The following is a 117,836-nucleotide window of genomic DNA, read 5'->3' as shown; positions in this document are numbered from 1 at the left end:
ATTACATTGTCAATGTATTTAAATATCTTAGAGATTTCGGCGCAGTGAAATGACACTAATACGAATACGGCTGGGGAGTACTATAGCCAGCATATACGAAGTTTCAACATCTAGAGTTTTTTCCGACTTTCTTCGTATCACTTCGAAAGCAGCAAAAGTATAGTCCGAGAGCTCCTATAAATCCTTCCAACAGGGTTGTATTTACAGAAAGATTATTAACTTTCACTATTTTACTGTTGGAATAATCTGAGCATGGGCATTGTAAACTAATGTGAACATAGGAATGTGAGAGTATTTCAAGTCGTGTTTCACAAAGATAAGTAATGATTCATGAGATGAGAAGATACGATACGTTACGATACGATACGATAGAAACCGAGGTTGCCTCATATGGAGCCATTTCATGTCTTACGTTGATTGCAATTATGCTTAGATATGTACTTGAGCTTATAGGCCGCGCCATATTCGTCAGACATTTTTCTAATTGACAGCTCGTCTGGGCTAAAGTGCAAAAAATAAAGAAAAAAAATAGCGTGTCTGCATGGACCTCGGGCTATTGTTCCATGAGTTTTTCCATGTTTTACAGTTTTAAGTAAGGGCACCTCCACACTTGAACTTATCCCACGGCTCATCGCAAGTAGAGCAGTATAGTTGAAAGATGAACTACATGCTATTTTGTTAAAAATAGCTGAACATGATTTTGCGATTTCTGGTTCCTTCAAAAGTTCAACTTTTGTTGACGATCGGCATTTAGAGCTACGACTTAGCGACGTCATAGTTATGGCTCGACTTTCAGGATTTTCTTTCCAATATCTGATACCTTCAATGTTCGAGAACTGAGCTCATCCCGTCAATAACCGGGCTTAATGGAACTGTCTTCCTGGCCAATGTTAGGCACACATCGCATTACACGTAATCAGCTGCACAGTTTCATCCTTGCAGATTCGATGCTGGGATCGCTATCTGAGGTGCTAGTGTATACGATCGTAGCAAATGACTGTGGTGCAGTCCCGGAATTGTGAATAGGCTACTTTTCCTGGTCGAGCATAATGACAGATCCATCTCTGCGGTAAGGATCTTGATGCTGAAGTGTTTCTAGTGGCCGGGAGGTACGCTATCAGAAAGTAATGTACAATCGAGTTTGAGAACCAGCCACGAAGCAATGGCCCGTAGAACAGTAGAAGATCATTGCAATCAGCAGATACAAGTGTTGAATGCCAGTAGCGGACGTAGTGAAAATAGTTGTGAAATAGTTCCCACTAAGTTGCGGAGATTGTGAAAAGCGAGAAGCGGAGTATGGAGAAATGGTGTTATATATTTTGACAATAGAGTTTGGTGAAGCTATCGGGGAATGCTCATGTGCCCAATGACACAATCCAAGATCTACGAAACTCAGCTAGCAAGAAGAATATACACGAGAAGTAAGATAATTATTCGGTAATGCTGGTGACTATAACCAGTTGTAAGCCATACTGCTGCACCGAGATGATGATCGAAACACACCTACGCTAACGAGACAGTCGCTTCTCTTGTTGTATGTAATGTAAGGGCCACAGGAGCAAGCACCATCTAGAGATTGGCACTTCTAGTGGAGATGCACAAGTATGTTCGTAGCCTAAATGGCACCACCTTCTGGCCTATAACCTTCACTCACATGAGCTACAATGGCTGAAAACCCAGAAGGAAGTGGGGAGTGCAGCAGAGACAGGAGATAGTGCTCTATTGTTACATTGTTCCGCAGGAGTTAGAGCCATAGACATCTGACTAAGTAGCCCCATGTAAATTTCACCATATTATGGCAATATTTTTGATCAGGTATACGGAATATGGAGAGGTATGCAGTTCTCGGAGGTAATCCCGACCACTCCTGTTTAGGCAGTGGCTCCTACGGCGGCAAAATCAGCTTCATGTCGCACATTTACGCCTGTGTCATAGTCTGTGACATGGAGAAAAGGAACTCAACCCTGGCAAGTCGAGCGTGTGAGTCTGGAGGTTTGAGTCACCTCGGCTGACAATGGAAGCGTTTCCAAAGACAATTGCTTTGCCTGGGAAGCTTTACCGATATGGCGATGGAAGACGGTGAAGCTGACATGGAGAACAGCTTGACGGAGCTTCGACTGCGGATGGGATTACCAATGAATTGGGAATCCTTTCCTTTGCGCGGAGAGGCACCGATTATTGCAATTGAGAGGGCTACGATAGGCGGAACAGGTTGCAACAACTCAAGACTGAGAAAGCAGCCAGAAGGGCCGAGATGACTGACTTTAGCATGTCACATGAGCAGCTATACACTGCTCCGGCCTTCGTCATCACAGGCAGAAGAAGTCACTGAAATCCAGCGACAATCGCGATCACAAGCAAAAGCATTTGCACAAGAAATTGTAACTATGTTGCAGAGTTAATCTGGCCCAAATGTCAGCTGTGAAAATGTCTGCCAATGTGAAAGTTGACAAGTGACATTTTACTAAAATTAACTGTGTAGGTGAAGCCAAAGACGGAGACCATATGAGCACCAAATGGCGATTAGCGATTATAGGAGGTTGAAAAAAGAAAGAAGATTCCGTACATAAGCCGGACGCACTACGATTGCCTAATCGGGCAAGGCTTCCTGTCCCGACACTTTTTTCTTTCCTGTGAAATTGCAGATTACGACTCCGCAGTGTTGGATGGTGTACGAACGGAAGCTATCCGCAGCCAAAAAATAACTCCAGAATTCTACATTTCCATATTGTCCGTGCTTTTCCTTGGTATTATTTTTTATGCGGCCGTCGCTTTCTCCATCCTGGTCTGGGTATATTGCAAACTTGGATATATAAAGAAATGGAGTTTCCCATTTTCAATTCCATTTTCTGAAATCCTGTTTTACCAAAGCATTTCATTTCTTACAGCGTCTTTTTCCTTTACCCATACCTCGTCGTTGCTACAGCTGGCCTCTAGTAATAACAACACCGCCCCCACACTACATAATGATATACGCTCACGACGACTTGGCTGTGGCCACCACTACAGCTTCTGACTTGCACCAACATAACGAAAACGTCGACTACTTGGAATACGTACCGGCTTCCGCCTGCGACCACTACTTACAGGACAACAGCAACTTGGCTAACTACTTGAAGTTTGCCCGCAACGTTGTTTCCTCTTCCGAATCTGCATATGTCACCAAAGAAAGAATCGCCAATATCTGCTGGAGAAGAATCTACAAAAACCTTCACAGCTTGGCGGAAATCAACCCATACTACATCAACTGGGATAAGAACAGCGACATCACATGGTTGTACGGTCCAAAGTTTGACCGCAGCTTTGCCGACACTGTCAGTAACACTAACCAAGAATACGCCTTAACAGAAGACAACTTGAACATGAAGTTGAACTGCGAAGAAGAAGATGACGGCTACTATTCGTCATCCAGCGAATCCTCTGAAGTATCGTCGATCTCATTCAACGACGTGGAAGAACGCGACGATGATGTCTCCCTGGTGGACTCCGGCTATATGGGAGACTACCAGTGTACATCTTCTATTCCTAGCGAGTTGAGTTTGAGAAAGAACTCTGTGGCCTCCACAGCATCGTCCAGCACTTATTACGACGAAGACAACAACGACTACATGAGCTTGAAGTCCATCTTGAAGAAGGACGCCGAAGCTTACTACAAGAGCATGAAGATGATGAAGAGAAGAAAGGACAAGAAGGTGTCGTTCAACTTCATAGTCAACACTAGAGAAATTGTCAACGGCATCTCGTTTGACTACGACTTTCTTGATCAAGGATGCTTATAAGCTACAAGCTAAAAAGACTCTACACTGCTGATAGACGATTCACGATACAAACTCGAATATGAAAAAGGGATTCTGGCTCTAATCCCATCATAGCATATCATCATGTCATTACTATATTCAATTCATTAATACTTTTGCATCATTCACTTCTAGGTATATATAGGCTTTTGGTAATAAAAGTTTTGGTTTAAACATCACCACGCCGTAGATTACATAGCCATAAAATTTGCTAGCCTCAGCCCGTGCTTTGTAGATGATTACTTAGTGAGGCCTTTTGAATTTTAGTCTAGAACTTCAGCCTCTTCTAACTCTATCTGGGCTAAAACAATACCACGGCTAGATGCTGTAGAAGCTTGTACGGGAGCTCATCACATGGAAAGCTTATCGCTGGCATATGATACCACTGATTCGCCTCAGTTTGAGTCACGATGGATGGGATGGCTCGAGATGCCATTCGCATGTGCAAATGAAAGAGTGGCGGCAGAATTTAGTGAGACCTTAGTGAGCATTTAGTGCACCTGCCGTAAACCGTCGTAATTTTTAACGGGAATGTCTGAATGTTCGCTCGGTATTCGGCCAGCAGTCCCCTCTGGGCTCACTTTTTTTTCTGCAGACTGCTCCCTATTTCACATTTTTTCCCGCTATTTGCTCACTATTATTTTCCTGCTATTCTTCTACCTGTGCTGCTATTTTCCGTGGCTTCCCAATAGGCGCTGAGACTGGCTCTACCTGCGCCAGAAAATTCACGGCGGCTAACAAACCAGCGGGGAACAATCTGTTGAGGGCTCTCCACCACTATTTACACTTCAGGTGGAGACGGTGGAGACGGTGGAGACGGTGGAGACGGTGGAGACGGTGGAGACGGTGAAAACAGTAGCTGGACCCCATATCCAGCTGGCTATGCCTCCTCCCGAGCACCAGGATGAATGGAAGATGTTGGCTGTGCCATGAGGCGGACACACCCGGCCCTTTGCTACGGGGAGAGACGGACACACGGCAGAGACGCAAGAGATCCTGGACCATACGTAAGGTGTGCTAATGTCAGATTCAGGCGAGACACCACAGAGCACCGCTCTACCGAGAAAAATGAGCATTCCAAAAGCAGAAGCAATGGGAGACGATCCAGAACAGCAACCACTTACGGGTTTGTAGGAAGGAACGGCTCCATCCGATTGCTACGAAGCTCTACACGTACCCCAGCTAGGGATAGGAGACGTGAAACTCCATCCATAAACACCATGGAATGGACTCTTCAAAGAGTAATCGTTTCGAACACGCTGCAGGGGAGGCTCGGAATAATCTCCTAATTGTGATTAGAGTAAAGTAAATAGCCTACACCAGAAGTCTCCACAGTAAACAATCTCTCCCCATTGTCTCTACACTATTTACGTTACTGATAACCCTGTCCCAAAACAGAACTGTTGGCTCCGTGTATATTTTGTAGCTTCTGGAAACACCTCCCAGGAGCGTTTCCCCCTATTGTGACACGATTGCCAGCGTGGATGGACTTTCAAGATAGAAGGGGAACTAGAGGCGAGACTCACACAGATTAATTGGCACCTCAATGGGACAATGTCAGGAATGACGGATTGCGCCAATATCTCACCAGGCGAGAATGCGTATATACGAATGCCATCCATCTCCATGCTACGTCCCACAGCTGGGCACAGCAATCGAGTGATTGTCATCGCAATCGTGCTCTTTTTAGGCTTACACTTTTGCCCAGCGATAAAATAGTGCCAAACCGCGAGGTGGCAGAAATTCGCACCCAACTACTGAAGGACGCTCGGGTCGGAGCAGATTATCCATAGTGCCGGCCCAACACCGCTGAACTTGGCTCAAGACTCCCAAAGACATGTACCATGGTCTCGGTAAACTCCATCGGACCACCGGCACGAAGAAATGGAGATAGAGTAGAAGAGAACCTAGAAAGGTGAACGGCCCCCTAAGAATAATTTTGGCTAGTTAATTGATTCACAATACCGTGCCTGTAGTGTGAGGTTCTAATCGCCAGACCATTCTTTCGCGTGGCAGATACGAGCACTTTCATTCCCAAAGCGGCAGGGTTTCCACGGCAATTGTGCCAATCTAGCAGCAACACTTGGAACCCACTGGACAGAGACAGAGACAGAGTGCAACGCAAAAGTGGCACGAGGACGGAGACGACATGGACACGGTGACAATATGGGCATGGTCAATAGCAGTAGCTGGATACAGAGGTGACAAGAGCTGGAAAATATCTCCAACAGAACTGGCCAGCTACCACAAAACACGGTAACCTCGTTATTGAGGCTCCTTATTCTATTATTAGAGAGATGGCATATTAGCACCATTCCGCAAGATTTGGAGCTGGAGCTGGAGCTGGAGCCTAAAATTTTCACTCTTTTTGCTTAGCCAATCCACCCAGAGCGCGGGTCAATTGACCATTCCACACGGTCTAGTCGCTGGCATCGCCTCCACTTACTGTAGTTTCCGTCAGATCTCTGCACCGCTGCAAAATTTTCATCGCTGTCACCATCTGGTGAATTTCTCGCTACGTTCAGTCGTACGGCGTGCTGCTACCTAAGCAGGCTCTTTAAATTGGCGAGGCCTGGTAGCGCCTGCACGGGAGATAAGTAAATCGGCTCCTGCTGCCTTTAGTTTCTACAGACTTTCCAAAATAGACAAACCCCGGCTATCTGCAGGAATACATTGGATCTTGGGTTTAGTCACCTTTAGCGTAAGTTGCCGTTTTGGGCCGTTTTTGTCGGGCACATCATTTTTGCAGTTTGGCTTCGTTTCTTGTTTTCTCCTTCCGGTGTCCGCATGATCCAGAATTCCATGCTACTTGCAATAAAGTTTATTCTTAGTGTTCCATTGCAAATGGTGCATGTACCATTCGCTGGAAGGGTGGGTCCGGATCGCTTTTCTGTCAGAGGCCGATCCCCCACTCATATTGGTGGAATAGCTAAGTCCTAACTATGGCGTGCCTCCACTCTGTTGAACTCTAACTCAGATAAACCTGTGCCCCCACGGCAAAGATCTTATCAGCTCAGAACTAAATGCAGCCCCTAGTTGCGGATGCCGTACTCTCTCTCCAGCTAACGAATAGTCACTCCTCTGGCATTGCCTATAGAAGGAGCCAAGGGGCCAACAGAGGACAGCATATCAAAACCAGCGGACGGCAATCATTTCAGGATCATCACTTATCATGACACAACCGCAGATTTGACTGGATATTTTCCTTTGCACTTCCATTTTTGTCTACAGTCATGACAAGTCAGATCACTCTGGGGAAATGTACCTTACGGGGCAAGCTGCATAGAGAAGAAATCCGTGAAGCCCTAATTCGGGCTTTGCGACCAAAAGAAACTACACAAGGGTTGCACAGCAAGATAAAGTTGTTAGCTCACAAAGACCTGTTGTTCCTCCGCTGTTTCTCCGTCTGGATTTGTTACGTAGGTGCAGTTTTCCAGATGTTCTGACAAAGATCCTCGACAAATAGAGTTTGGCTCAGGACAAGCTTGGTTACCAAGAGTTATCTACGTGTTAGGTGGGATGTTACAGTCCAAGATTAGTTGTAAGTTGTAAGTTGTACAGTTTTTCACACCACTTTAGGTTGCTACATCTAGATTGTGGAGAACTTTAATTCAACTCTTGGTCTATCTCATGTTCCCAGGTCCAGATTCAAGGGATTGCCGCTATTTCATGCAAATTTCACTTGTGCTACGAATCCCAATTGCCTTCAAGGGCAATCGTGGGACTTTCATCCAGTCATTCATGTCGATCAGCCTTATGGAACATTTCCAGAGAGATATTTTCTGAAGAGCTGCGATGGGCCATCGAAATGTGGGGAAGGTTTCAGGAGAGAAAGCGTGCTGAAGATCATGTGACTGTTTTTGAAGTGTTGGAAATTGTAATCCAAATGTCGAATACTGTGGTCGTGATACGACACATTGTATCCTAGCAACTTCAGGAAAGGCTTGTGATGTTGATGGGGTAGCCATTTAATGTTATTGTGATGGTTGCTTCTACTTAGTGTGGATATAGACGTATATTCAAGTTAAATTGTGAAAATGATCACGTGAGAGACCGTATACATACTTAGCGACTAGCATTCTCTAAGGAACTAAAAGCCTTCTTAGAATTGAGTTAAACCAGACTAGATGGAGCAGAGTCTGAACTTTCATAGCAGCCATTAATAGAAGGGATAGTTTCACCTAGCAAGTTTTAATTCTTAAGCCTTAATAAGTAAAGGCACAATATACAGTATCAAGATCCAAACAGTATTTAGAGATCCTTGTAAACCATGGAGTAAAGCAACTGCTAATTTCTACATTTTATTGATAGATGGAGTTCTTATCGTTCAGAGAATATAGACGTCAATTTCACTACAATTTTCATCATAATCAGTGCCACAAATTGAGTTATCTACTGTTGAAATGCTCAACTAAAAGAGGCTATCCATTCTATTGCTGACCAGTGGCCTGCTCAAGAACAAGATGTAACTCTAAAATACGGCGACAAGTCCAGGTTGTTTAACGAAACAAGGAAATCTCTCCTTACTGGATATCAGCCAGTTTTGGTTCTCTCTGAGTACTTTTATTGGCACTGATAGCGGTGTCTACGGTGATTTGGCTCGCTGCTTCGGCCCTACCCATAGAAGAAACCCCGAGAATTGGCACAATTGGAAGTACCTGCCTCTGTTGGACACCATTAGTATCAACCATGAATATGACAGCGGTGACCACATACAATCATAACAATTATATCTATAGAACTACTCAATACTTGTAATACGTTGCGGCATGGATGTGAGCAATACGTTGGCCCCAATCATAACCTGCATATATTCGCGTTGACGTGTTTGTTGAAAAGTTCACCAAATGAAAAACCATAAATGATTCTTAATCCTCTTCAATAGTTGCACAAGAATGGCTGAAGAAACGGGAGAGCCTCCGGTTACGGAGCAGATAAGAATCTCGGTGTTTACGCCGTTGATCTACGTGGCGATTTTGTTGGGGGTCTTCATCGTTTTTTCCATACGTTACAGAAGAAACAGATTGAACAAGTTAGTTAGCATTGAGCCTATCTTTCCCGACAACCAGCCAGCCAAAATATACGAGTCATTGAAGCAGCTGGCAGCTGATCCCAATGTAGCCAAAGAAAATAAGCCTCACGACAAAGTTTTGAAGGCTGCTTTATTGAGAAGAGGGGCCGAAGCTATCAGAAGATCCATGAAGTTGAAAGAAAACGAGCCTATTTTCAACAAGTTGTACGAGGATGGATTGATTGGTGACGACGTTTACAAGCAGTTTCAAATCCAGGCCAAATTGCAAGAGATTGAGTTGAAGGAAATTGTACAGGAGTGTGAAACCTACAAGAAGGGCTGGGTCCAGACTTTCTTCCCTACTGTTCAGGAGATTTGTTTCAACGAAGCATTGAGAAGAAGACTTCTGGCTATTGACTCCAGATCTGAAGAATATGCGAAGTTGTGGGAGTATTTGGTGGATCAATCAGAGCAGCCAGTCATCAAACCGGCTCCAAAGCGTGTTACGAAGGAAGTAGTGAAGGAAGAAAAGAAGGAAGAAGCAAAAGAAGAAGTAAAGGAAGAAAAGAAGGAGACTGAAGAAGAGGCCGAAGATGATGAAGAAGGAGAAGCCGAGGAGGAAGAGCTGACTCAGGAAAAGGGTTCGGCTAAGAAGTCCAAGAAGAAGAAGGGCGGAAAGGGCAAGAAGAAGTGATAGTCATTCATAGAGCAGTATAATAATATATAATACAGAATTTTAAAGACGATGAAACTGATGTCTTCGAGAAAGAGAATTCAGTACATATGTTCTGAAATACAACTGAAATTCCAATAAAATATAGTATAAAGATGATTTCAAGTTCAGAATCGGCCAATTTTGCTTTTTAGCTTATGTCGCTACCGTTATCTAAGCTGAGAATCATCATCTGTGAACACCATTCAAGAGTAGATGTTGGTTTCAACAGAAAATAAATTAAGGAATAGACGTGCCGAAGCTTTAGAGGACGTGCCTTCATGTACGAAATCTTCAGCGTGTTCCAGGATTAGTACCCGATTAGCCAGTTATAGATTCAGGGCTCCCAGTCGCAGGAACACGGCAGGTGTGAATTTCTGGAGACGTGTCGTGATAGACCCAAACGGCGGTATAGACAAAACAGCGTAGTGTGATGGAGGGTTCAATAGAGAATAGATCACGTTATGGACCATCTTGAAGCAGAATAAAGAACGATAAGAAGAGCAAAAGTTGTGCAAAAACAAAAGACCACATAATTGTATGATTATACGATTCTAATATGCTTCCGTGAAAGTCAAGACCACAAGCCATAGGAATAACAGAAATAATCAATATGGTAGGAATTAGACCAAAACAAAAAACTAGCAATTCGATCCACAGCTGTTTGTTTACACTCGAGTTGCAGCCATATAGGACGTAGAAATAGTATTTATAGTCGAAAATCCTCTTCCGTGATACTTCTGCTTCTTTATTCTACTGAACCACTACAGTCTTCATTATCACCAGATCATTTCGACAGACTCTGTAGTATTTTCACTTACAGTCAGCTCACTCTGCCAGTATACTCTCCTCCAGTATAATCCTAGTATCTCCTGGGGATTTCTTTCAGTCTATTACCCATCTCGTGCACTTCACCAGTCGTGCAAAGCTGTTGTTGATTGCATTCTGTGATTCTGCATCCACACTCACTCGCACTGGCTCTCAACTGTCATTCTGTACGATTTTCTGTTCAGTCTGGTTCTCGTACTGAGCTGAATTCTCACTATTTTGATTCCCACTACTGAATTCTCGCTAATTCTCACCACCTCGCCAGAATTATTTGCTGAGTTTTTATTGCGAATCATTTATTTCATTTACTTGAATAAATCCACTTACCTCTAATTTTCAGTTCTTTCACCAACCATTCATTTCCAAGTCAATTGACCATGTTGCCCAGAGCACAGCCCAACTCGGCTCGACCCCAACAGCGACCACCGCAGCCAACATCTCAGCAGGGCCATTATCCAGTTAGGACAATGCTCAATCCTGTTGTCGCCAGAACCAACCCTAACACGAGCCAAAACACACAAAATAGCCAGAATCATCAACAAACTAATCAACAGCAAGCACGTCGTCCTCTGGCGCAAAATCTAGATGCTCAACGCCAACGTAGACTCGTAGCGGATAAACTAATCCACGATTGCTATTCCAAAATGCTCGTACTGAAGGATGGCAGGAAATTCCCAGAGACGTCGTATCAGACCCATATCCACATAGCAGAGTTTTCATCATATCCTTCGCTGCCACCTCCTTCAAATCTTCCCCCAAATAAGATCGGCACGGTGAAGAATCGTATTCTCGCCATTTGTGTCAAGTACTCGGGAAGAGTTCTTCTCCAGAAAGGAAAGTATAATGAAGCAAAGAACGTATACCAGATCGGGAGAACTTGGGATATGGACGAATTGAAGGCCATACGTCGTACATCTGAAACTAGTTTCATCCTCACGCTTAACAAAGACTACTATTGGCAAACAGACGAAGGTGTAGAAAGGTTGTGGAAATTCTCACGGGCTTTGACATCTTACTACGGAGGGTTTATGGGAAGATATCCAGAATTGCACGGTTTTTCACTTCTGGACTTCAAACTTGCTCCAACAGCTACGAAAAAGCAGTTGACAGGAAGTCCCCTGAAACCTCTTGAAGCTTCTAGTAGCGATGTTGTACTTAATGATCTGGCTCCAGATGCATCAAGAGCAGAAAATCACACCAAGGATGTCTCTATTCCACCTCCACCTCCTCAGCATCAACAGGATTTGTCGCCTGATTTCTACAAGGACTTTGACTTCACTTCCAACGGAAAGTTGCCGGCCAAGCCGATGATGGTGATGCAAGTGGACAGGCCTTCGTTTTCGTCACAGTCTTCACTTCCGATTTCGGATAAAAGACAATCTTCAGAAAATGTTAACTCTCCTTCGAGCAACTACAATAAAACACCAACAAGTAACATGAACAAGTTCAACGCTATAAATGAGGACTTGAACAAATCAACTCCAGATACATCTAGATACTCTAACAATTCAGGTAACCATCCATACCAACAGAGGTCACCTCTCAATAACATGAGCACTACAAGCGATATCGTCAACAATGATTCACAGAGCTTTGTTTTTGAGCCTAAAGAGCAGTATTCGCCAGACAAATTGCATGAGTATGCCAAACAGGCACGAGAAACTTCGCCATTAAGAAACTTCAAGCCCATTCCGGAGCATGAGGTCGTAGAACACCGTAATTTTTCAGAGCCACTTGAGACCGTAGCAGCATTGGGAATGCAACTCCAGGACCATTTGGAAGCTGAAAATTTACCCAGCGTTGAAAATTCTAAGACGGAGTCTGAAATCATTCAAAATTTTGCAGAGCGTATCCCAGAGCATCCAGGGATTGCTTCATCCGCAAAGTCTCCAGATTTCGGAATTGAAGAAATCACTGATGAAAGCGATAGCGAGAACTTCAAAGGCGCTTCAAAAAAGGATCCTATTGAGACCGAACCTATAGATAAGGGACTTGGACTCTCTGAACTCTCCCAGCCTCCTAATGGAGAATATCACACAAGTACTATCAACTCGTCGATTCAAGAGATAGAAAACATGCTTGACTCTCATATTAGTAAGAGTAAAGAAGATGCCAATTTATCTGTAGATGAATCAGCCAATTTGGGTCAGATTGATCCAGATATTTCAGCCAGGAATATCACCCAATCGCTGATAGACGATACATTAGAGTCGAACCAAAAGTATTCTTTTGATGAAGGGACAATGTATACTCACGACACGCTTCAGTCAGAACCTGGACTCAATATCGTCAAGAAAGATGGGGAAAAGTTGGAGAAGGATCCTGAAGTTGAGGAGTTGTTTGATGATTTGAAATGGTCAATTACGGACGATAGCGATTCACTTATCAAGAAGTTGACCAGAGAGCTTAACAACGTAAAACAGCAGAACGTCAGAGAGTTGATTGGTTTGAATTTTGGCAGCAGCAACGTTTCGAAAGATGTAGGCACTTCCATCAATGAGGTAGAGAATTTGAGCCACATCTTCAAAAAGATGGAGATTGACTTCAAATTCTTGTCGCTGGAAGTAGACACAATTGAGAACAACTCACAGGGTCTACAAGTAAAGTCAATCAACAGAAAGTTGTTGTACAACGACTTGAGAGGTATCTTGTCAAAAGTGAGTGTTAACAGTGACGATTTGAGAATTATCGAGGGATTCACTGAATTCGACAGGTTGAACAAGTTGGAGAATTTGGAATTAGCCTTGCTTGATTTGTTCAACGCTTTAAGTACAATCAAACATGATCCGACAGAAGACGACTTTTATTTGAGTTCCATGAGAGCGTTGAAGCAATTTGACGCTACGTACGAAAGAGTCACATCGAGTTTTATCAAGAACTTCATCTTTTTTGCGAAGTCTCAATTCAAGATGTTGATTGAACAAGCTTCATCTGATTTAATTAGATTCAAACCTCATATTCTATTACGTGAATTGAACAATATGTTGATCTACACTGGTATTACTTACTTTGTGAAAGAGTGTGGAGCCATAGAATTCCAGGAATTGAACCAGTTCTTCAACGCGTTGATCAGCAACTTCTTAGAGAGTCTCATCAAAAGCAAATTAAAGCGCATTAACTATAGCAATAACTCCAACAGTACTGCTTCGAATGGGCTATCTCAAGTTTTGGATGAAAACCATTTGAGAAAGTCAAGAACGTTGAGATTATCGAGAAAGAGATTCGGATTAAATATGGAAGAATCTGATGACCATAAACAACAAGCTCATCTTGAAAACGTGAGAAAGTACTCCAAGAACTCCAATGAGATCGAAGACCCGAAGGCTGTTGTGGCTATCATTGATGAATCCAAAGATCTTATTTCCATTATCCAGTTTTTCGTTGGAACATTTTTTCATTACGACAGAGACACTTTTGATTACGACGAGTTCATGAAGGTTCATCCTTATAGTGAACGTAGAAGAATGATCGATGATTTCCCATCGTTAAACGTCGAGACTTTGAACGATAACAAGAACTATTCAACCAATGAATTGATTGGCAATATGACTACTATTTTCGGTAACTTCATCAATATCTTTATGAAGAGGGTCAATCCAGTTGAATTGAACATTCCATTGATTTTGATCTATTTAGAAACGGTGTCCAATAGTACTCAATCGACCAACCAGGAGTTCCTTTTGTTTAACTTCTTAAAGAAGTCTATTGAAAAGTACAAGAATACATGGACTAAGTTCATTGAAGGACAAATCGAGCTTTTGAACAATTCTCTTGTTGTTGCCAAGAGCGGAGTGCTACCATCGGTGAAGAATGTGAATCAGTTGTTATTGATCACAGAATCTTCGTTGGAGAATAACCGTGAAATCAGAAACACGTCGGTCAGATCAATGGTTGATTTGTCATATAAGCAAATCACTGAGGCATTGATTCATTTGTTCATGAGAGATGATCCATTGTTGAAGAACAACGATTTGGACGATAAAGAAAGGGAATACAGAAATGTCAGCATTATCCAGAACATCTACTATATTTTGGAACAGTTAGATTCCGTCAATAACGGCACCTCGTCTACAAGAGATATGAACGCTAGATTGGAGACTGTGTTCAAGAAGGTTGAAGATACATATTTCCAGAAGTTGTTAACGAAGAATATTGGCAAATTGATTGAGTTTGTCAATAACTATGAAGCTCTCGATAAGTTGAACAGACCGAAGAAGTACAACAAGAAGTATGTCAAATCTCTTTTGGCCAGCTACACTCAGAAGGAAGTGAGCTTGAAGGTACACGAAATCTATAAGAAGTTGGAAAAGCACTATGTCACAGGCAGCGATATGTTTGAAAAGGATCTTGTTGAGAAACTCTGGGAAGATATGGAGAACTCTACAGTAAACTATTTCACTAGATTGAACAAGATCTTGAGAAATGATTTTGACAGAGATATCGAGTACAACATCGGCAAACAAGAGATCCATTCCATCTTTAAGTCTATACATTAGCATATGTAATATAGGAATTACTAAGGACACTCACATCGTATAGACATGCACCAGCGTAAATCCAATGGTAGATATCTGGCTTCTGGTTCCTTAGGTGTGAATTACAAACGAACCATTACATTGCCGGTGAAGACGTTTAATGACCGATAACACAGCCTGATGGTAAGTGCGTTCTACTTTGCGTGATAAGGTGGTTCATGCCCCTCACTGAGATAGGCTGTGTACATCAAATTATGCCACTCGAATAGTTGGCTTTCAGTAAAGCTGGGGCGACTAGAATATAAACTGGTGGAAGTCCATAGTATAAACAAATGAACTCTATTATCAAGATCAGTTTTATCTACTAATTTAGAATGTTTAATTATCAAGATAATTTGCAAGATCATCCATTGTTTTCACCATTTGTTATCAACCTCATTCTATGGGCCTTACTTCTCCTGATGCTCTTTGTACTCGTATCAGTGATTGTACTTGTCTTCAAATTAATCACTAGTCTTGTTCGTGGCGGTCGAGATAACGGTGGCAGTCTAGGCAAGTACAGCAAGGTTGGGTAATGCAAAGACAATAGAAATAAAGGTTCAGTATCTGTCAATTGGACGATTGTTTGGGTATTAGTATGGCTCAACATACATACTCTTCTATAAGGGGCTCAGTGAATCACAAGTAAACTATGTGAACTTTTCTAACGGAATTGAATAGCAATATGTATTTACTGTGGAATCCAATTAAGAAGCGATTCTGTACTGCCCCATAGCCATAGTAACACTAGATTATTTCTACACAATATATTTCATTTTCGTATCACCAATGTGTGGCTGGAGAGTATCTCCGGTTTGCCATGAATTGCAAAACATAAATCAGTGTAATTAGTATATATTCAGAAGTGATTAGTAAGCTCAGTTTGACAGATACTACGCAATCGCCAGCAGGGGGTATTTAAGTACTAGAATAGATTGGGTAATGGTTTCCGTGTAGCCACACTTATTGCGAAATCGCTATCAACTATGGCTGCGAATTTATCTATTTAACGAGAGTTGTTCCCAACAGAACATACGGTATCTAGCAGAAATAGAATCAATATACACTATTGTAAGAGACAAATATGGCTCCATCTGTTCAAGTCCAGCAAGTGGACACCTCCGCAGACTCTATCACTGAGAGTGTTAAGAAGATCGCTTTAGGCGTTGGAAGGACTGGTGATGGAACTTCCAACTTCAAGGGAGGATTTGCCGATTCCTCCGTAGACAAGCTTCCAGAGCCTACCAGAAAAAGATTCGAAAAGTACGGAATCGACATTTCTCGTGGTTACCCTGAAAGACCTCCTACTGAGGAGATTCCGGTTTTCATTGACGACGCTACTGCCATCAGAAACACACCTTGGGAGTTTATTGACAGAGGTTCCAAGGCCGATCCGGAGAAGAAGGCATTGTTGGGGGCTGCTAAGGAAGTTAAACATTTGACAAAGCACATTGGTACTGAGATTGTAGGTTTGCAATTGAGCGAACTCACGGACCAACAGAGAGATGAATTGGCCCTCTTGATTGCCGAGAGAGTCGTAGTCTTCTTCAGAGATCAGGATTTGTCTCCACAGAAACAGTTCGAATTGGGCGAATACTTCGGCAAAGTTGAAGTTCATCCTCAACAGGTTCACGTTCCTGGCATTCGTGGTATTACGGTCATCTGGCCTGAGCTTTTTAAGAAATTTGGTCCTATCACCTTCAGAAAGACTTTGAACCATTTCACCTCGAGGTGGCACACTGACTTGGTTCACGAATTGCAACCTCCAGGGATCACTCATTTGCACAATGATACCATTCCTGAAGTTGGGGGAGACACCGTTTGGGCTTCTGGTTATGCCGCTTACGACAAGCTTTCTCCAGCTTTGCAAGAATTCCTTGATGGGAAGAAGGCTGTATACTTCTCTGCTAACAAGTACGTTGATCGTGAGAACCCATTGAAGGGTACTGTTCACATTGAAAGGGAACACCCAATCATCAGAACCCATCCTGTTACCGGCTGGAAGTCCTTGTATGTCAACCGTGCTATGACCAGCAGAATTGTAGGTTTAGAGCCAGGTGAATCAAAGGTCATCTTAGAGTATTTGTTTGATGTCTTTGAAAAGAACTTGGACATCCAGGTCAGGTTCAACTGGAAGCCATCCCAGCCAGGCTTGGGTACTTCTGCTCTTTGGGATAACAGAATCAGTCAGCATTTTGCTGTTCTTGATTACGAGGGCCAAGAACCAAGACACGGTACGAGAGTAAGTTCATTGGCTGAGGTTCCTTTCTACGATGCCGAATCCAAGTCTCAGAGAGAAGCTTTGGGATTGTCCTTAGATTAGTTTAGACCCATACTATGCCAAAACGAACTATGAAGTATACAGAATTGTTGAATACAGCTAGACACTCAGTAAGTTCAGTATAGATTTGATATTGTCACATCTTAGAGGTTGTCCAGACCAAAAGATGTAGTAGCTAAAGTAAATTCTTGCCGACTGGTTTTCTCAATTTTGCAACTAATTAATCTACAGGAATATGGAACAACTTCGGATTATGAAGATGAATACCGTCCATAATCTAAATGGACGCCACAGGTACGGCCGTTCAAAAATGTAGCATAATTGGAATTGTAGTCCACCACAGCATTACTATAAGGTTCCCGTTAAAAGCACATACGATGCTACAACTTATTAGGAAACCGTCCCGTCCGCTTCTGTCTCAATAATAAGCTGCGGTAAGCGGAGAAACTGACAAATCCAGATAACGGATTAATATTCCCCACAAAAAATAAGGCTCTATACCAAATGCCATAGATACCCAAATGGGAGGTGGTCGTGTTAAAGTGCCTTGATTATTATCAGACACTAATTTATCGGGATTGAGTTTCGCCTCACCAACTAAAAAGTAAGCAGATCTCCCAACTTCCACAAGTACTCCCCCAAACGGCGTTGGGGTACTCAATGTAGCTACTGTCCCTTGAATATCTATACTGCTATACGATGTCGTAATCAAGTTCTCAATCTTCAACAGCTGAGAAACGTATGTTTCTTTTCATATATTTTCATAGACTCGTATTTTGCAGATCGGATCGATTCAGAGCCGATGTGCAAAAGATCATCGATCGATACTATTCCGTCGTAAATGATTAAGATATTGTGCATCACAAGATTAGTAATTATCAAATAGTTTTCTTAGCAATCTGTCGTATCACAGTCGTTGACTCTTTTACTCTGTTCATAGTTAGGAATCTCCAACCTAGTAGTATGCCCCACGACCATAGTAGTCTTTAGGCTTTTCCTGGATTACGTCATTGAACACCAGTGGCTGGTATGGCTTGATGTCTGATACAGGGATCTTGTTACCCAAGGGCCATTTAGAATCCTTACTGATGTCTTGCCAGTTGACTATGGTGTCAAATTTGAGGGTGTTGTTCTCTTTCTCAAGCTTCAAGTTCAAATGTATTAACTGATCAAATAGATATGAAATGTCATTGAGAACCACTCCTGATTTGTCGTTAAAAAGCGACTTATTGATATTCAAGGTCGAGACTGAATCGAGCTTGTTCAATAAATGCTCATTCTTCTTGGTCGCTATCTTAGACTTGAGCTTGTCGGCAAGCTTCTTGCTGTTTGTATCGATATTCTTGCTTTGCAAGTTGAGTAAACTGAAATGTACTAAGCCAATGGCGTTACCTAATTTGTCCTTTTGGTAATTTTCTACAGCTAGAAATAAACCAGCATAAGCACTAGCGTACTTTTCCATAAGATCTAAATAGTCCTGCCAATTCTTATAGTTTAAGCCGATATCCGGGAATGATTCTAGTTCTACCAAAAGACTCTTCAGATTCTTGATTTCATTTAGAACGAATATCGCTACTCTTGATAAAGTACCATTGTTAGTCATGGCAAATGAGCCAGATTCTCTGAAGGAATTGCGGTTGACCCATGACGATTTACAAAGAATGGACAACTGGAAGTTGATCTCACTGATCTTGTGAATGAAAGTAAAGATGGCTCCATTAAAGCGTGTACGAGCTATACTGTTCACCTGAATACCAAATAAAGTGTACGAAATAGCTTTCTTGTAGAAATTGACTACCTGCTTCCACTTTTCATTTATTTCTGGACTTGAACTATTGCCAGACTCATCGTCTATGAGCTCATTTGTCAACTCAGATCCTATCTTGATGTAAACAAAGGCAATAGCTACCAATACAAGTTGTATTTCGTTTTCGAGAGTCCATTGCCCGTTAGTGGTGGTTACCTTTTCAGTAGATGGTATTGCTTTGAAGACTTTGTTGAGTTTATTGAGTTTGAGTTTTTCGTTGTTGTGGGAGATGTCAGACTTCTCTTTGCCAACGGCTTGTTTAACATTCGACCAGGGAATTTCCGAGGTATTTACAACCATTGTTTTAGACGCATAACTTACTATGTGGTCCAATTCAGAACGACCACTCTCGTTCAGTATGTAACTGAAGATTTCCTCGAGATAGCGATCCAAATTGTCGGCAAAACGAATGGAATCGTGGTAACTTGCCAAAGTTGGAACGGCTAAAGCAGATCTTGTAGCTAGTAAAGAAGGATTGAGCTTAGAAGCTGTTTTGAATGCTGTAGGTAGTGGTGGAGTATTTGGAAGCACTATCATGGCAACTGTCTAGATAGAAAGGAAACAATTAGAAGCACAATTTAGAATATTGAAATCAGAATAAATATTTGATTCCATACAGCTATACTAATAAATTACTATACACTAATAATCCCCAGAAATTTCAGGCCACAACGCGCACCAATATTTTTCCACCTTGTCTTTCCATGAGACTGTTAAATCCAAGCCTTCTTCTAGAAGCCAGAACGAACAACAAAGAGCGTGATAAAGAAGAACTCCTGATATCCACATATCCACTATAAATATACACATAGATCTACCTTTAGTTCATATTCGTTACTTTTCCATTCTTTTGATTCAAGATGGCCCCTCCGCCCAACCTCTACAAGTATGGAATTGTCATAGACTCAGGCTCGTCAGGCTCCAGAATCCAAGTCTACCGCTGGGAAGATCCCAGCAAGACCCAGTCAATGCACAAGAAGGACAAGGCACTCTTAACGTCGCCACCCAAGATCGAACGAGACAAGAAGTGGTCTATGAAGATTAGTCCTGGTATCTCATCTTATGGGAAACTGAAAAATTTCAAGAAGATATGGCCAGATCACTATGCAAAGTTAATGAAGTTTGCTGAAGAAGTAATTCCCCAACAAAGTATCCAAGATACCCCTGTCTACGTGTTGTCAACGGCCGGAATGCGGCTTTTGCCAGAAAAAGTCCAGAAGCAGATTTTGAAGGAAACCTGTTCCAGCATTAGGGAACACACCAAGTTCGTAGTAGAAGATTGCAAAGATGCTGTTCAGACCATAGACGGAGAAACCGAAGGTATTTATGGGTGGTTGGCTCTCAATTATCTTATGGGCCAATTCAATAGTTATGATACTTCGAAACAATTGCACGAGTCAATTGGCTTTATGGATATGGGAGGAGCATCGACTCAGATTGCATTTGTTCCGTCCTCTGCAGCCGAGATTGAGGCACACAACGATGACTTGTCCAAAGTGACATTACGTAATGTAGACGGGACCACCCAGGAGTGGAACGTATTTGTGGAAACCTGGTTAGGTTTTGGAGCTAATGAAGCCAGAAGAAGATATTTGAATCAGTTGATTGCGGTTTCTTCTATTGGTTCAGACGAAGTGCCAGATTACGTTGACGATGCCTGTTTACCCAAAGGTGCAGAAGTGACGCACTCTTTCGAGGGCAAGAACTACAAGTTTAAGGGCGTAGGCAACTACGAGACGTGTTCGAAGTCTATATACCCTTTGCTCTTGAAGAACAAACCTTGCAAGGATGACCCATGTTTGTTTAACGGAATCCATGGGCCTCGTTTGAACTTCGAGAAGGACAAATTTGTTGGGGTTTCAGAATACTGGTACACTGCCAATGATATCTTCCAAAGTGGTGGAGAATACAACTACCATGGGTTCAACGAGAAGGTTCGCGGCTACTGTGAAAGCGACTGGAAGACCATCTTGAAGAACTCCAAAAAGGGCCACTACTCCAATTTAGACCCCGACAAGTTCTTGAAGGATGCCTGTTTCAAGGCCAACTGGGTTATGAATGTCTTGCACGAGGGCTTTGATCTTCCCAGATTAGCCGTAGATGTCGAGGACAAGGGAGAAACAACTGAAATGAAGGAAACTGAGCAAGTTCACGTTCCTTTCAAATCAGCTGATTCTGTTAATGGCGATGAGTTGTCTTGGACTTTAGGTAAGATTTTACAAGTAGCTTCTTCCCAGATCAAAGCAGCTGAAGAGGATAGTCCTCAGATAGGTGTTTATCCCAGTGAGATTTCGGGAAAGCAATTCGTTCCTGGTGGCAGCTTAAGTCCGGGAATCTATTATGAAAACGACAGCGATGACGAAGACGAAAACATGCATAGCGTATACTCGATTGTAATTGTTCTCTTGCTTTTCTTCTTTGTCTATCATTTTGGCCGCTCTCATTTTGCCAAGTGGGGGTACAAGGTAAGAAAACTCCATATCCCCATTCCTTTGAAGAGAGCATACAATACTGCCGCATCTAAGGTACCCATTATCAACAGGTTCATTTATGCCCATCGAGGCTACGGCGACTTTGAGAGTCAGAATGAGACCAATATGAGTTTGGAAGAAGGGGGTATGTCCAGAATGGCTTCTAATGACAGGATGGCTTCTGTTCTTCGAACCAGGTCCGCAATCAACCTAAATGATAATGCAGATATTGGAAATGAAGCACCAGCATCGATCAGTCCACCCCTCAAAGGAAGCAAGAGCTTCAACAACTTCATGAACAAGCCGTTTGTGGTTCCTATGCGAAATACACAGCAAATTTATCAACTTGGTGATAATTCTAGCCGAGACTCGTTGCATCGGATCCCCAGTAACAGTTCGCTCAGTAGGGGAAAGGGAAATACTTAGACTTATATATCAGAAAAAATATATTAGATTTCGCAGCCATTTCTACGGCTCCAAAATATAGACAATATCATTTTTTTGTAACCATAGCTAATACAAGCGTGATTATATTCTATTAAACCCTAAGCTTACACTATCTTTAGTTATGAAGCCATCTCTATTGCTCTTGCTTATCGCTGCCCATATTCATTTGACAAGCGCCCTTCCCTTACCAGAAACCAAGCTGTTTGAAATTCAGATCACAGGAAAAGATATAAAAGACGCTGGAGCATATGTAATCCACAAGCTGTCTGAAGTAAAGAACAACGTCAAGACAATCGTCAAGCAAAAGCTTATAGATCGTCTCCTTTCAAAAGAACTCGAAAACTACACCCCAGAACATCCTCAAGAAGAAAAGAGCGATGAGCTCGCTTCAGTGGTATTACCACCAAAACCTGGCATAGTATCCAAAGTCATCAATGGTGATAAAGACACAGAACAAGGGAACTGTTTTGAAGGGGATTGTCCTTCTGAAGAAGAAGAAGGGGAGCCTGAAACTGAGCATGTTGGTTACCAGAAGCCATCTACAATTAAGAACTACACTAAAGATTTAGGAGCTCATGGGTACTACAAAATGTGAAATAATTTCAATCCTATCTATACCTAATATAATGCTTTTGATACTTTCCTTACATTTTGATATTTTCATGCCTATTTTAATTGTTTATATGTTAGTCAATGAAGAGATATAACAATCTTGGAATACTATTGGTTTATGTAGGCATTGTAGAAATTGGAAAAAATACACACTTTCAAAAAAAAAATCTGGGGATTTTGACTTTCGAAATTATTTGTAACATTATATATCTATTGAGCTTAAGTCAGTTGTTGAAACTTCCAAGTAAGCTTCCAACACGATTGCTAATGCTTCGTATTTAATACTCGGTAGTTAATCCTGTTCCCAGTTGTGCACTCCATAGTTAACCAACTCATCGGCTTGTGTGCAGACCTTCAAAAAATTTAGTCGTTTCTATAATTTTTTCACTTTCTACATTTAACCAGAACCACCCTTCTATTTGAAATCAGCCACTTTTAAACAGCAAGTCAGTATGAGAGTGAAGAAGCCAACATCTAAAAGAGTCTCGACTCGTATGAGAGAAGGGATCAAGAAGAAGGCTGCTGCTCAACAGAGAAAAAACAGAAAGCATGCTAAGAAGGACGTCACCTGGAAATCTAGAAACAAGAAGGATCCAGGAATTCCAGCCTCTTTCCCTTACAAGGACAAGATTATCAGCGAATTGGAAGACAACAGAAGAATAGAAAAGGAAAAGAGAGAAGCCTTGAAGTTGCAGAGACAGATGGAAAGAGAGGCTGCCCTTGCCAGAGGAGAAATTGTAGATGATGACGAGATGGACCAAGACGAAGACGAAGGGGAAGAAGGAGGGTTGGCTGCACTTTTGGAGTCTGCTCAAAGCGCTGCTAAGGCTTATGATGGAGAAGATGATGTTGAAGACGATAATGGTATGGATGAAGACGATGATGAAGAATACGAAATTGAAATCGAACAAGACGAAGATGACGAAGACAACTCTGAGGTGGAAAAATCTCGTAAGGCCTTTGACAAGATCTTCAAAACTGTCGTAGAAGCCTCAGATGTCATCTTATATGTCTTGGATGCCAGAGATCCAGAAGCTACTCGTTCCAAGAAGGTTGAACAAGCCGTCTTACAGAACCCAGGTAAGAGATTGATTCTTGTATTGAACAAGGTTGATTTAATTCCAACGGAAGCTTTGAACCAGTGGTTGAACTTCCTTAAGTCTTCTTTTCCAACAGTTCCAGTCAAAGCATCTCCAGGAGCTTCTAACTCTACAACCTTCAATAAGAACTTGACTTCTACTATGACAGCCAACTCCCTTTTGCAAGCATTAAAGAGCTATGCAGCCAAGTCTAACTTGAAGAGATCCATAGTTGTAGGTGTTATTGGATATCCTAACGTTGGTAAGTCTTCCATTATTAATGCATTAACTAACAGGCATGGCAACAACTCCAAGGCATGTCCAGTTGGTAACCAGGCAGGTGTTACTACCTCTATGAGACAAGTCAAGATCGACAACAAGTTGAAGATCTTGGACTCCCCCGGTATAGTTTTCCCTGACGAAGTAGCTAACTCCAAGAAGTTGTCCAAGAGTCAGCAAGAAGCTAAATTAGCATTGCTATCTGCCATTCCACCAAAGCAAATAATAGACCCAGTTCCAGCCATTCAGATGCTTCTTAAGAAGCTTTCCAAAGACAATGAAATGGCTGAAGGCTTAAAAAATTATTACCAGTTGCCCGCTTTACCCTCTGCGGATTTGAATGAGTTCACGAAGCAATTTTTGATTCACGTGGCTAGATCCAGAGGAAGATTAGGCAAGGGTGGTATTCCTAACTTGGAGTCCGCTGGTATGGCTGTTCTTAACGATTGGAGAGATGGTAGAATCATTGGTTGGACCTTGCCAAAGGCTTCGAAGAGTGCCAGTGAAGCTGCTGATGCTGCTAATATTGACGGCCCAAAGAGTTCATTGAGAGGAGAAAAAGAACCTCCCAAGGTTGAACAGACCACTGTTGTTACCGCATGGGCCAAGGAATTCGACCTTGATGGTTTGTTGGGTGACAATTTCGGTTTACAAAACTAAGGGCATACCTATAGAAACTTTGTATATTAGATACTCTATAATGAATAGCATTAAAACTGATGGAATCAAATCTGAAATCCTGAACGGATATCAGTATCATCTTATTCAACTATATATTATCGGTTACCGCACCGCCAGAACATACACAGTTTTATAAAGAAAGGCTTACTTCTTAGAGAGAGTGGTGTAGAAGTCCTCGTTTTGGTGAACAACCCAGGTGCGAACCAAAAGAGCCAAGTTTTCAGCCAAGTGAATTTTTGGCTCCCAACCGAAAGTCTTCTTCGCAAGTTCATTGCTACAGCGAACATTGGTGTCAAACAGTTCAAGGAGGGGATTTTCCTCGAATGTTGGGTGACCAGTAAAGTTTATCGTGCCTTTAAAACCCAACTCATCAGCTCCGGCTACAATAATAGATGGGACATTAACTGTTTCACTGATAACATCAAAAATTGGAGACTTGATTACTGCAGAGTTAGCAGAATCAAACTTCTCAACAGCGAGGAAGATGAGTTGGGCTAAGTCCTCGTTGTGGATAAAGCCACTCGTCAATTCTTCTCTGAGAGGAATGGTAACAGTAGAATCACCTGCTAAGACAGAACCTAAGACTTGGCCAAACATGACGCCCCAAATGTCTGCCTTGCCTCCAAACAAGATTCCTGGTCTGATGATGATACTTGGAATGATATCTTTTAAAGAAAGAATCTTCTCTTCCAAAGCAACTCTGTACTTGACCAAGGATCCAACCTTTTCAATTACAGGCTTGTCCGCTTCAGTAACTTTCTCGGACGAGTCACCGTGAACCCAGATACCACTGATGTAAATGAAATTGACCTTGAATTTCTTTTCCGTGACAATGGATTGCAACTTCTCAAGGATGTCAGCAGTAGAAGTGGGAGTTCCAGTGAAGTCAATCACGGTGTGGATTTCGTGAGTGACAATTTCATCAAGGTAATCTGGCTTTTCGCCAGTTCCAATAATTGGAATCAACTCATCTTTAGCCAAGAAAACGGCTTTGGCTTCGGACCTGGCAAGTCCATAGACCAAGTAATTGTTACGACGAAGAGCTAAAGCAGCCTGATGTCCAATGTAACCAGTAGCACCGACTAATAAGACCTTGTTTTGAGTAGACATAGTTAAGTTTGACGAAAGATAAGTTGTTGGTTATCTAGAAGATTGTGTTGAGTGATGGAAGAATGATCTAAGGCTCAATTAGGAGCAAATGTACATGTATTTATATTGCGGGAATTGCAATCACAGCTTGAACAATGCGTCTTATCTTCCAGTTATATCCGAGAAAATGTATACTATAATAAAGCATTGTTAGTGTCATCAAGATAGTGTACCCGTTTCGAAGAGGAAAAACATAGTTGAATTTGGAGTTGGTGAGATTCCGGTGTTTATCTCTATTAGGCTAAATACCGTTGCTAGTTTCCCAATGAGGGATAACACCGTACCAACCGTTTAGAATAAACTCCGTTTCCTAACCCTAAAACCTAGTCGACGGGTCTTTACTAAAGTTCCGATCCGCTTATGGTATGATTCGTAATAACTGCCATGGAGGGATTTCCTGTTTGATATTGTTGAGTCAAATCAACGCAGACGATACTAAGCTGAAAGTGCTTGTGTGACAAACTTTACTAAAGCTGAATCACGAGACCAGCATGGATTGAAGAAATTACTAAGAGTCCACGAAAGAGCAGGTTAACGAGTACGATCTAGCTGTTGCTCTTTATTGACACCATTCTCTATAGCTGTGGCGAAGCTGGGTACAGTCTTGAGGTTGTTGATTATGCTCAAGTTTTGTAAGACAAATTCGTCATGAGTGTTAAGTAGTTGTTCTAGGGGGGTTGATAATCGTTTGATAGACTGACTAAGCAACTTGTATGGGTCCGATGGTTCTGTAGTTGGCATTATGTAATCAGGTATGAGGATTCAGGTTGGAGATGTAGATTGGATAAGTTGTATGAATTTAGTAGATGCCTTCGGAAGTTTCAGTTTTAGGATTAATGAATTTTGTCTTTGTATTTATTGATGCATTTAGAGAAGAGCCGCACACACTGTAAAAATCCTTAACTATGGAGATCGCTAAATAGTGAGAGAAGTGTAAGCGCGTTGTTTTGGTGATGCGCGCTAAGTTTCTCAGCCATATAATTTTCACTATTAGCTTCTTACTAACTACCGTTGGAACGATTTGGTATTAAACTATCTATTAAGAAAACATCTTCAAGGCAAAAAGTTCTACTTGTCTTATTGCAGAGTTGGCATCTCTCAAAACTTCATCATAATAAGCTTTATATTCCCTGTTCAAAACTTCCCATTTGATCTTCTCATTCATATATTAGGAATTGAAGATACATTCGTTACAGCTCGATTCGACTACTTCGTATGTCTGAGAGATGCCTATAGACAGCGATGATAATGTCTTTGATGATGACGATGATTTCATCGAATTGCTCCAAGACTCTTCAAACCAGACAAGCAATGTGACAAATGAAATCGCTACCGATAGCACCAATAGTACCAATACTCGTCTTGTAGTTCCTAATAATCGTCTTCTTGAAGAAATTCCCGTTCCTAAACGAATACTCGGTCCAACTCATCACAAGATTGACTACGGTAACTTGGATAAATATGTCTATCCCTCAAACTTCGAAGTTCGAGATTATCAATTCAACATTGTGCAAAGAGCCTTTTACCATAATCTTCTTGTGGCTCTTCCAACTGGTTTGGGAAAGACTTTTATTGCATCCACGGTTATGTTGAACTTTCTCCGGTGGTTTCCGGAATCAAAGATGATTTTTGTGGCACCCACAAAGCCTTTGGTTGCACAGCAAATCAAAGCTTGCTGTTCTATCACGGGTATTCCTAGCTCCAAAGTAGCTATTCTTCTAGATAAAACGAGAAAGAATAGAGGCGAGATTTGGGATGAAAAGCAGGTCTTTTTCACAACACCACAAGTTGTTGAAAACGATTTGGCCTCTGGTTTAGTGGATCCCAAGACAATAGCACTTCTAGTTATCGATGAAGCTCATCGTGCAAAAGGGAACTATGCCTACAACAATATTGTCAAGTTCATGGATAGATTTACCAACTCCTATAGAATTTTAGCATTGACGGCTACTCCAGCTTCAGATGTAGATGGAGTCCAAGAAATCATCGACAACTTGAACATATCTAAGGTGGAGGTACGTTCTGAAGAAAGTATTGATATCATCAAGTATATGAAGAGGAAACGTATCATCCGACGAAACATATATCAATCTGATGAGATCAAGGAATGTATTGATTTACTATGTACTGCAATTGCTCCAGTATTAAAAGTAGCAAATGGGAAAGGAATACTAGAAATTACAGACCCTCTGAGAATCAACTTCTTCCAATGTATGGATGCTTCACGTAAAATCGTAGCTAATCCCACAATTCCTGAGGGCACAAAGTGGTCCAATTTCTTTACATTGCAATTGTTGGGAGTTGTCGGACAATGCTTCCGAAGACTAAATGTATATGGATTACGTTCTTTCTTCAGTTACTTCAATGAGAAGTATACAGAGTTTATGGCTAAGCATAGCAAGAAGAAATCATCGAACAAGTTAAACGCCGATTTCTACTTCAGTGAGCCAATCAAACAATTAATGAAAAGAATAAGGACAATGATAGACGATCCTAAAGTCTTCAGTCATCCTAAAATAGAAGCCATGATGGAAGAGTTAGATGAGTTCTTCACTATTAACAACGCCACTGACTCGAAAGTAATTATCTTTACAGAATTCAGAGAATCTGCTCTTGAGATTGTTCGGTTTATCGAGAAGGTAGGCAAGAATTTGAAACCACACATATTTATTGGACAAGCCAAAGAAAGAGACAAATTTGACGAGTCAAATTTTGGCAAAAAAAGTAAAGGTAAAAGAGTTGGCAAGAAACAACAAGATGATTCAAAGTCGAGCTCTGAAAATGCTCAAATTAACGGTATGAATCAGAAACTTCAGAAAGAAATCATTAAGAATTTTAAACAAGGAACGTATAACATTTTGGTGGCAACTTCTATTGGTGAAGAAGGCTTGGATATTGGAGAAGTTGATTTGATCATCTGCTATGACTCTACTAGCTCACCTATAAAAAATATTCAAAGGATGGGAAGAACTGGACGTAAACGTGATGGTAAAGTAGTTCTCCTTTTTTCTAGTAACGAAGAATCCAAATTTGACAAAGCTATGAACGGTTACGAGTATATTCAGCAACATATCATGAAGGGACAACTTATCGATTTAAAAGAACAGAATAGAATGATTCCTAAAGACTGGGAACCAAAGGTGGAAATGAGGTTCATAGAAATCCCTGAAGAAAACCATGAGCTACAGGTGGTAGATGATGAAGATGAAATCATCAGAATTGCTACTCAGTATATGATGGGAGGTAAACTGAAAAAGAAGAAAGCAGCAGCAAGCAAAAAAGGCAAAACAAAAGAAAAACGAGCCAAGCAGTTTTTCATGCCTGATAATGTAGAGATTGGTTTCAGAAGTGTAACCAGCATGGTAAGGGCAGTTGGATCTAGTAAGTCCTTGGAAGAAGAAAAGAAGGAAGAAAAAGTAAGGGATGTGTTAGATAGAATAGTAGATTCCGATAGTGACGAAGAAATTCCACTCGGTTCAATACCTATACCAAGAAGTGAAGTGATTGCGCATAAACAATCCACCACAGATGAACAATTACTTGAAAGAGATTGCCAATCTGGTTCTAATATTTCAGATCGTACACTTGACCAACACCATTCAGCGAGCGAAGAGAGGGGCATTAATTCTAACTTCAGTCATGAAAGTAACCTTCCTACTCCTCCTGAAAATTCTCCACCAAAAAGAAAGCTGATTGTACTAGAAGAGGCACGCATTGCAAAAAAGAAACACAAGAAAAGTTTGGGAATTCGAAAGCCGACAATACGTCCTCCCAGCATCATAGACCAATTGAAGAAGCAGAAAAGCAAAATTATACGTCCTGACTCAGCAAATGAAACTATTTGTCTCGACGAAGACGACATACTTCTTCCGGAATATACAGTCACAGGCTTCTATGAGACTTCAGCGTCTAAGAATGAAAATCCAACAGATGAAATACTGCAGGAGAATATTACTGAAAAAGAGGTAACAGTCCAAGAAGATAGAAGAGAAATAGAACACGATGATGACAGTGAGATTTTTGATGATGGGTTAGACGAACAATTGGCAATGATAGATGATATGAATACAACTAAATCATTTGTGGAGCCCACAAGAATAGATTTTAAAGATGAAGTATTCAAGAATGACTTCGATGAACATGAAGGATTCTTGAACAACGATGAGCTTATGGAACTTCATACCTCGTATTTCACAGCCATAGATCCTATGGACAAGGTATTTTATTATGATCCCTCATCGAGTGTTCATGTTGACGGAGCCAATCGGGAATACGCTTTCTATGGTAAGATTGGCCACAGCAAACGGCTGCAAGTTTTAATTGGACTACAGAAAAGAGCTCATGAAATGGCTGCAAAATCCAAACAAAGCAAGACTGCTACACCCAGCGAGCCTGAAACATTCCAGAATTATCTTGATTCGGACTTTATAGCATTACAATAATGACTAGATGTAAATCTCTGATGAACACCTATTTATGAATATATAATACCTAAAATCATTGATAATCAAATCACTAAAGGAATGAAAAATAGATTTGGTAGCGCTCGAATAAAAGTTACCCGGACACAGTCATCAACAGTATTTAAGCATCGAGACTTCCTTCAAAATGGTTCACCATTTTCATTTCGTGAACTTGTTCTCCATCTTTATGCAGGGGCATTACGTGTATCAGTGAGGATTCGTCCGAGATCATGTTTTTGCTGGTTGAAAACTATAACCTGACAGCTTCTTAGTGATCTAGCCTTGTGCTATGAATGCTAAGGGAATTTTTGGAGAACTATCATTTGAAAAATGTAAAAATTGAATACCAGTCCATGTAAAAGTATTGGCACTTCCTTGAAGGTCTATAGTTTTATGGAGATTGGTGATGTGCAAGTTTGTGTTCAATATTGCTACGTCAACGACTCAGTGAGTTCATTGACATTGAAGTAGAGATTGGATCTGAACTGTTTGCGGTGCCTCATGCCTCGCTCTGTCCCATCTGTATGTGAAGGGATATTGAGCTGGATACATCCTCAAGCTGTATTAGATTATAACTAAGTTTGTAAGGGGCCATAGAGATTGGTGTAAACCATGAGGATTTTTTTTGAGTGCGATTACACCAAGGTGAAAGCTGGATGGTGGAATTGTAATTACAAATCCTGACAATGTAGAGTAAGTTGTAATTTTTCAAGTAATGATGTCTGATAGATTCGAGGCAATGTTCATATAAAATCTCTATTCTTTGTATAACTTTGCCTATTCTTTGAATATTGCATCTATTACATCTGCCGTATCTATTGCACTCACTGTGTCCTGGTATGCATAAGTGTCTTTCTCTAGTCTGTCAAATCTTTATTCTGTATGTTTCTTGTTCATTGCACTTCTAATATGCTTCTCTTAACTATGTGAGAGAGAGTCGCAGTCTGAAAAAATTTCAGATCTTCAAAACAAGTTAAAGACAATATTAATACTCATTAGACTAAATAAGTGGTTCTTATTGATTTATTTCTGCATCTTTCTTTATCGTATATCAGCTTCCCTAACGTTTTCAAATGTTCAAGAAGTTTACTAAAGAAGACGTTCATTCTCGCTCCAACATCAAGTCTTCAGCCCAGAGAGGCTTGAAGACCAAGTTTGTAGACCAGTTCGAAGACTTGGAACCTGTCATAGACAACATCATACCGAAGAAATCCCAAGCCATCTTGATCAAGTGTGAAGATAAAATCCAATTGTACTCTGTTGAAAACGAAGTAGTTTTGTTCCAGCACTTCGACGACTTGATCCCTACTCTCAAGATTGTTCATAAATACCCTCAATGCTTCCCAAGAGTCCAAGTCGACCGTGGAGCCATCAAGTTTGTATTGTCTGGTGCCAATATCATGTGTCCCGGTTTGACTAGTGCTGGTGCCAAATTGCCTGAAGAGAATTTAGAAGTCGATACCATAGTAACCATCTATGCTGAAGGTAAGGAAAACGCTTTGGCTGTAGGCAAATTGGTGATGAGCACTGATGAAATCAAATCCAAGAACAAGGGTATTGGTATTGAGCTTTTGCATTACTTGGGTGACGGTTTATGGACTCTTTCTGAGTGATTAGATAGTTTAATGTCAAGTCTTCATTATTCTAAGTCATCTCTATATAGCTAGTAGGTCTAGCAATAATATATGTACAGTCTTTCGGCTATATGCTATGGTAATATGCTATGGCTCTATGGTAGTGTAAATGGTCTGGTTTTCATGAAAACCAAAATTATCGAGAATGGAAATGTCGTCGTCGATGTCGAACTTGACCTTCAACGTTGAATCTTTATCAAATTCGTTTACATAGTAGTGAAGTCGCAATTTTCGGACTGAGATATTATTCAATTGCTTTGATATCAAACCCTTCAATCGCAACACAGTAAAAGTATTTAGGAAATATCTCGAAATAATAATCTTGTCCTCTACTTGCACTTGAAGTAATAGTCGCAGAGTGCCTATCATCAGAAGTGTAGTTCTTTTGCTTTTTGGAGAATCAGTGAAATGTTCTGCAATGTCATGTTTGGCTACAAGTTTCTTCCACCTTTTCTCGTTCTTGAAACTTACTTCATTTTGTTTCACTTTCGAGATAAAGTATAATTCAGCATTGCTGATCTCATCTTCATTAAGTAAACTTCCGTTTAATTTGAATAACTTGGTGGAACTTCTCTTGTGATCGTCACATTCAAATCTTGCTATCAACTGTATAGTCATTTCTTCTACACCCATTTTCTCGAATACGGGATTATTGTTGATCCTCAACTCAGAGATGCGAGGAAGGTTCAAGTAAAGCGTGTCAATAAAATCTAAAGACTGAATTTGATTTCGTCTTAAGTCAATCGATTTGAGTTCCTCCATTTTGCAATCTGGAGAAATAGCTCTTATAAGATTGTCTGAGAGTATTAAGCTTCGTATATGCTTCAAATTCGTTGGAATAACACTGATAGCATTGAGTGACAAGTCCAAGACATCCAAGTAGGTATCTTCAAGACATAAATTTGCTACATCTTCGTCCTGGTAATTGTTCCCAGACAAATAAAGCTCTTGGAGATTTGGAAATTTAGCTGTTACACCTTCAGCAATTTGAGAAGCATTGATATTTGTAGACGAAAGATGTAGACTCTGTAAGTTATGTGGAATAATTACCGATTTAGAAAGATCAAAGAAACGATTTCCGTTGAGAATAAGCTTCGTTAGCAGCGGTATTCTGTCTATAATACCCCAAACAATCGATAAATCATTGATCAAATTAAAGCCGAGATCCAAATATGCCAAGTTTGCAAGTTTAGAAAAGATATCAACAATATCTTTTTCGTCATCATCGTAGCCCATGTATATCAATTTATGATCCAAAGTCACTGACGTCAAGTTGAGGAAGTTAGCATGGATCTTGTTAAGCTTATCTAAGCCATACTCTTCGACTCTCTTGGATCCAAAATGGAGTCTCTGGTCAGTATACGAATCCACTGCATAATTGGAAAGAAGCTGCTGGACAAAAGTCTGTCTGTTCAATTCGATTTTCTTATTCGACGACTTTATAAACGAGCCTGCTCCTGTAATATCTGTCTTGAAATAGGAAATTCCATTCAATTCTCCATTGTTCTTGCCTCTTTCGGGTCTGTCCCATTCTATTCCAAAAGCCGTAGTTGTCGGGCCCCAAGCAGGAAGAGCCCCTATAAACTTGATAGTGGCAAGCTCATTGTCGATACGGATCCGATCAAACTGCTGCAACATGAGTATGATTGGGAAACAAAAAGATTCTATAGCCATAGAAAGAGATAGTGTTATGTGTTTTGTTGATATTCACGTGATTTAACGGGAAAATACTGAACCTATGCAGGATTTTTTCATTTTTAAGCAGGCTGGCCACGTCCATAGAAACAGAATGAGCTGGAAAACAATCTCATAGTACGGGTTGCTAAAGATTGAGTATGCCCCGTAACTTCCATTGGTTTCATATGTAATCTATAATAGACTTCTCCTTCATCCTTGAAGAATAGATCCAACGGACTGCATATATTCTCTTGTTGTCATTATATGCCGGATGATGTAACATATTTAGTCTTATAGAAATCTTACGCTTTATAATGGATCTCGGGGTATAAAAGGTTCCCTGTAAAATGCTGCTTAATACGTGATTTACATAGAATATATGTACTACTTGAAGAGGAATAGATATATATCGAAGCAAAATTGGCTATATCAGGACTGTATTTACATATTTGAACCAATATCTTTTTATTGTCACGTGAGAACAGGACAAGAAAGGTTGTTAGGGAGAAGACCAGGGAGAGACGGCGTATGACGTCGTGAGATGGAAAGAATGTGTGTGTTTCGAGCCTTGTGGCTCGGCAAGCGAAACTTAGTACTGTATCAAGTCGGAGGAAAGAATTTAGCAGTGTATATCAAATTGGTCCATAGGAGCCACCGAGAGCTCAAAAGAAGAGATGAGACATTTCGAACGGGAGATAATCGAAGTGAACATTCCCGTTGAAAGCTTATTGGTACAGAGTAGTGTCGAGTTCTCGGAGTATATGATAGATAGAGGAGTTAGAGAGAGCGGAGAAAGTATGGGTGAAAATTAATGAGAAAAGATGGACTTATCAGTGCAGATCTGGACAGATTTAATTATTCTAGATTAAATGCAGAAGCCAGAAGAAAGCGAAGAATAAATTAGCGGAAAGACTTAGGTTGGCTCGGGAATCGACGAAGATTTGATCTGATCATCAGGCCAGGGCTCTTGAGTCTTTCCGCAGCTGACTGAAGTGTCTCGGTGTAGTCCTTGGTTATTCTCGGTGTTGATTGGTGGAGCATAGAAGCCGCTGTTCCCCTCTTCTCCTCATCATTGTTAGGCGATTGTTCTCTGCCTAAGATTTAGTTAGTCAGTTCCTGCTTCATTAAGGTCCGACGATAATTGCCTGTGATCACATGACGTACAGTGAATAAATTTTTTTGCACATTTGCTGGGCCTACTTTGTGAATGGGCTAGGGAGAGAACATCTGTAAAGCACCAAAAAACGGAGAAATAGATTACGTCACTACGACTCATATATGGCAATTTTGTGATATTCAACAAGCTTGTTGGAAATTTATGTGAAAAATACATGAAAACTGACCGATTTTATTAGCATTTCTATGTGAATTATTTGTGAGACTGAAATTTGTATGTGAGTTTTTTAGTGACACTCAATTTTATTTCTGAGAATTACAGATAGTCTTTTTTAACAACACACTATTATCATCTTTGGATAAAATTCATCAACCTAAAATATATTATTTTCGTTTTTCGTTCACTACTCGAATCTCGTATCTGGATTAGAAACAATACGCTGTTCTTTGCAATACCAGTCATTGTCAATTTAAGCCCAGTGCTTCTACACTTCTCGTCATCTTCATCATTCGTTGCACTGATCCATACCACTTCACACAATCTGCTTTGAACAACTCAAAAACATAGATATATATATCACAGTTGTCAACTACAACCTATCATATTCATTACCATCATCTTGATCAGCCTCTTGTTCATCATTTCCATTAGTATAGCGCTATCTCAATAAGTAACTAATCATATTGAGCCATAGACACTTCTTCTTACTTCATCATATCCGCCAACTGTTTCATTCCACCAATGCCATTTGATTCCTAAGGAATACCTACCAACTACTTGTCCTATTTAACTGCCTTCCAGTAGGATATATCATTTCGCATAGTACACATCATCTATAATGACATCCTCAGATTGTTCTGGACATGCAAATGGGTCTGCAACCCAAGTTGACTCCATTCTGGCTCTGACTTCGACAGCGACCTCGGGCTCTGGATCAACCTCACATCACAACTCCATTCTCATCTCGAAGTCGTCTAATGCTACCACTACAATCTCAACGAACGACCCTATCACACCTACTGTATCGTTATCAGATGCGAACAGCTGCGATTCTTCACCCACCGGATCTCCTAAAAGGGAGGAAGACTTGAGACACAACTTGCTAGGCAAGGTCACGGGCTTCTTCCACAAATCGATAACACGTTCCAGAGATAATTCGATATCATCCGGAAGAGATCCATTAGATATGCTCCAATCTCCCCCCATATTAAAGACTCCTTCAGCTCCATGTACACCCAAGGAGTCTCCCTCTGATGTCTCTACTGTCACGTTGAACCATTACCGCTTTCCACAGTCTCCATTAAAAAAGTCTTCGCCTCCAGTCAAGGAAACGAAGAAAGTGTTCTTAGAATATGATCCTATAAGTAGAAGGAAGGTGTTGAACACATACGAAATATTAAGAGAAATCGGAAAAGGTGAACATGGGAAGGTGAAACTTGCTAAAGACTTGATACACAATGAGCTTGTAGCAATCAAGATCGTCAATAGAAAGTCCAGACGTGACAGAGCGTCCATGCGTATGATGCGTAGATCTTCTTCCAAACCAAATGCTTTCCATAACGATTATGAAGTGAAGATTAAGCGTGAAATCGCTATCATGAAGAAATGCAACCACAAGCACATCGTCCAATTGAAAGAAGTCTTGGATGATTTAAATTCAAATAAAATCTACCTTGTACTAGAATACCTTGAAAAGGGAGAAATCAAATGGAAGAGATACGAATCTGAAGCTGCTGTAACTCCAAGGACTGATGAGATTCCTTGCTGTGGAAGTAATCCCTTGTACAATATAAAACATCCTCATCACGAAGATGACTTCTTGTTGTCTGATATATTTTCGCCAAATTTGACCTTTAGACAATCTCGTAAAATTTTCCGCGATGTGTTGTTGGGTTTAGAATATTTGCATTTACAAGGAATTGTACACAGAGATATCAAACCAGCCAACTTGTTGGTTAGTTCAGACAATATTGTCAAGATCAGTGATTTTGGCGTGTCGTTTGCTTCTTCATTGAACGAAAACGATGAAGGGTACCTAGTAAATGAATTAGAATTGGCAAAGACAGCTGGAACTCCAGCATTTTTCGCTCCAGAATTATGTCAAACGAACTTTAGCAGTTCTACACTGGAGTTGTCATCTTCGAGAAACTCTGCATCTTCTTTAGAAATCCTTAAGAATGACACTTTAAAGATCACAAAAATTCTACCCAAGATAGATTACAAAATTGATATTTGGGCCCTTGGTGTTACGTTATACTGTTTGTTGTTCGGAAAAGTTCCTTTCAATGCTGACTCGGAGTATGAATTGTTCCAAGTGATTGTAAATCAGCCGTTGATCTTCCCGGAAAACAAAGATGCATTTCATTCTCCTACTAATGTTACCGAGGAAGAATTCGACTTGGCCAAGGATTTATTATCTAAATTGTTGGATAAAAATTGTGCGACTAGAATCGAAATTAAAGATATCAAAATCCATCCATTTACTTTAATGGATTTGGAAAATGATTTGGTAGCTTTGGATGATTTACTTCATATGAACAATGTAAATGATGAAGATCACGTTCAACTAGACTTCGAACTTGAAGAAAAAGATATTGTTCTGCAAGAAGAGATTGACAATGCCGTCATTGGATTTGGTAACAGAATCAAAAGAAGTTTGGTAACTGCTATTCGTGCTGGCGGTATGAAAGATAGCGAAATCAGAAACAAGTTTGCCGCTTTGCAAATGGAACACTCCAGAAGTACCTCCAGTGAAGATTCGTCCAGTAGCAATTCCAATTTCAATTCTTCGACAAGATTAACAGCAAATTTACACAACAACCATTCCATGATTCTTTCTGAATCTTTCCAAGTCAGTACACCTCCAGTTTCAGGAGCAATTATCAATACAAGAGGCATATCACATCAATCAGATCACCATACTTCTGTTCCACATGTCCCATCGCATTTATCTCAACAACTTTCAGTGCCTCCACAGCCAGCTATTCACCCTCAGCAATTACAGCCATCTCCATCTGTAGCACGTTCTTCCTCGTATTCTATTGCGGGCATTAGTAGAGAGGGAAGAAGCTTACTTCAAGACATGATTGATTCGCATAGTTCTTCTTCGAGTAGAAGAGGTTCTGTTGGAGTTATAGAAGCTCCACAGATTGAAACTAAGAGAAATGTTGGAGGCGATTTATATTTGACGAACCAATCGGCGATGGATGCTTTCAAAGGTATACAAGAACAGGACGACAAACGGAGAAGAAACTCCAGTATGTTCTCTAGCAAACATTCACAGCCAAGCACAGCCAAGAATTCCATTAGCTCAGCATCTGATGAGAATTCTAAGTATCACCATCATCACATTAACATTGCTGCTCCAATTCCAGTTCCTGCTGCTCCTTCCACAACTCTTTCCAGTAACTTCCCACCGCCAAAGAAGACTGAGAATCAATTGAAGATTGGTCCTATCAGTATCGAGAATGATAGAAGACCATCTTCTGTAATGTCATTACCTTTGAGTGAAAGTTTTGCATCATTGGATAGTATCAATGACGAATATCTCACCTTGAAGTATCAAGAATACACGAACAATAAGCTCAAACTTGGAGAAAGCCGTGGAACGGAGTTCCATTCAGATCCAAACCTTTTCCATCATTCTCCAGACGATGTTACGTATAACATTAGTGAGAAGTTCAAAGTTTTTGATTTAGGTTCGCTGATGAAAAATCAACTGGTGAAGGAGGATTCTGGAAATACAGGAAACTCTAGAAATTACGACCATGAAGGAATTGCACCAACTACGATGCCTCTCTCCAAGTATACCACCTCTTCGTCGTACTCGTCATATTCTTCGAAATCGACATCTAGTGATGAAGAAGATGATAGTGATGAGGAGGGTAATCTCACGCTTGCTTTCTCTTCAAAAGTCGCACATCCTTCAAGACCGAATTTCTTGACTTTGAACCAGAGAGCCAAGTCTCATGAATCTAACTTACCCCGGTTGATTCATAGTAGTGATCCCAACAATCACCCAACGTATGATGTGCCTATCGTTTTTCAGGCTGATTTACCTGTTTTTGAAGATGTACCAGAAGACTTGATGGCCAATGTTCCCAGAATGAGTGTGACTGATTCTGTAGAAAGTGCTAAGGTTCCAGCACCAACAATTGATACTCATGCTATTGTTGCGTCTCATTCTATGGTTTCCAGCAACGGATCCAGTTCTACTTTGACTCCAGACTATTCGAATGCCTCTGTTTCAGAACTGAACCAAAATGGAAAGCCAGGAGTGTCGTTTACTGGGTTTTCCGCTGTTAGTGAAGCTGGTGCCGGCAAAAAGATCATTGCAAACTTGAACAACAGTCAGGTACGGGTCCCTTCACCGTTGGTAAACAGTATGTTTCATTCCAAGAGTACCAATGCCGCCATCCCAAGTGAGTCCAAAAGAAAGATGGGATTGAGAGAGAATATATTTAACAGCCAGTTCAATAATCACTATAAGAAGGATCCGGTATATTCGCCGTTCCCCAAGGCTATACATCTCGATAACGACAAGGAGGCACTTGTAAGAGCTACTAGTGAGAAACAAAATAGCAATAGACCCAACTACTATAGATCGAATTCGATCACCGTTGGTCTCTTGCAGCATGTTCGAGACGGCGGCCTGGAAGATGCTTAAAATAAATAGAGTAGGTAGCATCTTAAGTATTGGCAAGAGTAATTTTTAAATTTCGCAGCCAAATCATAAGCGAAGAATGTAGAAAAACTGAAGAGTTCATGAAGATGTATATAGCATATAAGAACATAAAGATAAGGGCATTCTTTAAGGAATTTGGAACACTACTTTTTATTGTATTTAATACCTTTTGATCAGCATTGACGATATGAATCAAAGTAGCATGGGGTACTGTGTGTGTGTTGAAAGAATGTTCTCAGTTCAATTCACAGATATTGGAGAAACTGTGAGAATTTGCAAAAAAAAAGTTTTTGACAAACAAAATAGTAACTATCCATCTACAATATAATAATATATGTTAGGTCCTCCTTTTCTAAAACTTAGCCATTCGTCTCATGTAGTTGCTGTACTCTCAGTATTGTCGTCGCATAGTTAAGCTCACAGTTATCAAGAGATGAATAATAGTATTACTGTATGCACTCACACCACCTTATCCTGCACAATTTTTTGCACCCGCACGTATTGTTTACGTTTCTTTGGTGTCATAACATCAGACAACTTTTTCACCTTGATACCAATCGGCTCTAGTCGAAAGCAAATCTTCCTGGAAGAAGAAAAAGTTACTGATTTTCTTCTTTCCGAATTTTGTCTTGTTTTCTTAGAATAATATAGAAACCAGTCGAGAAAAGTTCTTATCTTCACATACGTCACCAATCACCTGATCTACTATACCCATTAGTACTGTAACAGATCTGTGACAGAATATACCATATATTCAAGAATAACAGATTCTAATTTGAATTGAATCAGAGGCTCATATTTCCGTTCATTTGTTATTTCAATTCCATATTAATTTCAGGATCACTAATTTTCACATATTTTAGTTCTATTAGACGAGTTCTCTTCCACTGCGTCTTCAATATCCAATTCTACCGTATTCCATTATCTCTGACGTATTCAGCTGTTTCTTGAACCATTATTTCTACCCCATATACATAGTGAAGTTTGACCCCAGCCATGTCTGCTCCCACAGATCGCCATCCGCCTCGAGAGGATATTAGGAGTCAGTTTACGGACATCCAGAGAAAGCTATTCCCCAAGAAATCAGAACGCTCATTGAGGGCCACTACCGGTGACAACATTCCTGTTCATGACGACCAGGAAAATTTTGCTCCCTTCAACAATACTATTACCAAAAAGAAGTCCAAGCATAAGACTTTGGCTGTGATGCCAATGGCTGGTCCTACTTCAACGATGGGTCCTGAGTCAAAAGGTAACGATATGAACTTTGTAGTTGGCTTAAGCGATAACCTATTAGGCGAATGTCGTCGTTTAAATAGCGAAAACCAAAAGTACAAGACAAAGTTGAGGCTGTATTCTGAAGAAATTAAACAGTTCAAGTTGCAAATTAACCAGTTGAAATCATCGAATTCGTCGCAAGTAAACAGCGAAAGCAACTTGAAGGATAAAAACTGGGAACTTGAGTCCAACGTTGTCAATTTGAACGAACAGGTAAATAACTTGAGCTATTCTAAAGAAAAGTTAATCAAACTTCACGACGACATCAGCATCAAGTACTCTACTCTTCAAAAGGAAAATGACGATTTACTCTTAAAGAACCATTCTTTAAACAAGGACTATACAAACTTGAAATCTACATATGCTAAAGAAATAGCTGACTTAAGCAACAGAATTGAAGAATTGAATGACGAGAATGACCAATTGCACATCAAATTGTCTTCTTCAACTCCAAGAAAAGTACAATCAGAAACTTCAACTGATATGAAGTCAGAATCTGAAATTGATAGAGCTTTCAACGAAGATGATGACGAATACGTTGACTTCGATAGTCTTCTTGCAGAATCCCACCCAAGCATGATCGCTTCTATGGACAGCTCCAATCCTCAGCTTGAGTTGGAAACTTTGAGAGCTAATTTACACCATTCAAATAGAACAATTGCCAAGTTGAGAACTGCCGTTTTGAAGCTCAGAAGAGATGATGCTTCAATTGGTGTCCAGAAGACTCCAATGAAACATCCAAATCTTGCAGCCAAGAGATCAAAATCTAGAGCCAATACCACCCAATCTTCAAATAGAAATTCTTTGAATTCTCCAGCGAAAAGAGGTTCTAAGATATTAGTATATGATGATGAAACCATTGATGACGACGTTCTGCATGGCAATCAAAGATGGGACGATTTCATAGATGAGGATATACAGGCCACCCCCTCAAAACACCTTAACAGGGTATTTAATGCATCTTTATCTGACGTAGAAGCCAGTCCTATTCGTGTTCTGAACGATGGGAAGTATTTGGTAGATTCATCTGAATCAGAAGATGAATCAACTCCTTCTGAGACCAAGCGTGCCACTATCTCCAGAGAACTTAAGAATATTTCAGACAAAGAGCAAATTGAAAATTATGCTGCAAGCAACAATTTGGTAATTATTTCCAGAGATGAATTTAATCACTTGCAATCTGGCAATGTACGTGATATCTCTGATGAGAGCCTTGGTAATATTGCCGAAAGCAAGGGCTATGTCTTGATTAAAAAGAAGGCATATGGTGAATTAGTGGATGAAAATGTAATGAAAGAGAAGTTGTTATCAAAGGGCTTGGTTACCTTACCGGTGAATGAATTATCGCAAATTCAAAAATATGCTGATAGTTACAATAATCCTTCTGAGAGTTACATTATTTCAAAATGCAGTCAGTTTAAATTGCACCCGTTCTCAGATGAAGAATTCAACAATTACAAGTCCATTGTCGCAGAACATGATAAACCTTCACAAAGGTATATCACAGACAAGGCCAATTCTTTGGGATTGATTGTTACGTCTTCTGCAATGTATGACGAGATTAAGAGATTGGCAAATGAACCTACTGTAGACGAACTCATTTCCAGAGCCCAAAATCAAGGCTATTCCGTCATCAAGAATGAAGATATTGAAAACTTGAAGCGCCATATCACTCCAACTTTAGATCAAATAAATGCTGAGGCAAAGTCGTTAGGATACGAAATTGTTGAACAGAAGCGTTTCAAGGAAATTTCAGATAGGGCAACGTCACCTTCAGAAGATCATTTACTGGCATGTGCTTGTAAGCTTGGACTTCTGGTTATTGCATCAAAAGAATTAGATACCTTAAAACAATTGGCTCGTGATCCACCCTTAGATCATCTCTCCGGTCTAGCTGGAAAGATTCAACATATTGTAGTCCCAAAAGCAGATTACGACTTAACAAAGAAGTTGGCAGACGAACCTTCACTTCAACATATAAAATCGAAAGCAGAGGTAATCAACAAGACAGTTATTGATAAAGATGAATATGACCGCTTGACTGGGCTTGCTGAGAATCCACCTGTGGAACATTTGAAATCTTGTGCTACAAACCTCAACTATGTTATGATTCCTGTAGAAGAGTATAATCATCTTCTTGCACCTGATATGAGGACGTTGATTCAAAAGGCTTCAGAATTTAACTATTTGATGATTCCTCAAGATCAGTATGATACTTTGAGTAGTTTGGCTCATTCTCCAAATGCCGCTCATATTACTGAACTTTCTAGACTGGCTGGTTTGGTTGCAATTCCACAGTCTGAATATGACTTCATCAATAACCAGATACAGAACCCATCGAAGGACGATTTGCTCACCAAATTATCTGCACTTGGTATGATTGGAATGACTGTTCAACAGCATTCCGAGTACTTGCGCAAGATGGATTCTCCTTCTGAGGATTACATTAAGGAGAAGTCTAAGACATTGGGTTTGCATGTGTTGCTTAACGAGGAATTCAACGAGTTGAACGAATTGGCGAATCATCCATCGGTCGAGATTCTTTCAGCTAGAGCAAAGGATTTGGAGCACACTATTATCCCTTCGGAGTCATACAATAAATTACAGAAATTGTCGAAGTGCCCTGATATGGACTTCCTTGTCGAAAAGGCTAAAGATTTGGGTCTGGTTGTGGTCAGGACTGAAGAATGGCAAAAGGTAACCGAAGCAAGCAATGCACCATCTGAAGAACATATTAGATTAAAAGCTGGCAACTTGAACTTGACTGTTTTGGCAAATACTGAATACGAGACTTTACTTCTGGAAGCAAAGCATCCAACGTTGGATCAACTTGAGTCACATGCAGAAGCAATGAACTTGAAAGTATTGAGGAAAGAAAAGTACTTGGAATGGGATCAGAAAATCAACCATCCAAATATTAGCTACCTATCACAAGTTGCTCGCGACTTGGGATTGGTTGTGTTGCAAGATGATGACTACAAGAATTTCAAACTGCAAATTGAAGAGCCTCAATTGGACTGGTTAAAGATTAACTCAGAAAAATTGGACCATGTTGTTATTCCAACCAAAGAATATGATGAGATGAATGTATTCGCGTATGGTCCACCTGTGAACCATATAAAACAAGTTGCAGAAGAGGCTGGATTAGTAGCCGTAGACAGTAAAGAGTATGACGAATTGCGTTGTTCTGTATTGGAGCCTTCAGTTGAATATATCAAAGAGAAAGCATCTTCGAATGGATACGCGGTTGTCAAGAATTCTGAATTTGAAAATCTCAAGTCTTTAGCAACGTCTCCATCTTTGGATCATGTCCAAAAAATGGCTACTGAGCATGGCTTTGTCGCTCTTTCTAATGCCGACCACAGGAAGTTGTTGGAACCTTCATTGCATATTTTAGAACAACATGCCGCCTCAAAGGACTGCATTATAGTTGAGAAGGATAACTTCAATAAATACAAGCAAGCTTTCGAAGCTCCTTCTCAGGACTTTCTAGTCGAGAAGGCTTCTATGCACGGTTTAACTGTGGTTCCATCAAATGAATTCATAGAATTGAGAGAGCATGCCAATAACCCAAGCAGAGAGCATGTTATTGAAAAGTCAGCAGCAGTAGGTTTAGTTTCGCTTGCAAAGCATAAATATGACCACCTTATTGAGCAAATTGAGAAACCATCGAGAGAATACATTGTTGAAAAAGCAACTGCTGACGGGTTGTCTTTAGTACCGTCTGAAGAATTGATTGGTTTGAAGGAAAAGGCTGAACATCCTACGGTTGCTCAACTCACTGATAGAGCAACTTCATTAGGTCTAACCATTATTCCTATTGATGAATTCGTAGAGATGAAATCTACAATTGAAACTCCCAGTGTGGATTTCATTCGTAAGGCATCGTCAGCAAGAGGTCTCACAGTACTCAATACTCAAATCTTTGAGGAGATTGTTAGATCTTCCAAGAACCCAACTCTCGACGAATTAAAGGACAGAGCTAAGGAATTGAATTTGATGGTTGTACAACAAGAAGTTTACAACCAACAATTGGATACCATAGAAAGTCCAACCATAGAGTATTTGAAGAATAAAGCAATTGAAAAGAATTTCACTCTTATTTCAAATGAAGACTATGCAATCATTAATAACATCGTTTCTTCTCCAACAACAGAGCATCTCGAAAGTAGAGCGGCTTCTGTTGGTATGACTGTTGTTCCAAAAGCAGATTATGACGGGCTTATTGAAAAATTGAACCATCCTGATAAGGACTTTGTTATTCACATGTCTGATACTCTTGGATTGGCTACAATAACTAAAGAGGAACTTCAAACAATGAAATACTCACTCACGCACCCTACTTTAGAATATCTTACGAACGAGTCCAGTAACCACGGCTATGAAGTTATTGACAAACAAGAATACTCAAAATTGGTCCAAAATGTCGAATCTCCTTCTCTTGAGTATTTGAAGAGTAAGGCAGAGGAAAACAGTATGTCTGTAATACCAACAGACAAACTTGAGAAGTTAGAGAAGTCAGTCAAGGAACCATCAGATGATTTCTTAAGATCAAATGCCGCTTCTAGGGATATGGTTGTTCTCTCAAGTCAAGAACACAAATCATTAAAGAAGAGACTCGAAAACCCTGGTGCTGAATACATTCACGAAAAGGCTAGGGATGAGGGATTGATTGTTTTAACGTCTGCTGAATTTGATAAGCTTCAAGACCCTACTCAGGAGTCGGTTGAAATCTCAGCCGCTAAACTCGGGCTTGTGACTTTGAATAGAATCGAGTACCAACAACTTAAGGATGGTATCGATTCTCCTTCAATAGAACAATTGAGAGAAAAATCATCTAAATTCGGCCATGAAGTGATTTCGTTAGAAGATCTTGCCTCTTTAAGGACTCAAATTCAATCACCAGATGATAAATACTTAACTGAAAAGGCTAATGAACGGGGCCTTTTGTTGGTTAACAAGAAGGAATATGCAGATTCTTCTGAAAAAGCTAATAATCCTACGATAGAACACTTGACTGCAGCATCATCTCTTCTAGGATTGAGTATCATAGATAAACTCAAGATGAACGATTTGATATCAAGAGCTGACACCCCTTCCTTGGATCACATTTGTAAAGTTGCTAAGAATCATGATGCAATCGTTGTTGATGAAAAGAAGTATGCTGTATTGTGCTCCAAAGCTAGTCTTTCTTTGGAAGAACGTGCCAATATGGAAGGTATGGAAGTAGCTCCAATCGGTAAGATAAGTAAATTGGAAGCTGATTTATCTAATCCTTCTATTAATTACTTACTGGAAAGAGCCAAGGCTGCTGATTACGAAATAGTTCCAAGGGAGTTGTTCATTAAGCTACAATCAGAGGCCGAAAAGACATTAGATGATAAAGCAAAGGACAACAATGCAACTGTTATTCCTATTGATGAATATCTGAATCTCAAGAAGATGCATGATACCCCAAGCATAGACTTCTTGATTTCAAAGGCTACTGAAATGAATTACGATTTGGTCGATAAGGACGAATTAGATGATTTGCGCAAGTACAGAAGCAAGACGCTAGAAGAAATAGCTGGAGAAAATGGAATGGTACTGGTATCAAAGGAATATTATGATTCTCTCTTAACCAAGGCTAATGATCCTGATATTGGACACATCAAAGATAAGGCTGAATTGTTGCAGCATGCTGTAATTGAAAGGTCTGAGCTTGAGAATCTTAAACAGAAAGCACTTTCTCCATTATTGGAAGATCTCAGGAGTCACGCTTCGAAGTTGAATTGTACAGTGATCTCCTCAGAAAAGTATAATTCATTGGTGCATTTGTCTGAACAGTCCCTTGAAGACAAGGCAACTGGTGCAAACATGAAACTAGTTCCAATTCGTCAATTTGAACATATGAAATCTCAGGCAGAAGAACCCCTGTTAGACCATATCACTGCCAGGGCCACTGGTCTTGGCTGTGTCGTACTCTCTCAAGAAGAACACGAGAATATGCAGAATCCAAGTATTGATAAGCTTAAAGAATCTGCAAGTAATATTAATCACGTTGTTATTCCGAAGAGTGAGTTAGCAGGTTTACGCGACTCTTTGTCACACCCTACAAGTGAGCTTGTAAGTGGAATGGCAGCTAGTCTTGGATGTTCTTTGGTAGCAACAAACTACTTGGATGAATTGAAGGCATCACAGAAAAAGAGTTTACAGGACAGAGCTAGAGAAGAAGATAAGAAGGTTATTTCAGATACCGATTATGACAAGTATGTCATCCAAAGTCTTGAAGATAGGGCCAAGGAAGACCACAAATTGGTTGTTTCAGAACAGGAGTACAATGAGTTGATCAATAATTTGAACCACCCATCATTGGAATTCCTCTCTAACAGCGCAGATGCTCAAGGGAAAGTTATTGTGGCATCTGATCAATACATGTCCTTGTTGCAAAGTACTAAGGAAACACTAAGTGACAGAGCAAAGAAGGAGGGTATGATTGTTGTTACTGAAAACGAATATGCTACTTTGTCGGAGAGAGCTAATAATCCTCTGGTTGAGTATCTCAGAGAAAGTGCTGCCAAGTTGGATTATTGTGTCTTGACAGTGGCCGAAAAAAATGCATTGTTCTTGGAGAAGATCAAACCATTGGATGTTAGGGCTAGGGAACATGGGATGAAGGTGCTACCTATTGACGATTACAATCAATTGGTAAGGAAATCCTTTGCATCGTTGGAAGACATAAGGAAGCATGCTTTTGTCAATGACATGAGTCTCATATCATCTACCGAATTAGCTTCTTTGAAATCACAAAATGATAAGCCAATAACGGAAAGGGCAACTGCTGAAGGTTATGTGGCAGTTCAGAAGGATGAATATGATCAATTGACAACACTTGCTAGGCAAGGAAGTACTAGTGAAGGAGAAACAGATGGCAATACTTCGACGGGCTCATCACCGCTTGAAGTCTTGATGTTAAAGCAGCAATTGGCAGCTAAAGATTCTGAAATCTACAATTTGAATAACAAGGATCATGAGTTTACAAAGGACTTCTTGCTCGAAAAGTTGTCGCTGTTGGGAATGGTTGCTCTTGATAAAGAAGAGTTCCATGATATGAAGGCACAATCCATTTTGATGGGACAAAAACTGATTGTCACTGAAGGAGACTTAGCAGCGAGGGCTGCTGAATTTGGCATGATTGTTGTGCCAGAGAAAATTATGTCCGACAAGGATAGAAACAGAATCCAGCATGCCGACGAAGATACTAAATTCCTTGTTATTCCTAACACCGCTTTTGCAGCTACACAAAGTAACCTCCTTCCTGATTCTTCTAATGTGAGGGTGGTTCCAACTGATTATTACAACCAATTGGTCCAGACTAGCAAATTCAATATTGAAAACATTTCCGATGATGTGTTTGACAAGTATGCGAAGAGACGTGGTTACAAACGTGAAGCTTTCGTGTTTGCATCCACTGTGCCAAGCAATGATAACATAGTGCAACGGTCTCAGTTAACCCCACCTCCGACTTCAGCTGTTCCACATTTCCAACAACCAAGAATACCATTGTCGAACTCAGTGAGATCAAACTTATCGGAATTTTCTGTTGCCGAAAGTATTGCAGATTCTGCCGTAACGGAAGTTTTCTCTATGGCCACGAATGTTTCCTTAACCGATAACGCTATGATTCCTGCTATTGCTCAAGTTGTTATCGGTGAATATTTGTTCAAGTACTATAAGAGGGTTGTTTCCATTTCATCCATAACCGAAAATCGTCACGAAAGGTACTTCTGGGTACATCCATATTCATTAACATTATACTGGTCTGAAACCAACCCAGTCTTATCGAATCCATCTCGTACCAGAGCAGCTGCTATTATCAGAGTAGAGAGCGTGACAGACAATAATCCTTTGCCTACCGGGTTGTATCATAAGAGTATTATTGTTCATTCTACCGATCGTTCTATAAAGATCACATGTCCAACTAGACATCGCCACAACATTTGGTATAATGCATTGCGTTATTTGATCAACAGAAACATCAAGGAGATTAGTTTTGATGAGGATTCTGAGAGCAAGAAATTAGAACCTAGAGCTCCAAGAAGAAATAACGACTCTTTATACGATACTGGTGATAGACATGCGTATCCTAGAAGCAGAGTTGCGTCAACTATATCCGATACGGCAAGGAGTCCTACCAAAACTTCAAAGAAGGTCCATAGATTTAATTCCTTGAGAAGAATTTAAATGATTAGTCTGATTTATATATTAAATTAGTTTGTTTCCCATATGGAATAATGTTACAATATGTCATTAAACAGTCTATTACTGTAAAGCATAGTATCAACTACTCTTCTCGTTAAGAGGGTATTGATCTGTTAGTGGCAAGTTCTCTTTCTTTGCAGAGATAGACGAACGCAACCGTTTACCTAACGGTTCGAAATTAAGGAGAATTACGGCAACTATAGCCAAAGCGCAAACATTAAACGTTAGTGAAAATATTGAATTGTAGCACCTGTTTCCAATCAAACAAATCAATTCTGAGTTTTCGTCTTTAGTCGAGTTTGAATCGTAGGTGCTACCAAACAAACTTGTGAAATAAAAACTTGGAAATATTGGAGCAAGGCTAACGATACCCCAATTGTACGAGAAATTCTCCATTCCAAAGGTATCGCCAACTATAATGGGCATGATACAGAAAGTAAAACCATAAAAAAACCCAGTAAAAAGAGAGGCCACTGGCAAGCTATTAAAGTCGTTAATCTTCTGTCCCATCACCAGAGTTATTGCAAACCCAATAGAGGGAATGAACAAGAGCCACGATCTAGGCTTATTGAATGACTGCGAAATAACATCACCAAGAATTCCTGAAAGAATTCTACCAATGCAGTTAGCTACAGAAAGTAGGCCCACTTGAATCTGTTGATCCTTTTGGATGAGAGCTTCTATTTCATCTGTTGATTGAGGTAATACACCCCCTCCTTCTGACAACTTGTGAGTTATAAGTGCTTTTACAATGTAGCCAACAGAATAAATATACATCTGTCCTAAAGAAGCCAAACTTCCTGTGATAATGAACAAGAGCCAGAATTTAGAAGATTTCATAAGCTCTACTCCAGAAACGTTGGTATTTTTTTGTCGGTCTGGTTTTTCTAGCTTTGATTTGTTTCGTCTAGATGGAATATCATAATCACAAGACATGATACTGGGTGCACAAACAATGAAAATAGCTATGGATGAATAAGAAATGAAACCGAGAAACCGTGAGGTGTCGCCTGGGAAAAACACCGAGGCTATCACAGAGTAGAACAAGGCACTGAGTCCGTACAATGCGAGAGGTAGCGATGTTGCTACACCTCTAATACTGGGAAAACTGAGAGCACAGCATTTCAAACAACTCGAATTGATGAATGTCGAACCGCTGCCTATCATAAGTATGAAAAATGCAGACAATGGTACATTCAGATATTCCAAGTCGTATTGCCTTTTCAACCCAAAGTAGCCGGAGCCTATGGACACTCCACCAATGAGCAAAGATAACGTATAGCCCCTTTTATCTACAACTATTCCTGCTAGGGGACCAGAAATGGCGACACCTAATGTACCGCAGAGTGCTATGGTGGATGAATCAGACACTTTGTAGTTCAACTGCTTGGCGAATTGAGGGCTATACGAGGAGTACAAGTATAGGGTACCACAGATGAGACCAAGGAAAGTACATGATAGAAGTAAGAATACTTTTCGAAACACAGAGGGCATGGTCAATGTACTATGAATGTATGGGAAATGGTGATCTTGGACTTGAGTCTATTGCATTGGGCAATTACAGAGTGTTGTGCCAGCTCAGTGAAGGCAAGATGATAGTATGTATATGTTATTAGTTCAATTTCAAGATATGAACAATGTGTAGAATTCTATAAAAACTGGTTGAACATTCAGCTGGATAACTGCAAGTTGACAGAAAAGTGTAACTTTGAATATTGTGGAATCTTTCACGAAAGAAAAACAGATCAGTCTAACTCCCTGCGCTAACTGCAGTACTTTCAATTGTTTATGCCAGGGACTGTACTAACAGGAATAAGGCTTGAATCTAACAGAACAATGGAGGTATGCTTTGTGTTAGGGAAGTAAAGGAGGCGTATTGGTATGGTAGAAACGCTTTGGTAAGCTTGGATAATTTCTCTATTCATACGCCTCGTCCATGGTGGGATATGGTGTCATATTTGAAGGACGCGAATCGGCCAAGCGCCGCGACGACCTCAGTAATGCCTTTTGGTTGAGGCTACCATACAAGTTGAAAATGCACACAAATTTTTAGGGAAGGATGTATAAAGAGAAATAGAATAGACCCGGCCAATTAAAAAAGCCTTACATGATGTAATTTCTAGAGTGGAAATGAAGTGGAGAGAAGAATTTAACTTATAGAGCAAACTTCAGCCTTGTCTAAGATTCAACTTCCTATAGACCACCAAGGCAATATTTAGTGAGGTGCAGTTTAGTACCACAAGATTCCTGAGGCTTCTCACATCATTCTACCATTCTACAGTAAGATAAGAAAAGTTCGTGGCCAACCACCACTCTTCTCTATTATAGCTCATATATTTGTAATCCACATCCAGTACAAATGACTTCTTACGTTTTGCAATTGCAGTTAAACATCACATACTCGTTCTGGGTCACAAGGCAGTGTCCCAAACTATGTCAAGTTGCAATCAAACTGATGAAAATCGGGTATATACAGTCCTGATACTCAAGTATAGCTTTTGCTTGAATGTAGATCTTAGTCTTAGTTCAAGTATAAGGAGAAGTTGGTTTATGAATTGAATATTTTAGTTGTTCATTTAAAGCTGATTTTGTCAATATCTTTCAATTCCCCCACATTCTGAAGCGAGCCTGTTAATCATCAGCTAGGCTTCCAAATAGTCCTGCATGAAATCCGCCAGATAAGATCCCTATATGGGGTTTGGTTAGACAGTAATTTTTCGTATGCGTTTTAATACTTCTTCAAATACTAATTCATATACTCATTTAACAATGACAAGTATATCCAAAGAGAAGATAGATAATTTGATTCTCAACTATTTCATTCAGGAGGGCTATCAAGAGGCGGCTATAAGTTTTTCCAAAGAGCTTAACATTGATATAACTAAAACTTCAACCCACTACCATCATGATGGAAGGGCTCGCTTATTCTCCAGTAGTTTGGGATCCATCAATTCTTTGAACGGCCAGGAGTTTTCCAATTTAGTTGAGGATTATTTCGATCAGCCTGATGTCGCTACCAATTCCAGAAATCAAGCCAGTCATCGCGAGAACACCAACTCCAAGCTTGTTTCTGCGTATTCTACTATCAATCAGAGAAAGGAGATTAAGTTGTTAATATTGAAGGGTTCGATTACTGAAGCTATCAAGAAGATCAGTGAGTACTTTCCTTCTATTTTAGATTCGAACAACTTATTGCACTTTAAATTGTTAAGATCAAACTTGATAGAAATGATACGGAAGCACAAGTTGAATGCTGATATGGATAAAGACGAAAAACAGTTTCTTGATAGTATTCTCACTTTTGTGAGAGAAAACTTGATAAACAAAGTTTCTAACTCTTCAAAGTTACTTAAGGAATTGGAAATAACCATGAGTTTATTGTGTTTCAACTTTGACCCTAATATTAAGGACATTGAGGATCAGAAGGATTTGCCTCTGGAATTACGGTCTCTTTTCAAACTTTCGTTGAGAAACCAATGCTACAGATTAGTAAACAAGGCTATCCTTAATCTCAACGACTATGACGATGATGATGATAAATTTATAGTTGGAGATGTGGATAAAGGTAGCATTGAAAAACTGTACAAGGGACCTAAATTTGTTGAGTTTGACTTGAGTAGTTTGGACAAATATGAGCCTACCGAAGGAGATCAATCTGATAGAGACTTTGAAATGTTCAATGATGATGAGATTGAATACAGTATGGACCACAGTAAGAGTTTGAGTCAGCTTATTACTTCTGAAGAGGCGGATGACTCAGTAAACGAAAAGGAAACAGTAGAAGACGAGTTGAATAAACTACAGAGTTTAACTTTGGAGTCCAAATTAGAGAGAATCGTCAAGTTATGGACCATTACTGAACAGAGATTAGTGGATCTCAACATCATTAAGGAGAAGCGATACACATTGAATGATGAGTACTTGTAAAATTGCTTCGTTCATATTATACTTACATACATATATACTCTATAGTCATTTAATGGTTCATGATATTCTGATATTATTCTTTTCATTGTATTTGTTTTTTGTCTTCCATCATTGGTGTTTTGTTCTTGAATATTTTAATATAACACAATGCTGTCGATGACATTACCTGTTTCAATGTGGCACTGGCTCAAATATTTGTCACCACTAGCATGGGTCACTTCCTCGTTACGGTTGTTGAATAATAAGACATCTGTCTTGGACAATTTGTCGTTGTGAAATTGGCTGTATACTTCAGAATCTTTGAAGAGTGTAAAAATCTTTTCTCTCAAATGGTCTACAGTGGAGCCAAATTCAGGTTCCTTGTTCATCTCGAAATCTTCAGGACTGAACTCGAAGTGGTACTTGATGAACCTATCAAGAGAGAATATTTCGCCTCCAAGTTGGTTCAACTTGTTCCAGTATAGCACGTTGTACTTGCTATTTTTCTTCAAGACATAGTACTCTTTGGTCTTTTCCAACTTACTCTTGGAAACTACGTTTAAACGAATGTAGACATGAGCACAATGGACGGGCACTTCTGTGAAGATGTCTTTGGCATGATATTCCCACAAGCTCAAGTAGATCCCACTCCAGTATATTACTTCATAGCTCATCAAAATCACAAAGGTAATAATCAAGAATTCGGTTATGAATTTGCTGGTAGGAGTTCCAATTAGGTTCTCAGTAAACGAATTCGATTGAAGCGTCTTGGTGATATACTCATCAACACATTGTATGATTTCTACCGCGGTGGACAACATTTCTATTAAGCTGAAGTGCTGCGAATTGATTCCAAACGAATAAAATTCTCTGAACGGTGCTCGTATTTATTGTTGAGATCCAGGACTTCGTGCACAACCGTACTCCGAATCGGTAGTATATGCACAGAAGTTGCATTCTGTAAGTCCAAGCCAAAATAAGTACGATACCATTTAATAACACCTGTGTTTTCACTAAAATGACTCTGCATTTGAACAATTGTTGGAACGGTTGTAGGCACATTGTTCTGTACGGTAGTGTTGCACGATTCCTTTTGGACTTGGCCTGCAGTATGTGATTCGATATCCCCTTTGAAGTTCGCCTACAATTAGCCTTCAATTTTTGAAGCTGTACCCTACACTATTCATATGGTCTTGAAACCCAGTATGTATATTGTGTCCTACAAGTTTCCTTGTTCTACAATTGACGTATTAAATTACATATTAAAGAATTAATGTATATCTAGCATAGTCATTGAATGCTGCTCCTTTGGCCAATAAAGTTTCTGCTTGATGAAATGCTTTCGTTTCTGTATTCAAATCAGACAATTAATCTCGCACCAATTTGAAGTTAAGAATATTTAGTGGGTTCTATAGTTTCTACTTTTACCGGTAAGTCTGTTGACTGGTGTGTGCCTGGTTACTGTTGGTGAGCACTTGACTCTAGGTTCCGGTACTTCCTAATATTCAAGTGCATTCAAGACCCAACCCATTTTCTGCACATCTTCAGAGACCTTTGGCATTTTTTCAGTCGCTGGGCCTTGGTGTTGTAGCATTTAAATGGCTCTGTTGCAAGAACAAAGACCTAGTTGGAATTTCGCGGCCCCTAAAACATTTCTTGGACTATTCCTGATTTATATCGCGTCATTTTGAAACTTATTAATACCTTACAGTCCTGTGAGATATAACTAGAATGCACTTATGAAGCTTGTTTCTATTTGTTAGTCTTTCAAAGATTAAGCATACATCTTTCCTCTTGAGCAACAGGATTAGAACGATAAGTTTCTGTTGTGCATGATATCGGCTTTGTGGCATACTCTGATTTGGCTGCGAAAAAATTCAGTTGCTCACTTCAATGCGCAAGAGCTTCCACAAACGCCATTTATCAACTTCCATTAGCATTTCTCGTCCCCCCATTGTCAGCCCTTCTCGTGTGTTTTCCTTTCCAATATGTGTTTCTCTCCTTTCCGCAGAAGGGAATGCACAGCGAGCTTTCAACCCCACAACACTTCTGATGCTTTATTCAGTTCTTTGCTTTTCAAAGAGAAGAACTATGATAGTAATAGAGCAAGCGAGAGAACTCAGAACATACCACTTATTCAAAAGGACTTTGGGCCACTCTTTGCATTTGAGCAGTTAGCTATCCCACTCTTGATACTTGATCTCATGGAAGAAGATCAGTCCCTTGAGTGTCGTTGGAAGACGTGGGTTCGGGCAGACAAGACCAATCAATTCTTGTGGTTGTTGAACCGCTTCAGAAAACGCAAGTTCTGTACCCCTGCTGACTTTGACCTATTTCATAACCATCAATACCATCACGAAGACGACAAAACCTACGTAGCTGCTTGCAACTTGCGTTCTGCCAACGCCACCATCACAACCTCCACCTTCACAGATGCACTCCGAACGGAAAACACTGTTCATGACACATTGGCCACTTTCTTCCAAAAATGCAAGCCGTCATTTCTTATCCCTCATTTATTCGGTCTGAGATCGGCTGCCATTTCATCCATTTTGGAAACTGTTGATCTTATTTCACCAGTAGAGCTCTCTCTTGCTCAAGAGTCCGATTCAAACATCGCACCTGAATCTGTTGAGTCAGTTAGTCCACTTGAACCCTTTGAAAGCGTTAAAACTTGCTCACTAAGTTTCATTGCTATCTATAATGAAGAAAGCGAGAGCGATGCTGATGATTACCATAATCAAATTGAAACCGCTGCTACTCTGACAGAAGTCAAATCCAAACCTGGTCATGGTCACCGGAGCCGCATTAGCCAAATGCTAGCTAGAATGTCTTTCAGATGGCGAACCTCTCGTTCTGAAATTGCGGGCACTGCTCCAACTGGCAATCCAATTAAGACTTCAATTACAGCCAACACTGCCTCCTTTACTAATCCATGTTTAACGTCCGTTGCTACCTTTGTCACCCATGATCCAAAAATAGCAGACAGGAAGGAGGAATCTGAACCGAAAAGGCTCGAGAATCAAAACTTGTTGAGTCCTTTACTCGGATACACCCTTCATGGTGTTGGAGTTCCAGAGAAAGTGGATAAGGGCTACAGGCAATCTGAAAATTCGTATTCAATAACTAGAAAAGTAGAAGTAACTGCACCCATGAAACTTGAGAATTCAAGGAACAAGGTGAACAAAGTTGAAAAAGTCGGACCTAAAGATTGTGCTTTCGAGCTTCATACAAAAATCAAAGATAGTGGCACATTCAAAACGTGTGATCATGTTTCCTCCATTACCGAACTGATACTGATATTGGGCAGAGATTGTCAGCTTCCTGTTTTCAAATCTGTTCCCTCAAAAAACTTAGATGCTGATTCTTTAAAATGTGAGCTTTCATTTGAGACAGACAATATTGTTGGGATTGTTATCCCTATTCATGCCGCTTCAGCTACAACTACTGCTACTAATTCTGATCCTGATGGACTTCTTGGGCAAGGTGAAAACCCCGAACGATCTACGGGGAACAAAGGTTGGGCTAATGGGTTCTCTGATCCTGATGCAATTGAACAGTCCCAGATTCCAAAGATCAAGTCAAGCTTGAATCGCAGAAAATTAAAGAAGTCAATGAACTCCATCACTGCTGCAGTTATTGGCCAACTTGAAGATGGTGAACAACTTCAGGCGGAATATTCAGATTCTGTTCAAGCTTCTATGAAAGAACCAGAAACAGAAATTGAGCTTGTACCACAATCTCAACCATTATATCATGATTGTGAGTGCTGGGCAGCATCACCAGCCGCTTCTCTTAGATGCGTCATTTCGCATCATCGCACCATTGCTCTCATGTTGGAAGGCACTCCGTTGGGTGAAATTTCGAAGCCAGGGTTTCAGCCTGTTCCCGAGACAGAATCTGAGCTCAAGTCTGTTCCTGAAACTGTTCCTGTTCAAATTGTTTCCAATTATGATTCTGTAACAAATTCTGAACATTGGCAACCTTTTCGAACACTTCATTATTGGTCTGAAGTTCATCATGAAGCATCTCCTGAAGTTCAAATATCAGGGAAGCCAGATGAACCAGAACCAGAAGCGGAAGTTCGACCAAAGCCTGAATCTATATCTGAACCAAAGTCGGAACCCGGATTTGTCCTTAGGGTTAAACGTCAATTTGAAGTTGCATCGGAATTTAATCCTGTCAATGAATTCCAAAAGGTAATCTTAGGAGCCAAATATGTTGACCATAATTTCAATTTCAAGTGGCTGCCTTTAGAATTGAATTCACTAGTCAAAGGGAATGAGAATGAAAAGATATTTGAGAACGATGCCGTATGTATTGAAAATGTTGCCAGCGAAGTTATTGTTCCTGACTCACTACCAATAAAGATAGTCAGTAAGCCAAAGAGCTTCATCCCTGAAGGACCATTTGGAGTAGCATCCGATTCTATTGTACCTCATACTCATTCAAATACCAACAATCATACAACGAACTCTTCGATATCTATCGCATGTATGACTCCACTCCAGAATTTCCATCAACCAGCGCCTCAAGAGCAACGTATGCAATTATCACCTCGACCACATCTAGAAGTCTTCAATGATTCGCATCCTTCAAACTTTTCAAGTCCAAACATTTCCAATTTTATTCAGATGATTCAAATGATCTGTTTGCCTGCAACTCCAAATCCATGTACTATAGTAGAAATGCAACCCAAAAACTTCGATTATCATTATAATAGCAACATTGTTTATATCCCTTGTAATATGGAACAGATCTGTAAGCAACTTATTGAAATGGGTCTTGGAAGTCGCGAGTCTTTCCGGCATTACTTGAGGGCTCCACCTAAATCAATGAATGAGCCAGTCTTCATCTCGCAGACTGCTGTTTCTGTTGGTCAAGTACCCTCCATGCTTGGGAAGTTTATCGCTGATGGAGCTATTGATCCACAGGATGTTTCAGAAATCTACTTTGGGGCATGTCCCGACTATTCTAGCAATGTTAGGAATGTTACCAGTCTCGATGACTTTGTCAGACATTTGCAAGTTATTCAAGAAAAGGTTCTTGAGGCTAACGGCGTAGTTCTTTCAAGGTGGTTGGAATACCCCTCGTATCATTGCACAGGTTTCGAGTACTCGAAGAAGCCATATTCCCTTCCCAACCCTCCTCCCTACCAGATACCAATACATCATCCCTACGGCATCTACTCCTTGAAAAGACGTCATCCACACTTAGGGCTTTTGTTCAGCTTTACAAGATTAGACGAACAAGCTCGCCGTATCAAGGGTAGAATAAAATTTGAGTTGGGAATTTACTAGCCTTCTTATCTGTTGTATGTTTGTGATGTCAACACAGATTGAAGCTTGTAGTGATGCAACTAGAAGCTACAATCTCAAGTACCGGGATTTATTTAATAAACTGCTGTCGTTTACTTACATCTGTCTTCCAGAATCTGGTGGTGTCGTCTAAAACGCAAATAGTATCTACAACACTCAGATATCGAGGTATTGAAACAAGTATTCAACTTCCACAATGTATTTCTCCTTTGTTAATATACCGAAACAATCGGACGATAGTATTCGAGATGGTTAAGAGTTACTCCCATCCCAGAACAGAAGCTGGACAAATCCTACCAAATTATAAAAGCCTTTGCTGTTAGCATCTCGTCTTCCTGGCTGCTATTGCAAGAATTTCTATTATTAAACATTTACAATCCTAGAATGGAAGTGAAAAGCGTAATATGATTCACTCATTGTAGGATGTACTTTCAGTAAGGGGTGGTAAGTTAAACACGAGGTATGCTCCCCTCTTGGGGGTCCATGTAGACTTGGTGTCTGAAGTGACCCCATGGGTCGCGTTATTCTTTCTTTCTTGGTCTATATTGTTGAAATATTGGGCTTTTATTTCCTAGTTTTAAATGTCTAAATCGTAATTAATCTACCCCGATCTCTTTATCCTCCAAAATCAACTGTTGTCCAACTCTCGTTTGAACAGATGCGACAGACTTCTCTACATTCATACATCAAAACTCTACACCCCTTTGGTCTTAATCAACATTTTATTAACTTTCGAGCTTATCAATCATGGAGGCATGGCTAGCTCATGCTCTTGGTATTTACACAATAATTTTGACATAAATAGTGCGGACCACATATGTAAGTGCACATCGAAACCAAATATGTAATTACATGCGCGCGAAACAAGTTTCTTTATTGACATTAAACTTCACCTAATAATTGGCTCAAGCCTACGCAATACAATGACGCAATTTATAGAATATAGAGGTTTTGACCATGTCTTCCAGTATTCTGGCCCTTGGCTTTGGTGGCTAATTGGTATCTATTTGACCTTACCCTTGACGGCATACATAATCATCCCATACTTTACTTCTAAAGGAGTCTACTCTGGGAAAAGAAAGACCATCTCCATCTTCGTGTTGGGAGATCTCGGCCACTCCCCAAGGATGTGCTACCATGCTAGATCTTTCTCCAAACTTGAATACTTTGTCAATCTTTGCGGATATTTGGAAACTCAACCTCCTGAAGATATAATTGATGATGTCAATATTGAAATCAGCCCTATACAAGTAATCAGAAATACCCACAGTCTCCCATTTGTGATATTTGCTGCTCAAAAAGTCATTATTCAATTCATACAGTTGATGAAGCTATTGCTTCTGTTCCGCGGGAGTGATTTTATCATGATTCAGAACCCACCTTCAGTTCCAATCCTCATTATCGTCATTCTCTTCATTAAAATCTTCAGCAGAAACTCCAAATTGGTGATTGACTGGCACAATTTGAACTACACCATATTGAACATGAGATTCCGCAATCTACAACATCCATTAGTAAGAGGTGTGAAATTGTATGAGAAATATCTTGGGAGATTTGCAGATCTCAACCTTACTGTAACTAAGAAAATGAAGGTCTTTTTAGCTGAAGAGTTTGGAATCAAAAAGTCAAAAATAATAGTACTTTACGACAGACCTGCTTACCAATTCCATCCAATTGATAAAGATACAAAGGAAAATATTATTCAAAATCATGAGTTGTTCAATGGAGTCGAAAATCTAGATCAATACAAGATTCTAGTTAGTTCTACGTCGTTCACCCCAGATGAAGATTTTAGTATATTATTGAAGGCTCTAAAAAAATATGACTTAGACAAGAATCTGCCTCCCGTTTTTTTGTTTGTGACTGGAAAGGGACCACTTAAGCAACAGTTTTTGGAACATGTTCACGAACTTATGCTAACAAATAAAGTAATAATTAAATCAGCCTGGCTCTCTTCTGAGGATTATCCTAGGTTATTGGCGACTGCAGATCTTGGAGTCTCATTGCATACCTCTTCTAGTGGTATTGATTTGCCCATGAAGATTGTTGACTTTTTCGGCTGTGGAGTTCCAGTAGTATCATTAGATTTCCCTGCCATTAACGAATTAGTTAAACAAAATTATAATGGATTGGTTACTTCCTCTAAGGACTCTAGCATTGATGAATCTGACGAGATTTATAATCTTTTGACAACGGCCCTTACGAATGAAAAGTTGCTTTCTAGGTTGAAAGAAGGTGCAATTGCCGAAAGTAAGTTACGTTGGGACGAAAACTGGTCTCAGTCAATGAACGATTATTTTGAATATGACATTAATTGAAGTCACATTTATAGAATTATCTGTGCATATTAAGAATATACGACTTCATTTCTTCTAAATAGGGCATGTCGTTTTCGTCCTTCTTTTTCATAGGAGCCAGGTTGATTCCGGTCCAAAATTGATATCCATCATCTTCGTATTCGTCAAGGAGGCTATGTTCTGGTATCAAATCCCATTCTTCATTATGTCCAAGGATAGTTCTTGTTGCGTGAGCCCAACATTTGGCTGTTTCAGTATGATTGTAACCACCTCCGCCAAGAATCAAGAACGGTATAGGCTCAAACTCTTTCAATAGAAAATCTAGCACTTGCGAAAATCCCTTGATTGTCAAATTCCATTCTTTGTGGGTATCTGTTCCTAAGCCATCGCAACCTGCTTGTATTATGATAACCTCTGGTTCAAACCCCATAATTAATGGAACAACTATATTCTTTATGATATAGAGCAAGCTATTGTCGCTCAACCCTCGTCTTGTTGGGATGTTGACTTTCTTGCTTTTGGAGTCAGCCATCCTACCTGTTCCCGGATAGAATCCTAAATCATATCTATGTATGGAGCAGGTAAACACATTCTTGGAGTGTTCATATCCAGACTCAACGCCATCTCCATGATGTAGATCTAAGTCTAGGTAGAAAATTCTACGGAATTTTTTTCTTAAGACACCAATGGCAAGAACCACGTCGTTTATATAGCAGTATCCAGCTGCTCTACTCTTGGTGCAGTGATGACGACCACCATACCAATTCACGACTACATTTTGAATGGAAGAAGATGCCTCACGAATTAAAGTCTTTGCTGAAGCTATACTTGAACCGCCTACAGCTCGAACATATTCTCCAATGAATGGGAAAATGTAACAGTCATGCACCAAGCCATATCTCTGAGATTCGGAAATGCTTATTTCATCATTGATTGTATCATGGTTTGAAGCAAGAGACGCTCCGGTGTACTGAAAGTCGTGTGTTAATTCGCAACTGACAGTTCTATCTAACCTTAGTCTATCCTGTAACAAGAAATCTACAAAGTTTTCGTCGTGATAAGAAGCCAACTCCTGTCTCAGAGCTCTATATTCACCTATAATTCCATAGCATCTTTCTCTTAACCCATACGCGGACAACAAAGAAGAAATTAGAGACTGTCTACCCTTATTTGATGGAAGTAAATCGCATATCTTGGTAACTCTTTCTGAATCGTTTAGCCAAACTCTTCGTTCGATAACTTTTTCGTTATCACTATCATACTGGGACATCGCGTAATTTTACATCTCAAAAGATCAAAGCATTTAGTTGGTCAGTAGTTGCAGTGAGTCTCGATAGGACAATTACCTTGCTCGTACTTATAAAAAGGATAGTACAAGACTAGGTTTTGAAAGGTGACGGTTATGAAAGTAAATAGACGAAAACTTATGAAAGTCAATTCCTGAGGTTTAAGAAAAGAGGATACTCAGTGAAGGAAGGAATTATTTTAAGCGAGAGATTAATATGTACATGCACTTAAGTAACTGTTTACTGTATATAGATCTTCATTATGATTAGAATTGTCTATATGAAACTCTCGACTGAAGTTTTGGAAGCTTATTGCCAAGTTTCAAATCCAACAAAACTCACGTTCCACTACATACTGATTTTGTACATTCATTAATCAGTAATTCTCGGTCACACACTAGTTTGATGAAGTCATGAATCATTTTTTGTGGAATTTCGAATTGAAAAATTGAAAATATAGGTTAGAGTATTCAAATCTATATATCAAAATCGCTGTCCACGATTGGAAGTAAATGCACATCAATTGATGACTTCCACTCTGCGATACCTTCCTTCATGTACATAACTTCATCTGATTCCACCAATACTGACATTGCTAATATAGATTCATGGTACTTTAAGACTTTCCAGATATGGTTGATAAGGATCATACTTGAATTTACATTCTGTTTCGATAGATCTTTCAAATACAGAGCAAAAACATGTACATCGTCTACATGTGGACCTTTCTGAATCAAGGACAGCTGAATCCATTTATCAAGCTGTAATTTGACTTGATGCACCGATACTTTTTCATTCAAAAACTTTGGTCGTTGAAGAATTGTTCTTTGCTGTGATATCCATTCCAGGGAAACCTCGTCAACCATAGCCTTTGATTTTTCATACTTCATGGAAACCTTATCTTTAAGTGCTGTCATGTCAAACTCTTTGACTTTTTTCCTGTATTTCATATCTTTCAAGACCTCCGCCTTTATATTTAAAGGAAGCTCATTGATCACTGAGCAATCGTAAAATTGTGATTCTCCAACCATGACTTGCTTATTGGGCAGTGGCGATTTTGAGTGCAATTTTTGTCGTTTTCTGGGAGACTTTAGCTGAGGTTTTTCAAAAACTCTAACGTATTTCGGTGTTGAGCCGATTTGTGTTGGGATCAACTGTTGTAGATAGGCTTTGGTTCCAGGAGGGGCTTTGCTTGGACTGACTGGTATCATTCCTCTTCGTTCAAGCTCTTTCTGAATTTCTCTTCGAAGATCCCATGGTAGTGCATCAAGAACTTCCCAATCAATTTCAGATTCCTTGTTGAAGTAATCATGATACCCGGATATATTGACATTTCCTTCAGCAATGTTTGATTTGCGTTTGCTTCCACTTTCAATTTGTATGGAATCGATAGGTTTCAATTTCAGGAATGCTCCGAATTCTGTTCTAACAAGCTCCTTCGTCTTCTTAAACGGCAATTTCATCTGTTTTGAACTTTTCAAATTTTCGACATCCCTCAATTTTGTTAAGGAAATTGAAATTCCACGTAATTCTTTAACGGGAACATTTACCATACGATATAATGCCTTCAATTCTGAGCCGATTATTCCCCAGTCGTTGGTAGGAACTCCCAAATGGGACGACTTATTTACAAAGTCACAATAACCCATTCCAAGATATTTTGCTGGGTTGACTGCTGCTCCAGGTGCTCTCTTTGCAAGCTTAAGAGTCAAGTTAGAACCACATACACCCAAGGAAATTAATCTTGAATAAAGTTCCTTTGCAATACGGATCAAGAAATCGTCCAATTCAGAGACAGTATCAAATCTGATTCCGAAATTCACGTCAACAGAAACAGATTTCCTACCAAGTAAGGCTTCCGGGTTACTCGTATCGATTACCAAGCTCGTATCATCAATTCCTCTTGCATACTCATAAAGTTTAACGCCTGTCTTGTCTCCTAAAATGGAAATCAATTTGGTCTTTGAAAAAGCTTTTAAATCACGGATATAAATATCCATTGTTTTGGGTTGATTAAGAACGTCAGCAAGCCGTTCTTGGATGCTCCTTCCAATCCCGGGCAAAGATTTAACAGAAATCAGGTCTAAAAATTCGTCAACGCCCTCATAAAGAAAGAATTGTCCATTTGGTTTTGCTTTTCTGAGGGCAAGCTTGGCAAGCATGACGTTTCGTGATACACCGACACTAACTGAACATTTGGTAAACTTGAATATATCATCTCGAATCCGAGTGCTCAACGCATTGACCATGTCGACTAGGTTCTCTTCGTTCTGAGCAAAATGACTCGAAGCGTCTATCAACACTTCATCAATCAGCACGGGGAATATAGAATCAAATATATCATACGATAAGAAGTAATTGTAAAACTCACTGGAATAGCTTTCATATCTTTTGTAGTCATAGTCCAACATGATTAAATTCGGACACAACTTCTTTGCCTGACTTACCCACATTCCATTTTTGACTCCAAAATTCCTAGCCACATAATTACAACTAGCCACATCAGATGACTTGCCACCATGTGTAACTGCTATTGGGTCCTTATTGATATCAAGTTCCGGGCGATTCAAACAGGAAGCTGTTGCAAAGAAACAGTCGAAGTCTACATGAAAAATTACCCTTATACCTTGCGAGGTGCGTTTGGTTTCACCACTTTTGTTTTCTTTGACAATCCTTCTTAAGAATCTCAATTTAAGATCAGCCTTCCACATACTTAGATGGTGAAGTCGTGAATTTGCAAAGAAATGTTTCAAGAACTCGGGGTGTTTAGCATCCATTATCTTCTTTTCGCCTTTGGAACCTACGTCATTAGACCCAGAAGGTTCTATGGGCTCAATGAAGTCGTCCTCGAGTTCCTCTAAAAGAGGATCTTCGTTGTTATCAGCCATGGAGTTGGCGAGTTCCAGATCTGACTCATTGGATGGCGTAACAGAGTCAGATCCAGAATGTCGTGTAGGAGAATCACCAAATTGTAGTCTTTTCTGACCGTACTCTATTTCCAGAATCAATCTGTATTGAGTCCAGTCTAATAGCTCATTTGAGGCAACACAATCTACCACCCATTGCGCTCTAACCACCTTGTAATTGCGATATTCAACTTTCTTCTTTGGTGTAAGTCTATCGCAAATGATATGAGTTGCTGCTCCCTTATTAGACAAATAACTAATGAATTTCCCACTGTGTACAATGATAAGACGATGGATCTCATTGATAGAAGGATTGGTGTGTCCATTCACATAAACAATGCAACCTTCAAATATCGGTTTTACAGCTACTGCCCTTCCACCGTTGAGTTGGGCTCTTCTTTTAAGGTCCCACTTAATGTACTCTTCGTCTTCTTTCTGCTGCTTGAGATGCTTGGTCCGGAAGTAAGTGGCATAGTCTCCAAATGCGTGAATTTCTCCTACCGTATTATTCTGCTCGTCATCAGGGTATGCGTCTGCACTGTCATCATTAGGGTTCGCAGTCGCTCTTGTAGGAGTCGAAGCCCCAAGAAGCTGGGAATCTAGATCATCATCGAATGGGTCTGTACTCACACTCGAGAAATTGTGTTCGTCAAGACTGAGCTGGCGCTCAACACGGTTTGTTCTCGGTGATGAAGCAATTAACTTCGAATCATGGATACTGGCTGTAATTTGGCTATGGTCCTTCAGCTGGCTACATGAGTTAATATGTTCTATCAAATGTTCATCATCAAGCGACCGGAGAAAGGACAGATATGTGACCAGATCGATTTGCGAGACGCGTTGTGGTGGAGCTACAAAGTCTTGGTCTACTTCAGGGCTCTGTCGGCTCTCTCGGAGATTGTCTTCGGACTCATCTGTGCTCTCCATATCGACCAGTATGCTAATGTAGTCATTCTGTGGAGAATTGCAGAATGTTGTCTATCAATTATTACAGAAAGTTGGTTCTAAACTTGTATAGCTCTACAGGTTGCAACTTGATCGGATCATAAGGACCGACTAGACCGAATTCTATAAATAGTGGTATGCTGTGCAGTCTTGACACCAATTCTTTTTGCCTGTAGCAAGCAGAACAATCCTGTGGTCGTGTCTGGAGTCTAGAACTCTTAACTATTGTGTTTTGTGAAATGAATGATGAAATCAGAGCGTGAGTATACAGGGGGAAAAAATAGATAAACACTGGCAGAGACGAGTCTGAAATGTGAAAATGTTTTTGTAGTCCGTTTTGTTGTTGGATCCACTCCAGTTCTTTTAACCTCATATCTCTTTACAATGGTATGCATTCTCCATATATATAGCTCAGTGCTACAGTCATTATTTGCATTTTGGAACAATCGGACAGCAGTGTAATTTCAGTATCGTCGTCCAGATTAGAACTCTTAGGAAGAGCATCTTACATTATGAACACGTCAGATCCGTTGCACAACTAGATTATTATTGTTGCACCGCAGTATACTAACCTATGACCAGGCTGAGAAATTATCCGAACAACAGATTGCTGAATTCAGAGAGGCTTTCTCCTTATTCGATAAGGATAAGGATGGCAAGATCACAACCAAGGAATTGGGTACTGTGATGAGATCCTTGGGCCAAAACCCATCTGAAAGTGAATTGACAGACATGATAAACGAAGTCGATGTGAATAGCGATGGCTCTGTCGACTTCCCAGAATTCTTGACCATGATGGCCAGAAAGATGAAGGATACAGACTCTGAAGCTGAAATTGCTGAAGCCTTCAAGGTATTTGATAGAAACGGGGACGGCAAGATCAGCGCTGCTGAGTTGAGACATGTGTTAACCTCAATTGGTGAAAAGTTGTCCGACGCAGACGTTGACCAAATGATCAAGGAGGCTGACACCAACAACGATGGCGAAATTGATATCCAAGAATTTACTCAATTGTTAGCTGCTAAATAAATGGGATAACCTCCTAATACTCCTCTAACATGTCAATGTCCAATCGTTGTTGACATGTTGTCAGAATGCAACGAGTGTTTATGATTCTCTCTTTATTGCTGAATGATAATTTAATTTATTTCATATTGTTTGTTTCTTCAGAGCAGCATATTGTTCATATGTATATTCCTAATACTGACAGATCATGCTGGTCTTATATTTGATGATTGTCTAAAGGAAATTTTCAATATTCTAAGTTTACTTAGTCAGACAAACGAATAATAAATGAACCTAGAATTTTCCAGTATAGAAACAGTGTAAAATATTGTAGCCTTTTAGACTGCGTAGTCCAAATCTACTCTTCCTCTGAACTCTTTAAAAAGAATTCGAACACTAATGGATATTACGACTATCGCATCTGAATAGTAATCAATATATAGTCATGGAAGAGGAAAGGAAGGAAGAAGGTTCAAAGCTCTTAAAACAGTTCGATCCCAACTATACCACCTCCCGAGGTGAGAGAAACAATTCGTTTAGTGATCAGTCATATTCAACAAAGAAGTCTTACAACCAAAACAATAGAGAAAGCAGCAGAGGTGGTCGATGGCGAGCGTATTCTAACAGAAATAGCGATTTCAACAGATCTAGGAATTCTAATGATGAAGATAAGAATTTTTTCCAGAATCAAGCAGCTGAGGAGATAGCGAGATCCAAGCAGAGAGCGCTAAGATTTTCCAATGATGACAAGAAGTTCGAAAAGCAGAGGGAATACGGATTTGTCAGTAGGGGTGAAGATAATCGGTTGCAGAAGAGCTCCAATGAGAGAGAGAGTTACTTCAAACAGATATTGATGAACTTCATTGAGTATTGCAGTTCTAATACTTCTTCTACATTAAGTGATAAGATATCTCACTTTATAGAGAAAGACGAACTTCTGGAGCTTACAGCGGATACCAATAACAGTGGAGAATCTTTGAAGCACCTGATAACCATAGATACGATATTGAATTCACTCCGAAAACTACGAGAGGCACTCTTGTTTGCTATACCTAACGAATTTTCTAAAAAGGTGTTCTTGTTTTCCATCAGAATCTCGGCAGCTATAGGGCATCACCAAACCTATATCCCTTGCATAATGTATTTGCTTTCGTATTACAAAGCAAACAAGGAGTCTGTGGTCACTATGGAAGAGGTGGAAGAAATTACTACTTTGTTGGTTCTACATCTAGCACATTTCAATAACTCAAATTCCAAAGCTCTCAGACTCTACTTCGAGTACCTTCATAAGATTGACAATAGCAAGACAGGTAAAACTTTTGAAGTGCTACAGAGCTGGATCTATCGTGACTATTATAGCTGGATGAAGCACTATAACATGGAAACCGACAATGCCAAAGCGTCGATTATGAAGTTTGGATTGCTGACGATGGTTAAACATGTCATCGATTGTGTGAGCAAATCGTATTTTACTATAACAAAGCATCAGCTTGAACAAACCCTTCTTCCACGAGGATACACGTACGAGTCCCTTGTTGAAAGTTACAATTTAACCTGGAAGGGCGACGAGAAGAACAACCAAGTTATCATAGTTAGAGATAGAACCACTCGAAAATAGTCGGTATAATTAAGCTACTGTGGATTTCTTGAACATGAACCTGACTTAAAGAAGATTGAGCGTCTAGAAAAGCTCTCTTGAGGCTAAAAGTCACTGAACTCTCTCTAATATGGATTCGCAACTGAGAGAAATGAGCCCTACTTCACCTACAGCTTTTTGCGACTGTTACCGAAAATGTGCTCCAATGCAAAAAGATTCAGCCATATCATAAAAAATGTGCCTCATTTGAAAATTGAACCTTGATAGAATCACTTGAGTGTGGTCTACGGCTTATCATCCTTCATTATAATTTCTAGGAAGAGGCATCTTGTACTAAAAGTGATATTGATAAAAGAGCTACACTCGATTCGTGCTGCATTACCGAAGCGTGCTTTGAGAGAAGTTCCTTTCTAGACACCATCCAACACAGAATAGAATATACGAAAATGGTGTAATATAGAATAGGCTTCTTTGTCCTATATGTATTAAAGTGCCTTTTTTGTCAAAGCAAATTAGAAAACAATGTAGTTGCATACTAATCGTATACCTCTAACAGAAATAAAGACGAAAAGAACTAAAAGCCTCCAGAATCGTACTAGCGGTTATTTATATAGCGTTTATACAAACATGGTTTTGTTCTTCTGGAGGATACAATTATAAGTAGCCTCATCAATTTCAATGTTGGTACATCTTCAATTTGGTTGGAGCATCTAATTGTTACTTGGCTGTCTCTTTTTCCAAAGGGGCATATTACCTATGTAAGTAAACTCATAGATTTTTAGAGTAAATCCTGATGAGGCATGCGAAATCAATCACAACTTTAGTTCAAGCAAATTTTCCTATAGGGGAGGTTCGTTTTCATAAAATCTACTGTAGCTGATATGGAAATACAGAGAGTGCGTGGGGAAGAAAGTCCGCTCCATAATAGTAGTGTAAGAAAAAATGCAATAAAGATACTTTAAATTCGCGAATGAGAAATAAATAGCGTCTTGTCATAAGAACAAGAAATAAAGCAAGCATAAGGAAGCCCCTATATATTTTTCTATCTTTCTGGATTGAACAAGCCCAATAAATATCATAATACGATAAACAATAATTTAGCATATTATACTGGTGATGTCGAGTCTAAGTTCTCCATCCACAAAACTACCAGATCTTATCAAGATAGATGATATTACTTCAGGCAAAATAGACCCCAGCCTTATATTCAATGAGCTTGAAAGGTTGAAAGTTGAGATAAACATCTTGCGAAATGACATGTCCTTATTAGTAAAGGCATTGGCAACCATTCCACCAGATCAATCACAACAGGAATACTACCGAGTGGTAGTTCTGCGATTGAAGTCGGTCCAAACTAGCATCAAGGACTACTGTGCAAAGTACAACAAGCTCCTTCCAATAATAAATCTAGCCCAAATTAAATTAGGACATGAGGTGGAGATTATTCCCCAGAACCCTACAGGTCCCTCTAAGCCAACAGGAAGTCGTTTATCAGTATCTGGTCCAATATCTAATGGGTCCTCGGGAGTTCCTCCGAGTAATGGAGACTCAGTAAGCTCCAGCTTGAACGGAGCATCACCACTTTTAAATGGCAACAACAACAAGGTCAAGAGAAGCAATTCGATACACAAGAGTAATTCTACAAATGACGGTACAAACGGAGGCACGGTTAATCAGCCAATAGTTATTTAGTATATAGGAAGACAAATTTTACAGCAAATTCCCCAGAAGAGATATAAATGCAAGAGCAGGATTATAGAACTAAGATAGTTTCAAAATAGTCAGCCTAATCCATGGCAAGTCACGGTAACCCAGTTACCCAACTGTTCTCGCAATATGAAAATGTAAAAAAGCGTTTTTCTGTATATGGATTTGAATTTTGGGGTTACCCTGAACTGACTCACAATTTCCGCCATACGATTTTGGTTGCGGCCCTGATTGCAAACTGAAAATTTCCAGATGCCGAAGTATATAAATTCACAGTTTTTCTTGATTCCAATAGAGAAATCTATACCAAAGTACAAGAACAGTCAAGAATTATTTATATAGACATGTCTGCTTTATTGAAAGAAACTTTTGCTAGGTGTAAAAAAGAGGGACGAAATGCTTTGGTCAACTTCATTACTGCTGGTTACCCTACTATTGAGGACACAGTTCCAATCTTGAAGAGCATGCAAGATGCCGGTGTAGACATCATTGAATTGGGTATCCCATTCTCCGACCCAATTGCTGATGGTCCAACCATCCAAGCTGCTAATAATGTCGCGTTGGACAACGGAATCACCGTCCCAAAGTGCTTGGACTTGGTCAAGCAAGCAAGAGAACAAGGTGTCACTGTTCCAATCATATTGATGGGTTACTACAATCCAATCTTAAAGTACGGTGAAATCAAGTTGATTGAGGACTCTGCAAGGGTAGGTGCTAACGGTTTCATTGTCGTCGACTTGCCTCCTGAGGAAGCCATCAAGTTCAGATCGTCTTGTGCACGTTATGGATTGTCTTATGTTCCTTTGGTTGCCCCTGCCACTACTGATGAAAGATTGAAGGTCTTGGGAGAAATCGCAGATTCCTTTATCTACGTAGTTTCTAAGATGGGTACCACTGGTGCTTCCAAATCTGTTTCTTCCGGTATCACTGAGTTGTGTGCTAGAGTTAGAAAATTTGCCGGCTCTACCCCAATTGCCGTAGGTTTCGGTGTGTCTACAAGAGAGCATTTCTTAACTGTTGGTGAGAGCGCTGATGGTGTGGTTATTGGTTCTAGAATCGTGACCTTAATTGGTGAATCTAAGCCAGGTGAAAGAGGTGTGACCGCTTACAAGTATGTCAAATCCATTTTAGGTGAAGGCTTTTCCGTCAATGCGCCAACTTCTTTCTCTCGGGCTGTAGTTATAGATGGAACTGAAACTAAGCCAGTTCTTGAAGAGGACCACAAGTTCAACCCAAAATTTGGTGAATTTGGTGGTCAATATGTTCCTGAAGCATTGCACACTTGTTTGGCTGAATTGGAGAAAGGATTTGAAAGCGCAGTTGCTGATCCCGAGTTCTGGAAGGAATTCAAGGACTTGTACTCTTACATTGGAAGACCATCTTCTTTGCATAGGGCCGAAAGATTGACTGAATATGCCGGAGGCGCTCAGATCTGGTTGAAGAGAGAAGATTTGAACCATACTGGTTCTCACAAGATCAACAATGCCTTGGCTCAAGTGTTAATTGCTAAGAGATTAGGTAAGAAGAAGATTATTGCTGAGACTGGTGCTGGTCAGCATGGTGTTGCTACTGCTACTGCATGTGCTAAGTTTGGATTGGAATGTACCGTTTTCATGGGAGCCGAAGATGTAAGACGTCAAGCCTTGAATGTGTTCAGAATGAGAATCTTGGGTGCAAAGGTTGTTGCTGTCACTAATGGTACCCAAACATTGAGAGATGCGACTTCTGAAGCCTTCAGATTCTGGGTATCAAACTTAGAGTCAACGCACTATGTTGTCGGTTCAGCAATTGGACCACATCCATACCCAACCTTGGTTAGAACCTTCCAAAGTGTTATTGGTCAAGAAACCAAAGAGCAGTTTAAGACTTTAAACGGCGGTAAGTTACCAAACGCCGTTGTTGCTTGTGTCGGCGGTGGTTCGAACTCCACTGGTATGTTCTCTCCTTTTGAACACGATACTGAAGTCAAAATGTTAGGTGTCGAAGCTGGTGGTGACGGCTTAGACACTGATCGCCATTCTGCAACTTTGACGGCAGGTATTCCAGGTGTGTTCCATGGTGTCAAAACTTACGTTCTTCAGGACAGTGATGGACAGGTTCATGACACTCATTCAGTTTCTGCGGGTTTAGACTATCCTGGCGTAGGTCCAGAATTGGCATTTTGGAAGAGCACTGGTCGTGCTGACTTCGTTGCTGCTACAGATGCTCAGGCATTGATCGGATTTAAATTATTGTCCCAATTGGAGGGTATAATTCCAGCTTTGGAGTCTTCTCACGCTATTTATGGTGGTGTTGAGTTGGCTAAGACTATGCCAAAGGATCAACACATTGTTATCAATGTTTCAGGACGTGGTGACAAGGATGTGCAAAGTGTTGCCGAAGTTTTACCGAAGTTAGGCGAGCAGATTGGCTGGGACTTGAGATTCGAAGCCGATCCTACGAAGTAAGTTTAGTTAATACTAAGAAATTCTATATTTTTTATAACCTCTAATAACAATGCTTGGATGATTTTACAATTCTTCAGCCATGTTCATGATTAACAAGATTGTTGATGTCCAACCCAAGAAATTTTTGGCACCTTTAGCATTTCCGGTTTCATCATCATATTGTTCCCAAACGTATCCGGTATTCTCCCATTGTTCGACAACATTATTCACAAGATTTAACCTCAAATCCTTGTAAACTCTTTTGAATTTATTACTGATATCGGAGTTCATGCGAATGTGCGCCACATCGTAATAGTGCTGTAAGCCTTCTAAGATAAGATAGTTAATATTCAACCAGATTGGAGACCTCCAATAGTTTTCTTCAGTTCTGTAGAATTGGTTGCTTTTTGACAAGGACCTAATACCATAATCACTCCATAATTCTTCTGGGTCCGAAATTAAGTCCACCATAGCCTCTAATTTGTCGAGCTCCTCGATGTGAATCAATTTGGTTAAGAAAGGGAATAATGAAAGATAACCCTTATGGCATACTTTAATGTTTTCATCGTCTTCATCTACTGTAACATCACAATACGCTTTTTCCTCGTCCGACCAATGCAATTTGCTTAAATTGTCTACAACATTATCTTCATGTTGGGCAAAAATTTCGGCATCTTCGTCATGTTTCAAAAGCTGGGCAATTAATTTCATCGACCTTGACATGACTCCAATCCACGAAAGAAGGTCGACATTTAATTCAGCGACATCGGCAGGATTTGGCCGTGGATAGTCATCTATCCCACTTGCAAGGCAGTGTGTAATCGTTCTGCCTCTCCAACGGTATGCTTCTAAGTTAGCTCCTCTTCCAAATTCTTCCACGTATCCTTTTTGGGTTCTTCTGAACCACTCGTAGTGAGTCTTTAATCTCGGATATATTTCTTTCGTATAGTTTGTTAATAACTCTGGGTTGTTAAGAATAACCAGCCCCAAATCCTTATGCGTGATAATGGCTTCGTCGCTGTAAAACAATGGCTCATTAACGTTTCCGTAATTACCTGCCAGTTTTGCTGATTCCAAGAGATATGTGAAAGCAAGCATCAAAGTAGGAGGATTAACGATTTCTGGACTTTGCACCTGAAATTGTTCTGGAACACGAGATCTCAGTTCTGGACCAAGGATTTGTTCGCGAGCTATCCAACCGTCATCATCAATCAAACTAAACCAAGACTTCATAATCTCCATGACCAAATCTGAGTCGTACTTCAAAAGAGGCAATAAATGGAAACCCTCATCCCACAAGAAACCTCTTGGAAAGAATGGTCTAGATGGCACTAAGGTAAATAATTCATGGGGACCCTCTGGATATCCAGTAAGTTGATGTGACTCGAATGAATCCTCATCAAATGCAGTTTCTCTATCTACTAAATGGTCGCCGTGAAAGTAAGAAATACCACCAAGTAAACCTGATAAAATCTCTTTTCCAAACTTTCTAAACTTGCTCGAATTATCGAACGGCTTGTTTAAAGAAAAATGTTGGTTAAATTTTTCATTGATCAATGTTAGGACTTGCTTTATTTTTGAGTTAATATTCTTAGATGTGATTTTCTCTGTAGCTGGTGTAATGGCATTGGTATAAATAATGTCGAATTCGCAAGCCCCTTGGTATATCTTTTGCACGAAGTGAAGATTTCCTTCGAAACCGTTTAAGTCTCTTATAATAAACGCTTGTTCTGGAGGAAACTCGTTCAAAGTGGAATACTTCTCTACTAAATCCTTGACCGATTCTTGTAGCATTGTAACAAAAATGTCTCTTGCTTTCCAAACATTATCATCAGGAACACGTAAACTTATGTGGTGTGCTCTTGTTGGATCTAAATCTGGTGTAACTGGTTTTGAAATTGGATGTCTGTTCGTTCCTGGACCATCGTTGATTTCGATATCGAAGATTCCTAATTCTTCAGATATACCTGTCAACTTCACGGTACCTTCGTAGCCTAATGCGCTTTTAGGGTTGTCCAACTGTAAGTATCCAGTTCTTGTATCTCCTTCTATTGGAGACTTCTTTTCTCCTTCTAATCCAGAGTACCAAATGAACGAAGTCTTTACATTCTCGTAACCCTTATGAGGTTGGGCCCTGACTTTCACTGCCCACGACTTACCATCGTCACTCTTAACAAAGTCAATGATAATCCTGATGTGGCACTCCTCATCCTCGATTACTTGTCTACCTCCAACTCTAGGATCATACGAGACCCAGTTGGCTCTTCTCATGTTGTCACCCTGTTCATAAAAGTGTCTCATACGTCCAACACCGTCATACCCATCGGCGCTGTACCACATTAATCCAGAAATCAATGAATTTGGAAGTCTTGGTCGTATTCCGAAGTAAAGAGCGGATCTATAAGGACCCCATAAGAGCGAATCATTGGATAATTTGCTGTACTGATGCTCTAAGTCGCTATTGAATTGAGCCACGTCTACTTCTCCATTTTCAGCTAACACGTCGAACTCAAATTGTTCAGTAAGAGAATAGCGAAACAACAATATCAAGCATAATACACTCGAAAATTGTATAGACACTCTCATGGTGGCAGACTCCTTCCCCAAGTTTGAAGAATAATGTTCCATATTTAAAAAAGAAAAAAGAGTGTATGGAAGAATTTGATACATCACTAGAAAAATTAACAATTGCAAAATTCAATAAAAATAGTTGCACCCAAACAAGTCTAGATATTCAGGAAATAGGGTTGTTCCAAAGGTTCACCAATGTGGCCACATAAGAAGGGTCTTGGAATTCGACTAAGTTATGGAGTTGACGGAAATGGTCAAGTTAGACTAGATGCTTCACATCTGAAAAGCAGCAAAGATGGGGATGAAGATGAGTCTTCCAAATCTCCAGCAATTCGTTCTAGAGTTATGGCTACTACTAGTTACGCTAGGTGCCAAGAAGACGAAGTCGTTCTACACGAAGTATCAAAGTCTGTTTTCGAGTTAGCTCGGAGTCTGACATCTTCGTTCACGTTGAATTCAAGAATGTATGACAACTTAGAAGTTGCAATCAAACCAATTTATAAGAAAAATCTTCATCAATCAGAAGTCTCAGAAGCGTACGTTCCTGATAATATACTTAATTCGTATTTGATAGAATCGAAGACCTTGACATCAACAATTGCGTACGATCCAAATTACGAGAATCTTTTTGCCTTATTTAAAGTTCAAATGAAGGGTCTGTCTCAGACTTTCAGATCGATTGCATACGTCTCTGGAGAATCAGGAAATATTCTAAATATTGGCTTAGTCAATAGTAAGGGAATTGAAGCTAGAAATAAATTCAACAAAGAATCCTTTATAAAGTTATTGATTCCCGAATTGTCTAGACTGTTTCAGATTTCGCTATCAGAGCCTATAAAGCAAATCGAAATAGCAAGGGAAGTTTTTGATTACACACCATCTTATATCGTCGTAAGAACAAGCAGTAAGGTTTACGTACTTTTTTGTCGTATACCTGCAATACAAACGAAGTCTCTAGTGAATTTGGAAGTGCTGGTGTTGGGTTGTATTGAGTCCAAAGACCTAGCCTGCAATGAATTGGCGCATGTATCAGTAAATCCATATGACTTCTCGCGCTTTGCAGTAATTGACATAAAAGGTCATTTCGGATTGTGGACAATTCTGTTTGATTCTGTGAAGAAATTCAATATGGATAGCCTGCAATGCAGTCCATCATTGGAAGATTGTACAGAGTTATCAAATTGGAAACGAATTCAATGGATATATGATTCAAATCATCTTGTTGTGTTGACAAGGGCGTCAGTTACTCAATTTACCGTTTCTCCAAAATTGCAATCTCGAAGACTCATAACCTCAAACACTTGGTCCAGAATTCAAGACTTCGCAACTTTGGGTGAAAGCTCATTTCTTTTGACTTCGAAGGAATTGATTTGGTTTAAATCAGAGTCTACGATGACCAGACTTATGTCCTGGAAGCATTTTCTCGATGATTCTGATCCTTCCCTAAGATTTCAAGTTACTGAAACTAAACAGGAAAGGAGATATTGTTGTTTGATTTACTCGCAGGTATATTCGTTGATATTTGTTTACAATTTTGCATATCGAGATGGAAAGCCGTTCAGTCTACATGACCCATACTATTTGCGAAGGGAAGGAAGCAAAGCTGATTTGAGGCAAGTTGCACTAATGGACATAAGTAGAGAATTTTACTACTCAAATCAAGAGAAGGATGATTTTGTTGACGAAAGTGATTCAGAATGCATTATTTCTAGAAATTATGGGCTCTTCGAACTCACGACGGATCTTTCCCTAACATTTAGATGTTTTTCGGAGCTTCCAAATTATACATTAAGTTCTATTGATGCCGATTTGTCGGCCTTAGAAGAAGACAATAGAAAAGAGAAGAATCATCCCACTCATCTTCATTTCAGATCTCTATCCAAAAAAAATGTCACGAAGCTATTAGACTTTCTTGTTGAGCCAGAAGAAATATTTTATGATCAGTCTCTTCAAATACAATCTATTCAAGAATATGCTTATTCGTTAGGTGAAGGAGCTAGAAAATTTGATGAGCGAAGCGCAAGGTACTTTTCTTTGTTAGATATTTCTAGCACAGTACCCAAGTTTATCGAAGATGTAGCAGAATTCGACTTAATGATTGAACAATTGTCTTCGTTTTATGAGCAGAAGGGAATTACGATGTCCAGTCTTGTCAATCGGTTTCTTCAGACTAGCAGTATTCTCGATTCTGTTGAAGTTCAAGAAAGTGAAAGAACTCATGCGAATGATATTTTTGAGTTGCTCTACAAAGCCTATTATCCTGGATCTCATTCTTTACGAAAGTACAATAGTATTAATGGTCTCATTAAATTGGCTATTCTATTAACGGCATCTCTCATCAAGACGAAGCCTCGTGAAATATCGAACCAACTTCGATCCGAATATGAATTTGTAATCAAAAAGGCACTGCCAAAGGTTTCCAATTTGTTAGGGGAATGGAACTTGGACGCTACGAATTCTTCCGAAACCATGAATTTTGATTCACAAGTGACCCAAGCAGATATCATGTCTTCACTACCGTCAATACGAATAAGATCAAATCACACATCGAACAACTCCAAATCAAAGTCACTTCGACAAAAAGCGATCAAGAATTCACAATCTCAAACTCCATCGAACTTGGCACAGTTCTCGCAATTAACTCAATTACCCCAACCAAATAACTTGGTCCTGATGAGCCAGTATTTGCCATCAGAAGATTTGTTGTTTTCGACACCAGAATCTTTCCCTTCATCACAAACCATGACACCGTCGCTTTCCCAGAAGAGAAGCCTTGGTTCTCAAGGAAATAAACCTAAGAAGAAGAAAAGGAAGGGTGGGTTTTCATGATTTTAACTTTAGTTGTACTAGTATGTATAATAGTTGTAATATATCACAATTCATCTTAATCCAAAACTGATTTGGTTTCACTGTTTATTTCGAGGATTTTTTGCGCCAATTGCTTTGGATCTACACCATGATCGATCATTTTAATACATAATTGTAAGCTGGATTCGTCTATCTCATTTATATTCAATATCTTCGCAAGATTTATAATGAATTCATTAGGTTTGGGAACTTCCGTGGGGTCTTGTTGGTTCATTTCTACTAAAAACGCACTTTAGAGTATTTAGAATCCATCAACAAAACTTCGAAAATGTAAATCTAATAATGCGTCATAATTTTTCGCAATTTTCAAAATCTCTTCCAAGATGAAGACATGATATTGATTAGGAATCGTAATAGGTTGACTCTCAGAGGATTAATCGGAGTGAGGTATATCAGTACGCTTTCTCCTCTGAAATCAGCTATACCTCCTCTAAATATTGCTTTCTTTGGAAGTGATTCTTTTAGCGTGCAATCGTTAGATAGACTTTACAGGTACAAATTGCAACACCCAGAGAGAATTCTGTCCATCAAGGTTGTCACCAGAACCATCAAGCCTACTGGAAGGAATCTAAAAGCTTATGTGGATCTACCAATTGGTGACTACTGTAAGAAATTAGAGGAAAGTTTGAATAGCATTCCTGTGTTACGAGCTGATTCCACAGAGGATATACTAAGCATTTTGAATTCAAATACATTCTCGTTGGCAATTGCAGTTTCATATGGAAAGCTTATACCCGCAAAGTTTTTGGAGTCCTGCGAATTCGGAGGTCTCAATGTCCATCCTTCATTGCTTCCTAAATATTCTGGTTCTTCGCCGATTCAGTATACTTTGCTTAATGACGATAGAACGGCTGGTTGCACAGTACAGACCCTTCATCCAACGAAGTTCGATCAAGGTAATATAATTTTGCAATCAAAAGAAATACCTGTTTCAAATAAAGATAACTTTGAGAGCTTGCAAATTCGTTTGGGGGCCATCGGAAGTGATCTCTTGGTTCAAGTTATAGACGAAGGTCTATTCATGGAAAATTGTTCGCCCCATCTTCGAAGTGAGAATAAGTACGCGTTTTCGCTTGCTCCCAAAATACGTCCATCAAGCTCTGAGATAAAATGGTCAATCAAATCTTCGTTGCAGATAAAACGGATGGAAGATGCATTGGGCCCATTGCATTCTTACAAATTTGTGAACTTGAAGAGAAAGAAAAAGGTAATACAGGAGAACCAGAGGGTTATTCTTTCTGATATTGAGGTTATTAAATGTGGATATTACCCTTCGATTTCCAAGCCTGGTCAATTTTGTCTTGAGGATTCGAGTAATCCCCGTTTGATTATAAAAACCGTAGATGGTCATATTGGCGTTAGAAAACTAAAATTTCAAGCTTGCAAGGAAGAGGTACCAGAAGTTTTTCTTAAAGCATTGGCAAAGAGATCTGGAGACACTCCTCATCAATTTGATGCTACATGTTTCAACTAATTCATGTATTATCTAGATTTATATCTATAATACTATTTGGCAGTGCTTATTGAATTCCTCAACAGCAATGGCAATCTTGTTGTACAAGAAGTTTCTATTTTTCTTTTCAGGAATGGGGATGAATGGACCCTCTCTCCTCTTGAGTCCAATACTCAATCCAGAAGGTTCAACTGAAATAGATTTGATCTGGTCAAAGCTAATCACCCATTTGGATTTCAAATTGTTAACTTCGAAAAGTACAATCATCTTATATGTGACCAAAACTACCTTCTCTTCACCTGAAAGTAGTAAATGCGCCAAATACGTCTCTCTAAAATAAACATCTCCATCAATTGAATTGAGCCAGTATTGTCCTTGGGCTTCTCTTTGCGAAAAAGGCCTTATAACGTGGTCGTGAGGGATGTGTCTTGGAAGTCTCACTTTGTCCAATCCTTCTGCATCAAAAACTGTTGTTGTGTTTCTGATGCCTTCACTAACATTCGATGCTAAATCAAAGAACCCTATTGCAGTCTTTGTTGGCAAGCCAACAACACCTCGTCCAAGGCCCTTGAAAAACCCAGCTGCCCCCTCTGCGTTTGCACCTTCTATGGGTGCTGTTGCAATGCCTGTAACTCCAGAAGAGACGGATTCGAAGAATGAATTGGCGCCTGATGCAACTCCGTAGAGAGCATGCTTTGGTTTGTTTCGGCGTTGGTTAAGTCTACGACGTTCTTGGAAGTTCTTATCCATTGTCGCAACCGACAACCCCTTTGCAATTGAACCGGTGAACTTCGCAAAGGAATCTGAAAATCCAAAAATTGACTTCTTCACAAAACTCAATCCACCTTTAGCAATGCTAATTCCCAACTCTTGAGGACGGTCATTGATAATGAAACCTTGATATGGTTCATAGAAAATATCAAGTACACCAGATGAAATGTGATTGAACAAACCTACTGGATTTCCAATGAAATCAGCGGAACCAAGAATCTTATGAACTTGATAGAAAAATGATTGCCCATAGTGAGTTTGAATTGATTCAATCAAGATGGGTATTGGAACTCTAAGATTCTCAATAAACAAAGAGTTCAATTTAATAGGAGCATCATTAATATTTCCAATTGCCATTGTAAGGACATTGAAGAAAAACATTAATGTATTTTGGGATGAAGCTTTGTCTTCTGCATTAACTCTTTCTGTACGTACAAATGACAAATTCAATTGGATCGGTTGAAGGTGCAAAGCTTCGAAGTAGATATCGCTAGCTCCTGTCAAACTGCCTGGTTCTGGAAGCTTGAGTTCAGCATCACATAGTTTATCGACAGATTCCTTGTTCCAGCTTGCACCTGGAAACTTAGCGAACTCTAAGAGAGCAAACAAGAAATCTTCATCAATTTCAAAGGTCATCTCCTGCAACAAAATCGTCGCATACTTTATAAAGAGAACTCCATGGCTATCATCCTTGACGCGAACGAGTGATCCGGAAAGCGATGGATGGCTATTTAGCTCTCTACCTGACTTAGGAATAACACTTGGGTATTGTATAATCGGAAATATTCCTCCGTATAATTGGTTGTCGATTTGCATCCACTTCAATTTAAAGCTGATGTTCTGGTATAAGTCTGACTCGTTGTACCTAAGTTCCAATCCTCGAATTGTGATATAACATAACTCCTGGAATCTAGTATTTATCAACGATAACCCGAAACCTTCAAACTTGGTCACGATCTTGATATGATAATTCTCGTCACCTTCGGATGCTTCAAAGTTCTGGGATAGGGCTACCGTTGAGCTTGATTTTTCTCCAGGGAGTTTATACAAGCTGACTGAAGGATCATAATTGGTTATGATCAATGATTGAGTAGGTCCATCTGCCACAACGTTGAGATCGACAATCAGTTGCTCTGCATCTTGGGTTGGTGGAAGTCTGAATGGCTTCAAGTTTCCAATTTCAGCTAAATTTACAGCTCTCTCCCTACCGTGAGATCTAATTATCAACTCCTTGATGACAGCATTAGGATAGTCATAAGCGTACGGCATGACACTTTTAGCTGGAATTTTGTAGTAAATAGGCTTGTATTGTGTGTCATTTTTGACGAGTTCACCATTTTCATTGATATTTGGGTCATTTTGGTAGACGTAAAACTCAGAGTCACTGAAGTTTCTAATTGAAAATGGCCAATTATTGTTTGCATTTTCTATCTGAATGAACATTGTAGCATTTTCCAAAATAATGCTCACTTTCAATAAGACTTGTCCAACATTTTCCTTGTACACCTTGATAAATAATTGGCCAATATCATCAAGGGTAAATGGTGACGACCAAGTTTTAGAAGAATGCAAGAATTTAATCAAAATACTCTTCTTTTCTAATCTTCGAAGACCGTAAAGAGGCAATAATTCCTTTGGTCCTATCTGAATTTGTTTGGTCGTCCCATTTTCAACAATTTGTAGGGTCTCCTGGAGAGAATTTCTCACGATATATCTTGGAGCGATCGTTACCACCTTCGATAAGTTATATTTACCTTCTCCTTCCGCGATGGAAATCCCAACATTCATTTCAATTTGTCTGCCAGGCACCTGAGCTTTCGCGTTTATGTCTTGGCCTAGCGCATCAAAGCTTATGGGGGCTGTAAATGCAGAATCTCCAATTTTCAATTGTGCCCTATTTTGTCGGTCACCAAACCTATCGAATGAAAACATAACTGGAATCACTGGCTGTAACGACAGTTTCCCGTATGAGTATGTCAGGTTTCCCTTTTCATCAACAAGAAGATTCTGGCCCGTTCTATTCAAAATGACATAAGGAGAATAAATAACCACACGAAGACTTGTGCTATTTGATTTCTTTCTCGGGTAGTAAATTCTTAATTTTAATTGTTGACCATCTTGGCTTCTTAAAATGAGTGTGTTCTCTCTTTTAAATTCACTTGCCTTTGATATATTAATAATAGCGAATTCAGATTTTCCAAAGTTACAATTCTTCGGCTCGACACTTAATAAAAGCAAATTTTCCAAACTGACAACATGCACATAACTCTTTATTCCCTTGTCAACCAGTCCCTTCCAATCTTTCTTGAGATTCTTGTCATATAACCTGTAATTTAAGTCAAAGGGTAGTAGGTTCTCAATTTCCACAGGAGCAGAAATCACTAACCTCAAATGGGGGTAAATTCTAGCCAAAGGCTCTTCATGATCATAAATTGCTTCAGCCTGAAAATAAAATGACGACAAATCGTTACTGAGAACCGCTGAACATTTCAAAGACACTTCATTCTTAATTAGATCTTTCCAATGTAGTGGTCTATCAGACCATTCATAAGGAGTATCAATATAAGGTCGTATCTTGATTGCACTGGCATAAACAAAATCAATCGGCAATGCCTTTCCTTTCTTTGATTCAATCACCAACTCTTCTGTTGCATTATCATTCATAACTTTGACGATAATAGGAACATCTGCGTCATTCTCAACGCGTACTGTCGACTTGAACAATATCGTCTTAACATTATCATCTCCTAATGCTATATCGCATGACAATCTATTATGAACTCCATCTACAGGTGGATACAAAATAAACAATTCTTCACCTTCGCCAGTTGCAGAAATGCCGTTCACAATCTCGTATTGCGAATTCAATAATCTAACACCTAATATTCCAACCTTGTTGTTCGTATCTAAATTCTCACGAATATCTCTCCAGTCCTCGAATGACCAAGATAACTTGTCGTGTGACTTTATAACCCTTCTGTTTTCCCTTGTATCATCAGAAGAATCTGACCATACTTCCAAGTCAAATCCCGTTTCATTGACAATTAGATATGGATTATCTTCTCCTCGTAGTTTCAAGCGCTGATCGGACGTAATCAAACTCGATATTTGAGACAATAATGCAACAGAATGTGAAGTTAGGGTTATCTCGGCCAATTGGCGGGAAACGACTTCCACAAGTAAGCTTTTCTGTGGTGTTAGAACATTTGAGGCATAAATTGCAATGGGCCATGGTTCAATTAGTGGCTCCCATGTAGATCTGGCGTAGTTGTAAATATTGACAAATTGCTCAATGTGAACTTCAGCATTTAAATCAGTTGACCAATTAATAGCTCTGACTTCGAATGGTTTAACATTCATATCAAGGACTGGTAATTCATGTACATCTCCAATCAAGACGAATCTGACACCTCCAATGCTTGCCACCAATTCTTCGCCTTTTACAACTGTGGCATTATCAATCAGTACAGCTTCTTTAGCTGTGAGCGACTTTGCGGAAAGGCTAGTTAGGATGCTTGGAGCGTATTTGGAGAGCCTTCTCTTGAAATCTTCGGACAAATTGTAGTCAGATTCTTGGCTAGCAGTTTGATCCGCATGTGCCTTGCTGTATAATTCATTCACATGGTTGAATATATCCAATGCTAATCTGATATCTCTTAGCGACACCCTTACAATCATGGGATCGACTGATGCCTGAATATTTGTTAAGAAACTCGTTGACGTAGAACCATTTGAATCGTGAGCAAATGACACAGAAAAGTCGTCAATTATTCTATATCTAGTGTCATCAAAATCATTCATAGCAGTCAAGAAGAGTCCAATGTTGTTTGCTGCTAAAGATATTACATTCTGGCTAGCCACCAAAACTTGTTCCACCTTGAACACAATTGCTTCTGTATCTTCTTTTGAAGAATCAGCTAGCAATATGACAGAAGGCTCCTTTACATTTATTGAAAATCCAATATTCAGCGAAGATGGCTGAGGTCCAGGACTATTATCAATCTTTGCAGAACCGCTGATGCTTCCTCTGTCTCCAGTGATCATTTCGCGATTTTGGGCGTAATCGACAATCATGGAACTATCCTTCTCAAATCCTTTGTCAAAGAATGCCTTCAATTCAAACAAATAATCTAGAACAAGGATAGTGCTTGGTTTTTCTATGGTAAGCATGGCCGTAATATTCTTTTTTTCAGCTGGACCGTCTGTTGTTACTGAGAGAACAAATTGATCGTTGTCTCCACTTATAGGCGGTATCAATTCTCTGAACTTACTGTCAGTATTCTCCCTGATATCACTTACAACAAATGAACCGACACTGAAGTTTGATGTGAAGTGTCCGTCCTCTCTCATATCAAAATCGAAGTCAAACTTATTTAAACTGAATGATGCCAACCTTTTCTTCTCTATATCTTCAATACCGAAAGTCCTGTTGTAAATTTTCAAAGATATGCTAGGTACCTCGAACTTCAATTCCACATTCCTATGCTCTGGAGGTATTTCTATGGCCTGACTCTCATGAACGTCCAACTTAATTGGTTTAGTTGTAACATTCGCATTTCTTACTGTCGTATCGTGTCTAATAACTGCGTTTGCATTCTCAGCGTCTATTTCAATATCATCGAATGTATAACTTGCATCTGGAAAATTGAAGACTTTTAAAACAGAATCTGAAAGTGAAAGCAATTTCTTCAACTGCAACTCCGTCAAGTTTAAGTCCAAAGCCGGCATCCTTCCATTGATAATAAAGGTAGGAATATCCTTGACGTACGTCTCGTTGTAATCAATCAAGAATGACACATCGAAGTTATCCACTATTTTGGATTTTTGTCTACAATTTTTTTCGAAGTGGAACAACGACAAGAGGTTTACTTTTCGAATTCCAGTCGAGATTATATTTTTCATTATTCCATTCAGTTCTTTGAATTCATTGTATGCATAAAGCTCTCCGAGACTTGCAGAAACTGTATCATATAGCATGTTCGAATTCTTCACCAAAGTTGGAAAAATAATGGTAGGTGCTTTGATTAGTAAATCGAACTTTATTTTATTTGCATCATCAATTTGACCAGCCTGGTTGATTGCAGCGTCTCTAGCTTTGTCATAAATAGCTTTCATCTTCAAGAACTGACTCAAGTAAGAAAGGATTCTATTCAACGAACTTTCAACAAAATTAATTGCAATGGCACCTGTGTTAAATGAAATAAAAGTATTGTATGTGTTCGCGCTGATCTCTCTATCAAATGTCTTGTAGACAAATTCCGCAAGATTGTCTCCTTCCATGCTGATTAAATTTCTCAAGAGAGAATCTCTTGGAGAGCCTTGATTAATCTCATCGTGTAGGCTAAGAGCTCCTAGTTTACCGTTGACTTCCATTTCTTCTGGGACTAAGAACACGGAAATATCAGCTGTACTTAGTTTCAATGTCGCTAATTTGAGACCATCCTCATTCAAAACCAAGATAATACTATCCAAATTAATCTTCACATTAATCTTTTGTGGCGATACTTCATCGTCTCTTGAGTCATTGTGTTTCAATTCGTCGGCTGGTGTCGCCTCTGCATTTGGATCTGTGAAAGTGTTCAACACAAAATTAAGAAGGCTCAACAAGGACTTTCTAGAAACTACAAATTTGACCGTCGCAATATCCATTTTAATATCCTGGTCAAATACTTCAATTTCTTTGTCATTGTATTCAACAATTCTCTGCGTTCTCCAATAGTCAAGTTTGAAGATTTCCTTGTTCACGATTTCCTCATCAGTAAAATTATTTGACGAAATCAATCTGGCAAACTCAGGGACTCCTGATCGTTCAATATGATCTATTAGGTTTATGTCGTCTAAAATTAGATCTAGATGCATCAATTTTTGCGTGTTATAAAAATTCAACGACAAGTAATCTCCAACCAAGTCTACCAATGGCTCAGTCTGAAGAGTGTGTCCATTGATACATCTAGAAAGTGAAATGTTGACCAGTTGGACATTAAAACTGAACTCGAATATATGCTGCTTGCTGATTGCTTCGATTTGTTTGGAATCCATGTTAGTCTTGTCAGCTTTCTCGGTCTGATCTACCGGATTCCTCTGTTCACTTGGACTATCTTCAATTTCAACACTACCATTTCGAGTTCCAAATGCTTCAAACACACTTGATTCTTCTCCATCAAATTCATCAAAATTAGGCAACGACGCATCAATGATCTGCATGATAGTTTTGTATTGGAAATCATTGATGGCAAGATTGATTTCGGGCACTTCTCCGCTTACCTTAAACTTTGCTAAATTGTGTGCATCAGGAAGTATCGAAATTCCCAAAAGCAATTTTATGTTGAGCTTATCAAGCATTAATGAATTTCCCTTGCTAGTCTCAGAATGCAATTGTTCCATGGTGGACTTAATATTTGGACCTACAAGAAATTGTGCATCCTGTAAATGCACGTTAAACTGGTCATACATCAAGGTGTTAAGTTTCTTCCAATCATCTTCTGTGTAGCTTTCTTTCGAGCGAACTTCTTCTATTATTGCTTTATCAACCAAATTGCTTACTACACTGATATGACCTGCATCAAGAATAGCAACTGGTGACTTAAAGTTGGAAGGATCCAACGGAACAATTATAAGAGGCGCTTGCAAGTCTAATTTGACATTTATGGTCTTATGTTCTTCTAGCGCGTACTGCAAACCAATTCTAGTTTGAGCAGTAAGTCCTTCGACAGTTGCTTCAGCAGCATTCATAATTGCACCGACTGTATCAAGGTGGATTTTTGGAGGCCTAAAAAATCGGGCGACTTCTTCAATAAACATCGGATTATAAAATATAGTCATCGACTTCAATTTCCCTAGTAAAATAGAATCAGCACTTTCGTCTAGTGGGTTGTTTTCAAAAGACATTTGAAAGAATGGGTCATTTGCGATTACATTCGAATCTTCATGCAAGTGTGAATGCATCTGTTTAACACTAACAATATGCTTGTACAACGTAGTTCCCGTTCCATCCTCTACTCTAAACTCTTGTAATTGAAATTTTGCCAAGAAAGAGTCCGGGCGTTGGTAAAATTGAGCTGTACATCCTTCAAACACAACTTCAGCTAAATTTTGTTCATCAGTCCTTCGTCTTATTGTAATGCCACCCTCTTCTAATGAAGTGAACACTTCTAGTTTCACTCTGTCCTTAGGCAAATCAATTGAGTCTATAATCTCCTGGTTTTCGTCATAGTCAATTGCATCATATAATGCTTTTCTTTGATCATCTGTCAACGAAAGTTCCAATTTGCTTTCATCGGCTTCTGTCTTCTCTTCTATGGTGTTATTAGCAGAAGCATCTGCAGCTGGTGCAGTACCCCACCATGATGATATCCATCCTCCATAGGAGGTATTCTGCGGGTTATTTGCACCACTTTCTGATGCCAAAGAAATTGCATTCTGTTTTCGAAGCTCACTTCTTGCCAATGATCTATAAAATTTTATATCTTCAAATGGTAGGAGCGTTTCCAAATTTGAAAGATCATACTTTTGATCTGTTGTCATGTTATTGGATAATTTTGCTTTCCAAAGTTTAATGTACGCTTTTCTTTGATCTCTTCTCTTTGCAAAATACTCCCAGCTCCATTTATAGTTCCTTTCGTGTATCTCGTTCAATACAGACTTTGCAGCGTACTGAAACCATTGCTTTGGATCTTCTTCAACTGTAACCTTTGGTCGGAATTTCCTAAATTTATGAGTCTTAGTATACCAGTGAAATTTTGATGCAGTCCACAAGATATCCCGATACTGTTGTGAGTCAAGCTCGATTCTAAATGACTTGAACAGCAATTCAGCCCTAATATGAGGGAATGCCTCTGTAGAACCTGCCTTGTTAAGCGTGATCTTGCCCCCACCTGAAACAGGTTTAATTAGGAATTGCAAATCTATTGAATAGTTTTGATCTGTAATGATTGATTCCTTAAACCGATTCAAGAGGTCCTCGTAGTTATCGGTATAAATGGAAGATGATTCAGTGTTCATGTAACAACTTAAGTATTTCAATGTTAAAAGCTTTCTTGTTAAGGTTTGGGTTATTTCAATAAAACTTGGCTTCCAACCTTCATCAGTAGAAACTGCTGACAATTCATTCAATGAGATACCCAATGCGTAAGGAGATTCCGCCAAAACCGAGTCATCTTCGTACCTTATATGGATATTTTTGATTGTAACTTGTAAATTATCTACAATTTTTGTAATTAAAGATTCTGTGAAAGTTTCATTTTGAGCTGTGTCTATCCCATCTTGAGCCTGTGAAGTTACGCTCTGAATGGCTTCCAAGTTTTCCAATCTTTGCTTCTTTAATTCTAGTTCACGACGATTGTCTTCTTCTATATCAAAGTCCTTTATGATCTTAGGAGACGCAAGCAAGTAAACATCCTCAATTATGACTCTAACTGGCTTTGACTTGAGGTTTGACCAAGGAATTTGTAAGGTCAATTCACCGAGGTGACCGAATTTTACATCAACTGGAAGTTTGAATTTGTCTAGGGATTCTTTCTTCAATTTCAAGTTTTTCAACTTTACGTCTCCACTCCATATCCCAATATTGAGCTGCTTCGCGTCGAAGTTCTCAATGTACGATCCCAAAAATCGATTCACAAGGTTTGCCACCAAAGATTCAAACATTGCTATGGACGATTACACAAACTTGATCTAGATTGAATGAAACTTCTGAGATTTGCGATATATAACACTGTTGTACCCCTTTTACTATACTTGATGATCTGCGTTGTTGCGATTTTCGTATTTGTACAGGAACGAAATATTCTATAGGATTCAAGTTTGCAGCTACTTTTTACAGGAAAGTTTGTGCTGGTGGAGAAGAAAGCCTGATTTTTCAAGCATTGTATTTACTACAAGAGTAAGTAGTCCGTGATGATTTCATTTATACCTTTCTTTTGTTCGTGAGATTTCCCAAATGCTTGTCCAACAAATAATCTCAATGTCCTATTGGACATCTAAGATTCAGACAACATCAAACAAAACTGAATAGTTCAAGTCAATATTACAGATATTTAATTCTAGTTGTATTTTCAGATTGAATCAAACCCAATGAAACTGATCAACGGAATCTTTGAGTACTACCAAATAGAGTATATAGCTACTGCTTGATTTTACGTTTTTCAACAAATTATTGCAAAATTTGATTGCCGTGGTAAGAAGAGTGGAACCATTCATTAGATTTGTACTTTTCCGTACTCATTATTGAAGTTGCTTACTGGAAGGACGTATGGCCTCCAAGATTAAAAGAGCCATATTTCGTATATTGCAAACTTACAGATCAGGTGATCAAGCAAATTGAACCTGTTGGAAATTCAATCCAAATGTCGTATAATGTCGCTGTGGTACGACATTGATCCTACATTATATTCCATCAACTTCAAGAATGTTTAACGAAGTTGAAGGCTTAGCCATATGATGTAACTGCGATGGTTGGTCCTACTTGGTATGGGTCTAGATGTACATTTCCCGACCAAGTTGATCCCATTTTGGGCAGTTGGAATCTCGTGAAAATTTTTCACATTCTCGCCTCGAGAATTTGTCTATATATTTAGCTAACAGAATTTCCTAAGGAACCTAGAAGCCTCCTAGGAAGTGAGTCAAATCTGAGCTTTCATAGCAAGCTGTTAATGCAAGGGATTTCAGTAGAAACAACTTCGACGTAGCCAGCTTAAATATTAAGCCTAAAAGACTTAAGGATTCAATATACAGTATCGAGATCCAAACAGAACCCGAACTGCGGCTCTATTTCGAAACAATCTTTGTACGAATTTGGCAAATGTGCAGTACCTACACACTTCTCAACGGGTATTTTTTTATCTTATCGCTTCCATACTGTACAGACTTATGAATCACACTTTTTTTGGCCTGATGAATCATCCTTGAGATTGCTAATCCGTGGCATTACAAATATATTCAACTTTTACCTTCCTTATTCAGAACCATTTCTTTCCCTTTAAACAATAAAGGAATTCATAGTCAACCATCTCTTACTTACATATTTGCAAGTTTGGATACTACGCTGTCAGACGCCACCCTGTCTGTCACACTTTTCCGTTGCTTATATCCGTTTGCAGAGGTAATACTCCTCGATCGAGTTTCAAGGCACCAAAAGAGCTTTGGCACACCGAATACACCTGCTTCAGGATAGCTGATTGGCATAAACAGATTCTTACGAGCTTGGCTGGCATTTTCACCAAATTCTAATCATTTGCCCCCTGGTCCGTTTACTTTGTTGTGTTCATTTACACACAGGTTTTTTAAGAATCCCTTAGTTGCACTTTTTCCGGCTTCGCTTCTTATCGGAAAGGGAGAACACATAAGTTTATCTATAACAGGAACGTAGGTGTTCACGCTTTCGTTACTGCCTGATTCAGATAACCACTGGTTGACGCGTGCACACAAGTGAACACAAGTGAAGTCTCCGACTTAGTACGTGTCGCAGGGATAATAGAAACTTTATCCAACCAAAAGGATCTGCTCATCTAGATATTGGGTATTCTGTTAGACTCCGCGATTGTATTGGGGAATTGTCTGTCATAGCAACAATTTGGACTTACATATTCCTATAAAAGGCACTCCAATTCGATTTCAATGTCATCTGCATCCACTACACATTCACAGAAGCCGATGGAAAACATAGGAACTTACACTATTGGACCTGAAATAGGTAAGGGCTCCTTTGCTACTGTCTATAAGTGTATTGACAACAAGACGCATAAGGCGGTTGCAATCAAATCAGTTGTTCGTTCGAAGTTGAAGTCCAAGAAGCTCATAGAAAATTTGGAAATCGAAATATCTATCTTAAAGAGTATGAAACACCCTCATATTGTTGGGCTACTAGACTATAAGCAAACATCTTCCCATTTTCACATTGTCATGGACTACTGTTCTATGGGTGATCTTTCATACTTTATTAGAAAGAGAAACCAATTAATCAAGACTCATCCTGTTATTTCGTCACTTTTAGAGAGATATCCTTCTCCAGAGGGTTCTCATGGTTTAAATGAAACCTTGGTAATCCATTTTCTAAAACAATTATCATCCGCTCTCCAATTCTTGAGAGACAAAAGCTTGGTACACAGAGACATTAAACCACAAAATCTTTTGTTGTGCCCCCCAATGCATTCAAAGCAGGAATTTCAAGATGGAAACTATGTTGGTCTATGGGAACTTCCAGTTTTGAAGATAGCAGATTTTGGATTCGCTAGATTTTTGCCTTCTACTTCAATGGCAGAAACATTATGTGGATCTCCATTGTATATGGCACCTGAAATCCTTAGGTACGAAAAGTACAACGCCAAGGCAGACTTGTGGTCCGTTGGAGCGGTTCTCTATGAGATGACTGTAGGAAAACCTCCATTTAAGGCCGGCAATCATATTGAATTATTGAAGAATATCGAGAGGGCGAACGACAGAATCAAGTTTCCATCCGCAGCACAGGTGCCAGAAATTTTGAAAACTTTGATAAGAGCTCTTTTGAAATATAACCCAACTGAAAGGATATCTTTCAATGAGTTTTTTAATGATGCGATGATTACATCCGATTTGTCGGGCAACGATCAACCATTAGAGACCTCTAGTATGGACGAAAACTTATTTATCAGTGAGTACATTTCTCCAATTAATCCCTCACAAAGGTCGCAATATATACAACCGATTGCAGCGGCCATATCAAAGGCATCAGAATCAATTACAAATCCTGCAAGTGACAAGAAACGTGTTTCTTCATCTTCTAGTTTTCAAAGAGATGAGGAGATAAAGCAAATTATCAATGAAAATAGCCCGGGCCCGGAAGCATTGTCACATTCTATTCAAGCCAATAACACGGCGAGAAATGATAAACTTCTTACGAGAAGAAACAACGACGATTTTATTTTGGAGAAGGACTACGTAGTCGTCGAGAAAAGAGCAATCGAAGTAAATGCCATAGCTGATGAACTCGCCCATGCTGGAAGTGGAGCTGTTGCAATAAATCCTCGTAAGGGTGGTACCGCAACGGCAGATCACAATAAGACCAGATACCGGAGAGCATCTCTGAATGGCAGCCAAAGAAGACCTAGCTTTGCAGAAAGAAGAATTTCTATTTCTATTTCTCCACTTAGCAAGGCTATTGGCCTAGCTTCGAACAGATTATGGGGCGTTTCAAATGTTGAATCTAGCAATATATCTACGGGTATCACCGCATCAGACGATGCAGAGTACAGCTCAGCAAATGGAACCTTTTCAACTGTTATTTCAAGTCCCAATTTTGCGAACCATCTTCTTTTGCAGAGGCTAAACTTACCTACTTCAACGACTGTTTCCAATGCAACGTTTGCTGTAAATGCTTCCGATCGCCAGAAATTATCGGTTGACGATGAAGTATTGCGTAGACTAGAGTCCCTTGCAACAAAAGCACACGCTGTTAACTTGTTTGCGGATGTAAAATTTAGTCAGTTGATACCCAGTCCTCCTTCTTCTGATGGATTGGATGATGACCTCCTCCATCAGAATGATATGCTACCACCAAAGATAATAAAATCAATTAGTGAAGAGGGAGTGGCATTGTATGTGAAAACGCTTTCTTTGTTGGCGAAGGGAATGGCCATAGCTAGCGAATGGTGGTATAGTCAGAATGAGCAGGGAGACAGCACTGAAGAAAGCATTAGAAAGTCTTGTGATTTGCAAACTTCTGTTAGAATCAATGAATTGGTACAATGGATTAGGGAGAAATTTAATGAGAGTTTAGAAAAAGCTGAATTTATCAAGCTTAGGTTGGAAGAAGCCAATACAACCATATTTAAGGAGGAGGAGGATCAGAGTATGACACCGAATTGTTCCACAATTACCAATGGAAATATTGCTGGCAGCAGGGTTATTGCAGAGAAATTAATTTTTGATCGAGCTTTGGAAATGTCCAGAAATGCAGCCGTAAATGAGTTGGTGAAAGAGGATTTAAAAGGCTGTGAATTGGCATATAGTACTGCAATTTGGATGTTAGAAGCATTACTTGACGGAGAGCCAGGTTATAACAATACAGATGATACAGAACAAAAGCTTGATAGCGAAGACAAAGCAATGGTTGAAAAATTTATTGTCAGCATCGGAAATAGATTGTCTGTATTAAAGAAGAAGTTGGATTTGATCTGAAAATCAGATTATATTATTACTCTCAGTCTGTTAATGAGCAATATCATCATTTATTTATCTACTTTTTTTTCATGGGAGGATATAGTATTAGAAATAGGGTTTATATTTGGATAGGAAGCGAAATATTATAAATACTTTATATTAACATGTGAAAGCAACGTGTCTTTGTTGTGTGGTAAAAAATCTACCTAATGTGTTTGAACTGTTTTTGATGTCAGGGCCAACCAATTCACAGTGTTAGAAATGTATTCACAAGCCCCGTCCAAGTCCTTGGCCTTGTCCTTGCCGTAAAGAAAGGGAATAATCTTGTTGACACACAATGCATTATATATGTCTGACCACCTTCTCCATTCAAAATCTACTTGCTTTTCACCAGATTTATACGAGTAATGGCCATACATTCTATGGTTCATTCTGTTCATACCCTCATTAAGATCGTCGTTGTTCATGTAACTTATTGGGTCAATTTTACCAATATTACAATGTAAGGAGAATAAATCGATTCCCTTAATACTGCCAGTAAAATACTTTTCTTCGAGTTCCTTTAATTTCTCTTCTTGTTGGGTGATATTCCAATGCAATTTATTCTTTCTGAGATATTTCTGTACATTTGAATATTCCTTTTGCCATGTATTGTAATCTTGAATAGGATCCTTCTGTCCCATTGCCATCCCATGATACCCTTTTTTGTCCAGGTACCCAAATGTATGAATGTATCCCTTAACTTGATAATAGCTTGCTCCAGCTGCAACTGCAGCTGTCATAAAAGTATCTTTATCACCTTCTCCAATTTCTCCTAGTCCAAAAAGTTTATAATATACTTCATTACCGAAGACGTTGTAGTATAAAGAAAGAAGTATCATCTTTGCATGCGTCTTCTTGTTCACTAATAGCTGTCCCGACTCAGTTGATAAATCAGAACAAGTGCCCTTCAATTCATGGAAATTCTGCTCACCCTCTGGCATCAGACTCTCTTCAGAAAAAAGCGGGAATCGGTGCCATCTAGCCCTTGTATTCTCGACAACACTTACGTTAGCGATATCGTAGAAAAGAGGGGATACAGTTCGACTCCAGTAGTCTGGCCAGAGGATAAGACCATTTTTCTTGTAAACCTGTGAGTCAAACAACTTGTCGATATTTGAAACAACAGCATTGTCAGAATCAAGGAGTAGAACATGTTGAAACGATGAGATTGCCAAAGCTACAGCCTTGAATTGATAGCTTTTAAACGACCAATCTCTGACTACAGCCGTTCCTAACTTGACTGGAAGGATAACACACTTAGCATTCAATTTGGCTAAAGTGGTTTCGCAGAAGTCCTTTTCCTTTTCATAGTCTCCATAAGTAGGTATGACGACTTCTACTGGTAAATTGGAACCTGTATGTCTTATTTGCAAAATAGACAAATACGACAACCACGAGTAGAAACCACCTCCAACCATCACAACACCTCTGGAACCCTTTTTGTAGGTAGATGTATCGATATTGTTCGGCAATTGTTTAAAAATATTCAGGTGCTTCTCCTTTAATTGCTTCATACTGTCCTTTGAGATTTCGGCTTTTCCAAGAAGAGCTTCTTTCGTTCTACTCTTAGGTTTGAGTTGTTGGTCTTTTGGAACAATTCTAATTAGTTTTTGATCTTCTTCCAACTCAAATCTGTTGTTCTTAAAAATGGAGAAGACTTCATACCAAAATTGATGTGATCGACCTGCTTTGACCAACTCAAAGGTAGGCGTTCCAATTATGGAAGACTTTAAGATCTCATTAGATTCGATATCTGCTTCCTTTTGACTACCAGAAGGAATATCATTATCTTGGTCTCTAAATAAAGAGAAGCCAACGTCATAATCATCTATGTATGTCCCCAAATGTGAACCTCCTACGATAAACAAGACTGCTGCAAAAACAAAGAGAATCGTCTTCAACAGTATGCGTACAGACATGAGGCCAAGCATGTTGTTAAAAGCATTTTTAGAAAACGCGTAATTGGACCAAAACTAGTGATATTTATACATATATATTTACATTTACCAAATTCCAAATGTGTATGCTCCATGACAATTAGATTTAAGACTTGCATAAAGCACCAACAATATTTATGTAAATAGCGTGAGACTAAATATAAAATTCGATAGTTTACAACCGAATATGATTCTGCAACAGTACTTTTCTGTTATTAATTTTTGGAGAGGTTCTCCAGAAGATTCTAAACTTTGATATCCAACAACTTAATGTTCAGTAAGAAGGAATCACATTCACAGAAGATGAACCAAGGCTACTTTGTGCTTCCAAATGAAAATAGGTGTGCACAAAAATTAAAGATTTTGTTGGTGGCTGAAATTAGAATCAACACACGTGAACTCGCATGGACATATACTTGCATCTTGATCCCATTTATATTATGTACAACATTAAAGAGCTCTCAAAAAGCATGGAAAAATGGACATGACCTGAGATTGGAAAGACAGTAAATATGCCCGACTAATCTATAAACATCTCGTAGGTTATAGTACATAATTGTTCAGTTTTCGGTAGTTTTCTTGGGGTAACGAATGAAAGTGCCAAGCTTTTTCAAAACTTATTTTCGGATAACCGGATTTTATTTTTATATCAGTCAGCTAACAATTTGCAAAAAGAGAAGATCAAGATTCACATACTCAAGGGAAACTTGAAATCATACCCCAAAATGTGCTTTTCTCAATAGATTACACTACGAGCACACAATATTTCTAAGTTGAACATAACCTAGAGAGGGTATTTGATTGGGAGTTCATACTTCTATACAAAAGTTTCCCAAAAGTATAAAGCAAAGAATATTAGTGAACCCTTGTTTGTTACAGTTTTGTTTATTGATCAGTTAATGTAGACACTGGATTGCACAAATAATTTAGCACCACTGAAGACCAGAAAGGTAATGCAGCAGTTGCCTCATCTAAGGTGTTGCAAAATGATGAATAGAAATTCTTTTGTCCAAACACGACAACTAGAAAAACAGAATATAGGGATATTATTGTTTTCCGAGGAGGGTCACCTCGGATTATACGAAGACAAACACCTAATATTGAATGTTTACCCTCTTTGTTTAAAAGATATAGTAAAAACCAAAAACAAGTATAGGACCAAGATATATATATATATATATAATATATATATAAATTTCAACAGATTCATGTTTGCGATTGGTAAAACAATGTCGGAATTCCGGAAAGCATGAAGATATTGATTATGTAAATGGTTAATATACGACTAGTTTACAATACTGGAAATTAAGTTAAGAAAGACAATAGACCGAGAATCAGTACAAGTATACGGGGAATTACCTCTCAGAAAAGAGGTATAATATGATGTATCGCTATTGTCACTGTATACATGTTTATTGAACTGGCTTCTAACGTAATCGAATTGGAACACAGTATTGATAGGCAGGCAACCGGTAAACCTATCAAGCGTATTACGTTAAACTGCCAAGTACTAAGTTAGTACTAGAAACTGCTGGCAAAAGCATCGACGAGTTGAAGCAATCATTACAAGCAATAGATAATTATGTTACTAGCAATGACAACACCTACATTGATAACGCTATTTGCCCTATCGCTATACTTAAACCTAACAATGCAGTTCCAGTTATACTTCCACAGCAACTATGGCTGTGAAGATTTAAGCAGTCCCTTAACTACGGGAGCGGTGATTTATAATGCCAAACGCTTAACCTAAATTACAGGTACATGAAGGTTAACAATATATGGGAAAATCAAGAAGTATTCGTTGGTGATTCTGGTGACTGTGCTAGTGACACACAGACTCTTAACTTGAGGGGCGAACACAATGGTCGCTGGGTGTATGTACCATTTGTTATACGGGTCGCTCAGACTATTTAAGAGGGAGGAATTCGAAAAGCGCATAGGGAACAGTCATTAGGAGTATTTATCTGTGATTTTTTAAAAAGAAGAAAAAAAAGAAGAAAGGAACAAGGTGAGGTAATTATATGTACAGTCATTTCATTTTTTATTCGAAATAGTTATATCGCATGGCTATTCTGGCAACAAACATCACAAACCTTTCCATGAGTTGCTGGAATACAATGAAGGTTCAATGTCGTCAATGACGACATTGTACGACATTTGGATTGCATCCAAAATTAATGTAATATTTGATCGACTCGATACAGACCTCTGATCTTCAATTAAGATTCTCTATTCTTCAGAATATGAGTGACTCCACTTACAGCACAGGAGTTAAATCAGTAAACAATGACGATTATGAATATAGGCATTTATCAAATAGAAAGAATCAAGAATCACAAAACGAGAAAATCTTGGAAGAAATAATTTCTAAGACAGAATCTTTATCCATTAGTTCTCATGATAACCATGCCAGTATTTCCAGGGTCTTCACTATGTACATAAATCCTTTGGTGTTGACAGCCTTATCCGCATTTGTGCGATTGTATCGTATAGATGCATCGAATAAAGTGCTATGGGATGAAGCTCATTTTGGCAAGTTTGGTTCCTACTACTTGAAGCATGAATTCTACTTCGATGTTCACCCTCCGTTAGGAAAGTTACTAGTTGGTTTATCTGGTTACTTGTCAGGCTATGATGGAAATTTTCTGTTTGACAGTGGAATAGAGTATGGTGATAATTGCAACTACGTAATGATGAGATGCTTCAATTGTATGTTCAGTATATTGTGTACCCCAATTGCTTACAAGACTTCCGAGTCACTTGGCTTTAGCCAATTGACTACCTGGTTTATTTGTTTACTGGTTATTTTTGAGATGATATCATTGACATTGTCAAAATTTATTCTTTTGGACTCCATGTTACTCTTCTTTACAATGTTGGCTTTTTACTGCTTAGTGAATGTTCACAATGCTAGAGTGAAGAATCGGCTACTTTCGCGACAAGGAACAAAAGCTCTAATACTCACTGGATTTTCAATTGGATGTGTGTGTTCTGTAAAGTGGGTCGGACTATTCGTAACTTCTGTTATTGGTCTCTACATTATTTACGATTTATTGATTAAGTTCTACCAACTAATATCTACGGACCAACTTGGACTCAAAGAATATATTTTTCATTGGATTTCGAGAATATTAACTTTAATAATATACCCGTTTGTAATTTATTTGCTATGCTTCAAAATCCATTTCTTAGTGCTCAACCACTCTGGTCCAGGAGATGGGTCTATATCCACATTATTGCAGGCATCATTGGAAGGAAATAAGATTAAGCAAGGCCCACGATCGGTTGCCTTCGACTCACTTGTTACACTTAGATCTCAGGGCCTCTCCCCCAATTTACTTCATTCACATGATCATTCTTATCCAGAAGGTTCGCAATTGCAACAGATAACAACGTACGGCTTCAAGGACGACAATAATGATTTCGTAATTAAAGCCGATAAATTTCTTGAACGATCTTCAGGCGTAGTTGAAACTCTGGACACCCTACTTAAACATGGAGATACAATTAGACTCATGCACAATAAAACCAGATGCTTCTTACATTCTCAACCTATTCTGGCACCAATATCAGACAATCACTATGAGGTATCTTGCATATCAGAATTGGAGGTAAATGACTTCAGAAATTCATGGACAGTTGAAGTACAGGGCCAAGAAAAGTCTGAATCTCCTTTTTTCCAAAGCGAGAGCGAAGATGAAGTTCATCCTATTTCAACCAATTTTCGATTAAAGCACAAGCAATTGGGATGCTATTTGGCTACTACAGGGTATTCATATCCTTCGTGGGGATTTCAGCAGGGAGAGGTAGTCTGCAAGTATGCAATATTATCCAGGGACAAAACAACTTGGTGGAATATTGAAGACCATTCCAATAACAAGTTCGAGACACCTTCGGAATCATATGTGCCTCCCAAACCTAAGTTCTGGAAAGAGTTTGTGTTGCTAAACTACGGTATGCTTGCCTCAAATAATGCCCTTATTCCAGACCCAGATAAATTTGATAGATTGAGTTCCGAATGGTGGGAGTGGCCACTCTTACTTTCTGGAATTAGGCTTGGCTCGTGGGGAGCAGATGATGTTAAGTACTTCTTAATGGGTAATCCATTTATAACTTGGTTCTCAACTTTCTCCTTGTTGATTTTTATTCTTTATGTCGCAGCATGTGCGGTGATGCATCAAAGGCAAATCTTATCATATAGTGTTCTTGGAGAGAACTGGAATGAACTATTGATTCAAGGAATTTTCCCTTTTCTAGCTTGGTTTTTGCATTATTTCCCCTTTGTCGTTATGGGACGAGTAAAGTATCTACATCACTATGTTCCAGCACTATACTTCGCCATATTAGTAAGTGCATTCGTAATGGAAACATTCATAAGAAAGAGATTGAATCGTGTTATTGTATGCACAATCTATTTGATTGCATACATAATGATTATAGCATCTTTCTGGTACTTAAAAGACTTCTCATTGGGAATGGAGGGCCCGCCAAGCAAGTTTAAGAAGTTGAAATTTCTTTCATCATGGATGCTATGATGTTTGTGTTTATTGGGTGTTGACAGACTGTCTATCTATGTGTATGCTCAACTCAACCATTATGAACTTCAAAGCATACCAACGTTTGACCTTCAAATGTATATTGTCCAAATAGACTTCCAAACATGAGAAGCGCTATATGCATTTCATTTTTAACTTTTATTAAAGCAATTCATAATTGTTCTATAAGCATGGAGTATTATAAATGACATCATTCCTAGCACTGGCCTGGTGCATTTTGCGTATGCTAGTAGAGGAAGAGTTGGGCCTGTATAGGAGGAAACGCAGTGCTTTCTCCCATCCACTACAGGCCATTTTACAATAGAGCAATATTCAATATCCTGAAATCAATAGAAACTCTTGGAATTGTTAAAAATTAGTCATCACCCATTTGATAGTAGATAGAACGAGTTCAATTGCAGATTAATTGTTCTAAACTTTGAAGCATAAAGAGCCTATTTGCAATCTTGTTCCGGAACCTTAACATACCGAATCCTTGGTGTTGAAATTGAATATCTAAAATAACCAACAATAAGCTTCGGTTATTCAATATGAGACTGAATTATCCTGTAGTGAAAATTTGAAGCAATCCAACAGTGCTGATTATCTAATGGAAATAGTTGTAATTCGATGAATTGAAGTAGTACTTCCATTCATCCTATATGAGTACCTGCAGCCTTATCTGCAAATGTTCAAATACAGGTGTTTTAAAACAAGAATTATGTTGGACGATATGATACCTGACGAGGACCAGGAGCGGTAGAAAAGTCGGCAGATAGGTCGAAGGAATCAGAAGGAGGAATATCAGTTCTCTGAAGACGGACAATAGGACCTGGAGGATGGAGAGGCGAGCTCCTAGTGGGGTAGACTTCAGCAGCCTTGCAAATAGGAAGAAGGCTCCTGGAACTGAAATGAAGTATTGTAATATCTTGTATAGTTGCAAAGTAATAAACAAGATGAGCTTTCCGAAAAGGATCAATTCCGGGATAATCTCCCGTGAAGAACGCCAACTGGAACATTTGCAAATGCAGTTCAACAGAGTTTAAACCGAGAGCGATTTTGAAGAATAGGTGTCAAATCTTGTTGAACGAGTTTATGCTACAACGATGTGTTTAGCTGTTTACTTTGGAAGCGGATCAGATTCTTTAAAATTATTGTTAAGTTATTCTATTGAGTTACTTATTTACGGGTAGTTATTTTGCATAGATACAAGGAGGGAAAAGCTAAAAAGATAGAATGTTTACCTTCACAATGGAGGAGATTTTCTCAATGTAGATCAGAATCACGTTAAATGGCAGCAATTTTGCACTTGTATAGTTTAAGTAGTGGATTAGCAAATATTCATCAAAACTTATTCAACATGATTCGCTATGTTCTTATATACAGAATAGCAGCAAAATCTGACATAATCTCAAGGAACGATAAATGATTGAGGTTAAAGTACTAGGACCAAGACTGGATGTTTTTATCAGCAATGTCCGGTCAACGGCCTAGAGATTAGCAGTTTTCTCCGACCTCATCGTAACACAAAAAATCTACGTGCTGCGAATTCTGTACAAATTCTTCAAGAAATTCCCTGTTTAGAGAAATTGTCTATAGCTATATGAAGTACTTAACACTGATACACATACCAGCTTCATAAAGTATTAAGAAAAGAATTATGTCATTCCACTACAGAGGGACTCGAGACGGAACTGGTGTGAGTTTGCGCTTCCGAACAATGCGTTGTTCTCGCGCACCAAAGAGGTTCGTACGAACAAGTTACATTTCATTGACCAGTGGAGTAGGCCGTGATGCAGTAGGTGCTTCCCCCCTGAGGTAGACGCGGGAAGAAGAGCGGGATAGTTTGACAGGTAGTACACTGAGCCACGCAGGGCCGGGGATGAGGACTGTCCAGGAGTTATAACTGTTGGGCTATTCGTGCGACTGGAATTAATATTAACAGGTTTGGGACAGGTGGCTACAGCAGGTCATTATGAAGAAACAAGGATATCCGAGAGGTGAAAGTCCTCAGAGTCCAGGGCATACCTTATCGTTGCTTGAGATTATGTTAGATTTTGCAGCCATTCTGCATATAAGAAGAAGGTGCATTATTGGGGTATAAAATTTCAACAGAATGTTTACTAAGTTTTATACAGGATACATTATCCTCATGAATTCCTATAGGACTCTCTTTGTCAAATTCGTTGATGGCACCTGCTTTCTCTTGTTTCCAGCCCTCTGATTGTGGTTAGGACTTATCACTGGTGTCAATGAGTGTTTGGTGAGAACCTCACCCCCGTAGAATCGGATGCGAGTCGATTAGATGGTATTTGTGCAAATTCAGTATCAGTGGAATCAAAGGAGAGAAGAGACGCATCAGGAGACGAAGGTAGTGGTAGTAAATTGTCCGAAATAGACAAAGAGGTCGCAAGAGAATTTGCCCTGTTCATATCTGTTGATTGTTTCTTGTGAGTGATCACCCAAGGAATTTTCATGTTCATCACTCGACAAATGTTCAGTTCGTGAAGTCGTGGGAACAACCGGTAAAATGCGAGGATACCGGACACCCCCATAGGAATAGTTGAAGCAGACGTAGTTGGTGCTTGATCAGGTGATCAAATGGATACATGCAACGAAACTTGATTTGAGCTATCAACTTCATGGGAATGTAATTCATATATTAAGTATGATGAGCGGTTGCTATCATAGCCCAACATCACTCCTTTAACGGCCCGAGGTGAGAATTTCAGGGGACGAAGAGGTTCAGGAATATAAGCAAATGCAGCACACCCAAACGTGCGAAGATGATCAATCGACGGTGGTTCGAGGTGCAATAGTTCGAACAGTGTCTTGTCAGCAATAGTCCTGGAGGGGAGCCTATTCAATAAATATGCGGCACATTTAACAGCGTAGGGCCAGAATGCTTGAGGAACAGAAGCATGTCCAAGTAGCGTCCTGGCCTTATCGATTACCGAGCGGATCGAACGCTCTGCGGTTCCATTCTGATAAGAATTGTGAGCAACCGTACGCTGAAGTGCTATACCTTCCTGTTCAAGGAAGCTCCTGAGACTATGGTTGACAAATTCACCCCCATTATCTGTACGAAGAGCACCAACCCGATAACCACCACGAGTAGAGGAAAACGAGTGTACTAGCCGAATATATTCCTAACGATTCAGAACACCTACTTAAACTTGCTATAATCATGTATTATGAAGGCCAACGACATCAGAGTGAAAGATTTGTAGAGGAGTGGTTGTATCCTATTTATGGGAAACCTTCGGCATACTGCGTGTCTCCTTATATTCCAGACAGCTAGCAAAATTCTTCGTTACTTCACCAATATCAGCAGGCTAGTAATTGTCGCGACGTACTTGCTGTTCAATAACCTGATGCGGATGACCAAGAGGTTTATGAAGAACAGATAAGGCGGAGAGTAAAGGTGGTACGGGTGTCATATCAAGGACAGAAAGCCCAAGATCGTCCCTATATACACCAAAACGACCAATCCGTGGATGATATATTCCGTCCAGTTTAGTGGTGAGGGGCGAACCAGAGACACAAACAGCAGCATGCACGGAAATAAGATTTTTAGTGCATTCCGGAACATAGCATACTTCTTGAAGCACCATAGTCTCATCAGCAGACCTAAACCTGATAGACCCTCTACCTAAGACAGGAAGACGAACTCCGCCAGCACAAGAAACAAAGCTACCAGACTCTGGTTTAAAAGTACAAAACAAGGACCGATCATGACAAATGTGAATTGAAGCACCAGAGTCAAAAATGTACTCCGGTGAATTAGATATCGTGATGCCGGTGGTTGTAGTGAACACAGACGCACTTTCTACAACAGCAAAATTTGCTACTTGGCTTGCTTCTTGCGCTCATTGTCATTAAAGGAACGCCTCTTGGACGTATTGGTCATCTATCCAGTATACTTAACAACACGAATAGGTGAAGTGCACACATCACGTCTATGGCCACGACCACCACAGTTGTAGCACTTAATGTTCCAAATCGGATCTTTGGCATGAACAGTACGACGTCTGGTATCAGTGGAAAAGGTAGCTGCAAGCACCGAGGGAGCAATAGGAGCTTCGGTAGTGTCTTCTTCATTTTCGGCAAGAAATCGGAAAACGTCATCATACTTCAAAGATTCGCTGCCCAGTTGGAAGTATTCTTCTATGAGATTAGGAGCACTTCTAGTAGCTAGAAGGTGAATACCCATCATTTCATCAGAGGTATAAAATTCTTCAAGGGAATAAAGGGAGTCAAACGCAGGCTTGACCTTGTCAGTTTTCAAAGAAGGATTGTTAATCACTGTCAATAACGACTTAACATATTTGAACACATCATGGTGATCCATGGTGCCATAAAGATCAAGAATCCGTAACCAAAGTGCTCTGCCAGTGAGTTGCTCACGACTGAGAGTACTACGAACTTTCTCGGCCAAGGTTTTGGAAAGAACATAGTCAATATAGGCATTGAAAGCGCACATGTCCTCAGAGGTGTATCCAGTGTCGACATTTGTCAGAGGCAAAAGATATGCCACAAATTCTTTTCCAATTGGTTCGAAAAGTTGATCCATTCTGGTTTTCCATAATCGAAAGTTGTACTTTGAAGCCAACTTTTGTTCTGAAGGAAACGAAATGAAGTAGTTGAACTTCGGGTAACGGCTCATAATCAGCTGAAGTTCAGATACATTTTGTTGGAATTCGGATACATTCATAGTGTCTTACGCGTAGTAATTGATAATAGCAAAGTTAGAAATTGTAAGTTGTTCTAATTATCGTTATTAAACTTTTAGAAAAGTCTATCAACTATAAGGGGATACCGCCCTTTTTTATAGTATTTTCACGCACTCATATGCTACTGATGGAAAATAAGATACAGGATCTCTAATAATGGTTTCCGAGGTGACCAACATCAGATTGGATCCGATAGATATCCGAAACAGAAATTCTACATTTCTTTTGTTGAATAACGCAACAAATTACAGAGATGAGATGAGGATGAAGAATATATAAAGCCCAGAGGATTCCCTCTAGTTTAAACAGATTTTAAATAGTTCTTCAGTGATTAATATAACTCCGTATCCATTAATCCATTTCTAAGTCCAAAAGGAAAAGTGGTCTACCCATATACAGGTTTCCCGTCAGCTACAGTATTTTCTGATGGAAAATAATGTATAGGATCTCAGGAAAATGCTCGGATTGGACGTATATAATTTCCCAAAAAAGTAATTGGTATTCGCTGGTAATAACTTGTTAAAACACTCAACAAAATTCCAGGGCAAGAAGACTATATAAACCCCACGGAATTCAGTCTAGTGTAAACAGAATTAAATAGTTCTTTGGTGATTAATAGAGGTCCATATCCATTAATCTCTAATCCAAAACCTGTTCTCAATATGCAGGTTTCAACTCAGTTTAGTCGAAATAACCATTCTTAACCAAACAAAAGTGTCCTCCTCCGCTGCTGCTCGTCAAGACAAGTCCAAAAATGAATTTGCCAAGGTTCAAACTTCAACTGATCCCAAGTCAGTGTCTGACGAGAGATCAGAACCTATGCTGAAGGGTGAGTTTGCTCAGAAAATTATCGAAGCAAAAGATGACATCCTAAAGACAATTCGGGAGTTGTTTAACGAGATGGAAAAGGTTGACGGTACAAACGCTGGAACGGATCAGGTCTACGCTGAAATTCGGAGTCATCGCTGGAGCCTGAAGAAGAAGATCTGCTGGATGGTGTTGACACTCTTACGCCCAATGAATTCAAAGGAATCAAGAAACGTAGTAAGAAAGAAATTCAAAAAGCGGTAAGCGCTGTAATGATTGTGCATAACGAGAAACTTGAGAATTTGCCAAATTTGGATAGTTCGAAAACAAAAGTATAAATTGGATGGAATATTGGAAGCATTTACAACATTTAAAAAGGTTATTCTGAATGACTTCAACATTAAATTCAATCAAAGAAGTCACAATGCGATTACTAAAGCATTATATTACAAATATTTGGCCGATTCAGTCAAATGCATATTGATGACAAAAACAGAAGAGGCTATCAATAAGGAATCTTAAGAACCTATTTTGAATGAAATAAACCGTACATTGAAAATAATGAAGAAAAAGATGCTTCAGAAGAAATCATTAATTACATCAAAGGATTTATGAAAAAAAGTAAGTCTCTCAAAACAACCGAACGTGAAAATAATCCTGAACAGTTGACATCAAATCACGATGATACACCAAAACTGTTCTTCAAGACAATAGACCCTCATTACTCTATTGAATACTGTATCTTTGTCGGAAACAGCGGTGAAGCTAACAATATAAAAGTCTTGGGTCGACAATAGAATGAACAGTTTCAAGTATAAAAAGCCCCTTTCCAAACAAAGGTGCGGTCGACATAAGTCAAACTTCCATGAAAATTCACGGTGATTCAGCGTTCATAGAACCATCCAAACACAACATCGACAACACAAACAAGAAGAATAATCAACACCGTTTCAAGAAGAAACAAAATGCTGAATTTCACAAATCCACATAAAATAAAAACTAAAGGTTTGGTGGTCACCCAATTCGTCAAATTTTCTACCTAGGTAACGAAGCACTGAAATCGAGTTCTGTATGAATCTGGATGCTCCAAAATATGTCTGAATTCAGAAACACTATTGAACAACATAACCTATGAAACTGTTGAAATCCGGTATGAGATAAAGTTGGTATGCATGAATATGCATGATAAATACAGTATATACCGGATATTGATAATCTAATAGATTTGGTTGCAATTCTTGTGAGAGCCAATCAAATGATCATGATAAGAATATGGTAGTAACAGAAAACATAAAGGCTGGTATACAGAGATGAGAGGAGAATCCCACACGGATATATAAATATATATATGGAAATAGATGTGGAGAAAGGTCAAACCCCACATCTGTGAGGAGAAGTTTGTCGAAATCCGGTATTAGATAAAGTTTGATAATGCATGAGTATATGCATGATTCGGAAAATATCGTAGATACCGGATATTGATAATCTAATAGATTTGGCTGCAATTCTTGTGAGAGCCAATCAAATATCATAATAAGGATATGGTGGTAATAGAAAACACAATGGCAGGTATACAGAGATGATAGGAGAACCCCACACGGACATATGGAAACAGATGTGGAGAAAGGTCTCAACCCCACAGCTATGAGATGAACGTGATGCAGAGAATAGGATCCATGAGATATTGAACAAGAATCACATGGAGCATGTGAGTGTGAGACAACAACATAAATAATGGTGGTATCCCCTTAGAGTTAGATAGACTTTCAAAATGTTTTAATAACGATAACTAGAACAACTTACAAGTTCTACTTTTACTGTTAACAATTATTACACGTAAGACACTATGAATGCTTCTGAACTTCAAAATGGAGCAGGTGCCAGAATAGAAGGAAAACTTCCACCACCACTACCTCCACCACCAATGGAGGTAGCCGACACGACAGTTGACGTCAGAGGTCTTACAAAAGGAAAGACATTTTCCTGGAACCGAACATGAGAAGAGGTAATCACTTGTCTGGTAGCGAGATCATAAACAAGATGAGCCTTCCGAAACGGATCAGATCCAAGATAAACACCCTTGATTGCACGAGCGACCAACTTCAGTTGACGGTGATTGGGTGGAACATTCACAAAGGCAGCACACCCAAACACTTTAAGTTGAGATAAGATAGGCCTCGCGCCATGCCAGAGTTCAAATGGCGAGCGATTTTGGAGAACAGGTGTTGGTAGCCGGTTTAGGAGAAATGCAGCATGTTGGAGTGCATGCGGGAAGAGCGGTGAAGGAAGAGAACACGCAGTGATCATGGTACGCGTTTTGTCAAGAACGGAGCGAATCGCTCTTTCAGCACGTCCATTTTGGTGTGAGTTACCAGGCACAGTGAGCTGGGTCTGGATCCCTTCTGCCGCAAAGAAAGAAGTAAGCGTCAGATTGACAAACTCACCTCCATTGTCAGAACGAAAGTTACAGACACGGTAGCCACCACGACTGGAGAAGTGGTTTGTCCATGCCTTAATAACTTTGATAATGAAGTCCGCAGCATCCGATTTCTTGAGAATAGGGCCAACAGCCTTGAAGCGAGTAAAGTCGTCAAGAAGAATACAAAAATAAAACAACGAGGAGGGACCACCGGCATGAGGACCGGACAAATCACAGTGAAGAAGTTGCAAGGGAGCAGATGTGACTGGACCGGTGGTCGTTTTGGGAATAACCCGAGTGTTCTTGGAGCTAAGACATGCTTCACATGAAATCGAGTCGTGAACAGCCGTGCGAGGCATGTTCGGATATTTCAAGGCCAGACGAACGACAGTCGGAGAAGGGTGGCCAAGGCGAGCATGGACAAGAGCAGAGGCAGAAATAGGTGCCACACCAGGGTCCGCAGCAGGAGCAGCGACCGTAACAGGAGCGGGGGCCGAGTAGGCAGAGTGGTTAGCCCGCGAGACAGTCGAGGGGCGGACAATTTCGAGACACAGCAAGTAAAGATTTCTCAGGTCTCTGGTAGCAAGTTGGCCATACTTAGGGTGAACAATGTCATCATGAGAGATAACAAGTTTGTCACCAGTAGTAGTTACAGCCAGGATGGAAAGAAGATTCTGAGTACAGTCAGGAACGTAAAGAACATTGAACACCCGAATCTTCTGACCATGGAGATCAAACACAAGAGTACCACGACCGGCAATCGAGAGAGGCTCGTGACCGGCGTTCATGACAGAACCAGAGTGAGGAACGATGTCATGGAAGAGACTTCTATCGTTACAAATGTGGGTAGAAGTGTTGAAATTCAGAGAATTGAAACTATAATTGTAATCTAACAATCAGATAACTATGTGCAGTACTGGCTGCAAATTTACAAATAAGGAAGTTCCACTGGTCCTATCTCTGAGAATAGGAGTAACCCCTTATCAGACCCGCCTCAACGGAATAGAACTTATCCGTAATGAAATTGGAGGCGGGCTAGAGATAAGAATAGGGGGAGATAGGAATATGAATAAAGGGGAAGATAAGGGGTTCTGAACAATATAAATATGGTAGGATATTCTCCAATATCAGAAGAATAATCAGAACTTGAAATTGAACTTCATTATCAAGAGTTAACTATATCTTTATTAATATACAATGTCTAATTTTCAACAAGAAGAAGTGACATCATGAAGTTCAACAGGAGTTTTACCGGCAAGAAACTTGACAGTACCAGAACCACAAACAGGGAGAGGGGCGCCATTAGCGCCAAAAATAGAACCAGCTTTCGACGAAACAGTGGGCTTGAAGTCCCAAAACAAGGTAGGATCATTATAGATATGATACGAAGCACCAGAATCAATAAGGAAATCAGTGGAGGCCAATAACATAGAAGGGGATGTTGAAATCCGGTATTAGATAAAGTTTGATAATGCATGAATATGCATGATCTAGAAAATATCGTAGATACCGGATATTGATAATCTAATAGATTTGGCTGCAACTCTTGTGAGAGCCAATCATATATCATAATAAGGATATGGTGGTAATAGAAAACACAATGGCAGGTATACAGAGATGATAGGAGAACCCCACACGGACATATGGAAACAGATGTGGAGAAAGGTCTCAACCCCACAGCTATGAGGTGAACGTGATGCAGAGAATAGGATCCATGAGATATTGAACAAGAATCACATGGAGCATGTGAGTGTGAGACAACAACATAAATAAGGGTGGTATCCCCTTAGAGTTAGATAGACTTTCTAAATGTTTTAATAACGATAACTAGAACAACTTACAAGTTCTACCTTTACTGTTAACAATTATTACACGTAAGACACTATGAATGCTTCTGAATTTCAACAGGTTATGAGCCGTCACCTGAAGTTCAACTACTCAATTTCGTTTCCTTCAGAGCAATTGTTGGCTTCAAAGAACAACTTTCCATTATGGAAAACCAGAATGGATCAACTTTTCGAACCAATTGGAAAAGAATTTGTGGCCTATCTTTTGCCTCTGACAAATGTTGACACTGGATACACTTCTGAGGACCGATCCGCATTCAACTCCTACATTGAATTTGTTCTTTCCAAAACCGTAACTGAAGACGTTCGTGTTACTCTCAGTGGTGAGTCAGTTACTGGCAGAGCCCGTTGGTTACGTCTCCTTACTCTTTATGGTACCATGAATCACCGCGATGTTGTCAAATATGTTAAGGTATTATTGACAATGATTCTCAATCCTTCTTTGAAATCTAAAGCAGTCAAGCCGGCAATTGACTCTCTTTATTCCTTTACGGAATCTTATACCTTAGATGAAATTAAGGGTATTCAACTTCTAGCTACTAGCAGTGCTCCTAATCTCATACAAAATTACTTCCACCTGGGCAGCGAATCTTTGACGTATGATGATGTTTTCCAATTTCTTGCCGAATATGAAGAAAATACTACCGAAGCCTCTACTGCTCCATCGGTGCTTGCTGCTACCTTTTCCACCGACTCCAGACGTCCTTCTGTTGATGCCAATGATCCACTTTGGAACACTAAGTGTTACAACTGTGGTGGTCGTGGTCACAGACGTGATGTGTGTTGCTCGCCTATTCGTGTTGGTAAGTATACTGGATGGCTGACTAATACGTCCAAGAAGCGCTCCTTTAATGACAATGAGCGCAAGAAGCAATACAAGTCAGGTGCTACTGCCAATGTTGCTGTTAACGAAAGTGCGTTTGTACTTACTACAACCACCGGATCCACGACATCTCATTCACTGGAGTTCATCTTTGACTCTGGTGCTTCGATTCACATTTGTCATGATCGGTCCTTGTTTTGGACTTTTCAACCGGAGTCCGGTAGTTTTGTTTCTTGTGCTGGCGGAGTTCGTCTTCCTGTCTTAGGTAGAGGGTCTATCAAGTTTAGGTCTGCTGATGAGACTATAGTCCTTCAGGAAGTATGCTATGTTCCCGAATGCACTAAGAATCTTATCTCCGTGCATGCTGCTGTTCGTGTCTCTGGTTCGCCCCTTACCACCAAAGTAGACGGAATCTATCATCCACGGATTGGTCGTTTTGGTGTATATAGGGACGATCTTGGACTTTCCGTCCTCGATATGAAACCTATACCACCTTTAGTCTCCGTCTTATCTGTTCTTCATAACCGTCTTGGTCATCCGCATCAGGCTATTGAACAGCAAGTTCTTCGTGACAATTACTCGCTTGCTGATATTGAGAAAATTGGTGATGTAACGAAGAGTTGTGCCAGCTGTCTGGAATATAAGAAGACACGTAGTATCCCGAAGGTTTCCCATAAATCGGATACAACAACTCCCTTACAAATTCTTCACTCGGATGTCTCCGGCCCTCATAATACGCCAGGAATCTCTTCTGAAAGTTATTTCTGTGTGCTTGTGGATGATTATAGCAAGTTTAAGTGGGTGTTCCCAATCGTTAGGAAGTCGGATGCGGCCCACCAGATTATTATCCATATTCGGCTATTACATTCATTTTTCTCTACTCGTGGTGGATATCGTGTTGGTGCCCTTCGTACAGATAATGGGGGTGAATTTGTCAACCATAGTCTCAGGAGCTTCCTTGAACAGGAAGGTATAGCACATCAGCGTACGGTTGCTCACAATTCTTATCAGAATGGAACCGCAGAGCGTTCGATCCGCTCGGTAATCGATAAGGCCAGGACGCTACTTGGACATGCTTCTGTTCCTCAAGCATTCTGGCCCTACGCTGTTAAATGTGCCGCATATTTATTGAATAGGCTCCCCTCCAGGATTATTGCTGACAAGACGCTGTTCGAACTATTGCACCTCGAACCACCGTCGATTGATCATCTTCGCACGTTTGGGTGTGCTGCATTTGCTTATATTCCTGAACCTCTTCGTCCCCTGAAATTCTCACCTCGGGCCGTTAAAGGTGTGATGTTAGGCTATGATAGCAACCGCTCATCATACTTGATATATGAATTACATTCTCATAAAGTAGTTAGCTCCAATCAAGTTTCGTTTGATGAATCGATCTACCCATTTGAAAACTCACCTGATCATGCGCCAACTACGTCTGCTTCGACTATTCCTATGGGCGTGTCTGGTGTCCCTCGCTTCTCATCCGACGTTGCCACCACTTCACGAGCTGAGCACATCTCGAGTGATGAACATGAAACTTCCTCGAGCGATCACTCACGCGCACAATCACCTGATATGCAGAGGGAAGATTCTCCTGCTACCCCTGTATCTATTTCGCACAATTTGCAACCATTACATTCGTCCCCTGCTGGGTCTCTTCTGTCCTATGATTCCACGGACTCTGAACTTGCACGCATGCCATCTAATCTCCTCGCATCCGATTCTACGGGGGGTGAGGTTCTCACCAAACACTCATTGACACCAGTGATAAGTCCTGACCAAAATCAGAGGACTGGAAACAAGAGAAAGAAAGTGCCATCAACGAAGATGACAAAGAAAGTGAGATATGAATACATTGAAGATGACAATGAGTTTTGGAACGAGACTTTAGAATCGAATAGCGATGATCCGAATGATGATACATATGATGAAGCTAACATTTGTATCCAGGGTCATGCTTATCAAATGTCGGTTGAATCTACAGAGAGCAAGAAAGTACCAAACACATACGAAGAAGCCATTAATTCTTCAGATTCTGAGAAATGGATTGAAGCCATGAATACCGAAATGGCTGCTCATTCTGAAAATGACACATGGACATTAGTAGATCTCCCGGAAAAGAAAACGAAGGTCCTTGGAGTAAGATGGGTGTACACCATCAAGGACGGAGGAAAATACAAAGCTAGGCTTGTGGTAAGAGGATTCCAACAAAGATATGGAGTTGATTACAAAGAGACGTTTGCTCCAGTAATTAGGAGTGAGAGTGTCAAGTTGTTACTTGCACTTGCGGCCATGTATGGAAAGAAGGTACACCAGATGGATGTGTCGACAGCATTTTTGAATGGTAAGATTGATCTTAAGATCTACATGAAGCAACCATCTGGGTACCAGGATTGTAGTGCCTTTGAGAAGGTGTGTCAGCTTAATAAGTCCTTGTACGGATTGAAACAGGCTCCATTGATATGGAATGAAACAATGAATAGTTTCCTTGAGAAGATCGGTTTTAAAAGGTCTTTGTCAGAGTATGGACTATACACGAGAAGAAGTGTGATCATTGGACTTTATGTCGATGATTTATTGATTGCTGGAGACAATCAGAATGAGATAGAAGAAATCAAGGGACAGTTGAGTGCCCAGTTCAAGATGAAAGATCTTGGAATAGCTAGGAAGTTCCTAGGCATTAATATCACTCAAGGGAGTGATGGAATAAAAGCAGACTTAGGGGATTATATTGATAAGATCCTAGAAGAGTTCGGAATGGAGAACTGTAACCCAGTATCAACACCAGGTTTGCCTGGATTGAAACTTGAAAATAACGAGACTGCGTTATTGGAGAATCCTACCTTATACCGATCAATAGTTGGAAAGTTGCTATATGCTAGCAACACGGTAAGAGGAGACATAAGTTTTATTACAGGAGTTCTCAGTAGATACTTTAAAGAGCCAAGAGAGGCACATCTTACAGCAGCGAAGCATGTTCTTCGATATCTCAAGGGAACCAGGTCTCTTGGGCAACGTTACTCAAAGACTGGACAACTTGAAGTATTTGTAGACGCAGATTGGGGATCTTCAACAGACAATAGGAAATCCATCACGGGCTATGCAGTGAAGTTCGGAGGAGGATTGATTTCTTGGAAATCGAAGAAGCAAGCTATAGTCGCAACTTCTACCACTGAAGCCGAATATATCGCACTAGCAGAAGCCGTGAAGGAAGTGCTTTGGTTGAGAACCCTATTTGGTGAACTACAGATACCACTAACATTACCTATAGGAATTCATGAGGATAATGTATCCTGTATAAAACTAAGTGAACATCCAACCGTTCATCTGAGGACTAAGCATATCGACATAAGATACCATTTCATCCGGGAAAGGATAAAAGAGGAGACCATAAAATTAATACCTGTCAAATCTGAATTCAATATAGCCGACATATTCACAAAGGCGCTAGCAAAACCACAACACATAAAATTAAGAGCGTTAGCAGGGATTTCGTGAAGAGACTATTAGATTAAGGGAGGCTGTTGAAATCCGGTATTAGATAAAGTTTGATAATGCATGAATATGCATGATCTAGAAAATATCGTAGATACCGGATATTGATAATCTAATAGATTTGGCTGCAACTCTTGTGAGAGCCAATCATATATCATAATAAGGATATGGTGGTAATAGAAAACACAATGGCAGGTATACAGAGATGATAGGAGAACCCCACACGGACATATGGAAACAGATGTGGAGAAAGGTCTCAACCCCACAGCTATGAGGTGAACGTGATGCAGAGAATAGGATCCATGAGATATTGAACAAGAATCACATGGAGCATGTGAGTGTGAGACAACAACATAAATAAGGGTGGTATCCCCTTAGAGTTAGATAGACTTTCTAAATGTTTTAATAACGATAACTAGAACAACTTACAAGTTCTACCTTTACTGTTAACAATTATTACACGTAAGACACTATGAATGCTTCTGAATTTCAACAGGGGATACATTGAGGGAATACGCCTGGGTGGATGGGGTGGATGCAAAGGCATCACCAGCGGCAGTAGAAAAAGAATGAACACGAGGAGACAGAGAGGTACGGGACGACAGGAAATGTCCAGTACGAACAGGAGAAGGACAGCTAGTGGCCTTGTGGCCATTACCAAGACAATTGGTACACTTGAGAACAGGGGAAGTACAAACATTCGAACGGTGGCCCTTACCAGAGCACGTATAGCAACGGGTATTCCAGATAGGAGAGGTGGCAGGAGCTTTCTGGTGAGACTTCAGTCCAGCAGAGGAGAGAGTAGTCACCGTGAACACAGACCCAGGCGTGGAAGACAGTGAGGCATCGATCCGTTTTAGGAACGATTTGAGGTCAGTGAGATCCAAGGTAGCACCAAGTTCCTTGAACTTAGACAAAATATGGTCCAGCTTACAGTGTGTAAGATAGAGGAGACCAGGAATGTCAGTAGGAGGCTGCTCAGCAAAGTAGGTAGAAAGCAGCTTGGCAGCCGATAACTGAACAGTAGTACTGACCGACGTGTCACTAATCTTAGCGACCAAACCAGTAACGTACTCGACCTTCTCAGAGTACGTCATAACCGAATAATTGACGTGGATTGTTGAATATGCTGATATCAAACCTAAAAGCATATTCTATATTCTATTTTTAATCCAATGCGTAAACTTTATGAATGCAGGATTTGTTGAATATGCTGATATCAAACCTAAAAGCATATTCTATATTCTATTTTTAATCCAATGCGTAAACTTTATGAATGCAGGATTTGCAGCCATTCAGACATAATTGTGCACAGTAATGTGATAAGATAACATCTACCAATGAGAATCAATTATGTCCGACTAACCTGAAATTCTGGTCATGTCGTTTCATTTCATCCCGATGAGGGGTCAGCCTGTGATTGTATTTGGCATCTATTTAAGGGGGTCTTACTCCCCCTTCTCCTTTCTAACTTTCTATAACTTTTCTTCTTCTATATGGAAATTATCTATCTTAAATAAGTTAATCAATATACTGTCCTACATTATGAATAATCCGATTCAATCTACTGAGCTTCCAAAGCAAACAGTTCAACAGGTTATGAGCCAATTAAATTCTGGCCTCATGGTCATTGATACTCTTCTTCTCAGAGGCCGTGAGAACTTTCTGGAATGGAAAGACTGGATGACTGGTATGTTCAGTAGCTGTGTCTTGGCTACAGAGATTGCTGCTTATCTTTCAGAGAAAGAACTTTCCATCACCTTTACGGACCAGCAGGCGTTGAGCCACAAGCTCCGTGAGCTTATTCTCAAGTGTATGAAGCCTGACGTTCAGTCATTGTTCACGCACTACTCTCTGGGAGTCGAAACTTGGAAAGCTGTCGAAACCAAGTATGCGATCGCCAGCTCTAGGGATGCGGTCGGTTATCTCAAGTACTTATTTGGTCGCCTTGCTGATCCGACCATTACGACTGAAGCTGGGTTCTTGATTGCTGAAAAGTTGACTGCGTTTATGACTAAGTACGATAACGACTCCATGAAAGCGCTCCTCTTCCTTTATGGTACGGGGAACTCCAAGGTTAGAGATCTATTCTTTTCTCAAGTTCGCCTGACTCCCACCGTGACTGCGGACGAAGTTCTCAATTTCTTTGCTTATCATGATGAGCTTACTCCACCTGCCACGTCCTCCGCCTTGCTTGTCCTGTCCTCGTCTCAATCTGCTTATGCCCTTACGTCCTTGTCTTCTCCTTCTGGTCCTGTCACCAGGAACTTGATCAAGGCTAAAGGTACGGATCTGATTTGGCAGCTTGATTGCTACAACTGCTATGGGTGTGGTCACATGGCCAAGAACTGCCCTGCTCCTTATCGTGAGGGTGAAGTTCCTCGTATGGCTTCTCGCTTCGGTCCTGGCGGTCCAGGAAAGCACCGCAGGAGGCACGGCTCTCGTCCAAAGCCTGCTGCTCATTATGCTCTCGCTGATGATGCTCTGACTTTTGGTTTTGACCAGCCCGGTGCTTATTATGCTCATCTCGCTCACTACACCCACTATGCCCTCTTGGCTTCTTCTTCCTCTGCCAGCTTTATTTTTGATTCAGGTGCTTCTACCCACATTTGTAACGATAGAAGTCTCTTCCATGACATCGTTCCTCACTCTGGTTCTGTCATGAACGCCGGTCACGAGCCTCTCTCGATTGCCGGTCGTGGTACTCTTGTGTTTGATCTCCATGGTCAGAAGATTCGGGTGTTCAATGTTCTTTACGTTCCTGACTGTACTCAGAATCTTCTTTCCATCCTGGCTGTTACTACTACGGGCGACAAGCTTGTTATCTCTCATGATGATATTGTTCACCCTAAATATGGCCAACTTGCTACCAGAGACCTGAGAAATCTTTACTTGCTGTGTCTCGAAATTGTCCGCCCCTCGACTGTCTCGCGGGTTAACCACTCTGCCTACTCGGCCCCCGCTCCTGTTACGGTCGCTGCTCCTGCTGCGGACGCTGGTGTGGCACCTATTTCTGCCTCTGCTCTTGTCCATGCTCGCCTTGGCCACCCTTCCCCGACTGTCGTTCGTCTGGCCTTGAAATATCCGAACATGCCTCGCACGGCTGTTCACGACTCGATTTCATGTGAAGCATGTCTTAGCTCCAAGAGCACTCGGGTTATTCCCAAAACGACCACCGGCCCAGTCACATCTGCTCCCTTGCAACTTCTTCACTGTGATTTGTCCGGTCCTCATGCCGGTGGTCCCTCCTCGTTGTTTTATTTTTGTATTCTTCTTGACGACTTTACTCGCTTCAAGGCTGTTGGGCCTCTTCTCAAGAAATCGGATGCTGCGGACTTCATTATCAAAGTTATTAAGGCATGGACAAACCACTTCTCCAGTCGTGGTGGCTACCGTGTCTGTAACTTTCGTTCTGACAATGGAGGTGAGTTTGTTAATCTGACGCTTACTTCATTCTTTGCGGCAGAAGGGATCCAGACCCAGCTCACTGTGCCTGGTAACTCACACCAAAATGGACGTGCTGAAAGAGCGATTCGCTCCGTTCTTGACAAAACGCGTACCATGATCACTGCGAGCTCTCTTCCTTCGCCCCTCTTCCCGCATGCACTCCAACATGCTGCATTTCTCCTAAACAGGCTACCAACACCTGTTCTCCAAAATCGCTCGCCATTTGAACTCTGGCATGGCGCGAGGCCTATCTTATCTCAACTTAAAGTGTTTGGGTGTGCTGCCTTTGTGAATGTTCCACCCAATCACCGTCAACTGAAGTTGGTCGCTCGTGCAATCAAGGGTGTTTATCTTGGATCTGATCCGTTTCGGAAAGCTCATCTTGTTTATGATCTCTCTACCAGACAAGTGATTACCTCTTCTCATGTTCGGTTCCAGGAAAATGTCTTTCCTTTTGCAAGACCTCTGACGTCTACTGTCGTGTCGGCTACCTCCATTGGTGGTGGTGGTAGTGGTGGTGGCAGTTTTCCTTCTATTCTGGCACCTGCTCCAGGCCTCACTCAGGGTCCTCGTGTGTCTCTGGCCCCATCTCCCTCGCCTCCATCCACGCCATCTGGCAGTACTGTTTCTCAATCGCCAGGTTCATCTGCAGCTCTGTCGTCTGCTTCGGCACCGGTCTCTCCTGCTGCATCTACTACTCCTCTGTCGCAGCCTCCGTCGACTCCTACACCGGTGCCTTCTCCTATTCTGGTATCTTCTCCTACTCCGGCGCCTGCTTCTACTCCGGTACCTTCTT

At 39.9% G+C, this 117,836-nt stretch overlaps 33 protein-coding genes across 33 annotated transcripts; 22 read left to right on the top strand and 11 right to left on the bottom strand. All coding sequences in view use genetic code 12, as the record gives it.

Annotated features, from left to right (window-relative positions):
• Positions 1–2,966: 2,966 nt before the first annotated feature.
• PICST_28896 (predicted protein) lies at positions 2,967–3,779 on the top strand (the record flags this gene model as incomplete). Its single annotated transcript, XM_001386998.1, has 1 exon — positions 2,967–3,779. One exon carries the CDS (start codon positions 2,967–2,969, stop codon positions 3,777–3,779), a length of 813 nt encoding a protein of 270 aa, XP_001387035.2.
• Positions 3,780–8,692: 4,913 nt separating this feature from the next.
• PICST_40066 (predicted protein) lies at positions 8,693–9,274 on the top strand (the record flags this gene model as incomplete). Its single annotated transcript, XM_001386997.1, has 1 exon — positions 8,693–9,274. A coding segment is annotated over one exon (582 nt), but the record flags the coding sequence as incomplete, so codon positions are not given.
• Positions 9,275–10,725: 1,451 nt separating this feature from the next.
• Positions 10,726–14,870, top strand: PICST_81254 (predicted protein; the record flags this gene model as incomplete). The annotated part of the gene is made up of 2 exons (XM_001386996.1): positions 10,726–10,806; positions 10,879–14,870. 2 exons carry the CDS (start codon positions 10,726–10,728, stop codon positions 14,842–14,844), a joined length of 4,047 nt encoding a protein of 1,348 aa, XP_001387033.2.
• A 1,076-nt stretch (positions 14,871–15,946) lies between these two features.
• On the top strand, positions 15,947–17,185 carry PICST_28893 (oxidoreductase activity; the record flags this gene model as incomplete). Its single annotated transcript, XM_001386995.1, has 1 exon — positions 15,947–17,185. The coding sequence occupies one exon, from the start codon at positions 15,947–15,949 to the stop codon at positions 17,183–17,185; it is 1,239 nt and encodes a 412-aa protein (XP_001387032.1).
• A 913-nt stretch (positions 17,186–18,098) lies between these two features.
• PICST_28892 (predicted protein) lies at positions 18,099–19,487 on the bottom strand (the record flags this gene model as incomplete). The annotated part of the gene is made up of 2 exons (XM_001386759.1): positions 18,099–19,187; positions 19,215–19,487. The coding sequence occupies 2 exons, from the start codon at positions 19,485–19,487 to the stop codon at positions 18,099–18,101; spliced, it is 1,362 nt and encodes a 453-aa protein (XP_001386796.2).
• A 211-nt stretch (positions 19,488–19,698) lies between these two features.
• Positions 19,699–21,921, top strand: YND1 (Yeast Nucleoside Diphosphatase). The gene has a single exon (XM_001386994.1). It carries the CDS (start codon positions 19,811–19,813, stop codon positions 21,845–21,847), a length of 2,037 nt encoding a protein of 678 aa, XP_001387031.2. The 5' UTR covers positions 19,699–19,810; the 3' UTR covers positions 21,848–21,921.
• Positions 21,922–21,989: 68 nt separating this feature from the next.
• Positions 21,990–22,463, top strand: PICST_28890 (predicted protein; the record flags this gene model as incomplete). The annotated part of the gene is made up of 1 exon (XM_001386993.1): positions 21,990–22,463. One exon carries the CDS (start codon positions 21,990–21,992, stop codon positions 22,461–22,463), a length of 474 nt encoding a protein of 157 aa, XP_001387030.2.
• Positions 22,464–22,932: 469 nt separating this feature from the next.
• Positions 22,933–24,498, top strand: PICST_28889 (predicted protein; the record flags this gene model as incomplete). Its single annotated transcript, XM_001386992.1, has 1 exon — positions 22,933–24,498. One exon carries the CDS (start codon positions 22,933–22,935, stop codon positions 24,496–24,498), a length of 1,566 nt encoding a protein of 521 aa, XP_001387029.1.
• A 165-nt stretch (positions 24,499–24,663) lies between these two features.
• Positions 24,664–25,629, bottom strand: PICST_28888 (predicted protein; the record flags this gene model as incomplete). Its single annotated transcript, XM_001386758.1, has 1 exon — positions 24,664–25,629. The coding sequence occupies one exon, from the start codon at positions 25,627–25,629 to the stop codon at positions 24,664–24,666; it is 966 nt and encodes a 321-aa protein (XP_001386795.2).
• A 1,454-nt stretch (positions 25,630–27,083) lies between these two features.
• On the top strand, positions 27,084–29,972 carry PICST_53391 (predicted protein; the record flags this gene model as incomplete). Its single annotated transcript, XM_001386991.1, has 2 exons — positions 27,084–29,549; positions 29,616–29,972. Coding segments are annotated over 2 exons (2,823 nt in total), but the record flags the coding sequence as incomplete, so codon positions are not given.
• Positions 29,973–31,204: 1,232 nt separating this feature from the next.
• Positions 31,205–31,744, top strand: PICST_53664 (predicted protein; the record flags this gene model as incomplete). The annotated part of the gene is made up of 1 exon (XM_001386990.1): positions 31,205–31,744. One exon carries the CDS (start codon positions 31,205–31,207, stop codon positions 31,742–31,744), a length of 540 nt encoding a protein of 179 aa, XP_001387027.1.
• A 108-nt stretch (positions 31,745–31,852) lies between these two features.
• Positions 31,853–33,403, bottom strand: PICST_52988 (predicted protein; the record flags this gene model as incomplete). The annotated part of the gene is given in 2 exon segments (XM_001386757.1): positions 31,853–32,092; positions 32,105–33,403. The coding sequence occupies 2 exon segments, from the start codon at positions 33,401–33,403 to the stop codon at positions 31,853–31,855; spliced, it is 1,539 nt and encodes a 512-aa protein (XP_001386794.2).
• Positions 33,404–35,508: 2,105 nt separating this feature from the next.
• Positions 35,509–39,225, top strand: PICST_53820 (predicted protein; the record flags this gene model as incomplete). Its single annotated transcript, XM_001386989.1, has 5 exons — positions 35,509–37,524; positions 37,564–37,932; positions 37,993–38,655; positions 38,698–38,840; positions 38,865–39,225. Coding segments are annotated over 5 exons (3,552 nt in total), but the record flags the coding sequence as incomplete, so codon positions are not given.
• Positions 39,226–40,455: 1,230 nt separating this feature from the next.
• PICST_40072 (predicted protein) lies at positions 40,456–46,692 on the top strand (the record flags this gene model as incomplete). Its single annotated transcript, XM_001386988.1, has 4 exons — positions 40,456–41,890; positions 41,996–45,692; positions 45,855–46,104; positions 46,198–46,692. Coding segments are annotated over 4 exons (5,877 nt in total), but the record flags the coding sequence as incomplete, so codon positions are not given.
• A 2,148-nt stretch (positions 46,693–48,840) lies between these two features.
• PICST_34508 (predicted protein) lies at positions 48,841–50,256 on the bottom strand (the record flags this gene model as incomplete). Its single annotated transcript, XM_001386756.1, has 1 exon — positions 48,841–50,256. The coding sequence occupies one exon, from the start codon at positions 50,254–50,256 to the stop codon at positions 48,841–48,843; it is 1,416 nt and encodes a 471-aa protein (XP_001386793.2).
• Positions 50,257–51,483: 1,227 nt separating this feature from the next.
• PICST_53424 (predicted protein) lies at positions 51,484–52,689 on the top strand (the record flags this gene model as incomplete). Its single annotated transcript, XM_001386987.1, has 1 exon — positions 51,484–52,689. The coding sequence occupies one exon, from the start codon at positions 51,484–51,486 to the stop codon at positions 52,687–52,689; it is 1,206 nt and encodes a 401-aa protein (XP_001387024.2).
• Positions 52,690–52,823: 134 nt separating this feature from the next.
• Positions 52,824–53,489, bottom strand: PICST_39806 (predicted protein; the record flags this gene model as incomplete). The annotated part of the gene is made up of 1 exon (XM_001386755.1): positions 52,824–53,489. The coding sequence occupies one exon, from the start codon at positions 53,487–53,489 to the stop codon at positions 52,824–52,826; it is 666 nt and encodes a 221-aa protein (XP_001386792.1).
• A 1,167-nt stretch (positions 53,490–54,656) lies between these two features.
• Positions 54,657–57,968, top strand: PICST_28879 (predicted protein; the record flags this gene model as incomplete). The annotated part of the gene is made up of 1 exon (XM_001386986.1): positions 54,657–57,968. The coding sequence occupies one exon, from the start codon at positions 54,657–54,659 to the stop codon at positions 57,966–57,968; it is 3,312 nt and encodes a 1,103-aa protein (XP_001387023.2).
• Positions 57,969–58,909: 941 nt separating this feature from the next.
• Positions 58,910–60,304, top strand: ALG1 (beta-mannosyltransferase; the record flags this gene model as incomplete). Its single annotated transcript, XM_001386985.1, has 1 exon — positions 58,910–60,304. The coding sequence occupies one exon, from the start codon at positions 58,910–58,912 to the stop codon at positions 60,302–60,304; it is 1,395 nt and encodes a 464-aa protein (XP_001387022.2).
• A 16-nt stretch (positions 60,305–60,320) lies between these two features.
• On the bottom strand, positions 60,321–61,553 carry PICST_53146 (histone deacetylase; the record flags this gene model as incomplete). Its single annotated transcript, XM_001386754.1, has 2 exons — positions 60,321–61,243; positions 61,280–61,553. The coding sequence occupies 2 exons, from the start codon at positions 61,551–61,553 to the stop codon at positions 60,321–60,323; spliced, it is 1,197 nt and encodes a 398-aa protein (XP_001386791.2).
• Positions 61,554–62,045: 492 nt separating this feature from the next.
• REV1 (DNA repair protein) lies at positions 62,046–65,402 on the bottom strand (the record flags this gene model as incomplete). The annotated part of the gene is made up of 1 exon (XM_001386753.1): positions 62,046–65,402. The coding sequence occupies one exon, from the start codon at positions 65,400–65,402 to the stop codon at positions 62,046–62,048; it is 3,357 nt and encodes a 1,118-aa protein (XP_001386790.2).
• A 402-nt stretch (positions 65,403–65,804) lies between these two features.
• Positions 65,805–66,449, top strand: CMD1 (calmodulin; the record flags this gene model as incomplete). The annotated part of the gene is made up of 2 exons (XM_001386984.1): positions 65,805–65,807; positions 66,003–66,449. 2 exons carry the CDS (start codon positions 65,805–65,807, stop codon positions 66,447–66,449), a joined length of 450 nt encoding a protein of 149 aa, XP_001387021.1.
• A 421-nt stretch (positions 66,450–66,870) lies between these two features.
• On the top strand, positions 66,871–68,043 carry PICST_28875 (predicted protein; the record flags this gene model as incomplete). Its single annotated transcript, XM_001386983.1, has 1 exon — positions 66,871–68,043. One exon carries the CDS (start codon positions 66,871–66,873, stop codon positions 68,041–68,043), a length of 1,173 nt encoding a protein of 390 aa, XP_001387020.2.
• Positions 68,044–69,138: 1,095 nt separating this feature from the next.
• On the top strand, positions 69,139–69,775 carry PICST_64978 (predicted protein; the record flags this gene model as incomplete). The annotated part of the gene is made up of 2 exons (XM_001386982.1): positions 69,139–69,516; positions 69,628–69,775. The coding sequence occupies 2 exons, from the start codon at positions 69,139–69,141 to the stop codon at positions 69,712–69,714; spliced, it is 465 nt and encodes a 154-aa protein (XP_001387019.2).
• A 298-nt stretch (positions 69,776–70,073) lies between these two features.
• On the top strand, positions 70,074–72,294 carry TRP5 (tryptophan synthetase; the record flags this gene model as incomplete). Its single annotated transcript, XM_001386981.1, has 1 exon — positions 70,074–72,294. One exon carries the CDS (start codon positions 70,074–70,076, stop codon positions 72,174–72,176), a length of 2,103 nt encoding a protein of 700 aa, XP_001387018.1.
• On the bottom strand, positions 72,240–74,741 carry CWH41 (Mannosyl-oligosaccharide glucosidase (Processing A-glucosidase I) (Glucosidase I); the record flags this gene model as incomplete). The annotated part of the gene is made up of 1 exon (XM_001386752.1): positions 72,240–74,741. One exon carries the CDS (start codon positions 74,739–74,741, stop codon positions 72,240–72,242), a length of 2,502 nt encoding a protein of 833 aa, XP_001386789.2.
• A 180-nt stretch (positions 74,742–74,921) lies between these two features.
• Positions 74,922–77,555, top strand: RNN1 (RNA polymerase I transcription factor; the record flags this gene model as incomplete). Its single annotated transcript, XM_001386980.1, has 2 exons — positions 74,922–74,979; positions 75,022–77,555. 2 exons carry the CDS (start codon positions 74,922–74,924, stop codon positions 77,553–77,555), a joined length of 2,592 nt encoding a protein of 863 aa, XP_001387017.2.
• Positions 77,556–78,021: 466 nt separating this feature from the next.
• On the top strand, positions 78,022–79,068 carry FMT1 (methionyl-tRNA transformylase; the record flags this gene model as incomplete). Its single annotated transcript, XM_001386979.1, has 1 exon — positions 78,022–79,068. A coding segment is annotated over one exon (1,047 nt), but the record flags the coding sequence as incomplete, so codon positions are not given.
• On the bottom strand, positions 79,064–88,464 carry VPS13 (vacuolar sorting; the record flags this gene model as incomplete). The annotated part of the gene is made up of 2 exons (XM_001386751.1): positions 79,064–85,871; positions 85,914–88,464. 2 exons carry the CDS (start codon positions 88,462–88,464, stop codon positions 79,093–79,095), a joined length of 9,330 nt encoding a protein of 3,109 aa, XP_001386788.2. The 3' UTR covers positions 79,064–79,092.
• A 2,004-nt stretch (positions 88,465–90,468) lies between these two features.
• ATG1 (Serine/threonine-protein kinase ATG1 (Autophagy-related protein 1)) lies at positions 90,469–92,970 on the top strand (the record flags this gene model as incomplete). Its single annotated transcript, XM_001386978.1, has 2 exons — positions 90,469–92,039; positions 92,115–92,970. The coding sequence occupies 2 exons, from the start codon at positions 90,469–90,471 to the stop codon at positions 92,968–92,970; spliced, it is 2,427 nt and encodes an 808-aa protein (XP_001387015.2).
• A 188-nt stretch (positions 92,971–93,158) lies between these two features.
• MNN23 (Golgi alpha-1,2- mannosyltransferase) lies at positions 93,159–94,673 on the bottom strand (the record flags this gene model as incomplete). Its single annotated transcript, XM_001386750.1, has 2 exons — positions 93,159–93,521; positions 93,579–94,673. Coding segments are annotated over 2 exons (1,458 nt in total), but the record flags the coding sequence as incomplete, so codon positions are not given.
• A 2,558-nt stretch (positions 94,674–97,231) lies between these two features.
• On the top strand, positions 97,232–99,469 carry PTM6 (protein mannosyltransferase; the record flags this gene model as incomplete). Its single annotated transcript, XM_001386977.1, has 1 exon — positions 97,232–99,469. A coding segment is annotated over one exon (2,238 nt), but the record flags the coding sequence as incomplete, so codon positions are not given.
• Positions 99,470–114,063: 14,594 nt separating this feature from the next.
• On the bottom strand, positions 114,064–114,744 carry GHL2 (ATP-dependent RNA helicase; the record flags this gene model as incomplete). Its single annotated transcript, XM_001386749.1, has 1 exon — positions 114,064–114,744. One exon carries the CDS (start codon positions 114,742–114,744, stop codon positions 114,064–114,066), a length of 681 nt encoding a protein of 226 aa, XP_001386786.2.
• Between the last annotated feature and the right edge of the window lie 3,092 nt (positions 114,745–117,836).

The sequence above is a fragment of the Scheffersomyces stipitis genome, chromosome 1 (assembly GCF_000209165.1).
Source record: "Scheffersomyces stipitis CBS 6054 chromosome 1, whole genome shotgun sequence".
In the NCBI taxonomy this organism is placed as follows: Eukaryota; Fungi; Ascomycota; class Pichiomycetes; order Serinales; family Debaryomycetaceae; genus Scheffersomyces; species Scheffersomyces stipitis.
Note: the sequence above shows the minus strand (reverse complement) of the source record. Positions and strands in the feature narration are given on the sequence as shown.